The following is a 142,259-nucleotide window of genomic DNA, read 5'->3' on the forward strand; positions in this document are numbered from 1 at the left end:
TCCAGCGGAAGGCGGGCAGTGAGGACGCATTCCGCCGGGCGCCGGCGGCCTTGCTTCTCCGCACCCCGCTAGGGTACGGTGACCATGAGCCTCCCAGACCACGTATCTACCTACACCAGGGCTGGGAATCCTCCTGCACCGGAGAGCGCTGGCCCCGCCCCGAGGCCCCTCCGGGCCCCACGATTGGCTCCACGGGCAGGGGCGGGACCGGACGCAGAGCTGACGTGACGGCGTCAGGCGCCGCGGGAGCCGCTTCCTGTTGTCAGTGGCCGGGAGGCCGCGGCGTCCCATCCGAGGCTTAGGGGCTGCAGCGGCTGGCAGCGCCCCCGCCCCCTCGCTTCTCCCTTCGGTGAGTTGAGGATCCGGGGCGAGGCGGGCAGCAGAGGGGCGGCGAGGCCGGGACGCATTTGGGCAAGGGGACACCAGCCCTCTCCGTGAGCCCAGACCCCTGGTTGCCTTGAGACTGCCCTGCTTCTGAGCCCTCACCCTTCCCAGCCCAAGCTCCGCGCCCCACTCCGACCCTAGCCTTCGGCCGCACTGCCGCTGCTGGCCTTTCCCCTCCATTTGCCACTCGTGACCTGACCCTAGGGCTTACCACCCCACCCCACCACCACCGGTCTCGCGTAAATGCAGCCTTATCCTTGACCTCACTGTAGCCCAGTTCCACCCCCGACCTTGACCACATGCCTCTGCTTCCCCCCAACACATGTCGTCTTTAACTCTCAACCCCTTTGGCGATCCTCATACTGCACACTGGCCTCGATTCTGGTTCGGTTCGCCCTTTTCCTGATCAGCCTTCTTATCCTAATCTTCCACACCCTCTGCTCAGCTCCCCAAGGTATGCCCATCCTGAACACCCCGTCTCTGTCCCACTCTCGTTTAAGGCCCACCACCAAAGTAGACGCCCTGTTGAGCACACGCTTTTCTTTTTGATAACTCTGATCTCAGCCCTTTCTCAAGTTTTATATGCCTCTTGTCTTCACAGACTCAACCCCTCACTTCTTAGCCCACCATAGACTTCCTATCCATCTCCAACCATCAGAGGACACTCCTGTCCCTAAGTCTTTGCTAAACTGCCCCAGACTCTTGGTGCTCAGTTCTTAGCATTCTCACCCAATCTTATTAAAAATGAGGTCTCCTGCCCTCTCACCTCTGCTGTCCCCATCTCAGTTCTACACCCGTTTTTCCCTTAACCCAGTCCCCACTCAGTCTGAGAATTAGTGAAGAGTCCCCCCCCCCCCACCACCACCACCAACCTCACTAGCTGCCCCTCAACAGCCAAATGTCACTGCTTGCTGGGAGCCCAGCAGTTAGACACTGAGGGGCTTGATGGGTGCAGGCAGGGCCTCAGGTGGTAGCTAAGTGTGGAGAAGTAGAGCTCCCTGCCTTGGGTCAGGGTCAGGGATTTTTTCCCAGGTGTCTGGTCCCCTGGACTTGCCCCCTGAAATTGTATGTCTAACATTCATAGTAAATGACTTGTGCTGCTGCTGGAATGGTAGGTGTCACCAGATACCTAGAAGGTGAAGAATGGCCACCCACCTGGCTCCCACATAGCCTGGGGCAGTGGAAGCCTTCACTTCCTGTTGGTTGGTTTCCTGGCCGGGAATAAGCTCAGGGAGTACCACTGTGTGGCAGTGTTCACAGAGCCGTGTCCATGTGTGTGGTCACTTGTTATGGACCCTCGCCTGGTGCTCCTGCCAGCTAGAGCTGAGAGCAGGCCTGTCCTGACACTGAACGCAGGGCATGCAGTGGATGCCAGAGATGATGTTACACGTTGTGAAGAGCGTAGGTGAGAGGGCTCCCAGGAGGCTAAGGCTCAGGCGGATATAGCGGCTGTTGAATCACTTCCTCTTTCTGCAGGTGCTGGATCTTTGAGTTTGGGCTGTTTGGTTACCCATGAACATGAGGAGCCCAGATATCTGAGTAGCTGAGGCAGAGGGACATTCCTGAGGCCCCACTTTCAGCATTTATCATTGCCTGGGCTTTGGGGGTACACATTCTCTTCCAATTCTGATGACCTGGCTTTAGAGGCCATTTGGTAGCAATTTTAAAGGGTCCCCAGTAGGACCTGTTGTCTTTGTTTGCCATTCATGGTCTCTTTTTTTCATATTTATTTACTTATTGGGTGCACTGAGTTCTAGTTGTAGCACGCAGAATCTTTTTAATTGTGGTATGCAGGATCTAGTGCCCTGACCAGGGATCAAACCTAGGTCCCCTGCATTGGGAGCATGGAATGTTAGCCACTGGACCACCAGGGAAGCCCTCTTGCCATTTATAGTCTTGTTCCTTTGAAAAGTTGAATGCTCTTCTCCCTTCAGTGTCCACCCCCCACCCTATTAAGGTGGGATACATTGAAATAGTTTTAGCCAGCTGGCAGGGTGGTTTAATGGAAGGTGTTCCATCCTGGCTGAGAACTGTATACCTCAGCTTCCCTTAGCCTGTGAAATGGAGATTCTTGCCCTGAGCCTTATTTTTGTTTTATTCTTCGGTTCATCCAGTAGATATTTTTTGAGCACGACTGTGTGCTCCTGTGTTGCTCTAGGCACCAGAAATGCAATAGTGAATGAGTCAGACAAAGTTCCTGTTATCATTCGTTCAGAGTTGGTCCTTGCTGGAATCCTAAGGATGGGACAAGAATATGGGGGAGATGGGTGTTATTGAGAAAGGAAGGAAGGAGGAAAGAACACTGCTTTGTCTTCACTGACTTCACATTTCTGGCCTTACTCACTAGCCTTTGGTTTGGGAATCACAGGGCTAGAAATTTCTCTCCCTCTAGCTGGCATCTGATGACTTCAAAGCCTGTTCCACACTCTCCCCACTCCCTTCTCCTGCCTCAAGACACTTGTCCAGAAATGCAGCTGTCTTCAGGTGGAAAGAGGTATACTTTACTCACCCAGCACTCACATGTCTGAAAGATCAGCTGCCCTTCTGAATCAGAAGATAACTTTGTCCTTCTTTTCCAACTGTAAACCATGACTCATCAGTTCATACAGCAGCTGGATGGCTTAAATGCCAGACTGTTCTCAATAGCCCGGTACAGGGTTGGATTCAGGCCGTAGAGAGCAGGCTGTTGGGAATAGCTGAGAAATCTCTAAGGAGAGGGGGCTGCTGTTTACTGATGGATGGAATGTTTCAGAACTGAAGAAGCCCAGCAGTTCTTTTCTTCCTTTAGAGTAAGTCTCATCTAAGTCATTCTTTTCTTTTCTTTCTTCCTTGGTCTCTGGAGGAAGTGATATTGGACATACATAGAAGGCCAGGCAGCATAAGAAGGAAAAGCAACCAGAACAATTCCTTCCTGTGTGTTGGAACATTTAAGAAAAGACAACTGTGAAACCTGGGTACCATGGAAAGGACTTGGCCTCAGCTGGTTGGGAATACAGACTTGATGGGTAAGATTGTTTGAGTTTCTGAGTGCAAAGTTAATTATTACTTCATTCGAAAGTAATAAGTTTTGCCTGAAGCTCTTGAAATCAAAGACCTGAAACACTTTGATCTGGCAAAAGATACAAGACTTAGAATGAGGAAACCAAAGAGTTCTATCCCTACTGAGCCTCTGTTTTCTCCTCTGTAAAATGGGGATAATCACCCTTCTCTCACAGGATTGATTTAAGAATTATATGAGATTAGAGAAGCTTGAAGCGTTGAGCCTGGGTGAATTGATACTTAGGGGGAGACGTAGACTTTTCAAGGTTAGGATTTGCCTAAGGGGCAGACAGAAGTCATCTGTTCTGCCAAACTCCACCAGTGGTGTTTGAAGAACCTTTTAGCAGTGTTCCCCACATTATCCCCTTACTCTTTTTAGCCTAGGTCTCTTTGCAGCCCCGCCCCCGCCCTTTGGTTTGGTTTTTGGTGTCAGTGAAGAGTGTTCTGAGGACAGGAAGTGAAACCCGTCCCATGGGAAGGTAGACTGGGGGGGCCTGGAGAATGATGGAGTGCTGACCCAGCAGTCAGGAGACCGAGCCCCATTCTGGTTCCATCAGCAAGTTCTTATGTCATCAACCATCACATTCCTGCCTCTGTGCTGATTCCTGCCTCCCTGAGGCATGCCGGGGCAGACCCACATAGGCGGGGTGCTGTGGCTTCTTGTAAAGAAAGGTGTGCCCTAAAGTGTGGCATGAACCCCATAGCCTCAGTCCTGTTTTGTGAATTGTCAAGTAGCCATTGCCTTCTAAACTCCTCTGCGCGGTCATTCTGTAGCTTTTCTGACACTTGGTTTTAAAAGCGACAGGTACTTGTCTGGCCCTGCTCTGACCTCTCAGCGTCAGTCCACTTGTGAAGAGACCCTTTCTGGCCTGGAGCACCTGCTTATTAACAAGGCTACCAGCCCCCCTCCCCGCCCATGAATATTACTTTCAGTTAATTCATTATGAGGCCTTAATGAACCCAGGCTATTGTTCGGGTTGCTGAGGCCTAATCCTTTCCTGTCCTGACCTGTGGCTGGTTGAGGGAAGGGCAGCTGTGGGGCTTGAGGCTCCTTCCAGAAGAGGCAGGCCCGAGGGGAGGCCTGTGGCCTGAGGGGAGGCCTGTGGCCGCTGGAATTACTGAAGGGGATTGGTGCCCAGGGTCTTGGAGCCAGAACACCTGGATTTGGCCTCCTGAGCCACACAAGGTGGCCTGGAAGGAACGTTGTCCAGAGGGACTGTCTGTAACACCGGTCCTTCCGCCTGGGGTGCTGGTGGCCGGAGACTGGACGAGGGCCCGAGAATCCCTGTAGGTGGGAGGGGGAATGAAGTGAGGGTGAGGTAGTAAGACAGGGCCTGAGGTCAAGGGTTGCATCCTGTGGTCCGTCACGCCCTGACCAGGGCTGGCTCTGCAGGGGCCACCTTCCAAACACCCCCCTCACCCCGTGTGTCTTTACTGGGGGAGGTCAGCTCTGGGTCCTGTTTACCCTCTGCCAGCTCCAGGGACCAGGGACTGACTGAATCAGACCATCTCCCACTGTTAAGGCCACACTGCCTCTGTCACTTCCAAGTGTCGCGCTCCTGTCCTCCTGTAAACCTTTCCCACCAGGCTGACCTCAGTGTCCCACTGCAGCCCCTCACCTGGACCCCCAGGCCTCCCTGCCCCCTTGTCCCTCCCTGCCTCAGCCCTTGCCCACACCCACCTCTTCCAGAAGGGAGGTGATCACACTCCATCAGTCTGAGGGTTTCCCTTGAGCAGGGGTGACCCTTGTGCTGGCAGTGGGTGGTAGAGTTGGCCACTTACCCGCCTTGGAATCTTGGGAATTTCCTTGACCCACATCAGCTTCTGTTTCTTATCTGTCAGACTAAGATAATAAAACACTCCCAGGGTGGTTATGAGAAGTGAATGAGGTGATAAATGTAAAAGGTACAAAACCCCATTGAGCGTGCCTTGGTTTTAGCAATGTCTTTGGACCGTGAGTTTCGGTTGATTGTTTTTTTTGGCTGCGCCACATGGCATGTGGGATCTCGGTTTCCCAACCAGGGATTGAACTCACAGCCCCTGCAATGGAAACATGGAGTCTTAACCACTGGACTGCCATGGGACTCCCATGGGCCATGAGTTTTTGAGAGCAGAGACAGCAATAACCCTTTTTTCTTTTCTTTTTTTGGTGTCCCCTCATGCTCAGCTGTGTGGCCACTCGAGATTTGTTTAGATGTGAGTGTGCCTGTCCGGGCCTGGTCTGTACAAGTTGCTGCGGTGGGACCAGGCAGCAGCCCCCTCAGGTTCAGGCCAAAGTCCCCACCATCCCCCACCATGCCACCCTGGGCCTAGTTGCCTCAGGAGAAAGCCAGCTACCCCAAGAGATGTCTCTGCGTACTGACTTGAGCTGCCGCACACGCTTACTTAGGCAGTGGCATTCTTTGCCTGTAAATTTGGACGGCCACATCCACTAGGGTTAGAGATACCACTTATCCTTGGTAAATATCAAGCCCTGTGCTTGGCGCTGTCCACACTCATAGTCTCCATCCGAGAGGTCTGATACATGCCCCAGTGTGCCAAGTTGGTTAGTGGCAAATTAGGATTAGAACCCATGTTGTTACCCTTTAGACATGTGCTTGTGCTGTTCAGGCTGGACCCTCGTGGCCCAAAGGAGAAGCAGCAGCGTGGCAGGAGTGCCATTCCGTCTGAAGCCATGTCAGTTGTACTTTTCCCCGCTGAGCTGGCCGAGCCTGGGCTAGGAGAGGAGTCAGGGGACAGTTGTAAGGCCCAGGCCCTGAATGTGAATTGTGAGCTCCTGTTTCTCAGCCCCTGTGGGTTCTTGGCGCCTTCAGCTGCAGCAGTCCCCTTGCACCCTCAGCTCTGTATCAGATCTGCCTTTCGTCCCCTGCCTTTTTGTGCCAATGTTTGGTGTGGCATGAAGGGCCCTTTCTGGGCTTCCCTGGTAGCTCAGCTGGTAAAGAATCCACGAGCAGTACAGGAGACCCCGGTTCGATTCCCGGGTCGGGAACATCCCCCAGAGAAGGAATAGGCTACCCACTCCAGTATTCTTGGGCTTCACTGGTGCTCAGACAGTAAAGAATCCACCTGCAGTGTGGGAGACCTGGGTTCAGTCCCTGGGTTGGGAAGATCCCCTGGAGGAGTGCAGGGCAACCCACTCCAGTATTCTTGCCTGGAGAATCCCCATGGACAGAGTAGCTTGGCGGGCTACAGTCCATGGGGTCACAAAGAGTCAGACATGACTGAGCAACTAAGCACAAAGGGCCCTCTCTACCCACCTTTTGGGACAGACCCACCCTTGGCACCCAGGGCTCCTCTCCTCATGAGGTCCAATCCATCAGCCTTTTTTTCCTTCCTTATTTCCTTCCTTAAAATCCATGCTCAGTTTTCACGTTTGTATTCAAAGTCCTTTCAGTTGCAGTTTGCATAAGATGGGGGTGCGGTGTGGTGAAGAGGCGGGCTGGCGCAGCGATTATTCCTATGGCCATGTCTTCTCTGCAGGTGTCATGTGATTCTCCTGGGGAGCTGCTGCTGGAGTGGAAATGCTCTCAGGGGTGGAGAATGGACTGGACCCCCGGGCTGCCATCCCGGTAGGCAACAAAGGAAGATCAGGGTGGGGGAAGGGGTGCCTGGGACAGCCATGTCTTTGTTTTTTCTCACTTTGAAATGAATTAGCACTGTTTAGAAAGAGAAGCCTTGGGTTGAGAAAAAGTTGCGCCCAAAAGATCCTGCCCAGAATCATCTTATTGATGATAAAATGGGGATTTACATAAAACAATGGGGATTGAATATAGGTTACCTGAAGACCAAGGATTTCTCCGAAGAAGATATACAGATGACCAATAAATACATAAGAAGATGCTCAATATCATTAGATGTTAGACAAAGACAAATCAAAACCATAATGAGGAAAAGAGAAGTAAAGTCACTAGTGTAGGAAACAAACTTATGGTTATCGGGGGATAAGGGTCGGGGAGGGATAAATTGGGAGATTGGGACTGATATACACACGGCTGCTGCTGCTGCTAAGACGCTTCAGTCGTGTCCGACTCTGTGCGACCCCATAGACGGCAGCCCACCAGGCTCCCCCATCCCTGGGATTCTCCAGGCAAGAACACTGGAGTGGGTTGCCATGTCCTCTTCCAATGCATGAAAGTGAAAAGTGAAAGTGAAGTCGCTCAGTCGTTCCCGACTCTTAGCGACGCCATGGACTGCAGCCACCAGGCTCCTCCGTCCATGGGATTTTCCAGGCAAAAGTACTGGAGTGGGGTGCCATTGCCTTATATAAAATAGATAACTAATAAGGACCAATGCTTTGGCCACCTGATGCAAAGAACTGACTCATTGGAAAAGACCCTGATGCTGAGAAAGATTACAGGCTGGAGGAGAAGCAGGCAACAGAGGACGAGGTGGTTGGATGGCATCACGGAATCAATGGACATGCACTGGGGACATGTCTCCCTCTCCTTCACAAACTCCAGGAGATAGTGAAGGACAGGGAAGCCTGGCGTGCTACAGTCCATGGGGTTGCAAAGAGTTGGACATGACTTAGCAACGGAACGACAACAACAACAATAAGCACCTGCTGTGTAGCACAGGTCAACTCAATACTCTGTAATACCCTATATGGGAAAATAATCTTCATATATACATATATATATATATATATACCCTTTTTTTTTTTTTTTTTTCTTGCTAAGTCACTTCAGTCATGTCCGACTCTGTGTGACCCCATAGACGGCAGCCCACCAGGCTCTCCCGTCCCTGGGATTCTCCAGGCAAGAACACTGGAGTGGGTTGCCATGTCCTTCTCCAATGCATGAAAGTGAAAAGTGTAAGTGAAGTCGCTCAGTTGTGTCCGACTCTCAGCGACCCCATGGACTGCAGCCTACCAGGCTCCTCCATCCATGGGATTTTCCAGGCAAGAGGAGCACTGGAGTGGGGAGCCATTGCCTTCTCCGAGATATATATATATATATATATATATATATATATATAGTTATTTATATATATATAACTGATGCACTTTGCTGTGCTCCTGAAACTAACACAACATTATAAATCAACTATATTCCAACAAAAATTTTAAAAATAAAATGGAAAAAAAAGCCATAATGAAGGACTTGCCAGGTGGTCCAGTGGTTAAGACTCTGAGTTTCCATTGCAGGGGGTGTGGGTTAACTCTCTGGTAAGGGAACTAAAATCCCACATGCTGAGCAGTGTGGGGGGAAAAAAAACCATATTGAGATACTTCTTCATACCTACTAGGATGGCTGTAATGAAAATGGCAGACAATAGTAAGTGTTGGTGAAGTTGTAGAGAAGTTGGAATCCGCATCCCTTGCTGGTGGGAATGTAAAATGGTATAGCCATTGTGGAAAACACTTTGATAGTTCCTCAAAAAGTGAAACAGTGTTAAATACAACCCAGCAATTCCATTCCTAGGTGTGTACCCAAGAGAACTGAAAACATGTCTACACAAAAACTTGTACGTGAATGTTCATAGGAACATTGCAGCCAAAAAAGTGGAAACAACCCAAATATCTATTAATTGACAAATGCATAAATAAAATGGATATATCCATGCGATGGAATATTATTTAGCAATAAAAAGGAATGAACTACTGATCCATGCTGCAACACTGACAAACTTGAAAACATACTAAAGTGAAAGAAGTCAGACACAAAAGGCTGCATGTTGTATGATTCCGTTTATATGAATGTCCAGAAAATAGGCAAATTCATAGAGACAGAAAGTAGATCCGTGGTTGCCAGAGGTTGGGGGAAGAAGAGAATAGTGAGTGATTGCTAATGGGTACAGGGTTTCTTTTGAGGGCAATGAAATGTTCTAAAATTAGATAGTAGAAATGGTTGCACAGTTCTGTGAATGTACTAAAAACCACCGAGCTGTGTGTTTTAGTGAGTGGATTTTATGATATGTAAATTATGTCTCATTAAAGCTGTTCTAACAAAAGAACATTTAACTTTTCAAAGACCATTAACATGGATTGTGTTCTCTAAAATAAAAACCAGTGAGATATTTGTCCATAATCCTGTCACCTAATAATTCAAACCAGTTTTTCTGTAATCCCTTCCAGTCCTTTTCCAAACCCTTAGGTAATTTTGACATATGTACTTCTCTTATGCTAGAACACTCTTAACTCTGTATTTCCAAAGGACTTTATGTATTTTAAAATACAGGCTTTCTCTAGTTGCAGCGTGCGTGGGCGTCTCTAGTTGTGGCTCACAGGCTCTTTAGTTACAGCGTTTGGGCTTAGTTGCCCCAAGGCATATGGGATCTTAATTCCCTGACCAGGGATCAAACCCTGGCTTCTTCCCCTGAATCCAAAGGTGGTTTCTTAATCACTGGACCACCAGCGAAGGCTCCTATGTATGTTTTATGATTTATTCATTTAGCAAACATTTACTAGTACACATGCCGAGAACCAGGACCATTGTTGAGGGCACGGGATGAATAAAAAGCTAGTCCTGCCCTCAAAGAGTACCCCCGCTCCAGTGCTGTAAATCACAAGGTATTATTTCTGTATAACAGATAGGAAATTGAGGCTCAGAGAGGTTAAGTGGAATATCTGAGGTGACCCAGCTGGTGACTACCAGAACTGAGACTAAACCCAGGCTCTGACTGTCAGGTCTAGGATCTGTCTTCCTATAAACCACGCTTTCTGGGTGTTTTTATTGTTCTAACACAGCACTTTTTGCCTCTTAACTTATTGACTCTCTGTGGAATGTTGGTCATATGATTAAGATGGAAAAATCTCAGTCCTGCCCTAGATGAATTACTTCAGCTCCCATATCTGTAACTATGGTGGAGTCAGAACTTAAACACAAGTTTTATACGGCTCACTGAAGTTTGGTTTAAAAAACAAGCAAACAGGCAGTTTCCTGGCCGTCCAGTGGTTAGGACCTGGTGCTTTCCCTGCTGTGGCCCAGGTTCAATCCCTGGTTGGGGAACTAAGATCCTGTAAGCCTCGCAGCATGGCCAATAAATAAGTAAATAAATTAAAAAACTGAAAACCAAGCAAAAAAACCCCACAAATATCTTTGCAATAATAACAACACTTCTCAGTGTGATTTTTTTCTTTTTCTTCTTTCTCTTTATTTTCTACCATTAGCCTGTACTAAATTTTTTCTTTTTTTTTTTAATTAAAAATTTTTGATTTTCTTTTTAAAAAATTTTTTAAAAGAAAAATTTTTAATTTATTTATTTGGCTGCACTGGGTCTTTGTTGCTGCATGCAGTATATTTAGTTGGGGCATGTGGGCTCTAGCTCCCTGACCAGGGACCCCTGCATTGAGAGTGCACAGTCTTAGCCATTGGACCATCAGGGACGTCCCGGCCTGTCCTAGTCTTGTTACATAGATACACGGATTTGTGCTTGCATGGGGACCCACGTGTTTGGCGACAAGCAGAGTGAGATTGCAGGGGTCGCCGCAGGAGCCTCTAAAGACCTGTGTTGTGTCTGGCACTGCCCAGGTCATCAAGAAGAAGCTAGTGGGCTCCGTGAAGGCGCTGCAGAAGCAATACGTGTCCTCAGACGCGGTGGTCACGAGCGAAGACGGAGATGCCAACAGCATGTGCAGCGCCCTGGAGGCCGTCTTCATCCACGGCCTGCACGCCAAGCACATCCGCGCCGAGGCCGGAGGGAAGAGGAAGAAAGGCGCCCACCAGAAGCCTCTGCCTCAGCCCGTCTTCTGGCCTCTCCTGAAAGCTGTCACCCACAAGTGAGAGCTGCTGGGTGGGGGGGTTCACGTCAGGGTGGAGCTTCAGAATGTGGGGCTCCGGGCTCTTCCTTCCAGGGCTTTTCTGTGGAAAGCCACAGGGAGCCCCGTGTCGTGGAGAGGAAGGAGATGGCCCAGAGGAGGGTGGTGATCGACCAGGACTCAGTGGGCCCCTCAGGCAGTGGCCCGGCGCAGTGTCGAGCCCCTGGGCTGGGCACCCTGAGTGGAAGCAGGAGCCGGCTTTTTTCCATCCTCTGGCAAATTCTGTAGTTGCAACAGAAGCTGTGTGGGCTGCAAAGCCTAAAATCTTTACTGTCTGTCCCTTTCCAGAAATTTGCTGACCCTGCCTGAGGATGTTTGCGTATTTGTGTGCTAAGTATCATACTTGTAAGGAGGTAGGGCTTTTTTTTTTTAATTTAAGAAGAGCAGCCTCTGGCCAGAGCATCTGAATGTGTGCCCTGAGACATTTGTCTTGTCTGCCCTGCCCTGAACCGCCTGGGCTTTGGAGCAGGCAGCTGGATGGAGCCTCTCTGGTCTATTAAATGCCCCTGGTGTCTTGTCAGTCCTGCCCCAAGGTGGCATGTCAGTCTCGAATCTTCCTTTTTGTGCCTACTGCTGCTGCCCTGTCTCAGGCTCTGACCTTAATTCTGGGTGGAAGTGCCTTTCTAAGTGTCCCCCTTATCTCCTTCTGTCTTTTCTTGGGTCAGTCAGCCAGCCTTTAGTGAGCTTAAGCTGACCAGAGCTCCATCCCTGGGTTCTGCAGAGTATGGTCAGTGCTACCGTGGAGGAGCCATGCACCGGAGATGGTGCAGTCAGAGGAGGGGCATTTACAGCAGACGGAAACATTTTAGGAGCTGAGTTTGGTACACATGGGGCCCGGATGGAACACCCTACCCTGAAGTCTGCATAGCTGTGGGTGTGTAGCTTTCCTGAGCAAAACCCTGTAGCCATAGGCTACCATTTGTCAGGCTTGGGCTGCCATTTGTCAGGCTTGGGTCTGATTCACTTGCCTGGGGCCCCAGAACCTGTATCCTGGTCTCATTCTCTACAGAGTTCTAATGCACAGCCAGGTGTGGGTACCATTGCCCCACTCTGCTTCCCCCATTTGATACTCAAGACTCTGTGTTACTACCTCGCCTTGCAACCTGATCTTCCACTCCTCCTCCCCAAGCTGTAACCAGAGCACTCCCCACTCCTGTTATAGTCTGTTGCTTTTCTCCCCTTTATGCCTTTTTCTCTATCAGTCTCTTACGCCTTGAAAGTTCTCCTTCCATCTTTGCCTCTTGAAATCCCTCAAGGCCCAGCGCAGAGACCCCCTTTCTATGGCATTTTTCTTACTCCAACCCAGAAATGATTGCCTGGCCCCCACCACAGTGCTGCTAACAATAGGGCTCACCTCAGTATGCCCTTGAAAAGTCATTACCTGGACTGAGGGTAGGGACCATGTCTTGACCCCGTGCCTTCACAGCTCCAAAGACCTTGCCCTGGGGGCTCAACAGACGTGTCCCAGATGAGCAGATGTTGTCGGGCCAGACAGATAGTTGTCATGAAAATGGCAATGATCCTTCATGATACCAACCTAAGAACATTGGGGTTGATAGCTGAGTCTTTCTGAATTCCCCTTCAAATGCTGTTATCCAAGAATTTTTCATGCCTGTGTATACTTGCAGTCCTTGTTCTCGGCTCTTGCTAGCCAGTGGATAAAATGACATCTCTGTGACTGGCAGTCGTTTCTTGAAACGCGTCTGTTCTCCATCTTCCCAGACACATCATCTCGGAGTTGGAGCACCTGATCTTTGTGAGCACGGACGTGGGCCGCTGCCGGGCCTGGCTGCGGCTGGCCCTCAACGACGGCCTGATGGAGTGCTACCTGAAGCTGCTGCTACAGGAGCAGGCCCGCCTGTGCGAGTACTACCAGCCCACGGCCCTGCTCCGCGACGCCGAGGAGGGCGAGTTCCTCCTGAGCTTCCTTCAGGGCCTGACGTCCCTGTCCTTTGAGCTCTCCTACAAGTCTGCCATCCTCAACGAGTGGACGCTCACCCCGCTGGCCCTCTCGGGGCTCTGCCCGCTCTCAGAGCTCGACCCCCTCACTAGCCCTGGAGCTGAACTGCAGCGGAAGGAGTCTCTAGACTCCATCTCCCATTCCTCGGGCTCAGAGGACATCGAGGTCCAGCATTCAGGCCACAAGATCCGACGGAACCGGCAGCTCACCGCCTCCTCCCTCAGCCTGGACACGGCCAGTTCATCCCAGCTCTCCTGCAGCCTCAACTCTGACAGCTGCCTCCTCCAAGAGAATGGCTCCAAGAGTCCAGACCATTCCGAGGAGCCCATGTCCTATGACTCAGACCTGGGGATGGCCAATGCCGATGACTCGGACATGTCTCTGCAAGAGTGAGTTCTCCTCCCCCACCCCTTCCCCTTCCTTCCTGCTTCTCTTCCTCTTGTCCTCCCACCCTTCGTGGAGCACGTGATTGCCTGTCACTGAGCTCAGGACTCTGTTAGGGCAGAAAGACAGACAGAGGTCATAAACTCTCCCTCAGGGACCAGAGTTACTGGGAGCTGTACCTGGAGGCAAACTGGGGCTAGTGGGGAGAATGCATAGAATGCATTTTTTAAAAATATTTATTTATTTATTGGCTGTGCCAAGTTAGTTGCAACACTTGAGTTCTTCCATCTTCGTTGTGGTACGCAGGATCTTTAGTTGTGGCATGTCAGATCTAGTTCCCTGATCAGGGATCAAACCCCGGCCCCCTGCATTGGGAGCATGGAGTCTTAGCATGGTCCAGCAGGGAAATCCCTGGAATGCCTTTAGATGGGGCTTAGAGCTGGTTCCAGCCCCAGCTCTGTCCTAGGTGACCTGTGACAAGTTAGTTAGTCTGAGTTTCAGTGTCAAATATCATTGTCATCTTCATCTAGAGAGAAGGAAACCAATAGTTCAGAGCTCTGTGTACAACTTCCAAAAAATACAGTGAAGCACAGTGCACAGAGTGATCTTCTGGGACATCATGGAAGGTCTTCTGGAGGACATAAAACCTGGGTGATGCCTGCACGGGAGCGGCAGGCAAATGGGGATGAGCGAGTATGTGGAGGAGGAGGACATGGAGGGACAAACTTGACTGGAGACAGGAGCCTGGGCAGAGCCTTCCTTCATTCAGGCTTTTTAACATTGATTTTTGATCATCTATTTTTATAGTTAAAAAAAATCTAAAATGTGTACAGTGAAAAATCTCTCCCACCCCTGTAACCATAAATATTAATTTCTTACATATTTTTCCAGTGTCTCTAAATCCAGCTATACCATGTGTGAATATATAGATTTGAACTTTTTCTTCCTTATTTCTTTTTTTAATCGAAGTATAGATGATTTACAGTGTTGTGTTAGCTTCAGATATATATATATATATATATACACACACACACACACACACATATATGTATCGTTTTATAGATTCTTATTAACTTATTTCTTATTTTGGCTATGCTAGTCTTCGTTGCTGCACATGGGCTTTCTCTAGCTGTGACACACAGCTTATCTGGTTGTGGCACATGTGGCTCATGGGCTCTAGAGCACAGGCTTAGCAGTTGGGGTACATGGGCTTGGTTACCTCGTGGCATGTGGGATCCTAGTTCCCCAACTAGGGATTAAACCCACGTCCCCTACATTGAAGTCAGATTCTTTACCACTGGACCACAGGAGAAGTCCTTTATCTCTTGTTTCTTATTTTCCCACTTCTTTCCACAAAAGCTAGTATAAATTATAAATATACCACTCTATACCTTACCAGGGCTTCCCTGTGGCTCAGTGGTAAAGAATCTGCCTGCAATGTAGGAGACCCAGGTTCGATCCCTGGGTTGGGAAGATCCCCTGGAGAAGGAAATGGCAACCCACTCCAGTATTCTGGCCTGGAGAATTCCATGGACAGAGGAACCTGGTAGGCTACAGCTCATGGGATCACAAAGAGTCAGACACGACTGAGTGATTAACACACACACACATACCTTATTTGGAAGATCTTGTCATATCGGAGCTTCTTTTTCTATTACATATTTGTCCACTATATGAATGTACCTTAGTTTATTGAACCATCCCTGGGTTTAATGGACATTGGAGTTCAGGGTTTCTACAAATAACCTGTGAATGTGGTCCTTTAGCTCTATGCAAGTTCTCTCTGTTCAGTAAATTCCCAGAAGAAAATTACTGAACCAAGGGGTAGATTAATAATTTTTATAGATGTTGCCTATCTACACTTCATCAGGGGTATGCCTGTGTCCTCTCAGCCTTGACAACAGAAGGTATTAGCAAACTTTTGGATGTTGGCTCATCTGATAGGTAAAAACGGTAGCTGTTTATGAAGCATTCCCTCCAGGTAGGACTCATTTTTCCATCAACTGTGTTAGGACCTTCTTTCCACAACTGCTGTCCCCACCCTCACCCCCACCTTGGTTCAGGTCTTTACAGGGCTTGTGGGAATCACACCAGGACTGGGTGTCTTGGACTGGCCCGGAAGCAGATCCAGTTTCAAGCCAGTTCCACCACTTACAAGCTCAGTGGTGTCCTGCATATTACTAACTCTTTTGGAGGTTCTGTTTATCTTTTTCTTTTTTTTCCAGAGTATAGCTGATTTACAATGTTGTGTTAGTTTCCTCCGTACAGCAAAGGGATTCAGTTGTACATATACATCCACCCACTCATTTTTATATTCTTTTCCCATATAGGTCATTAGAGTATTGAGTAGATTTTCCTGTGCTATATAGTAGGTCCTTATTGTTACTGGAGTTACTGTTTCATTGTTTCTTTATCTTTAAAATGGAAATTCCCTCACAGGGCCATTTAAAAGTCAAATGAGATGCCCATCAATCAGTTGCACATGTAAGAATGTGTGGTAGTTCCCAGAAATGGCTTCTGAACTTTGAGCACATCAGGTGGAATTTTCATGTGTCCAAATGGAAGGATTAGATATAATGTTCTGAGAAGGAGCAACCCCTGCCCCAGAGATGGCAGGGCCTGAGGCGTGCATGTCAGCCACCTGTCCTGGCCTTTGGTGCTTCTCCCCCCGCAGACCAGCCAGGCTTCTCTCTGTCATGTGTCTTGCCTTTATCTTTCATGTGTCTTGTGATTGGAAAATTCCAGCTTAAGGTTGTTGAATCAGTGACCGTCCACCCTCCTTCAGGGGAAGTATTGTCCTGGGTATTCTGGGGGAACGAAAGGGAAGATGAGGTCAGGAAGTATAGACCCAGGCTGGACAGTGATGTGGGGACCAGATATCACACACAGCACACCACACGCAGCCAGCACCACCGTTCTCAGAGCATCCACAGAGACCAGCGTTTCTTGGAGTGTACATTTTAAGGGAGATTCTCACCAACACTTAAAGAGTTTACTTAAGTTAATGTGTTACTTAAATGTATGTAACTTAAAATTGGGCATAAGCACATTGTGCTTAAACTCTTACAACTATAAAATCAGAACATCTGCAAATTGGGAATTCCCTGGTGGTCCAGTGATTAGACTTCCATGCTTTCACTGCTCTGGGCCCAAAGTTCAAGCCCTGGTAGGGGAACTAAGATCCAGCAAGCTGGGCTGTATAGGAAAAAAAAAAACAAAACTACAAATCAGACATGAAATGCAAAGCCCATTTCAAATGAAATTTATTCATGTTTGGCAGAAACCAGTTTGCAGTTTACCTTGTGCAGAGAGGATTAACTGGCTCTCACAGCTTCTTTTGCATTCGTTAGGTCTGAGTTATAATTATCGCTGAGAAGCACAGGTAGTCTAGTGGTAAAGAGTGTGGACTCAGGAGCCAGACTGCCTGAGTCCTGCATCAGCCAGCTTTGCCAACTCAGGCAAGTTAGTAAACCTTTCTGACCTTGATGTCCTCATCTGTAAAATGGGGGTGAGAATGCTTCAAAGGAATGCTGGGGCGGTGCAGCGAATAGAGATCTTCAAGTGCTTGGAACAGTGTCTGACTCAGCATGCATCCCGGCCACGTGGTGGTGTCATCTTACTTTGGGTACCTGTGACATCAGCTCTGCTTGTCCCCATATCCACTGCTGAAAAACCTTGCTTGGTAATATTTGTCAGAGGTCACCGTCACGAGGCCTTCCCTTGGGGGAGAAATGATTCTTAGCATATGCAGCCCACCTCTGTGCTTTTATTAGTGGCTCTTGACGCCAAATAGTGCCGTGTATCACCACCACAGGTGGCACGTTCAAGAGAACCACAGGCTCAGAACTGCTTATCAGGGGTCCTTTATAAGGTGACCATTCAGATTCGTGAATCTTTTTTTCAGGCCATGCTTTTTATTTACTTTACACATATAAGTACTCATAATACATATCTTTTCCCACCAGACTGCTCTCTAAGTGAAAGCACAAAGTTAGAAACTTTTCAAATAGAAAGTTTTGGGTAAACAGGGCCTTGCACCAGACCCCAGTGGAAGGACTGTAGCAGTTTCACAGTTTCATTTCTTGGTTTTTCTTTTTTTCACTGTTTCATTTCTATGTTGTATTTTATAAATACAAATATAAAACTGTCAAAACGTTTGACAGTTTTCTTTCTTTGCCTTTGCTTCACAATCTCCTCTCTATCCCTTTATCCCACTTGATGTACATGTCTCTTATTCTCACTGGGTCCTGAAGATTGGTACCAGTTCTGGTGAAGCTCTGTGAACTTCATTTCACCTTGCCTTTAGTTTTGATTTGACAGAACCTCTAATTGATCACACAGGCTTCTTGCCATTTGGTGGCATTTCTCTAGGCATTAAATCACTAACTTATTCTAACACCCCATCCATTCTTGTCATTAAAAATCTTTCTTCTAGATCAGGATTCATGTCTATTTGATAACCATTTTGGCAATGCTAGTGAGTGTTTCAGTAAATCTTCTCCTTTGCTTACATTTTTATGTTTGTGTACAGGGAGGCTAAGCAGCCTTATCAGTGATAATGAGGTTAGTATTTATCGAGTACTTACTTTGTGCCAAACCCTGTACTAAGCACTTTACCTGTATTATCTCATTTAATCTTTGTCAGAGTCATAAAAGATGGATGCTGTTACCACATCTGTTTTTCAGATAAGGGAATTGTGTCCATGAACTTCATGTTCATATTGTGGGGCCCACAGCCACATGCTACCCAAGACCAGGTGAACTCAGGGGCCCTGCTCTTCATCACTCACCACACCACCTCCTGGGAGCCCACAAGGAGTCGAGACCTCACAGAGGACCTTGTCAAAAATCTGCCTCGCTAGTTCATTTCAGATGAGGTCCCATTCTGTCCCAGCGGTTTGGACACATACAATTGGTTAGCAAATGTTCCTTCTTCCCTTGCTGGTGGAAACTCCCCTTTTCTCTCCAGAACTCGTCGTTGCCTTCTCCCTACAAGCTGCACTCTTGGATTTCTCATGGGCCTGTTTTTAGAGTGCAGCTTTAGAGCAGGAATGAGCCCCCACCTGCCTTCCCCCATAACTCTCCCACAAATACAACTGTACCTTTCTCTGACAGGTCATCCATTTATTTGCTGTGCTGTGCTTAGTTGCTTAGTCATGTCTGACTCTTTGCGACCCCATGGATTTCTTTGTCCATCAGGATTCTCCTGGCACGAATACTGGAGTGGGTTGCCATGCCCTCCTCCAGAGGATCTTCCCAACCCAGGGATTGAATCCAGGTCTTCCGCGTTACTTATTGAGACAGAATTCACATACCATAAAATTCACCATTTTAAAGTGTAGTTTTCAGTGGTTTTCACTAGAGTCTCAAGGTTGTGAATTCAACATCTATACTATCTTTTTTAAAAAAATATTTATTTGGCTGCATTAGGTATTAGTTGAGCCACACAGGATCTTGTATCTTTGTTGCAGCCTGCGTGATCTTTAGTTGCAGCATATAGGATCTAGTTCCCTGACCAAGGACCGAACCCAATCCCCCCACATTGAGAGTGCAGAGTCTTAGCCACTGGACCACCAGGAGAGTCCCCAGCATCTGCTGCTATCTAATTCAAGAATATTTTCATCCCTTACCCATTGGTTATAAATTTCCCTATTCTGGACATTTAATATCAATCAAGTCATGCAATATGTGGCTTTTTGCGACTGTCTCCTTTCACTCAGTACCATGTTTTCAAGGTTCCACGTTATAGCACCTGTCATGGCCAAATAATCGTCCATTGTCCATTGTGTGGATACACTACAGTTTGTTTATTTATCCATCAGTTAATGGGCATTTGTTTTCTTTCTGCTTTTTAGCTATCATGTTGCTACATGTATTCATGTACAAGTGTTCTGTGTGGACATGTTTTTAATTCTCTTGGGTATGTACCTAAGCAGAGAACAGCTGAGTCCAGTAGTAACTCTATGTTTAATATCCTGAGGAACTATCAAATCATTTTCCACAGAAGCTAGACCATTTTACATTTCCACCAACAATGTGTAAGAGTTCCAACTTCTCTACATCTTTGCTGATGCTTGTTATTCTCTACCTTTTTTATTATAGCCATCCTACTGGGCATAGAGTAGTATCTCATTGTGGTTTTGATTTGTATTTCACTATTATCTAATGATTTTGAACACTTTTTCTTGTCTTTGTTGGCCATCTGTATGCTTTCTTTGGAGTTATATCTATTCAAACCCTTTGCCTATTTTTTAAGTGGCTTTAAATTGCGTTATTTATTATTAAGTTGTAAGAGCTCCATATTCTGGGTACTAGACCCTTAGATACTCATTGGAAAAGACTCTGATGCTGGGAGGGATTGGGGGCAGGAGGAGAAGGGGATGACAGAGAATGAGACGGCTGGATGGCATCACTGACTCAATGGACGTGAGTCTGAATGAACTCCAGGAGTTGGTGATGGACAGGGAGGCCTGGTGTGCTGCGATTCATGGGGTCGCAAAGAGTCGGACACGACTAAGCGATTGAACTGAACTGAGACCCTTAGATATATGGTAATATTTGCACATTTTGTATGCAAATATTTCTATTAGATATATTTTTTATTAGTTGCTTATGCATTAGATGTCATATCTAAGAAACCATTGCCTGATCCAAAGATATGAAGCTTTATGCTTGTTTCCTTCTAAGAGTTTTATAGTTTTAGTTCTTACCTTTAGGTCTTTGATCCATTTGGGGTTAAATTTTTCTTTTTTGGCTGTGCCACACAGCTTGTGGGATCTTAGTTTCCAGACCAGACATTGAACCCGGGCCAAGGCAATGAAAGGGCCAAATTCTAACCCCTGGATCGCCAGGGAATTACCTAGGTTAATTTTTTTTTTTTTTTTTTTTTTACTATTCATTCATTTATTTAGCTTCATCAGGTCTTAGTTGTGGCATGTGGGATCTTCATTGCAACACACAGATTCTCTAGTTGTGGCCCATGGGCTCAGTAGTTGCGGTACACGGACTCTCAAGTTATGGTTTGTGGGCTTAGTTGCTCTGTGACATATGGGATCTTAGTTCCCCAGCCAAGGGTTGAACCCATGTTCCCTGCATTGCAAGGTGCATTCCTTACCACTGGACCAACAGGGAAATTCCCTGGGGTTAATTTTTTTTTATGTGGTGTGAGATAGGGGTCCAACTTCATTCTTTTGCATGGAACTATTCACTTATCCCAGCACCATTTGTTGAAAAGACTGTTTTTGCCCCACTGAAATGTCTCAGCACCTATGCTGAAAATCAGTTGCCCAGAAATGCATGGGTTGGTCACCTCTTCTTGACTAGAATGCTTTAAAATGTTGTTTGGGGTCATGATGGTATAAATAAAAGCAGAGCTCACCTAGAAGGCAGTCAGATGAAAACTTGAAATCTGAAATCCTTGTTTCCATGAGCCCACACGCAGGGGAGCTTGATGTGTCTTCTGCACCCACTCTAAGCCTTTAAGGCAGATGTATGCAATGTCTTGGGCTCCAGACAGCTCTTTTGACACCAGACCCTGCATTTGTCTATGGCATCCTCACTGGATTCATAAGCAGAGGTGGAGACAGCAAATAGGTTTACTTCAGAAACAGAACTCGGATTCTCTGAAGCCTCATGAGAGGGAGGGAGGGAGGAGCAGCCACTAGCCAGTGCACATTCCAGAAGGTATAGCAGTGTGTGTGTGTGTGTGCACGCGCACGCGCACACAAAGGCAGTGACATTGGCCCCCTTGGCCCCAGACGTTGCCACTGAGAGGCAGGAAGCGCCAGCCCCATCAGGCACACCCCCTATGGATGTGGGCACGCATACCACATCGCTTGTGTGCACTGTTCTCCAGCAGCAGCTTCTGGAACTGTGAGGCTTCTCTGGCTCCACGCCCAGCCCGTCACCCCAACCCTGCTGCCCAGTTACTGTTCCAGGGACAAAAAGGATCCTCACTTCACCCCAGCCCACATCCCAGGGAGTAGCGTGCTGGAGCCCAGCCCGGAGGCACCATTCACCGAGGCTCTGCCAAGGTCGGTGAGGGGCGGGACAGGCCACACGGCCATTTGGCTGAGCAGACTCGCCAGACCCACAGTTAGCCTGCTCAGAGGGTAAAAGACAGGCAGTTCCCATTTGCCTCGAGTCCTTTTCTCTGCTTTATGAGCTCTGTCACCTGAAACCCTGGGCCACACAACTCACCTGGCCACCGAACCTGCCCAAGTCCCAGCTGGAGAAAAACTTTGGTGGGAGGGTCTGTGTGTGGGAGCTGGGAGCACCGCCATGACTAAGGGGGTTATTTTGTTCAATCACAAAACGGCAGTTTTCCACTTAGCCTTGGGCATTCCAGCTGACAGCCCCATCACACGGGTTTCTTTGTTTAAAAACTTCTAGGGTGTTGTCGGAATTCAGCAAAGCCCAGGTAAACTCTGTGCCAGCCAATGGACTGAGCCGAGAAACGGAGGTTCCCAGGCTGCAGGCCCCGCTGCCCTTCCCTGGCCTCGACACCAGCACGTCCCTGCACTCGGAGGAAACAGCAGAGCCCTGCCATGCCCAGGCCTCCCCTGGGACTGGAGATGGGGCCCACAAGCAGAAGCCGCTTGCCCAGGCGCCCGGCCCCCTGGGCTGGCCGCAGCCAGGCCCTGCCCAAGCTGTCCTTTCGGGGAGTGCTTCAGGCCAGCAGCCCCCTCGTCCCGTGAGAGACGCCACCAGAGCAGCCAGCCAGGAAAGCTGCCAGCAGAAGCCCCCGGAGGATGGCGGACCTCGGCTCAGCCTTGCGGTTCCGTCCCCCACCAGTCCGGTGAGTGGTATAAGCTGAGTTTGGGGGGAAGGGACGGGAGGAGAGGGGGTGTTGGTGCATGTCTCAGAGCCAGTGTAGGGTTTCCCCAGCTAGTGACCCAAGTGGCCTCTGCCTTCTCCCTCTGAGCCCCCTTGCCTTGCATGGTTCGGTATTAACACAACATCGTGGTGATGGAGCTAATGTTCTGTGGGGTGTGAGTAGTGGATGGGAGCCGGGCTCTTTGCCCATCACCTCCCACGGGTGTCTCCTATCACCAGCACACCCACGCCATGGAGAAGGTAGTTCTCTCCCGACCACAGGCTCTGCTCTTCACCACGGACACTCACCAGCTTATGCCTCGCTGAGCTTTGGTTTCCTCCTTGGTGCTCGTTATTATTTATTTACTTAGCTGCGTCAGGGCTCAGTTGCGGCACGCGGGATCTTTTGTTGTGGTGCAGGGATTCTCTAGTTTTGGCTTATGGGCTTGCTTGCTCCACAGCATGTGGGATCTTAGTTCCCCAACCAGGAATCAAACCCGAGTTCCCTACATTGCAAGGCAGATTTTTTTTTTTTTTTTGCCACTGTGTGTTTTTTTTTTAATTTTTGAACTTTTTTTTGGTGTTGGGGTATAGCTGATTAACAATGTTGTGATAGTTTCAGGTGAACAGCAAAGGGGTTCAGCCATACATATACATGTATTTATTCTCACCATAACTCCCCTCCCATATAGGCTGCCACATAAAATTGAGTAGAGTTCCATGTGCTATATGTAGGTCCTTGTTGGTTATCCATTTTAAATATAGCATCCCAAACTCCCTATCTCTTCCCTTCCTCTTGGCAACCATAAGTGTGTTTATTGATCACATTAAAATGAAAGCATTTTAAATACGTATTTTAAATAAAATATAAAATTAAAGTTTTAATTAACTTTAATTAAAATTAAAGTTATTAAAATTAACTTCACCTTTTTTTTTTTAACTTTCTTTAATGTGGGTCCTAGAGCATCTAAGATGACCTATGTGACTTGCATTGTGTTTCTGTGGGACGACACTGTTCTAGAATAAGCTATTCCAGTGTGTTGATGACCCGAAGAAGCCAGCCCTGGGACTGTCCTGGAAACAGCCCTGAGGGTAGAGGCTGGAACTGGGGGGCCCAGCGAAGCAGTAGTCAAACTGTGAACTCGAGTTTTTATGCCATTTCACATTTGTTCTTGGGTCATGAAAAGCAGAAGTAGGAACTGGAGTGCACAAAACCCAGAGCTCATCCCAGCTGTGTCTGGGGCTCATGTTGGGCATACAGTCTTACTCTTTCAGCTCCATCCACAAACATCCCTCCTTTGGCCTGTAGCTTCCAGATTCTATAACTCAGGATGGGCCAGGGCCATGAAATAGACTACAGGAGGCACCCCCACCCCCTCTTTTAACAGCTTTATTGTGATATAATTCACATACCATACTATTCACCTAATTAAGTGTATAATTCAAGTTTTTTTTATTCACAGTTGTACAACCATCACCACAGTCTAAGTTTAAATATTTCTATCTTCCATGAAAGAATCCCCCTACCCATTAGCAATGACTCCTGTCCTTTCCTCCCGCTCTCCTGCCTCTCCTCACCTTGCTCAACCCCAAGCAACCACTAATCTACTCTGTCTATAGATTTGCCTGTTCTGGACATGTTACATATATAGAATCATATAATCACATTTGTGATTGGCTTAGTTTCAATTAGCAAAATGTTTTTAAAGTTCATCCATGTTGTCGCATGTATTAGCACTTTGTCTTTTTTTTTTAATATCCCATTGTAAATTCCGTCATATGGATGTATCACATTTTATTTATCCATTCATGAGTTAATAAACATTGGCATTTTTCCTACTTTTTAACTGTTGTGAGTAATGCTACTATGAACATTCATGTATAATTTTTTGCTCGGACATATATTTTTAACTTTTTTGGGTGCATAGCTTAAAGTACAATTTTGGGATCATATTGCATCTCTATATTTAATCTTTTGAGAAACTGCCAAACTGTTTTCCAAAAGCAGTTGTCTTGTTTTATATTTCAGCCAGCAGTGTATTTCTCTACATCATCACCAACAGTTCTTACTGTTTTGTTATTATACAAGTGGTATCTCATTATGGTTTTGATTTACATTTCCCTGATGACTAATGATGTTGAGCATCTTTTCATGTGCTCATTATCATTTGTGTTTTTCTTTGAAGAAATGTCTATTCAAAACATTTGCTTATTCTTGGGGAATTCCCTAGTGGTCCAGTGGTTAAGACTCTGCTTCCAATGCTGGGGGCACAGGTTCAGTCCCTGGTCAGGGAACTAAGATTTCCACATGCCACATGCCATGGCCAAAAAAGATTGCCCAGACTTAAATAGGGTTATGTAATAAATTACAGTTTTTTTCTGTATTCTAGATGCTAGACCTTTCCTAGATAAATGATTTGCAGATTTTTCTCCCATTCTGTGCATTATCTTTTCACTTTCTTGATGGTATCATATAAAGCATAAACGTTTTGAATTTTGATATAGTCTCTTTTTTGTTGCTTGTACTTTCGGTTTCATCTCTAAGTACTCCTTTTCTAATCCAAGGTCATGGAAAGTTACTCCCATGTGTTCTAAATGTTATAGTTTCATCTCTTACTTTTAAATCTATGATCCACTTAAGAGTTAATTTTTGTATTTGGTAAAAGAATGGTGCCTGACTTCATTTTTTAACGTGTGCTTATACAGTTATACGAGCACCATTTGTTGGAAAGACTTTTCCCACATTTGTATTTATTTATTGGCTGTGCTGGGTCTTCACTGTGGCTCAAGAGCTTCTCTAGTTGTAGCACACAAGCATGGTTGCCCAGCGGCATATGGGATCTTGGTGCCCCAACTAGGGCTCAAACGCACATCCCTTGCATTAGGAGGCAGATTCTTTACCACTGGACCACGAGGGAAGTCCCTGGTAAGACTGCTATTTACCTGTTGAATTGTCCCACTTTCCCCTTTAAACATTTTTTTGAGGAATGATGTATTTAAAGCACCCAGATCCTCAATGTACACCTCAGTGGATACTTATATATCACATACACTCTGTAACCACCATCCAGATTGAGATATAGAACATTTCCAGCCACCAGAAGTTTCGCTTCTGCCCTCTTCCACTCACTGTCACCCCCACTCCAAAGGAAACCACAGTTCTGACTTGTATCCCATAAAGTCTTTCCTGTTGTTGAACTTTATATAGATAGAATCATATAGTATATGTTCTTTTAGTTCTTTCACTGAACGTTATATATGTGAGCCTCATCTATAGCCTGAGATTCTTTTCCATTGTTCTGTAGTATGCCACCATAAGAATACAGATTCTTTACCACTGGCGCCACCTGGGACGCCCATAGAATATATCACAATGTCCCGTAGAGTCAATTCCTGTAATGTATTCACTGTCCCGTAATAGACGCTTGAGTTATTTTCAGGCTTGGGCTATTTTGAAGAAAGAAGATATGAGCATTCCTATACTTGCCTTTCAGTGAACCCATGTATTTCTTTCTGCTGCTGCTGCTGCTGCTAAGTAGCTTCAGTCGTGTCCGACTCTGTGCGACCCCATAGACGGCAGCCCACCAGGCTCCTCTGTCCCTGGGATCCTCCAGGCAAGAATACTGGAGTGGGTTGCCATTTCCTTCTCCAGTGCATGAAAGTGAAAAGTGACAGTGAAGTCGCTCAGTCATGCCTGACTCTTGGCGACTCCATGGACTGCATGCAGCCTACCAGGCTCCTCCATCCATGGGATTTTCCAGGCAAGAGTACTGGAGTGGGGTGCCATTGCCTTCTCCATTCGTTTCTGGGTGTGCATCTAAGAATGGAATTGCTAGGTCACTAGGTAGCCATGTGGTAAGCTCTAGACAGGGAATCCTGGCGTGCTGCAGTCCTTGGGGTCGCAAAGAGTCGGACGTGACTGAGAGATTGAACTGAACTGGACTGAACTGAGATACTGCCAAATAGTTTTCAAAGGGCTTGTACTAACTTATACTCACATTAGCAATGTGAGCATTTTCATTGTCCTTCGTCATAGTCAGTGGTATTGGCAATCTTTTACATTCTGGCTACTCTGGTAGGTGTATAGTGGGGTCTCGTGTGGTTTTAATTTGCATTTCCCTGATGACTAATGATACTGATGCCTTTTCATCTGCTTTTTGGAAGCATTCTTTAAAGTCATTGTCCCATTATTGAATTGAGTTGTGTTTTCCTTATTGATTTGTAGCAGCTCTTTATATACTATGGATGTGTCTTTTATTGGAGAAAAAAATACATATATATATAATAGCAAATATGTTCATATAATCTATGGCTGGCCTTCCAGTTCAGTTCAGTTCAGTTGCTTAGTCATATCCGACTCTTTGCAACCTCTCAATGGTATCTTTTTAGTATTAATTATTTAGCTATGCTGGGCTTTGATTGTGGCATGTGGAGTCTTTTTTTTTTTTTTTTTTAAATAGTTTCAGCATGTGGGGTCTGGTTCCCTGGCCAGGATCAGACCTGGGACCCCCTGCATTGGGAGTGTGGAATCTCAGCCACTGGGCCACCAGGGAAGTCCTATCAGTCTTTCTGTTTTTCAACCAATGTGTTTTGTGTCTATTTTTAAAATCTCTTTCTATCCCAAGGCTATGAAGGCTGTGGAAATCCCTGTATTTTCTTCTACAAGCTTTTTTATTTTACCTTTTACAATTAGGTATATGATCCACCTGAGCTTATTTAGATCTGGTATGAGGTCGGTGTTTTCCACATGGATGTCAGGTTGACCTCGCGCTGTTTATTGAATACAACTATAAATCATGGAGCCGTGTACATGTGGATCAGACTGTCCTCTTTTGCTATCCCAAAGGTGACTGCAAGCCCAGAAGTCACAAGGCCCTGAAGGCTGTGACTATGGAAACAGCAGCACACGCTGAGGTTGAAGAGAAAGGCTCTGTGGCCCCCACTAAAGGCGAGGGATGTCCCCTGGGGTCAGCGGCTGTGGGCCCCAAACAGGGTTGCCCCGAGTGACCTTGATTGGGGTGCCTTCACTCCTGTCCAGGGCTGGCTTCTGCTTTGCAGGCTCAGACATCCTATCTTGCCGGGGTCCCAAAGCTGGTGGATGGGACAGCTTGTTTTGTCAACAAAAATCTTCCTCTGCTAACCAAGTTTTGACACCTCCCCCGACCCCACCCCAGCCTCCATGCAGCTGCTCACAAACCCAGCACCTTCCAGCCCTGGCTTTTACATTTTTTAAAATAAGGTTACTTATTTGTTTATTTTTGACTGTATTAGGTCTTCGTTGCTGTACACAGACTTTCTCTAGTTGCGGTGAGCGGGGGCTACTCTGTTGCGGTGCACGGGCCTCTCATTGCGGTGGCTTCTCTTGTGGAACATGGGCCCTAGGCTGTCAGGCTTCAGTAGTTGTGGTTTGCAGGCTTAGTTGCCCTGTGACATGTGGGATCTTGGTTCCTGGACCAGAGACCGAACCTGTGTCCCATGCATTGGCAGGTGGATTCTTAACCAGTGGCCCACCAGGGAAGTCCCCCCAGCTTTTACACTTGCTGTTCCCTCTGCTTGAACTGTTTCCCATCTCGCTGCTTTTCCTCAGTGTCCGTTCAACCTTCCCTGACCACCCTGTTTCAAAAACACCCTCCCCAGTGACTCTCTTTCCCTCTCACCTGCTTCACTTTATGACACTCCTCACTTGGTTAGATTCTGTTATATCTTTGTCTACTTGTTTATTGCCTTATTTCTGTCTAGAATATTATCTGCATTATACAAAAGACCATGCCTGGTCCCTTAGCTCTGAGCACTGTACCTGAGGGACAGTAGGTATCAGTGAAGTCCTTAAGTTCTCCAAAGACTCTCAAGATGCCAGCTTGTAAGTTTACATGGAGGAATGCTCCACTGGGTGCATGGGGCAGGCAGGTCAGTCCAACCAGGTCACCCACTGCCTCCTGGCCAGCCTCAGGGGAGTCTGGTTGCTGGAGGGTTGTTTGGGGAACATGGCATCAGGGCACCAGATGCCGAGCCCAGTGTAAGATGCTGGTCCCTCCCGGGGCCTGTCCCCAGGGGGCAGCTGTGTGCCCATCCATCCCCCTTGCCCAGGAGACAGTCCCTATGCTGCCCCTGGGATTCAACTCTTTCTATGCTGCTGTCACTTAGTCATTGCTGTTTATCTGAGAGCCATTCAGCCTTGCTTTAAAACTTTGTTTTTAATTAATTTTATTCAGAACCCCAGCTATGGGCCCAGCACTACGCTTGGTAGAGTGATGGAGCAGGACAGAGGCCCTGCTCTCTGGAGACAGACACTGGGTTAGACAAAGGCCATCTGCATCACAATTACACTTGTGTTAAGTGCTGGGAAGGACTGGAGTGACTCTGCGTATGTGGCATCTGGAAAGTCGTGAGCTGGTTTCTCAGATTGACTCCCAGAGGACAGTCTGACTTCTGAGACTTGGCTCTAATCACTCCCTTCAGGGACCACTGACCTCTGGAATGTGGTCGCTCCGCCAAGTCAGGCCACAGGCAGTCCTTTCACCTGAAGTGATGAGGACAGACTGAACAAAAGGGATGTTTCGAAAGTGGTCTAGAGACCTGACATCTCACCCCTCTGCCAGACCCCTCTCAGGGATTCAGCTGTTGTGCATAGCATCCCGGTACCTGTAGTAACTCCATGTGGCATTCTTCCGTCTTGGGTGCTAGTGGCAGGTGCTGCTCTGGCTTAGATCCTGGGTCAATGGTGATCTCCCCCCACAGGGAACAGGCCAGATGGGGGCCCCTGAGTGGGCAGGAGGCAGGAAGGTGGGGAGGGGGCACAGTGGTGTGCTTCCCCCTCCCTGTAATAACTCGGGATCCTGGAGTGGGGCACAGCTATAGAGCTCAGTCCAGGCTCATGTGCAGAAGCTCCAAGGACCCAGCGTTCCCACTGTTTTTCTCTATTGCTTAAGAGAACAAAAGGTTTTCCCCAGAGTCTTATTTCCTGGTGGGTGGCCTGTGGTCACTGGGCCACATGTGGACACTTCCCAGCAGTCTCCCTCTCCTCCTTGGAGAGAGAGGCCCTCACCAGTGAGCATGTTGTTGTTCAGTCGCTAAGTCATGGACTGCAGCATGCCAGGCTCCTCTGTCCTCCACCGTCTCTGGGAATTTGCTCAGATTCAAGTCCATTGTGTCGTGATGCTCTCCAACCACTTCATCCTCTGCTGCCCCCTTCTCCTTTTGCCTTTACTCTTGCCCAGCATCAGGATCTTTTCCAATGAGTTGGCTTTTCACATCAGGTGGTCAAAGTACTGGAGCTTCAGTTTCAGCAGCAGTCCTTCCAATGAATGTTCAGGGCTGGATTCCTTTAGGATTGACTGGTTTGATTTCCATATAGTCCAAGGAAGTCTCAAGAATTTTCTCCAGCACCACTATTTGAAAGCATCAGTTCTTTGGCACTCAGCCTTCTTTATGGTCCAGCTCTCACATCCATACATAACTACTGGAAAAACAGTAGCTTTGACTATACAGACCTTTGTTGGCAAAGTGCTGTCTGTGTTTTTTAATATGCTGTCTAGGTTTGTCATAGCTTTCCTGCCAAGGAGCAAACGTCTTTTAATTTCATGGCTGCAATCGCTGTCCAAAGTGATTTTGGAGCCCAAGAAAATAAAATCTGTCACTGCTTCCACTTTTTCCCCTTCTATTTGCCATGAAGTGATGAGACCCGGTGCCACGATCTTAGTTTTTTGAATGTTGAATTTCAAGCCAGCTTTTTTACTCTCCTCTTTCATCCTCTTCAAGAGGCTCTTTAGTTCCTCTTCATGTTCTTCCACTAGAGTGGTATTGACTGCATATGTAAGGTTGATGATATTTCTCCTAGCAGTCTTGATTCCAATTTGTGATTCATCCAGTCCAGCATTTTGCATGATGTACTCTAAGTTAAATAAGCAGGGTGACAATATACAGCCTTGACTCACTCCTTTCCCAATTTTGAACCAATCAGTTGTATATCCAGTTCTAACTGCTGCTTCCTGACCTGCATACAAGTTTCTTGGGAGGCAGGTCTCGTACTCCAGTCTCTTTAAGAATTTTCCACAGTTTGCTGTGATCCACACATTCAAAAGCTTTAGCATAGTCAGTAAAGCAGAAGTAGATGTTTTTCGATCCAGTAAGTGTTGGCAATTTGCTCTCTGGTTCCTCTGCCTCTTTGAAACCCAGCTTGTACATCTGGAAGTTCTCGGTCCATGCAGCTACGTTGAAAGATTTTGAACATAACCTTGCTAGCATGTGAAATAAGCACAGTTATGGTACAGCAGCGTACAGCATCACAGAATCCACATCTGTCTCCTTCCTTGTTTCCTCACCCCACCTTTGTTATCTTACATTGAAAACATTTGGATAGTCAAGATTTATTCCCTCATCTTTTTGAGTTTTGGGGGGACCATGCTATGCCTGTGACTTGTGGGATCTTAATTCCTCAACTAGGGACTGAACCCTGGGCCCTCAGCAGTGAAAAGCACCAGGTCCCAACCACTGGACCACCAGGGAATTCCCACCTTATCTTTTTTAAAAATATATATTTATTTATTTTTGTACTGTGTTGGGTCTTAGTACTGCATCAGGTCTTAGTCTCAGCACGTGGGATCTTTAGTTGTGGCATGTGGAATCTAGTTCCCTGACCGAGGATCGAACCCAGGTCCCCTGCTTAGCGAGTGCAGAGTCTTAGCCACTGGACCACTAGGGAAGTACCCCCCCTCATCTTTTATAACTCTGTGCCAGGCACAAAGAATGACCATTCCAAACAGCTTTGTAGGTGCTAGGATGGAGGTAAGCGTAAAATGCCATAGGAGCCCAGAAGGGATCTCAAACCTACCTGGGGGTGGGTTGGAGGGGGTGTAGGCTGAGGATGAGTAAGGACAGCTTCCAGGAGGAGGTGATGAATGACCTCTGAGCTGAGTTAAGGAAGAGTGGTCTCTCCCATAAGGGTTTCCCTGGTTGTATGCGCCAGGCTCCAGGAATTTCCCTGGATGGCCATGGGATTGCTCCTGCAGCCCATTTTCCTTAGGGAGTTCCCCTGCGTCTTGATGACTTAGACAGGCTTTGTTCAGGATCCTGAGTTGTGAGTGGTCCCTGGCAGTCACCCTGATTGACACATTGTCCTGTCACTGGCAGAAGGAAGCACCTGCTGGTTCTGAGGGTTTTGGAAGAAGCTTTGGAAGCCAAGCTCTGTGAGCCTCCCTGCCACCAAGCTCCTGACTCAGAACTCACCACTCTTGGCTTAAGGAACTCAACAGCATCTGAATGGATTAAGCTGTTCAAACCAATGCTTCTGACGTTCTGGGCAGCTCCAGCCCTGCTCCCCTTCCCTGTCTGTGGGAGTGGGGAGGGCAGTCTTAATTTAGGGGTTGGAAATAGCAACATCAGGGTGAGGTTTTTGGCACTTAACACAACAGCTGGGCTGGTTGCAGCCCTTGGGTGACTCACTTCCTCTGTGTAGACAGCCACTGAGGGCATCCAGCCAGCTTCCCTGCCTCTGCTCTCCCATGACGCTTAGGCACAAAAAGACAGGGAACACTTGAAATAGTGAAGAAAAAGAGCCAGAATTCATTCCCACGAGCCTCCTGACCCCCATCGCACTTCTGTCAGCCCAGTGAGCAACATCAGATTCGGGGAGATAGCAGCAGAAGGGAAGGGGCATGGCCTGGCTGCCTGGAGCCTTGGGGACCTGCTCAGAAATGGGAAGTAGATGCAGAGGAGCTAGTGATATCTCTGGGTCTTGCCTGCCCATGCCTCCTCCATCTCAAACCCTACAAGCAGCACTGAAAAATTCAACATCCTTTAACAAATGGTGCTGGGACAACTGGATATCCACGTGCTAAAGGTGGATCCTTTCTTCACACCATATACAAAAATTTACTCAAAACTGATCACAGATCTAGGCATAAAAGCTAAAACTGTAAACCTCTTTGCAGAAAACATAGGAGTCAATCTTTGTAACCTCGGCTTAGGCAATCATTTTTTTTTTTTAATGTTTATGTATTTATGTATTTGGCTGCATCAAGTCCTAGCCACAGCACGTGGAACCCTTTCATTGCCACATGCAGGCTGTTCATTGCAGCATGGGGGATCTCTAGTTGTGGCATGCTGCCTTAGTTGCCCTGTGGCACATGAGAGCTTAGTTCCCTGACCAAGGGTTGAACCTGCGTCACCTGCATTGGAAGGTGGATTCTTAACCACTGGTCCACCAGGGAAGGCCCAGGCAGTGGGTTCTTAAGTGTGATACCAAAAGCATAGAGACAAAAGAAAAAACAGATAAACTGGACTTCATCAAAATTTAAAAATTTTCTGCCTTAAACAAAGTGAAAAGTGAAAGTGAAGTCACTCAGTCGTGTCTCTTTTCGACCCCGTGGACTGTAGCCTACCGGCTCCTCTGTCCATGGGATTCTCCAGGGAAGAATACTGGAGTGGGTTGCCATTCTCTTCTCCAGGGGATCTTCCTGACCCAGGGATTGAACCCGGGTCTCCCACATTGCAGGCAGACGCTTTAACCTCTGAGTTGCCAGGGAAGCCTTAAAGGGCACTATCAAAAAAGTTAAAAGGTAACTCACAGAACTGGAGAAATTATTTGCAGATCATGTATCTTATATGGGCCTAGTACCCTGAACTTAGAAAGAAAACTTGCAACTTGTATTTGCTTCCTAGGGCTTCTTGTGAGAATTAAATGAATTAATACATATCAAGCTTTTAGTCCAGTTCCTGGCTCCAAGCATTAGCTTTCATCCTCCTCCTCATCATTATTTTTTAAATAGACTTTTTAAAATATCTTAAAAATTTTTTTTCAACTTTATTGAGTATAATTTACAAAGTTGTAAGATATTTATAGTATTTTTGTGATGATTTGATATATGATTGATTATTCTGTGAACGGAGAAGGCAATGGCACCCCACTCCAGTACTCTTGCCTGGATAATCCATGGACAGAGGAGCCTGGTAGGCTGCAGTCCGTGGGGTCGCTAAGAGTCAGGCACGACTGAGCGACTTCACTTTCACTCTTCACTTTCATGCACTGGAGAAGGAAATGGCAACCCACTCCAGTGTTCTTGCCTGGAGAATCCCAGGGACGGGGGAGCCTGGTGGGCTGCCATCTATGGGGTCGCACAGAGTCGGACACAACTGAAGCAACTTAGCAGCAGCAGCAGCTTCTGTAACAAAGGACTATACACTGGATGGCTTGCAAACACAGAAATGTATTAGAGTGGTTACCCCTTATCCACAGGGACATGTTCTAAGATCCACAGTGGATGCCTGAAACTGGATAGTACCAAACCCTATATATACTATATTTTTTCCCATACACACATACCAGTGAAAAAGTTTAATTTATAAATTAGGCACAGTGAGGGCCATCCCTAGTGGTCCAGCGCTTAGGATTTCACCTTCCAACACAGCGGGTGCAGGTTCAATCCCTGGTTGGGCGGCTAAGGTCCCACATGCCTGGTGACCAAAAAATCAAAACAGAAAACAGAAGCAATATTGTAACAAACTCAATAAAAACTCTGAAAATGGTCCACATCAAAAAAATCTATTAAAAAAATTAGGCACAGTAAAAGATTAACAATAATAAAATAGAGCAAGTATAACAGTGTTCTGTAACAAAAGTTACGTGAATGTGACCTCTCAGCCCCCCGAATATCTTACTGTACCAATGTAATGCCTTTTCCATCTTAACTTTAGGCACTTATTCACGTGCTATGGGTATAGCTTCTGTAGTTTGAGGTGCAGCAACAAAGCTGGCACAAATTTATTTTTCTTTCTTCATAATCTCACAGATAGAAGACCCTTTCTTACTGTAGATCTTAACAACTTTTGAATATCCTTTCTTTCTTTCCTTATTTAGTCGAGAACTTTTACTGTGTTACTTAAAGAAAGCACTTTACGGCTTCTCTGGCAGATCCGAATTGCCAGCATCACTCGTCTTGTGCTTGGGGCCCTTATTAAGTAAATCAGGGTTCCATGAACACAAGCACTGCGATACCACGGTGGACGATCTGATAACCAAGAGGGCTACTCACAAAGTGACTAATGGCGGGACAAAGGGGTGATTCATGACCCAGGCAGGATGGAGAAGGACGATGAGAGGTTTCATCACACTACTCAGAAGGGTCACAGTGCAAAACTTGTGAATGATGTATTTCTGGAATTTGCCACTTAATGTTTTTGTGGAAAATATAGTTGGCTGTGGGTAACTGAAACCATAGATAAGGGGCAACTGGTGTATCTGATGGTTCTGGAGGCCAGAAGTGCACAGTCCAGATGCTGGCAGGGTTGGTTCCTTCGGGAGGTTCTGAGGAAGAATCTGCTCCACGCCTTTCTCTCAGCCTGTAGTGTCGCCAGGAGCCCTGGGCACTCCCCGGCTTGTAGACACATCACTGCAGCCCCCGCCTCTGTCACCACGTGGGGCTCTCCCTCTGGATCTCTGGCTTCGCTCGGTGTTCTCTGTGTGTTCTCTTTTCTCCTCTTATAAGTAGATCGGTCACACTGGGTGAAGGGCCCACCGTACCCCAGTTTGACCTCATCTTAACACATTTGCAACAACTCTACTTTCCAGATAAGGTCACATTCTAAGGTACTGGGGGGGGGAGGATTCCAGCGTATCTTTTGCAGGGTTGTGGGGGGGACACACACAATTCAACCCATAACACGACAAAAGAACAAATAAACCAATTTGAAAATCAGCAAAGGATTTGAATAGACCTTTCTCCAGAGAAAATATACAAATGACCAAAAAGCATATGAAAACATGCCCAGTGTTTTTAGACATCAGAGAAATGCAAACCAAAAGCATAAGTGTGCACTGCATATTGTAGCCATACATTCATCTGACTATAATCAAAAGTACAAATAATAATGATGGAGAGGATGTGGAAAAACTGGAACCCTCATACATTGCTGGTGGGAAGGTAAAATGGTACAGCCACTTAGGAAAAGAGTTTGGAAATTCCTCAAATGTTAGACGTAGGTATCAGTTGAGTTCAATTGCTTAGTTGTGTCCAACTCTTTGTGACCTCATGGACTGCAGCATGCCAGGCTTCCCTGTCCATCACCAACTCCCAGAGCTTGCTCAAACTCATGTCCATTGAGTTTGAATGGCATCTGTGATGCCATCCAACATCCCATCTTCTGTCGTCCCCTTCTCCTCCCACCTTCAATCTTTCCTAGCATCAGGGTCTTTTCTAATGAGTTAGTTCTTTGCATCAGATGGCCAAAGTATTGGAGCTTCAGCTTCAGCATCAATCCTTCCAATGAATATTCAGGATTGATTTCCTTTAGGATTGACTGGCTGTATCTCCTTGCAGTCCAAAGGACTCTCAAGAGTCTCCTCCAACACCACAGTTCAGAAGCATTAATTCTTCGGCACTCAGCTTTCTTTATGGTCCAACTCTCACATCCATACATGGCTACTGGAAAAACCATAGCTTTGACTAGACGGACCTTTGTTGGCAAAGTAATGTCTCTGCTTTTTAATATGCTGTCTAGGTTGGTCATAGCTTTTCTTTCAAGGACCAAGCGTCTTTTTATTTCATGGCTGCAGTCATCATCTGCAGTGATTTTGCAGCCCAAGAAAATAAAGTCTGTCACTGTTTCCACTGTTTCCACATCTATTTGCTAGGAAATGATGGGACCAGATGCCATGATCTTCATTTTTTGAATGTTGAGTTTTAAGTCAGCTTTTTCACTCTCTTTCACTATCAAAAAGAGGTTCTTTAGTTCCTCTTAGCTTTCTGCCATAAGGGTGGTATCATCTGCATATCTGAGGCTATTGATATTTCTCCCGGCAATCTTGATTCCAGTTTGTGCTTCATTCAGCCCAGCGTTTCTCATGATGTACTCTGCATATAAGTTAAATAAGCAGAATGACAATATGTAGTCTTGATGTACTCCTTTCCCGATTTGGAACCAGTCTGTTGTTCTATATCTGGTTCTAACTGTTGCTTCTTGACCTGTATACAGGTTTCTCAGGAGGCAGGTAAGATGGTCTGGTATTCCCGTGTCTTGAAGAATTTTTCACAATTTGTTGTAATGCACACAGTCAAAGGCTTTAGCATAGTCAATGAAGCAGATTTTTTCTGGAATTCTTTTGCTTTTTCTATGATCCAACAGATGTTGGCAATTTGATCTCTGGTTCCTCTGCCTTTTCTAAATCCAGCTCGAACACCTGGAAGTTCTCAGTTCACGTACTGTTGGAGCCTGGCTTGGAGAATTTTGAGCATCACTTTGCTAGTGTGTGAGATGAGTACAATCGTGTAGTACTTTGAGCATTCTTTGACATTGCCTTTCTTTGAGATTGGAATGAAAACTGACCTTTTCCAATCCTGGGCCACTGCTGAGTTTTCCAAATTTGCTGGCATATTGAGTGCAGCACTTTCACAGCATCATCTTTTAGGATTTAAAATAACTCAGCTGGAGTTCCATCACCTCCACTAGCTTTGTTTGTAGTGATGCTTCCTAAGGCCCAGTTGACTTCGTATTCCAGGATGTCTGGCTCTAGGTGAGTGATCACACCATCGTGGTCATCTGGGTCATTAAGATCTTTTTTGTTATCATATTATCCATCCATTCCACTCCTAGGTGTGTACCAAGAGAATAGAAAACATGCGTCCACAGAAAAACTTTTCCATCAAGGTTCTCTGCAGCATTATTCATAATTGCCAAAAAGTAGAAAACTACTCATATGTCCATCTTCTGAGGAGTGGATATATAAAACATGATAAATCCATAATTGGAATATTACTTGGTAATAAAAAGGAATAAAGTAATGATACATGCCGGGACATGGATAAACCTTGAAAACATCATGCTAAGGGAAAGAAACCAGTTTCAAAAGACCACGTCATAAAATTTCATTTATACATATTCAAAATGGGCGAACCTAAGGAAACAGAGGGGGTTTCCCAAGTGGTGCAGGGGTAAAGAATCTGTCTGCAATGCAGAGACATAAGAAAGGTGAGTTTGATCCCTGGGTTAGGAAGATCCCCTGGAGGAGGAAATGGCAAGCCACTCCAGTGTTCTTGCCTGGAGAATCCCATGGACAGAGGAGCCTGCCAGGCTACAGTCCATAGGGTCACAAAGAGCTGGACCCGACTGAGTCCTCACACATGGAAACAGAAAGTAGATTATTGATTGCCTAGAACTGGAGTGGTTGAGGGGAAACCGGGAGTGGCTGCTGATGGGGCTTCCTTATGGAACAATGAAAATGTTCTAAACATAGATTGTGCTGATGGTTGCACAACTCCATGAATATGCTAAAACTACCGAATTACACACTTTTTTTTGTTGTTGTTCACATCATGCTAGATCTTAGTTCCCCAATCAGGGATGGAACCCACTCCCCCTGGGCAGGAGTCGTAAGCACTGGACTGCCAGGGAAGTCCCTGAATTATACACTTTAAATGGTTTAATTTTATGGTGTGAATAGTGTCTCAATAAAGGTGTTTTTAAAAACAAACAAACCTGCCTTTCCTTCTTTCCCAATAGAAAAGCAAGAGTTGGATCTCAGAAGATGACTTCTACCGGCCTCCCCGGGAACAGCCCAGAGACAGTCCTTCTGATGCCGCCACAGCTTCTCCCAGAGGGATTCCCGAGTCAAGGCCTGGCCTCCTCCTGCAAGAACCACGACGAAGCTGCTCCATGGAGGCCTTAGACAAAGCTTGCGCGCCTTCCCCAGGAAGCGGGAGAAGCAGGGACGCGCCGGCGCCGGAGCACAGGAGCTTCAGGGTGGTGCATCGCCGGCAGATGGGTAGGCGGCTCCGCGGGCTTCCGGTGCCGCGCTGCGCATGAGCAGTGCCTTTCGAAGAGCAGTTCTTTTGCGTTACTGATTGGGTGGTATCTTCTCCCAAGAAAAACCTCATCCCAAAATGTAATAAGGAGCACCTTTGCAGAGTAATTCAGGAAGGCATTTCGGGAAGAGTGCTGTATTTTCTCATAAAATCTTTTTTTTTATTTTTATTGGAATATAGTTGATTTACTATGCCGTGTTAGTTTCAGATGTACCGCAAAGTGAATCAGCCACACAGATACATCCACTCTCAAAATCTTAAGAAAGTAATGCTCAAAACTGCCTGCAGAGTACACGAATACTGTTTCATACACGAGAATGGAAAATAACTTTCCTGAAACTCTCCTATAAATCTTAATGATTATCCATAAGATTATATGTGAGATACATAAGATAATCTTAGGAGTATGACCCCAGAAGGAAAGAAGGCTCAGATGTTTCAGCTGCTCCTCCCTAAGGCCCTTCTCGCAGATGGTTTATTTAGCAGCTCTGGTGGGGTTTTTCAGATCTGTAGTTTGTTCAGTGTCCTCTGTGTGCAGTTCACAAGGAGGCCAGCTCGACCTCCACACCCTATGAAATTCCGTAAAGCATTAAACAACCATAACCTAATTTTTCTGTAACCCTCAGAAACAAACAAATGTGCAAGTGTGTGCTAGGGTCAATCTGTTTGTCGCCTCATTCTCTGTTTGCAGTGACCCAGCAGCAATGGCACCCCACTCCAGTGCTCTTGCCTGGAAAATTCCACGGACGGAGGAGCCCGGTAGGCTGCGGTCCATGGGGCCGCTAGGAGTCGGACACTAAGAGTCGGACTGAGCAACTTCACTTTCACTTTTCACTTTCATGCATTGGAGAAGGAAATGGCAACCCACTCCAGTGTTCTTGCCTGGAGAATCCCAGGGAAGGGGGAGCCTGGTGGGCTGCCGTCTATGGGGTCGCACAGAGTCAGACATGACTGAAGCGACTTAGCAGCAGCAGCAGCAGCGGAGGATGCTGGCTGGGTTTCTGGGGCCCTGGTTCAGGGAGTCTGGGCACAGCCCTGGTTTCCATGCCACCTCCTGTTAGGTTTTTCTTTCAGCACATGTGATGGTTACAACCATACCAGAGAAGGTGTGCTTTATGCCTGCATCATCAGGTACCCGGAAGGATAGGAAGACCCTACACAATGATTTGAAATCTCTAAGGCTAGTTCAAGCTGGGAGAGAGAATTGTGTGTCCTTTGGACCCCCTTGTTCAGGAAGATGGCTAGCCCCCAGGGATCAGGGAGCCTTGGGCTGTGTGTGGTAGACACACTTCCTACTCAACAGATACTTATTGGGCACCTGCGATGTGCCAGGTACTATTCTAGGTGCTGGGGACACAACAGGAAACCAGGCCAGGTCCTTATCTTCATAGGAGTTGTATTCTAGTGTGAGAGACAGGAAATAAGCAGATGAACAAGTAAACATATAGTGGGGCGGGTAATCATTCCTGTGGGGAATAGTAAACTGGGGAGGTGGGCAGGGTACTATGTCATAAAGGATGGCCAGGGCAGGGACTTCCCTCATGGTCCAATGGTTAGGACTCCACACTTTCACTGCTGGGGCCCACATTTAATCCCTGTTCAGGGAATGAAGATCCTGCAAGCTGCACAGCACGGCCAGAAAGTAAATAAATAAATAAAGGCTGGCCAAGGAAGGCCTCACAAATTAGGTGACATTTGAGGAGACTGGAAAGGTGGGGAGAGAGGCACAAGGCGATCGTTGTAGGGAAGGGGGTGGCTAGAGATGAGGTCAGAGTGATGGGGGGCCTCGTGGGCCACAGTAAGGACGTTGGCTTTTGCTCTGAGAGAGACGTGATCTGACTTGGGGGACTCTCCAGGGGAGTCATCCTGGCTCATTTCTTGAGGGGCTTCAGGGGGGCATAGACCAGTCAGGAGGCCACAGCCATAAGCCCGGCCAGAAATGATGGTGGACCAAGCCCCTGTGATAGTGGTGGAGGCGGTGAGAAGTGGAGAAAGGCTCTGGATATACCAAGAGGATTTGCTGATAGATTAGATGTGGGGTGTGAAAGGAAAAAAAAAAAATCAAGGATAGCTCCCAAGTTTTTAGCCCAAGCATCTGGGAGGATGAAGTTTGCCATTTTACTAGACGAAGAACATCAGGAGAGAAGTGGGTTTGGAGTGGGAGAATCAGGAACACATTTTTGGACGTGTCAACTTTGAGAAGCCTATTAGACATACACGGAGCAGATGGAGATCAGAATCTAAAGCTCAAGGGCGAGGTCCAGGCTGGAGATGAAAACTGAGGAGTTGTTGGCATAAAGCCCCAAGACCAGGGAAGATCAGCTAGGAAAAGTGGGTATTAGTAGAGAAGAGAACCAGGGCCAAGCCCAGGGCCTCCATGAAGAGGCCAGTGAGAGGAGGGAGCATCCAGGAGACAGGAGAGGGGGGCCAGTGATGGCAGAGAAGACCCCAGGAAAGGGGGGCTCTGCTGTGTGCAGTGATGCTGATGGGCCAGGCCAGATGGGGACCAACGACTAGCCTTAGGACTTGGCAACAAGGAGGGCCTGGTAGCCTTGCCAAGGGCAGATTCTGTGGACTCGGGACAGAAGGCTGCTCGGAGGACGTTCAAGAAAGAATAGAAGGAGGGGGTCCCAGAGACATTCCCACACCTCCTCAGAGGGATTTCTGTAAAGGGGACAGAGACCCAGGGTGGTAATTAGAGATGCAAGTAGAGTCGAGAGATATTTTTAATGCTGGGAGAAATAACAGCGAGTTTGTGAGCTGATGGGAATGATCCAGGAGAGAGGGAGAAGACAGTGACGCAGAAGGGGCAGAAAAGATTGCTGGAGAGACGTCCTTGTCCTTGAGTAGGCGGGGTGGTGCTGGGGGGACCCCTGCACAATTGCACAGATGGGAGGCTGGCCTCAGACAGAAGCACAGTCAGTTCATCCCCAGCGACGGGACTCAGAGTGTGGGTGCAGATGCTGGAAGGGGAGGGTGTAGTGACACGCACACGGAGGTGATTGTTGAAGTGCTTTTCTTTTCTCAGTGAAATTCAAGAACACAGTCATCAGCTGGGGTGAGGGTAGGAGGGAGGCTCTCAAAATACGTTCCCATCCAGCCGGCGGTGGCCATGTTCTCCGGGTGGTCACGGAGTCCACACCCACGACAGGACTCGGGCCCCAGAGATTATCCAGGGTGGCGAAGGGGCAGGCCTATCATCTAAAATGCCTCTTTCTGCCTGCAGGGCTGTCCAACCCATTCCGGGGACTCCTGAAGCTGGGCACAGTGGAGCGGCGGGGGGCCATGGGAATCTGGAAGGAATACTTCTGCGAGCTCTCCCCGCTGGAGTTGCGCCTCTTCCTGAGCGGCAAGGAGCGCACCTGCGTGGAGACCTGCTCACTGCTGCGCTGTGAGTCCGTGGGGCCGGCCCACAGCGACGGCCGCTTCGAGCTGCTCTTCTCCGGCAAGAAGCTGACCCTGCGCGCCTCGTCCCGGGATGAAGCCGAGGACTGGCTGGACCGGGTGCGCGAGGTGCTGCAGAAGTGCCGGCCGCTACAGGAGGACGACTGGGTGACCATCCAGTACCCGGAGGAGCCCGAGGACCCCCCAGAGGTCCCCCAGGGTGGCCACCCAGCCCCCTCGGACCTGCACATAGAGGCTGAAACCCCCCAGGGCCCGCAGTTCAACTGGTCCTTCTCCCAGGTGCCTGAGCCCGACGCTATCAAAGAGTCCCTTCTCTACCTGTACACGGACCGCACGTGGATGCCCTACATCTTCTCCCTGTCCTTGGAGTCCCTCAAGTGCTTCCGCGTGAGAAACAACGAGAAGATGTTAAGTGACAGCCACGGGGTCGAGACCATCCGCGATATCCTGCCTGACACGAGCCTCGGGGGCCCAGCCTTCTTCAAAATCATTACGGCCAAGGCCATCCTGAAGCTGCAGGCCGGGAATGCTGAGGAGGCCGCCCTGTGGAGGGAGGTGCTACGCAAGGTCCTGGCGTCCTACCTGGAGACGGCTGAGGAGGCGGTGACCCTCGGCGGCAGTCTGGATGAAAGCTGTCAGGAGGTGCTGAAGTTTGCCACGCGGGAGAACGGCTTCCTGCTGCAGTACCTGGTGGCCATCCCCACAGAGAAAGGCCTCGACTCCCAGGGCTGCTTCTGTGCAGGTGCTGACTCCCTGTCCCCCCACCTCCAGCCTGCCCGCACTGGGGTTCCTCCTGCTCTAGGCTCTGCACTCCTTCCTGCTCCCCACAGGCACCCCCATACTGCCTTGGGGATGTTGCAGCAAATTAGGCTGTTCCATGATCATATTATATTCTTCTGGAGCCAGGGCTTCAAATATTTTTGCAAGCTTTTACAAGTGTGCACAGGTATTTAATTACAAAAATAGGCTCATACTACTTGCTGGCCAACAGAACTTTCTGTGACGATGACAATGTTCTAGACTCTGTGCCATCCAGTAGCGTAGCTACAAGCCACGTGTGGCTACTGCATATTTCGTGTGGCTTCCTGGTGTGGAAGGAACTGAATTTTCATTTGGCTTTAATAATGTGTGTGTGTGCATGCTCAGTCGTGTCTGACTCTTTGCAGTCCCGTGGACTGCAACCCGCCAGGCTCCTCTGTCCATGGAATTTTCCAGGCAAGAATACTGGAGTGGGGTGCCATTTCCTCCTCCAGGGCATCTTCTCGACCCAGGGGCTTCTTCGACCCCATGGCTCCTGGGTCTCCCGCATTGGCAGGCAGATTCTTTACCACTGAGCCACCTGGGAAATCCTTTTTAATAATATATTTAAATGGGCACCTGTGGCTTGCGGCCACGATTTTAGACAGCTCAGCTATATCTGTTGTTCTGCAGCTTGGCTTTAATCCAGTTAGGAATATGTTATGCACACTCTTCTACGTCAGTACATCTGCTCTGTCATTAGCATGATCAGATCCAGTCCTCCCATGCCAGGCACTGGGCCAGATGCTTTCTTTGGATTGTCTCATTTAATCCTGACAACAACCCCGTTGGGATTTGTCTCTATTTATAGCTGAGGAAACTGAGTCACAGGACTGGTGAGTACCTGTCCCAGGTTCACACAGCGAGCGATGGTGGAGCCGGAAGAGGACTCAGTGGCCCCAGAACCTGTGCTCTTAGCCAGGCACACACACGGCCTCTCCAGTCCCGTGCTTTCAAGGCTGCATGATACTCCCTTGCTCACATCCCATTTCTAGGTCTTCTCCTCAGTCCAGACACCCATTTCCTTCAGCCTGGGCCCTTCAGCTGGCCTGTGAGGAGGTGGCCCTGCTGCACGGGGAGACGCAGCTGTGCGCCATCTAGGAGCCGTCCCGTCGGGGTGGAGCATGTGGGACTGGAGGGGAAAGCCTGCTTCAAGCATCTGAAGGAAGTGGTCTGTGGTTGGTCCCCCTCCTCCTTCCACCCCCGGAGGATGGAGAAGCTATGCAGAGCAGAGCTTCTTGCAGAAAAAAGTCTTCAAGCCCCTGTTCACCCCTTGCCCTCCTCCCCCACCTGCCAGCTCCTAACACGCACACTTTGCCCTTTAACCCACAGGCTCCAGGTTCAGAGAGGAGGCCAGGCCCCCAGGGCTAGGAGGAGGGCTTCCGCACTGGGGCTGTGGATGCTAGCAGGCAGCTTTCCGCACACCTGCCACCATTATCCCTCCTACCCCCGCCAGCCCCGAGCCAGCCAGACTGAAACTGGGGAGCTTGGGCCTTCTTTCTGCCCACAGAACTCTGTGGCCAGGCCACCAGCCTCTGACATCTGGCTTGTATCTCATAGTTTCCTTTCAAAACCTCACTTAAACTTTGTAATAACCCCACAAAGTAGCAAATAGTAGCTGAATTGGAGCCTTGCAAAAATTCAGTGAGGGTCAGAATGAGACAGCGCATACACCAAAGAATCAGCCCTTCTAGTCTCCAAGAGGCTGAAGGGATACCCCCTAGCCCTGTAGGAGGCAGGGCCTGTGCTCAGGATTTGAGCCCTGCCTCTGGTGCCCTGGGCACACCCTACTTTGATCCCCTCTGCACCCTGCTTTGGGGGGCTCCAGCAGAGGGACTGAAGCTGGGCCCTGTGCCCCATCCCAAGGTAACAGGCCCTGGCTTCAGGCCATGTCCACCACCTCTATGTCCAGCCCCATGTCCCCAGCTCCTTGCCAAGACTTTGACTCCCTGCTTCCATTTCTGGGCCCCGGTGGAGGGGTGAGCTTAGCGGAGGCTGTGATTGGTGGACAAGCCATGGAAACATTGAACAGAGGCAGTTAGGAATAAGAGAACTCAGGCTCTGCTCCAACCTGACCCAAACTTGACTCCAGCTGTGCACCCATTCGTGGTGTGAGTGGGCAGGTTTCCTAACCTCTCTGTGCATCAGTTTCTTCAGCTGGGAAACAGTGACAATAATTCTTACAGTGTTTTGTCGTATAGATTAATTACCAGAGTTGATTCTGATTGGTGGGAATATGAATGGCGGTTGTTTTTATCTTCATGCTCTCCTTTCTAATCTGGCTGCATTCCCTAGCTAGCAGGCCCTTTGCCTCGGCGGCTCCTGTGTTGCTCAGGAGCTGACTCTGGCCCCACTGCTGCTCACCCTCCCCCTGTTCCTCTCCGCAGGCTGCTCGCGGCAGATCGGCTTCTCATTTGTGCGACCCAAGCTCTGTGCCTTCTCTGGCCTCTATTACTGTGACATCTGCCATCAAGACGATGTCTCAGTGATCCCGGCCAGGATCATCCACAACTGGGACCTCACCAAGCGCCTGGTAAGTCTTGAGCCCAGCCTGTCATAGCCATACAGCGCTGCTGAGTGACAGAGAAGGGGTCGCTCCTCTTTGCTGCTGCCATTCATATGTTTGGGGGAGTTTGGCTCTAGAGAAGCCAGGGTCACTAGTTTAGGCTCCATGATGTGGGGGAGCTGACCAAGAAAGTAATTTGGTGCTGGTCTACAGCCCCTGGGCAGAGCTCTGTCCATGCCTGCCTTGGTCCTCAGGTGGGAATCAGGATGGTTCACTGCAGCTCCCCATGGGCACAGATAAAACTGCTTAGAGCGCCAGCATAGATAGATAGGCAGAAATGATAGAATAGGTTAGATATAGAGGATGGATGGATGGGTTAGGTGGGTAGTTGCATGCATGGGTTGAGGGGTGGCTTGGTGGATGGATATGAATGGATGGATGGTAGATATGTGGATGGATGTATAGATGGGTGGATGGATGAATGTAGATGGGTAGATAATGGATGGATGGATGGATGATGGATGGATGGATAATGGATGGATGAATGGGCCAGCCAGCTGGTACACTTCCCCCTGGGAGCAGTCAACCTTTTCCAGGCATACAAGCGTCTACTTTTTGTTACTTTTGGAATCATTCTGGGCTTATATGCTTTATAACATGTTTGTTCAGTTAGTATTACATCTTAGATACTTTTTGATGTTCACCAAATGCTTTTAAATATGATGTATTCTGCAGTCTTTCAGATTTTCCTCTTCTTCAGCTGAGCTTATCTACTTACATAGCTGTGTTACCCTGAGCAAACTCTTCTGCTTCCCGTTTCCTTGTCCATGCTGCTGCTGCTAAGTCGCTTCAGTCGTGTCTGACTCTGTGCGACCCCATAGACAGCAGCCCACCAGGCTCCGTGTCCGTGAAGGGGGGTTAATTACAGTGTCTGTCTCCGGGCAGTGAGGACTAAAGGAAACAGAACCCACCAGTCGCTTAGATGGTGCCCCTTCCCTTTCCTAAGGCCTCACCTTCTGCCCCTAATTCATTCGGTCAGGGTCTGCCTCAAGAGGTGTGGACTCGGCTTTCTCCCAAAGGCACAGATTTCTGTTAAGACAAGACACAGACACAGAGGAAGTAGCTGTTTACTTCTCTCAAGACCCAGGCCTGGCAGCCATGCTGTCTCCTCATATGTCCCCATCAGAGCCGAGAGAACGTAATTCTCGGAACCTGTACCACCCTGGCCTCCACCCCCTGGGGATGAAAAACATCTGTTACCTTCACTTTGGTTCTCTTTCTCTTTTTTTGGCCATGTTGCATATGGGATCTTAGTTTCCCCACCAGGGATCAAACCGGCACCCCCTGCATTGGAAGCACAGAATCTTCACCACTGGACCACATTAGCTTAGAGAAGTCCCAATATTAGCTTCACTTTTGCTTTTTTACTGGTTACCTCATTCTCACCCCTGCCCTCGGTGTTATGTATTTAATTAACTACATGGAGAAAATTAAACCTCAAGATGACCACAAATACAAAGAACCCTCTGGTCATAAAACACCCTCACCATTTACAACATCCGGATGCCCCTGTTGAGCCATCTCCCTATTCACTGCTGTAATTTTGGTGCCACTTCCTTTTTCCAACTAGAAAATTCTAACAATTCCCTCAGCATACCTAAGGTCAGGAAGCATCCAGCTCTCTCAAAGATGCCAGACCTGGGAAAGAGAGGAAGGTTCAGAATAGGAAGTGGCAGGCTGGCAGGTTAGGGGCCCCTTGTCCACTGTCTGGCTGACCCACTTGTGCAAGGCCTGTCTGGCACTTGGCAGGATGTCAGCCCGAGCCTGGGGCTTCTCCCTTTGTCTGTCTCCTCCACACCCGTGGGGGAGAAACAGTCCCAGGAGAGCTCAAAGCTCATGCCTGTCTGTGTACTTGGCAGTTTTCAGCACGCATTCCTGCGTGTTATTTCATCTGGGCCTCACCCTAAGCCTGGGGCTGAGTTGTGGGATGGGCTGGGCAACAGCAGTCTGACCTGAGTCACTGACTCACCAGGCCTTTGCCAGTGGGATGCCTGTCGGCTGGGGGCTGGTTCCTCGGGGCTCTGGGAAATGGGGAAAGGTGGAGATACCAGTGAGGTGAGAAATGCTGGTTGAAGCCGGAAGAGCAGCCCTGGCCTAACAGTCTCCTCTGGCCCTGGCCCATCCCCTGGGGCCAGCGGACAGACGCCTGGACCACACAGGCACCCACAGAATCTGATGGCAACTCCCATTCACTGAGAAGCTGCTTACCTGGATTTTCTTTTAATCTAAACTCAATCCCATGCAGTAGGTGCTTGTATTTCCCCCATTTTACAGATGAGGAAACTGAATCACAGAGAGGTTAAGTAAGTTTCTTGAGGTCATACAGTTGAGAAGGGGTGGAGCCAGGATCCAAAGTCGGACTAAGCACTGCAGGGTGGTTGATGGTGGAGAACACCTCAGCTCCTCCATCCTTATCCTCCCCAAAGAGACTGCAGGGGAAGGGGCTTCTCTTTGTAAGTGAGGCGGCCAAGGGTGCAGAGACAGCACTCAGTTCACACCTGGGCTCTGCTTTCTTTCTGTTGGCTTGGATCAGTCACTTTAGCTCCTCTGAGTCTCAGTTTCCATATCTGTAAAATGGGGATGATGACACCTTCCCCTCTGGGTTGTTGTGAGGATGAAGAAAGGATGCGGTCAAGGTCCTTAGCCCAGTGTCTGGCAAATAATAGGCGCTCAGTAGTTGGTGTTAGGGTCAGGGCTGAGTAGAACCTTCCACGTCTATCAAGTGGGAGAAACCCAGATCGAGCACTCAGCTCCACGTGGAGACTTGGAGGGAGGCCCTGCCCTGGTTGGTGCTGTTAGTGAGGACGGAAGAAGCTCGGGAAACCCCTGGTTAAGCTGTATCTGATCCATGGTTTCCTGTGGTTGGAGCCTGACTCAGATCGGTCACCTGGTTCCTGAGTCGGCCCAGGGTAGTGTCTGTTTCCTTTCGGCAGAAAAGTGGGGGCAGGGGCAGGGAGGCCAGGAAATAGTGGGAAGGATCTGTGAGGCCCAGGGGGAGAGGCGTGTGGACCCTCCTTCCTGTCCCCGCGTGGTCAGGGAGGGGCAGCCACTGGTGCCAAAGGGGAAAGAGCAGGTTTGGAAGCCAGATCAACTGGGTTCAAATCCTGACTTATCTGAGCCGTGGGCCTTGGCCAAGTCACTTCCTCTCTCTGAACCTCAGTTTCCTCATCTGTAAAATGAAGATGGTGCCGCTTCCCTTGGCAGCTGGCTGGAGGGGTGAGTGAGGGAGTAGGTGGCCCAGCGCCTGGCGACCTCAGGCGCTCACAAAATGGCCCTCCTGTCTCACCCTCACCGCCCGGTGGTGTCCTCAGGTCTGCAGGCAGGCCCTGAAGTTCCTGACACAGATCCGGGCCCAGCCCCTCATCAACCTGCAGCTGGTGAATGCGTCGCTGTACGAGCACGTGGAGCAGATGCGCCTCATCGGGAGGAGCCGGGAGCAGCTGAAGCTGCTGGGGGACTATCTGGGCCTGTGCCGGAGCGGAGCCCTGAAGGAGCTGAGCAAGAGGTGAGCGCCCAGACCCGGGGACAGACACACAGACACACAGAGACACACACATACACAGACAGAGAGACAGAGAGAGACACACACACAGACAGACAGACACAGACACACACACACAGAGACACACAGACACAAAGAGACACACAGAGACACACACATACACAGACAGACAGAGAGAGAGACACACACACACACACAGACACAGAGACACACACACAGACAGAGACACACAGACACACAGACAGAGAGAGAGACACACACACACACACACACACAGAGACACACACACACACAGAGATAGACAGACACAAAGAGACACACAGAGACACACACACACAGAGACACACACATACACAGACAGAGAGAGAGACACACACACAGAGACACAGACACAAAGAGACACACAGAGACACACACATACACAGACAGAGACAGAAACACACACACAGAGACACACACACACACAGACACAAAGACACACACAGACACACACATACACAGAGAGAGACACACACAGACACTGAGAGAGACACACACACAGAGACACACACACACAGAGACACAGAGATACACATATACACAGACAGAGAGAGACACACACACATACACAGAGACACACAGACCCACACACAGACACACACAGAGACACACACACACACAGATAGACATACACAGAGATAGAGACACACACACAAAGAGAGACACACACACAGACACAGAGACAGAGAGAGATACACAGACAGACAGAGAGACACACACACACCACAGACAGACAGACACACACACATACAAAGAGACACAGAGAGAAACACACACACACACAGAGACACACAGACACACATACAGATACAGATACACACATGAACACAGGGACACACACACAGAGACAGAGAGAGAAACACACACACACAGATACACAGAGACACACACACACAGAGACACACATACACATACACAGATACACACACAGAGATACAGATACACACATACACACACACACAGGGACCCAGACACATACACACATCTAAGAGTGGCTTGTTCAGTGCCTGGACACAGGGACACACACACGCACACACATATACTACACACAGGGTCAGTGCACAAGCAACTTCTTGGGAGAAATGCCAGGGCTGGGTGGAGGACTCCCTCTCTGCATTTAGGAGTGGCTTTTATTTGTGCGTGTAATGCCTTCATTCATTTGACAAGTGCTTATTGAAAATGCGCTCAGTGCCCGGCGAGGGGTGTGGGGCCCAGGACTGAGCACAGTGGACTTGGATCCTGCCCTCTGGAGGGCACGGCAGGGAGCAGGGCAGCGGCTACCCCCAGGAGTGAGGGCGGAGGAGAGAGCAGGACGCCCTGGAAGTACAGCGGAATCGGGGGTCTGACCCATATTGGAGGGCATTGATGGGGGAGGGGGCTTCCTAGAGGAACTGGCCTCCAGTGTGAGACCTTCGAAATGAGTGGGAAAGAGGGGATTTGCAGGAAAGAGTGTTCCAGACAGAAGTAGTGATGTGCATGGGCTGTGGATGAAGGCCCCGTGTGCGGACAGAACAGGGAGAAATTTCTGGGCAGTGAGAAGGAAAGTGGGGATGTGTGAGAGGAGGCCCAAGACGCGAGAGGGGCTGGTCTCCTGGCTCCCCAGGGCCCCACCAGCCCTCCGCCCCACAGCGGCTTGGCTCTGCCACCCTGGCAGCAGCTCTTCCCAAATCCTTGCAAGAGGACAAGGTTGGGCCAGGACTCTCAGGATGCCCTGCACAGAGCTTCTTGGTGCCCAGTGCCTGGGGGACTTTCAGTGCTCAGCTGGGGGTAGGGGGTGACACCTTCTGTCCTATGCTGTCCTGGGGCCCTGGGAGGACAGACCTCGGATGGACGAGCCTGTGCCTGCTGCCCAGCTAGGCTTCCTTGCTGGTTTCTGGGGACTTGGAGCAGCTCACAAGCCCCTCCATGTTCCCCGTGCAGCCACTCCTCCCGACAGGGCTGGCGCAGACACCCTGTCTGCTGGGCTCCCCTGCTCAGCCCTGGTCCCTGCCCTCCCAGGGCTGCTCTGCACTGGGGAGATGCTGTGGGGAGCCCTCTCTTAGGCAAAGCACAGAGGCTGGCCCCTCACAGGCTCTCAGAGCAGCTGGCTGATCCCTGGTCTCTGCAGGGCCTGGAAGAGCAGAAAGCCTTCTGGGGGCCACCATGAGGGACCCAGATGGCTGCTTCTGGGGAGGCTATTGCTGTCTCCATCATCAGTGGGTCCTCACTCCCATCCTTTCTGAGATTCCAGGACCCAGGGCCCCAGAGTCTGCCCTCCTGCCCCCGTCCAGGGTGGTGAAATCTCAGGTCAGGTGGGAACTTGTGACCCTCTCCGGTTCAGGGATGTCTGCAGACCTGAGTAGACCAGCTGCCTGTAGGGCAGGTCCTGAGTGCCAGCCTCACTTGCCCATCCCTACCCTGCTGAGATTGGTCAGCAGCCTTACTGGCCTGTCCAGGTTGCCCTGTCTGGAAACTGGGAGCAGTCTTGCCTCTTTCTCTCTGGTTGCTGTTTCCAGCCTTCATGAAAGCAGGGCCAGGCCTGCAGAAGTCCCATTTTCAGAAGCAGCATAGGGTGAAGAAAGAGCTCAGGAGCAGCCTTCACCTGCCCCCAGACTTGCTGTGTGACTCAAGGAAGTGGCTTCACTTCTCCGAGCCTCGGTTTTCTTGTCTGTAAAATGGGCCAGTGATCCCCATGTTCATGTGGCCTGCCAGAGTTGTGGTGAGGGCCACATGAGGGGCCCAGTGTCTAGGGAGGGACAGAGACAGGGGAACAGATGGCCCTGGGTCAGGGAGGCGTGTGCTGTGAGGGAAGGAGGCAGGGTGCAGAGAGCCAGGGAGCTTCTTGGAGGAGGTGGCATCAGCTGAAGATTGGTGGAGTTTTCTTTCTCCTTTTAAAAAGAAAAAAAATGCTTTTCTTCTTTACAAAGGTAGTATTCAAATAGTATTAAAGGGAGCCAAGCAGAAACCTGGGGTCGCCCTTCTCCAGTCTGGCTGTCATCAGTACACTGTAAGAGCTTCCAGATCCCACTCTGTCCTCACTCACTGGAGAGCGGAGTTGCCCCAACACAAACGGCATCGCCCATGTGGTGAACCAGGGTTTAGTGAAAAAACCAGAGGAAGCCTGGACTGGATTTTCCGGAGGGAACCCATGGCTGTGGGGGGTTGGGGAGTAGAGGGGGAGTAGAGGGGGAGCGTGGCTTGCCAGGACCTTTGCAGGGCTCAGCGCAGCCAGACTGGGTACAGGGGCTAGACCTCGAAGACCCTCTGTGCCACCACAAAGGCCTAGGATTTTATTCTGCTGGCAGCCGAAGCTGTTGAGGAGTTTTGAGCATGGGATGGTCACACTCCCATGAAGACCAGTTTGGCAGCAGTGGGGCGTGGGGGCTGGTGTGGTAACTGGCACAGGAGATGAGGAGGCCTGGACTCAGGTGGTTGGGGTGGAGGCTGAGAGGACAGGAAGGGTTGAGGAGAAACCGGCAGATCTTGGGATCTTTCTCTCAGGGGGCTGCGCTGACCTCCCCTCCACAGCAACTGGAGGGCCTCACTGAGGGCCTCACAAGCCCAGGGTAGGTGGCCTGGCTGGCTCCTTGAGCTTCCACGACTCTGAGCAGAGAGTAGATGACAGAGAAGACTCTCCATCCAAACAGGCCCCACCCTTCCTGCCGGCTCAGGAACAGCCTGTGCGCCCCCTCTGCCCCTCCCCCTGCATTTTCCTGGTGATAAACGGCAGCTTCCTGTTCCCAGAAAGCTGGAAGTTTACCAGGGAGACCGGCATGTTGCACTGAGTGGCCACTTGGCAGCACAGCGTGGGCTGCCTGGTGGAGCTCGCCATCTCGGCCCTGGGTGGGGTTCCTCCTAGAACCGGGGCCGTGCCCTGGGGTGGGCACAGTCAAGCACCCGCTCCAGATGCTGTGGGGCTGGGCACCTTCCTGCCTCCAGATGTCCGGAGCACCCTGGGGCAGGCTCCCGCGCATCCTCAGACCAGGGAATTCTCACCCCAGCCCCACTACCACACAGACACACAGCAAGGCCAGGCGGGAATTTTTTGCAGGTGTTTCCTGTCCATCTCTCAGGATGTAACCCTTGGGATCTCTGCCATTGGTGAGGTGGACACTAGAGCCAGGCTGGTGGCAGCTGAGCCCTGGTCCTCTGCCCCCCACCCCCACCTCTGAAATGGGATCTGTGCACTCAGGAGCCTCACCTCCTCTCCCAGAGCGCCAAAACCAGATGCTTAAATGTCTGTCCTAAGCTAGACCAGGGGCTACAATAGGAAGGCAGAAGCCACGCCTGGTGCACTTCTGTCCCCAGCACCGCCCCTGGTGCGCGATGGCGGCAGTAATGACAATAGCTATTAGCAGCCTGTAGGCACTCGCCTGGGAGAGAAGGACGCAGGCTCTGGAGCCAGACTGCTGCTTTCAGACTCCAGCTGTGCCTCTTTCTAACTGTGTGACCACAGGCAAGTTCTTTAACTTCTCTGTGCCTCCATTTCCTCTTCTCAAAATGAGGGTTATAATAGCGTCAACCTCACAGGATTCTTGTGAGAATTAAATGAATTAATATATATCAAGCTTTTAGTCCAGTTCCTGGCTCCAAGCATTAGCTTTCATCATCCTCCTCATCATTATTTTTTAAATAGACTTTTTAAAATATCTTAAAAATTTTTTTCAACTTTATTGAGTATAATTTACAAAGTTGTAAGATATTTATAGTATTTTTGTAATGATTTGATATATGATTGATTATTCTGTGAATAGAGAAGGCAATGGCACCCCACTCCAGTACTCTTGCCTGGAAAATCCCATGGATGGAGGAGCCTGGAAGGCTGCAGTCCATGGGGTTGCTGAGGGTCAGACACGACTGAGCGACTTCACTTTCACTTTTCACTTTCATGCACTGGATAAGGAAATGGCAACCCACTCCAGTGTTCTTGCCTGGAGAATCCCAGGGACGGGGAAGACTGGTGGGCTGCCGTCTATGGGGTCACACAGAGTCGGACACGACTGAAGTGACTTAGCAATAGCAATTCTGTGAAAGACTTCCTCCCATCTTATTAATTCACACATCCATCATCCTCACATATTTTATATATATTATATATATATATATGTATATATGAACAGTGAAAGTGTTAGTCACTCAGTCGTGCCCAACTCTTTGTGTCCTTAAGGACTGTAACCCACCAGACTCCTCTGTCCATGGAATTCTCCAGGCAGGAATACTGGAGTGGGTTGCCATTTCCTCCTCCCGGGGTTCTTCCCGACCCAGGGATTGAACTTGCATCTCCTGCATTGCAGGCAGATTCTGTACCATCTGAGCAACCTGTATAGTGTGTGTGTGTGAGAGAGAGAAAACATTTGAGTTCTGCTCTTAAATTTCAATTATACAATACAATGCTATCAACTATGGTTAATAATTATTCATTTACTATGTACAAGGCACTGTGCCAAATGCTTTAAATAAATTATTTAATCCCGAAAAGAGTTCTCTTGCTCAGGTGAGGAAACCTGAGGTTCAGAGGTTAAGGAACTTGCCCAAGGTCCTGGCAGCTGGGCACCTGGAGTCCGGGTCCCGAGCCCAGGCTGGAGCTGTTTCTCCCTGCTTAGCGGTGCTGAGGGAATGAACGCAAACACAGGTGGGCCCAGATTCCTTCTGAGGAGCCTCTTGTCTTGTCTTTGAAGGCTCAACCACAGGAATTATCTCTTGGAGTCGCCTCACAAGTACAGTGTCGCCGACCTCCAGCAGGTGAGAATGCCACCCCTGAGGTGTGTGTTAGTCACTCAGTCAGGTCCGACTCTTTGCGACCCTGTGGACTGTAGCCTGCCAGGCTCTCTGTCCATAGGGTCGCAAAGAGTCCAGGCAAGAATACGAGAGTGGGTTGCCATTCCCTTCTCCAGGGGATCTTCCCGACACAGGGATGGGACCCGTGTCTCCTACATTGCAAGCAGATTCTTTACTGTCTGAGTCACCAGGGAAGCCCAGAGGAACCTAATTCCTAGAAACTTATTCCTGGAGAAATCAGAAAGGGAGATGTTGGGGCAGGGGCTGCTGGCTGCAGTTTACTGAGGCAAGACGTCCCATCTTCAGCCTTTCAGCAGCTCAGAATGGATGTCCGGCCATCCACGCTTCCTGGGGCAGTAACTGAGCCCTCCGTCCCGCTGGGACAGGCAGGCACCACAGCCAAGCCCAGGATCACAGGGCTCAGCTGCCTTCCAGGCTGCGAGGGCGTAGGGAGGGTGAGGGTTTGGGACATTCCCTTCCTCGAGGGAGGGGACAGTGGATTCCTCTGTGCGCAGGGACTGCACGCCTGCATGGCTCGGCCTCACTCGGGGAGGTTTGCTTGCCCAAGTGGAAGGAAACTCCTCTTGGGGTAGGAATGCTCCAGGCAGGGTGCCAGGAGGAGCAGCAGGCCACGTTCTGCAGACGGCCTCGGGCATGGCACGGCCTCTCAGAAGGCCTGGCGGCCGGCACTTGCCCTCCACAGATCGCGGATGGGGTGTACGAAGGCTTCCTCAAGGCCCTGATCGAGTTTGCCTCCCAGCACGTCTACCACTGTGACCTGTGCACCCAACGCGGCTTCATTTGCCAGATCTGCCACCACCATGACATCATCTTTCCCTTTGAGTTTGACACCACAGTCAGGTATGCAGACGCCATGCCGGCCACCCTGCCCCACCACCCCCACCCCTGGGTGGGGGCAAGTCCCAGGTGCCACTGCGAGGGGGACAGGCCAAGCCCGCACAGGACTCCCTGCCTCCCCCGAGCCACCCGTCTTCCTAGGGAAGAGGTAGCTGCTGCCCTTTGAGTTGCGTGGGGAGGACCTCACTTTTGTCCTCTGCAAACAGGTGGAGGAGGGGCTGGGTGAGTTACTGGCCTGGAGTGCTGGCACAAGGCCGGGCACAAAGTGGGCACCTGGTGGGCAGTACCTGCCACTGCCTCTGCCCCGTAACGATTGTCCCCAGTCATCACTCATTATCAGAAGCCTCTAAATGGAAAGAGGCCTCCATCAAACTTCCATTCCAACCCATGTGGGAGTGGAAAACTGAGCCAGTGGGAGCATCCGTTCATTTTCAGCAGGTGTCCCCAGACCCAAACTCGACCCCCCCCGAACAGACCTGGGGCTGAGTTTTTTAAACCGTAGAGTGTTTGGAACACAGGCAAGGAATCAGTGAGTCTCAGTAGTATTTATAAGAAGGGAAATACAATAGAGGGCATCAGTGTGCATCGTGGGGCTTAGAGATCAGCACTGCGGCAAGAACCTTTTGTCCCAGGATGGAGAGGCAGTGCCTTGGGTGGCCGGCTCTGGTCAGGAGCACCGACCAGCCTCGAGCCCCGGAGGCTCGAGGTCCCAGCAGCACTTGCGGCTTTCTCCCAGGTGCGGCGAATGCAAGACCGTCTTCCACCAGACCTGCCAGGCCGTGGTCAAGAAGGGCTGCCCCCGCTGTGCCCGCCGGCGCAAATACCAGGAGCAGAGCAATCTCACCTAATCCCACCTCTTGTCCCAACCCGGGACCCTGGGGTCAGCCATCCCAGCCGGGTTGGCCACCAGCCTGGCCACACTCTCAAGGTGTCACAGAGCCAGGAAGACTCTCAGATGAGACCAGAGGACTGGCCTACTAGAGGGAGCCCCAGGAGCCCCTGATGACACCTCTTATCCCCCACCTATCTGCTCCAGGAGGCACGGACACCAGCAGGTGCCCCCTGTCTGTTGGTGTGGGAGGAGGGGGCCTTTGCACTAATCAGCCCAGCACCCCTCACTGACACCCCATCCCCATGAGGGCTGCTCAACACTGTGGAAACAAGACTTGGGGAACATTTTCAATTCCACATTCCTGATTAAAAGGTCTAGTTTTTTTAAGGTGGGTTTTTTCCCCTTCATATTTTGACAGAAAATATTTTTTTATTCTTGACCCTCCACAAGTCACCCAAGAAATCCAGGCATTCTCACCCTGAGCAAATGTGTAGAAACCGCTCAGGCCCAGCCTGGAGGTGGGTGGTGGCTGGGTGGACAGGCCCCCGGGACAGAGCCCAGCAGCTGGCAGGCGCCTTTCCTTCGCCCTCACCGGGCGCTTGCTGCTTACAGCTCCTGTACAACGTGCCAAACCGCGTGGGCCAGGCGGGCTCAGTCCTGAGGGCCACGCTCTCTCCCCTCCTCGGCCCCATCTGCTCCCTGGTCCCCCTCCACCTGAAAAGCCCTTCAATTTCTCTGTGTCAAAACCCACCCCCCACCCCTGCTGCGGCTCTCCTATAGCCCGGGATCTTGGTCCTGGAGGAGGAGGCCATGACTCGGAACCAGCACTGTCTGCACTTTGAGCCTTCCTTGGTCCAGGGAAGGGTCGTCATCTGGCCCACCCCTCAGCCCTCTGCCCTCCTCACCCCTACCCCCGACTGGCAGCCAGATGGGCAGGGGGCTGCTGCAGACGCATTTCAGGAACACACCCCCGCCTGCCGGACCTGCCGGGACCGAGGTAGGCTGGATCCACACTGCCCCCCACCATCCTTCCACGAAGAGTGCCAGCCCTGCTGCAGAGATGCGCAAGGACACGCAGGAGAAGCCACCTGTGGAAGGATGCTCAGCCAGTTTATGAAGCCATGAGTTCACAAAGTTTTGTTGGACTAGCCCAGGAGGGCCGCTGCCAAGAGATTGGAACATTTCATTGGAGCACGACTGCCTTTGGAGGGGATCTTCAGGTGGAGCCTGAAATTGTTTTCAAAGCGATATTTAGACCCTGGGGCTTTGGGGGGCATGATTTCTCTGTTGCCTCCCCCCCACTTCTCCTAGACCCAGCAGGCCGCTCTCAGCCCTGGGACCCCCCTGACCATCTTATCTGTGCTCAGCTGAGATAGGAGGCCTCAGGTAGATACCCACCTTCACTGTCAAGAGACGAACCCACTTCCACCTTTCCCTTGGGGTGATTCGGCTGCTGAGTCACCTGCCCAGCCCTGTGGAGCTGGATAAATTGTGCAATAGAGTGGAGGAGGTGGTGGGCGGGTCAGGGAAGGGGCTGTCACACAACTTCTTTGTCCCCATCACAGAAGATAGTGCACACCTGTGCTCAGCGTACCAACGCCTCCTAAACCAGAAAGTGGATCCTTAGCCCCACCCCACCCCCAGCCAGCATTAATGCTCCACCAGAAACACAGCCTGATCAGAGCCAGAATTGGTGGTCCTGGGGTGGGCAGCACTGCCTGAGCCCAGCCCAGTGAGTGTATTCTGTATCCCAGAAGATCCCTAGGTGGCAGCGGGAGTGAGGCCCTGGAGAAGCCCACTTTGGTTCAGCGGGGCCTGGCATACCACACTCCACACCTTCTCCGAGACCAGTAGCATTAAAGCTGACCGCCTCCCTCCCCACCACCAAAAAGCTGCTGATGCTTTCAGATGAGTTGATTCACCCTCCTCACCTCCAGTGGAAAGCTGGTATGAACCTCAGTAGTGCCCACACTATTTTTAAAATTTTGTTTTATGCAATAAACTGTTTCTAGTGCAGGGCCCTGGCCCTGAGAAGTGCTTTGCCATGTACAGAAGGAACTGCGGCCATGTGACTTTTGAGTGATTTTGCAGTAAAGACCTGCTGTTTCTAATCTGTGGTCTGGTTTCTGAATCTGAAAGCTTCCACTGGCTGGGGGAGACCACAGGCCCTCAGATACTGTCTGATAGCCTCCACTGTTCTCAGTCAGTCCCTGGGCACAGGGGAGGGCTGGAGTGGGGTGGTTATAGGTAAACATTGCAAGCAGGGGGTTTGTGTGCCAGGAGTGAGCATGGAGAATAGTAGAAGTAATTCTTCAGTCTGTCCCCCACCCTTGCCTCTCCTCCGAGTCAGCCCTTCCCCACCACCCCCCCTACCCCCCCGCCATGGGGTAGGATTTCAGGGCCTTTGGGAAGGTTTATTCACATACACTCATGTAACTGAAGCTAATGCCTGGAATCCCACTGTGATGCTTCTTTCCTGTTCCTTAAATGTCAAAGCACAGACCCCTGACACTGGAACATGTGAAACCATTTCCCACTGGTCATCCAAGGTGAGAAAGAGGCTCAGGAAGGAAAGGCTTGTGAGCAGGGCCAGATTCAGGGCTCATGGTTTTAGGGCTCCAGCTGGTCTTGGCTGCCAGCTTTCCTCTGAAGTTCCAGCAGAAGTCTGGGGGGCGGGGAGGGCCTGCAGGAGGAAGCCCACTACTGCTCTTGTAAAGACAGAAGAAGGAAACAGGCTAATTCCCAGGGAAATCAGGGTGCAGGAACTTGGGACTGAAAGGTTCATGTCTGCAGTTTCCTGTCCTGGAAGCAGCCTTTCGGCCTTTGAGGGAGCACCCTCTGCCCATCGCATGAGCCCCACTTCCCTTGAGGGCAGGAGGTGGTGGGCTTGGAGGAGCCTTGAGGGACCTGGTGTGAAGAGGCGGGACCCAGAAGAGTACACAGCCAATGTGCTGCCTTTGGACTCAGTCGTCCATCCTTAGCAAGGTGTTTCTGAGAATACTTGTTTCTCCCTTCCCCCTCCTGCCTAAAGGAGGATAGCAGATGGGAGGTTTGGAGACCCCAATTCAACCCCAAAGAGGAGGGCTCATCTCATAATAAAATTAGTGATAATAATAATTCATCAGATGTGTGTTCTTACAATGTGATGATAACAATACATTAGCCTGACCTGCTGCAGTCCATGAGGTCACAGAGAGTCACAACTTAGTGACTGAACAACAACAACAATCCTATGAAGTAGGTGTTACTGTCCCCAGTTTACAGGAAAGCAAACTGAGATGCAGAGATAAGGTGAGCATCTTGAGTTCAACCCCAGGAGGTTGCTCTGAGCTTTGACGGATTGGCTGGGGGTCGGGGAGGGGGGGGGCTCCTCCCCGACAAGGATCCAGGCCAGGAGGTAGGGGAAAGGGGATGGAGTAGAGCAGCGGTGGAGGGAAATCTGGCCCGCCTTCCTCCCCGCTCAACCCACCGTCCTGGCTCTGCTGCCTTCCTCCAGGAGACAGCCAGGTGTGGCCCAGGATCCCCGGGAGGTGCAGGGGAAGGGGGTGGCGTCTGCCCTCCTCGGGCGCTGGCCCGTCCCAGAGAGGACAGGAAGCCAGGACACCGGGGATTGTCTCTCGCAGCCGCAGCCCCAGCCCCGGGAGGAAGTTCTGCCGGGTGCTCTCCGCCGGTGCCTCCCTCGCTATATTGTTGAACAGGAAACAGGGCAGCGCGGGAGCTGGGCGGTGGAGGAGGGAGCACCGGACGCCGAGCCCCCCGCGCGCCTGCCAGGACAAGTGGAGGCGAGGCCAGCGAGCGGACACCGAGGTGCCAGGGCCGGGCCTGATGGGCGGGAGTGTTGATCTGGGGTGGGGAGGGGGACTGCAGGTGGCGGGGTCCTCACCCGGCAGCACCAAGCACCCTTCGCGCAAGGCGCAGGAGCCGGAGCTGAGCGGTCTTGGGAGGAGCGCGGCTCGGGACGGATCTTGCCGTTGCTCAGAAGGAGGTGGGAGGCGAAGGGCTGCTCGCCGTCCTGGGGCAGGAGGGGCCCAGGTCCAGGTCCCCTGCGCCGACCCAGGCGTGGGCGCCGCTGTGACTCTTGTCTGTCTCCCAAGCCGTGGACGCAGGGCACCTCCTGGTGAAGGGTCGGTCTTCGCGCTCCAGGGACCCTCCCCGCTCCCCTGATCCCTCTCTTCGCTCCCCCCAGGATCGGGGAAGGAGACGAGAACCGGGTCCCCTCCCCACCCAACCAGTGACCCCGCGCTCCGGGGAGCGTCTCTGCAGTGGGAACCCCACTCCAAGTTTTTCCAGGCCTGGCCGAGCTGAGTTCGAAAAGGGCCTGGGGAGGACGAGGATGGGACCGGAGCGGCAGTGCCTGCAATCCGGATGGTTCAGGATGCAAATAGCCTTGCTAGGACTGGGGACGCTCGGGCTAGATGGCAAGCCGGGTGGAGCAGTCCCGAAGCATCGCGTCCGCGGGACGCAGAGCCTCTTGGAAGCCGTATCCCGCGTGTGGGGGTGGGGCGCGGCAGGGGCCGGACCCTACCCTCCCTTGGCTCCACTCGTGAACCTTCCGTGCCCCTTCGGCCGCAGCCCTCCCTGCCCTTGCCCCTCCCTCAGGCCTTTTTCTGCTCGGGTCCCGCCTCCAAGGCCCCACCGGCCTAGGCGGATTTCTTCAGGCTCCGCCCCGCCCCTCCCAGACACCGCCGCTTCGGGAATTGAAGGCGGTGCTTCCAAGCGTCACTCACCTTCTTTGCTCTCCTTACCAGCTCCAGCTCCCTGAAGTCTCTCCTGCCAAGCCGTCTGAAGCCCCGCCCAAGGAGATGGCAGGGCCCTAACCTGCATCCATCCTCCGGCTCCACCCAGCCCGCCCATGGGCTCCGCGAGGCCCGCCCTGCCGACGTAAGTGAGAGGCAGGGGGTCCGGGGGAAGGTGGAGAGAAGGGTGTCCTTAAGCTTGGTTGGCTTAGCTGCAGTCAGCTCAAGGACCCCGCGTCCAGGGCCCAGTGTGCTCAGTGGCTCAGTTTACACTCCTTCCCCGTCGAGGAAAGTTTGAGAAAGTAGAGAAGGAGCGCTAGGCGCCCCGCGGCCAGACCCTGTGCCTTGGGTCGCTCAGACTCAACTAGAGGCCGAGCTTCCACCTGCACCTGCTTGGTCCCAGGTCACCATCGTGGGGCAGTCGATGTGGCCAATGTAAAGGTTTGGAGGGACCAGCCTCACAGACGGACTTCCAGTTGAGCTGTGACGCCGCTCCCCCGACACACCAGGGTCCAGGCTGAGCCTGCGAGAGGGAGAGTGGGTTGTGATGTTCACTCCGGGATAACTTTGGGGGTCCCTTGGGTACACCGCACGGATAGTCACTATCAAAGAGTGGATTCTCTAGGGACCACTCTCGTGGGGCAATATAGAGACCGCAGGGCAGAGGGCAGGCCGCAAGGGCCAAGCCTCTCTCTGGACGTGGAGGTGGGAGCCGCAGCGCAGGGGGAGGTGCTGGTCGGTCTGGGCGGGCGGGGCTCCGGGGTCACGTCTGTGGCTAAGCCGCTGGGGAAGGAAAGAGAAACCAAGAGAACCGGTTTCCCCGGCCTTGGCAGTCGCGGCCCCTTATGCCAAGGCCCTTGGACTAAGCAGGGCAGGGACACTCCCAGAGTACAGAGAAGCGGGGGCCGCTCCCAGAACCTGCGCCCCAACTCTGTCCCCCTCGGGCCTGGGGCTCACGCGCCTTGGTGGGTGGCTGGGGCGATAGGAGCTGCCAAGGACGCGATTCCCTGAGGGCTCCTGGAAGTATCCGGACAGGGCGGAATGGAGGTATGGGCTATTTACAAATGCGGAAACTGAGGCCCAATTTTTATACACACGTGATGTCCCCCCCAACCAGCCTTAAAGCTTCCTTGGCTTTAAAGCCGGACCGGTGTTAACCACCATCTCCCCACCGAGGGATAGAATTTTATACTCCAGGCCGCAGAATGAAATGGCTGTCTTAATTCCATCGCTGCGTGTAAGAATTAAAACCGTAGAGATTATTTCGTCCAAGCCCCGCGTTTTCGAGATAGGTAAACCGAGGCCCGAACGTACACGATTGAAGCTTCTGGACTCGAAGTCTTCGGGCTCCCCTGTGCAGAGCGCGGCCCTCTCGGCGGTCCTGACCTCCGCGCCCCTCCTCCTCGTCGCCCACAGGGACACGCGGCGGCCGCGATGTCGGCGGACGTCGAGGGGGACGTCTACGTGCTGGTGGAGCATCCCTTTGAGTACACGGGCAAGGACGGGCGCCGCGTCGCCATCCAGCCCAACGAGCGCTACCGACTGCTGCGCCGCAGCACGGAGCACTGGTGGCACGTGCGGAGCGAGCCGGGCGGCCGCCCCTTCTACCTGCCGGCGCAGTACGTGCGCGAGCTGCCGGCCCTCGGCCACCCCGCGCCCGCCCCGCCGCCGCCCGCGCCCCTCCAGGGCCCCGCAGCTCCCGAACCGCTCGCCTATGACTACCGCTTCGTGAGCGCGTCGGCGCCCTCCGGACCCGACGGCGCCCCCGCCGAGCCCCGGGGCCGCGCGGGCTCCCTGTGCGGCCGAGCTCGACCGGGCGCGGCCACCCAGCGTCGAAGCCTGGCGCCTGGCTCGCCCGCCTGCCTGTACACGCGGCCCGCGGCGCCCGTGCGGCCCGCGCAGTCCTTGGACGACCTGGCCCGCACCGCCGCGCTCCCTGCCGGCCTCCTCGGGAGCGGAGGAGGCTTCAAGGCCTGCAGCGTGGCCGGCTCATGGGTGTGCCCGCGGCCCCTGGCGCGCAGCAACTCCGAGAACGTCTACGAGGCCATCCAGGACGTGCGCGACCCGCCGACGGAGCAGCGGCCGGAGCAGGTACGCTACCGGGAGCCGGGAGCAGGGAGACCGGGGCGGGGGTTACTCCCACCCTCCAAGAGCCCGGACGCTGGGAGACCCCCTGAGCCTTAAGTCCCGGCTCGACGGAGCAGCTGTGTCTGCCGGCTTTGGACCAACTCGCTCACGCCGAGCCTAACTTGCTCAACCACAAAACCAGAGGGGAACAGGCTCACTCAAGATTTCTTATCTGCAGTTCCCAAATGCCAAAGCTCCCTGGAGCTCAAAGGGCTTCTGTAACTCAGTTAATGGTAGAATTTAACTTGAGCCCATGTGCTGCCGTGGGCAGCCTTAATAGTGTGAATATTCAAGTTTTGCTATAGAAGAGCAAGTAAACCCGATCATACGGTGCCGCCCAAGCCTTGCTGGGAGCGTTATGTCCCCTGTAGCAGGTGCGGGCCCGTTACCTTTCTAAAATCCAAACCATTCCAAAACACATCTGGAATGAAATAAGGGATGGTGGCGGAGTGCCGCCGCCGGCTCTACCTGCCTCGCGTTTCTCACATGAGCTTGGGCTTCGGAGGAGATAATGGATGTGAAAGTCAGGGGTCTGCTTCCTTTTTTGGCTGGTTCCAACATTTTAGTTCCTCTTTTTTTTTTTTTTTTTTTTAATTTCGATGGGTTTGTTTCAGAAATAAGTCCAGTTATAGTGAGGATGTTCTTTTTGCCTCAGAATCTGGTTATGTAAATTTGGGGATTTCTGAAATAATATTTAAATATTATTTTTAAAATAGGGGCACGTTTTTAAAACTCTTACAACCTCAAAATCCTTTGCTGGCCCGGACTTCTTCAAGTTTAGGGACTTTTCCGGGCAAGAGGGGGGGGGGTGCGGTGCACAGGCCCCCTTCTGACATCTGCCGCAGCTGTGTAATTATGGGCAATCCACTTCCTCACTCAGAGTCTCAGTTTGCGTTTAGACCAAGAGGCTAGGGGACGGTGGAGAGATGACTCCTGAGACTTGTGAGTCTCTGATTTCCTTTTTTGGACCCAATATGATTATAATAAATATTGATGCCTGCCACGTGCGGAGACTGAGTCTGGGATGCCCAGAGGAAGGACGCACCGTCCCCATCTGCAAGGCCCCGGGTCTTCCCTCCTCCTGGTCTTATGGTGCAGTGTTCAGGATTTGAGGCTACACAGACTCGAATTTGACTCTGCTGGATCACCTGCCAGCTGCTAAACGAGTCACTTCACTCCCCCCGCCACGATGCCCTCTTGTGTACACGCAGAACAATATCAAAGGATTCGAGTTGTTGAGAGTCTTAAAAGAGGTGAAGCGTGGAAGTGCTTGACACGTAGTAGGCGGTCTGCGAAGACTGGCTGAGGTCCCACTGGGTATCTTTTCCTCCGGGCCGGCTCCACCTTTGCTACAGTTTTTGCAAGGGGCAGCCCGCCCTCTGGTGGCCAGAATGGGGAACAACGTGCGGCTGCAAGGAAAGAGATCAAGGACCCTGAGGGGAGGAGCTGAGGAGGTGGAGGGTGATGGAGCCAAACCCTTGCGCCAAACGCCTCTGCCAGCCCACCATCTATCTATTCTATCTTCTCTGGAATATATGGCTGCACGCCTGCTCTCCTTGCCCCACCGGCGCCGCTCCGTTTCTTCGGCAGGCTCTCGCGCCTCTCCACACTCTCTGTCCTTGTGATGGTGAGAATATCTATTTGGCTCTTGGAGGTGCACTCCTCCCTTCTGGAGGTGGGGCACTGGCCTTGCTCTCTGAATCCCAGCTCCTGGCATCGAGCCTGGGCCAGAGCCTTACGGAATGTGCTGAGGAGGGACAAGGAGAGGCAGCTCCCTTAACCATAAACCCGGGACCTGTAAGGTCCCAAAGGTGCCACATCTTCTCGCACCTCACCTCTGCCCACGCACCTCAGCACCTCGAGTGTAGCTCTATCACAGACGGCCTGTGCCCCACACTGAAGATCTGTCCCCTCCTGCCAGTCTCCCAACCCAGACAGTGAGCCCCCCAGAGCTGGAGCTGTGCCTCGGCCCCCTTTAGAGCCAAAGGCTCACCTGGTGCTTGGCAGGTGTTCCATCAGTTCACTTAGTGAATGGAGGGGAAAGCTGGGAACTTTCTCCAAGGAGATTACAGGCAGGCTCACGTTTCAGGAAACTCCTTCTCTAAGTGCTGCTGTGAACACACAGCAGGGTGGGACTTCCTTCCCAGGAAGGAACCAACTCCCCTCCTCTGGAGTTTGTCCTGGATGGAGTGTCAAGGGAGGCCGGCAGCTGACACTCAAATAAAACATGGCCACGGGGAGCGTGGTCTTATTCCCATTACATCGGGGAGGAAACAGGACCAGAGATGCTAAGTGATTTGTTCAGGTCACACAGTGAATTAGGGCCAGAGCTGAGACTGAGCAGAGCATCTCGGTGGAAGCCCAGGTCTCCAGCAGACACCTCAGTGCCTCCCTGTACAAGCCCTACCCGCTACCCTGATCATCTATATGTCCACCTACTCCTAACACACCACTGCAGCTGGAGGTGCCGGAGGCTCGAGGCAGAGACGCTGGCTGCTGGGATGATTTTTCTTTGAGCTCAGGAGGTACTGGGATCTGAGCGGGAGGTCTTCTCCCACTGTGGTCCTGGGCTCTGCTGTGATGCCCCTTGGGCAGACTTGTCCAAGACCTTACAGGTGGGGCTCAGGGATGAGAGTGTGGGGTCGGGAGTGGATGGTGTCTTGCTGAGCAGGGACTCATGGGCTCTAGGCAGGAATTTGGACTTTATTCTGCAGCCATTGGAAGGCTCTCAGCAGAGAGGAGAAGGGGATTGAGGGAAGACCCCTGCGGCTGGGCCTGGAGGAATGACGAGGACCTTTGCGGTCTCCCAGGCATGCAGTGGTGGCGGGAGATTTGGGAGGTAGGCTGGGTGGGACCTGGTGGCCAATGGGCTGCGAGGGTGAGTGCTATCAGGAGGAGCTCCCGTCTCCCAGTGTGCACTCTGGCACTGGCAATGGTGCTGTTTGCGGCCTGGAGAACCGGGGAGGAGGTGGTGGAGGAAGGAGGCGATGCTCACTCTGTCCTTGCCTGGCTCCAGTCCAGGACAGCTAGGACTGCTGCCCAGGAGGAGGCCCTCGGCGTGTGATAGTGGAGCGATAGGGGTGGACAAGAGCGCCTGAGACAGTCCTGGGGCCACCGCATTCGAGACAGCCCCGGGGCCACAGCGTTTGGGCAATAGAGGGAGGAGAGAAGAGCGAAAGAGGAAAGAACAGTCAGGGAACAAGAAGGGAAAGCAGCAGAGCACTGGCCCAAAAGCCAAGGAGCGTCCAGAAGAAAAGAGAAAGTGAGATAAAGGTCATTGGGCTTTATTGGAAGTGGCCACCAGAAGGTCAGCGGCTAGCTTAACAGGAGCTGGTCCAGGGGTTGCTGAAGGCAGAGAGCAAAGGGTCAGAGGAATGAAGGTTGAGGACACAGGTGCAGAGTATAGACAATTCTCAGAAGCTAGGCAGAGAGGGGAGACGCTATGTGGCCAGGTGTGGGTGTAAATCTTGGGTGGAGGCTCCCCAGAATCTCCTGAGAGGGGCAGGAAAACAGGGAGGCAGAGGATGGCGAGGAGGTAGTTGAAGAGATTCCACCCCAGGAGAAAGGAGTGAGGAGCAGAGGCTGGGAGCAAGGGGACAGGAGAGGGGGAGAAGGAGGAGGGGGAAGGGAGGGGAGGAGAAGGGGGAGGAGAGGGAGGAGGAAGGGGAGGAGAGAGGGAGGAAGCAGAGAAGAGAGAGAGGGAGGGGAGGAGGGGGAGGAGGAGGGGGAGGAGAGGAGGGAGAGGCATGTGTGGCTGGAGGTGACGTGGGGTCATCAGAGCAGGTGGGGACAGTGTCCAGTGAGTGGACCATCGGACAAGGGGAGAGGGTGGTGAGGAGGGCAGGATGATCGGCAGAGGCAGGGACTGGTGCCCCGAGAAGCGAGAAGCCTCTGCCACATGGGGCATTTCACCAGTCACCCAGCTAGGCTAGCATGTAGTAAGCGCGTGCTGTGTGTTGGCCACTGGGAGAAACAGCCTGGGAAGACGCGACAGCCCATCTCAAAGGGGCTAACAGTTCCATGAGCTCTCACTCATCCTGTGAGCGCTCACCCTCCCAGTGCTCACTTTGGCAGCGCATAAATTCAAACTGGAACAATACAGAGGAGATTAGCATGGCCCCTGAGCAAAGATGACACAGAAGTTCGTGAAGTGTTCCATATTTAAAAAAAAAACAACTCATATTCCCAGTGGCTCGGAAGGCAGGCCTGGGCACACCCCACATTTGCCCAGAGAACAGACAGAGGTTCAAAGGGGTTGAGTGACTGACCAAAGGTCACACAGCCAGGAGGAGGCAGCGTTAAGACCAGATGCACTCCTCCAGGCCCCAAACCCCACTCTGACTCCCAGGCTGAGTCTCGGCCAGGCGGCTTTCAAGCTTGGCCGCCCCATTCCCCTCAGCAAGGACAGTACAAGCCCAAGGCAAACAGGTATTCACCTTTCAGAGTGCCCGGTATGTGCCCAGCCGTGTCATGGGCACCGGGGCAGGGAGGAGGCAGGAATTTTCTGTGCCTGATGGTGAGGTGGGAGAATGAGATGTCCCAGGAGAGGGTAGAAGGCCTCAGTGATAAGGGACCCGACTGCCAATGCAGGAGACACTCAATCCCTGGTCCAGGAAGATTCCCTGGAGAAGGCAATGGCAACCTGTTCCAGTGTTCTTGCCTGGGAAATCCCATGGACAGAGGAGCCTGGCGGGCTACAGTCCATGGGGTCGGACACAATCGGTAACTGAACAATAATAACAGGAGAGAGGTAGAAGCACCCCTTCCGAGCAGGGAGAGAGGGAGGAGGGGGAGGAAAGTGGTCCACCGGTCCTCCCGGCCCCCCCCCCCACACACACATGCTGCCAGGAGGCAGTCTGGGAACCCAGGAAGGGGCCTCTGTGACTCCTCCCCAGAGACTGCAAGGCCCACCCCTGGGCCAGGGGCCGTTCTGCCCCGAGGATTTCAGGGCGTGGTCACCACTGCGCCCTAGAACAACTCAGAGGTGGGAAGGGCCAGGCCGGCCACCTGGACTGGAGCCCGCCCCTGCCGCCGGGCATTAGCCACTGGGAGGAAGGGGTCACAGCCCCGGCCTCCGCAGTGTCGTAGGCAAACAGCCCAGGAGGCGCCGCACCTAGGCAGCTTCCAGACAGCTAGGAGCAACTTCCAGACGGCTAGGAGCCCCAGGACTCTCCTTTCTCCTCCTCAGCCAGACCGGTGAGTGACCAGGAAATGTGCCCTGGAGTCAGGACCCTGGGGGAGGAGGGACGCGCCACGGCGGTTTTCCCACACCCTTCTGCGTCCCCTCCCGATCATTCTGTGAGCCCACCCCAGAAGAGAACCCACCTGGTGACCCCTGCTGCCACGTGCCCTGCCCTCCTCTCTGGATCCCGGCCCCGCACTCCGTGGGACAGACTCCAAGGGCAGCCCCAGGAAGCTGTGACCGAGATGAGGGAACTGGCCTTGGGCAGACCCAGCTGGATCCCCCTTTGGGACCAGCTGGAGGGAGGGGGGCTTCTGAAAAGGAAGGGGTGGTCAGAACAGAGGAGCAGAGGCCAAGTGGAGGGACTCATGGGTCCGCTTGTCCACCCTCCCTTCTAACAGCTCTCCCCACTGCCCAGTTAGGATAGCTGTCCTAGAGTGGCCCAGCTGGTTTCTTTACACCTGGCCTGAACTCACCCTCCCCGTGACTCACCTGCAGCCCCAAGCTAACCCGAGAGCCCCACTGCCCAGCCTATGACCTGGTTTGTGAAAGAGTAGGTCCTAGGGACCAGCCCCCCGCCATGCTTACCCACATTGCTGGCCACTGAGACCCCTCCCTGCCCACTGTTCCCAAGGTGGAAAGGCACAGCCTCCAGCCCTGCAGGCTATTGTCACTGGGTGGTCCCCCCACCCCCAGCCCGGGTCTCACCTGGCTCCCTTCAGCCCCCAGGCCTCCTGAGACAATCTCCTGGCAAGCCCACCTGCCTCCCCACTTCCTCCCTGAGCTCTGCAGCTTGCTTCACCCTATTTCTATTTGCTCTGTTCTTCCTGGAGCTGTTGATCCAATAGTGGGAGAGGATGGGCAGTTGGTACCGAATGCCAGCCCTGATGGCTGGTCACTGTCACGTCCTCGGCACAGGAAAGCCCATGATCATGACTGGGAGTACCCGATGATCAGAACACAGTCACTGTTCCACAGCAGAGTGTTGGGGCGATTTGGAGCTGGATCTGGGTGGGGCTTCCCTGATGGCTCAGATGGTAAAGAATCTGCCTGCAATGCGGGATACCTGGGTTCGATCCCTGGGTTGGGAGGATCCCCTGGAGAAGGGAAAGGCTACCCACTCCAGTATTCTGGCCTGGAGAATGCCATAGTCCATGGGGTCACAAAGAGTCGGACACGACTGAGCAACTTTCACTTTCCCTTCACATTCTGCCTGGAGAATCCCATGGACAGAGGACCCTGGAGGGCTACAGTCCATGGGATTGCAGAGTCAGACACGACTGAAGCGAGTGAGCACGCACATTCCCCCTATAAAGATAATTTGTGTGTGTGTGTTTAGTTGCTCAGTCATGTCCAACTCTTTCTGACCCATGGACTATAGCCCACCAGGCTCCTCTGTCAGTGGAGTTTCTCTAGGCAAGAATACTAGGGTGGGTTGCCATACCCCCCTCCAGGGGATCTTCCCCACCCAGGGATAGAACCCAGGACTCCCGCATTGTAGGCGGATTCTTTACCATCTGAGCCACCAGGAAAGCCCATAAAGATAGTTCGCTGCTGCTGCTGCTAAGTCGCTTCAGTCATGTCTGACTCTGTGCGACCCCATAGACGGCAGCCCACCAGGCACCCCCATCCCTGGGATTCTCCAGGCAAGAATACTGGAGTGGGTTGCCATTTCCTTCTCCAATGCATGAAAGTGAAAAGTGAAAGTGAAGTTGCTCAGTCATGTCCGACTCTTAGCGACCCCGTGGACTGCAGCCTACCAGGCTCCTCCATCCATGGGATTTTCCAGGCAAGAGTACTGGAGAGGGATGAAAGATAGTTTAACCCCATTACAAATATTTGGCTAATGGGGGGGATTTCAATCTAATGATTCAGGGTTTTGGTTTCTCTCCATCCATTCTGCTTTCCTAGGCTTACATGTTGGGGAGTTTTACAGACATAGGGTTGTCCCAGCATACGCTGACATTCATGATGCACTTTTTCGCTTCCACATCTCTTGATTCAGTAAAAAGCAGGTAATGCTACCAGGCACTGGAGACGATGAAAAATCAGAGATGGTGCCTGCCTGAAGGTAGCTTCCATTCCAGAAGGAGTGACTGACGAGTAAATGACAGTTACAGTATTCTGTGGTGAATTCCAATGCAGGGTTCTATGGGGGACACGTCCAAGAAGCACCCCCGCCTCCATCCCACATCTCTCAGGCGAGAGGGAAATCTACAATGCTGTCCAAGGAGGTGATCTCAGAGGTGAATTCTAACGGCATCTGCAATTCAGCCTCCTGAGAAACCTTCTGGACCTGGTGCTCTGTCCGTGGCAGATTTTATTTATTAATTTTGCTCATCAATGGTAATTAGTCTTTTTAGGTTTTCCACTGGTTCGCTAGTTGATTTTGGCCATGTCATTTTTTATTTTATTTATTTTTGGCAGTTTTTTATTTTACCGGGGAAGTATTCCTTTTTTCTAGATTTGTAAAAGCTCCAGTTTTGTCATGGATTTCCTTCTGGCCTAGTAAATAATTTTTTTTTTTTTAAGTTTTCAAAGACAGAGAAAACCTGTACATTTTCTTGCTTTCTTTGGTTGCATCAGATCTTCATTGCGTCCTGTAGGATCTTGGCGGTACACAGACTCTCTAGTTGTGCCTTGCGGGCTTAGTTGCTCACTGCCTGTGGGATCTTCCTGGACCAGGGATCAAACCTGTGTCCCCTCCATTGACAGATGGATTCTTAACCATTGGGCCACCAGAGAAGTCCCTGTATGTTTTCTATACAAATGTTTTTGTATACTTAAAGGATGTAAGGTTCCTTATGTACCAAATCAAGTGTATTGATTATTCAAATACATTTTCTTTATATGCTTCTTTTGTTCTGATTCTGATAGAGGTGTATTAAATCTCCATCTCAAATTCTCTCTATAAAGTACTTCATGTACTTTTGAAAAAAAGATTTATTCATTTATTTTTATTTTTGGTTGTACTGGATCTTCATTGCTGTGCACAGGCTTTCTCTAGCAGTGATGAGTGGAGGCTACTCTTCATTGCGGTCCACCAGCTTCTCACAGTGGGGGCTTCTCTTGTTTGGGGCACATGGGCCATAGAGAGTGGGCTCAGTAGTTATGGGGCACATGAGAGTGGGCTCAGTAGTTATGGTGAGTGGGCTTAGTTGCTCCGCGGCATGTGGAATCTTCCCAGACCAGGGATCAAACGCATGTCCCCTGCATTGGGAGATGGATTCTTAACCACTGGACCACCAGGGAAGCCCTTTTCTCGTACTAGTAATAGTTTTTTGCTTTTTCTATTTAACTATAATGCTATTGGGAGCATACAGATTTTGACTGTCCTGTCATCACAGATTGTGCCTTTGTATCAGTATGTCATTCCCTGTTTATCCTGCTTAGTGCCTGTTGCTCAGTAGCTCAGCTGTGTCTGACTCTTTGCGGCCCCATGGACGCAGCACACCAGTCTTGCCAGTCCATCACCATCTCCCAGAGCTTGCTCAAACTCATGCCCACTGAGTCAGTGATGCCATCCAAACATCTCATCCTCTGTCATCCCCTTCTCCTCCTGTCTTCAGTCTTTCCCAGCATCAGGCTCTTTTCTAATGAGTAGGATCTTCGCATCAGCTGGCCAAAGTATTTGAACTTGAGCTTCAGCATCAGTCCTTCCAATGAATATTCAGGATTGATTTCCTTTAGGATTGACTGATTTGATCTTCTTGCAGTCCAAGGGACTCTCAAAAGTCTTCTCTAATACCACAGTTCAAAAGAATCAATTCTTCAACACTCAGCCTTCTTTAAAATAATAATAATAATAATGGTTGAAAATAAAAGGACACAGAGAGATACCAGCAAGTGAAAAGGTTAAAATAAAATGAAATAAAAAGGAAGCATGACCATATTAATAACAGAAAGGTAGAATTTCAGGTTGTATATTTCAGATACTTGCTTGTATCTCTCTGTGTCCTTTTATTTTCAACCATTATCATTTTTTTATTAAAAAAAAGCATATTTCTTGTGTGTATCATATTACTGATTTTTAAACCCAAGCTGTGTCTTAATGGGGTAATTCAGTCTGTTCACATTTCATTTAACAATTGATACACTGTCCTTGATTTTATTACCAGTGGTTTGTGTTACATTTATTGGTTTACCTTGTTACCTTATTCTTTTCCCCTTCAATGAGGTTGCTATTGATTCCCTTTTTTTCTCCTTCTGTTACTCTCTTGTCCTTCTGTACTTTCCTCATCTTTAGTGGCTTCTGCTTTTCCCTCCAGTTCCTAATCCAATGTGTTCTAGAGCATGTGTGTGATGACGATTCTTTTTCTCAGCGACCCATCTGGAACTCACAGAGCCCTGCCAGTCTGTAGACTTGGGTCTGCTTTCCAGCTTAGGGAAATCTGCTTGTTAACATGACTATTGTTTCTTTTCCTTTTTCTGTTGCATGTTGGCTCTCCTGGCTGGATCTCCCAGTTTCTTATCTTTTCCCTCTTTACTTCCATCTCTGTGTGCTTTTGCTCTGAGGTTTGAGATTTTTTTTCTGCTTGATCTCCCAGGCCACACATTTGAATATCAAGAGTAACTATCTTCTCCTCCAATTAATAGTAAAACAATATATTTTAAAGTTCTAAAGCAGTCCCTTTCTTCTTCTTTTGTGCCTTACTTGAATCTCAGAGAGTTTTTTCTTCTTGTTGTTTACATTATAATTATATTTTCCGGCCCTCTATCTTGTGAATAGCCTCAAGGTATGCGTTTTTTCTTTTAAACTAGGTTATATACTTATGTGTTTTTTTTTAATCAAAGCATTAAAAAGTATATAACAATAATTCTCATACATATAATTTTCCTTGCCCTGTTCTTTATCAGCTTAAAAGTTACCATTTGAATCAATTCTTTCTCTATTCTCCCAGAGTTGCTTTCTGCAAACACGGACTAGTATGAATATATTGATTATTTTCTGTCTGTCTTACACAAAGATAGCATGCAGGACATCTTGTTTTTTATTTATTTATTTTTTTGCCTTTTTGATTTAACCATGTGCCTTGGAGCTTGTACATAGAAAGTATCCTTCCTTATAGCTACATGCTTTCCCGTTGTAGGGATGTAGCATAAATCATTTAACCAGTCCACTGTTGATGGATACTTGGATTGTGTCCTATATTTTGCTATTACAAACAACATTATAATAAATAATCTTGTAAACCTGTACAGATAAATCACAGTGAAATCCCAAAAGTCCAATTGCTGGGGCAAGGGGTAAACAGTAGGTATTTTTTAGATGTTGACAAATTGCTGCATTCAGGGCTTATATCAATTTGCTCTCCCACCAACACAAATGAACACACCTTTCTCCCCTCAGCCTTGCCAACTGAGTGTCATCAAAATTTTGTTTTCTGCCAATCTGATCCTAAAATACATTATCTTAAGGTAGCTTCAGTTTGCATTTCTCTTTCCAGTGAGAATGAGCATCTTTTTATGTATCTGAGGACTATTTGTTTCTATTTTTCCGTGAATGGTCTGTTCCTGTCCTTGGCCCATTTATATATTAAGTTATTGGTCTTTTTTTAAAATTGATGTCTAGGTGGTCCTTCTATAAGGAAAATAGCCCTTTGTCTATTACATGAGTTGTAATCTTGTCAAAGTTCATCTTTTGGCTTTGCTAATGAAACTTTTTCACCACTCAAGTTTTCTTGAAATGCGTTTGTGTAACCAAGTGTATAAACCACTTATCTTATGGCGTTTAGATTTAGAGCCTTTGTTACAAAGCCTTTTTTTTTTTAAGTAGAAAATTTTGCTCATATTTTCCTCCCTGAGTATTGTTATGTCTTCACTTTTAACATCTGAATCTTTGATACTTTGGGGGTATGTCTGAGTGGACGAGTAAGTCCACTTTAACTCATCTTTAATTATCTTTTTTTTTTCTGGATGGTCACCCAGTTGTCCCATCCCCCTTTACTACTGACAAGTTCTTCCCGCCATGATTTGTGGTGGTATCTTTAGTGTGTCCTGAGTCCTAGTCATGCTGGCATCTGATAGCAGTGGCCTGTTTGGTAGCTCTGTTTTCTCCACCTCTCTCCAGCCCCATCAGAGGAGTGATGTTGATTATATATCTTTGCTCATCAGGACTGGAGGTGAGATACTAGAACGCCCCACTTTGTGGGGGTCCCTAGAGCAGTAGTGGTCTCTTGCCTCCTTAGCAAGACCAGCCTTAACCACAGAGGCTACTTGGCCCACCTACTTGGCTCCCCATCAGCTCCTGGGGGCAAGGGGTCTGGACAAGGCTCACCCTGACTTCACTCCAGGGTCCCATGGCAGGCACAGTTTGCCCCAGGATTTCCCAGGTCCCAGCCTGTCTCAGGGCCTCTCGCCTGTGCCAGCCAGGTCCCGCCCATTCATCTTCCTCAGCCCCCACTTGGTTTGGGCAGTAGAGGGTAGCAGTTAGGAGGGGAAGAGAAGCAGGGCATGTTTAAGCTGCCTTATTTCCAGAATCCTTGGCCCCAGAACTGTATCTTAAAGGGAGAGAATTTCCTTTGTCTGTGATAGATTGGGAGTAGGGGGGAGCTGGAAGGGCTGGTCTGTTTTCAGATAAGAAATAATGAATACCTTGCGGAGTAGTAACACTGAGGATGCAGAAGAGTTAAAAAAGAAATTTGAAGGTTTTTTCCTTGCCTTTTATTATGAAATTTTTCAATCATGAAAAAGTAAAAAAGAATACTGACATGAATATAATTATACCTATTACCTAGATTCAACAATGACTATTTTGTCATTGTTGTTCTGTCTTTTTGTTCTATCTTTTTTGCCAAGAATAAAATTATAAAAGTTGTAAATTCCAGGCTTCATTATATTTCACCCTTGAAAACTTCCCTGATATCAGGGCTTCCCTGATAGCTCAGTTGGGTAAAGAATCTGCCTGCAATGCAGGAGCCCATGGTTTGATTCCTGGGTCGGGAAGATCCCCTGGAGAGGGGATAGGCTACCCACTCCAGTATTCTTGGGCTTCTCTTGTGGCTCAGCTGGTAAAGAATCCACCTGCAATGAGCAAGACCTGGGTTCGATCCCTGGGTTGGGAAGATCCCCTGGAAAAGGGAATGGCTCCCCAACTCCAGTATTCTGGCCTGGAGAATTCCATGGACTCACAAAGAGTCGGACACGACTGAGTGACTTTCACTTCACTTCACTTGAAAACTTCAGCATGCATCTCCTAAAAATGATCTTTTTCTCTGTAACCATGATACCATTACATTAATGCCTTAATGTAGTCTAAGATTCAGGCCATAGTCAAATTTTCCCCATTATCCTAAACAAGTCTCTCATAGCCCGTTCAAACCAGGATCCAATCCTATGCATTCATTGCATTTGGTTGAACTCTCCCTAGACAACCCCTTCCTTTTCCTTCTGCCCTGACATGGACAAAGAGACAGACCAGTTGTTGTGTCGAATGTCTGTTTTATTTATTCTTAAAATATTTATTTATTTGGCTGCTCCAGTAGTAGTGGGTGCATGGCATCTTCAATCTGCCTTGCCGCATTCGAGATCTTTTTTAGTTGTGACATGTGGAATATTTAGCTGAAGCCCATGAAATCTTTAGTTGCAGCACGTGAACTCTTAGTTGTGGCATGTGGAATCTAGTTTCCTGACCAGGGATCGAACTCAGGCCCCCTGCATCGGGAATTCGAAGTTTCAGCCACTGGACCACCAGAGACATCCCAGAATGTCTGTTTTAGATTTGAATGTTGACTTCTTGTGGTGATGTTCCCATGTTCCTCTAACCCTGGTGTTACCTGGGGACTGGTGAGTCTGAGAGGTTTCCCTAAGTAGGGTCGCCAAGACTCTGAGACAGATGAGACAAGAGAAGCAGGTGATTCCTCCTCAGCACCAGAGGTGATGCTGAGATGGGGAGAAGGAGGAAGATGAACTCAGTTTGTGTATCTTTTCAGTGTATCAAGGACATCCCCGGGCAGTTGGATTGCTCAACCTTGAGATACAGTTGAAAGTTGTTAACCCAATAAAGGGGGTTGAGTTTTCCCAGGACAGTCGGGTGAGAAGCAGAGATGAGATAGCAAGCACCCAGGAGACGGGCAGAGGAAGGAAGCAGACCAAGAGGCCATAGCCTGAGGCATCCAGGAGTGGGAGGATGATAAAGACTACATAGGAGAGGAGCCAGGCCAGACCAGGACCAAACTTGCCCTTGAGGAGGTTGTAGGAGACCTGAGCGAGGGGCTGGAGATCTGAGAGAGCAGATGGCGAGATGCTAGGTGAACAGACTCCTTTGAGAAGTTGGCTCTGAACAGGAGGGGAGGGCTGGTTCCAGTGTTGTAGCCACGCATTCCGGGAAACAAACTCACTCAGAAGGACAATGCAGATAGTGGCGTGCAGTTTATTACACCGGCGGGCCCAAGGCAGAGTCTTCTCTTAGCCAAGGATCCCGACCAGTTTTTGTGAAAACCTTATATACCCTAAGCGTACGTGCCCAAACCCACTTCCCCTAATTCCCTGAACCTAGTCTGAACAAAGGAAAAAGAAAGATACAATCAGAGTTAACCTGTGATTCATATGCCTTAAGCCTAGATAGTTAACAGTGGACAATTATCAATAGGTTTGTGGTCATACCCCAATAAGCTTAATAGAATGTATGATTCCTTCCGGGGGGCCTGGTTTTCCAGTTGGTATGTTGTTTCCATAGATACTGGGCATACCACAGAGACTGTGGCTCAAAGTCCACAGTCTGGCCCAAGATGGAGTCCTGCTTTCAAGATAGAGCCTGTTCTGTTTCCTCCTTCACCAGGGGCACACTTTTTTTTTTTCCCAAGGTGGAGAGACCTTGAGTTTGTTGAAATGCCAAAGGGACAAAGGCAGTCAGGTGGATGGGGCTGGAGATTTGAGATGAGGCAACTCCTGAGCAGATGAGAGTCACTTGGATTCCCAGGGCTCAGGTTGGGGAGGTCGGCTTGGACAGGCGGACCCTGAGCCCCCATCAGGGGAGGGAGAAGGAAAGGCAAGCACAGGGGCAGATTGGCTGGAGGGGGCGGCAGAAGATGACCACCCTGTCACATTGTCCCGCCTCCTGAGGTTGGCTCAGGAGGGTCCTTGACAGACCGTTTCTTCTTAACTCATCAGTTGTTTGGGCTGCGCTGGGTCTTCACTGCTGAGCGCAGGCTTGTGCCAGTTGCGGTGGCTGGGTCCGCTCTCTAATCCCCGGCTCGGGCTTCTCTTTGCGGTGGCTTCTCTCGCAGGCTACAGTAGTTGGGGCACGTGGGCTTGGTTGCCCCGTGGCACGTGGAATCTTCCCAGACCAGAGATCGAGCCCATGTCCTCTGCACTGGCAGGTGGATTCTTAACCGCTGGACCACCAGGGAAGTCCGACAGACCCCTTCTGATTCCTCCCGGCCCAGCGGCAGGAGACCTCCTGGGTGTCTGCCAGCCTTACTCAGAGCCCAGAGGGTGGTGAGTGGTGAAGGGGCTCCACCCCAGGCCTCACCCGGGAGGAGCAGGCCAACCAGACAGCTTCTCGCGGTCACCAAGAGGCTAGGGGCAGAGTCCAAAACCAAGGGCACTCAATCAAAACCCGAAGTCAAGAAAAGCAGAAATGTAACCCAGCTCTCTTCCCCAAGACTGCAAGTGGGTGTGGGAACTAGGGCATCAGCTTGGCTCCTTCACACCAACCAACCCTATGAGAGAGAAGAGAATGACAACCTAGTGAATAAAGAGACTGAGGCCCAGAGATCCCAGGGGTCTCCCAGAGAGAAACTGAGGCAGAGTCTACACAAGACTGGAGTCTGGACTCCAGCTCTATTCTTTTTTCCCTTTAACTGAATGGAGCTTCTGCCCCAATTCCAGGAGAAGAACCTCACCCCAGGTCATTTACGATTGGAATCTCATCACACTAGATGCCTCTGGGGGGGCGGGGCCAGGCATGGCTACGGTTTGAGAACCCCTTTTGGCTGAGCCCCAGCCTCCCCACAGCACGTTGGTGACAGCGTGGCTCTGGGTTAGGGGTGGGTATGGAGTGAGACCTGGACTCTGTCCTGGAGAAGGCGTGCTCAGAGGAGGGGCAGACGCCAGACCTGGGGCGGTTCTGTACACGGCTAAGTCCCTGGGGGCAAAGATCACCATTCATTTCCGCCCCACCCCACCCCCACCCCAGCTGGCTGGCAGAAAGCAGGCTCTCAGGCCCAGAGTCAGCCAAGGAGGACCTGTCCCCCCCTCTTCCATCCAGCCCCTCTGGCCAGTCCCTGGGCTAAATCACTGGTCTGCAGGCATTTCCCTTGCCTCTGGCTCCAGAGAGCGGAAGGGATTTTCTGGTGGCACCTGCTCCTGACACTTCAGTGAGGGTTTTGGGAAGATGGGTGAGGTGCTGCTGGCTTCTTCTGTTCCTCCCCCAGCGTGTGCCTCTGGAGGCATGAGGGTGTGGTGAGCGAGGAGGACCCCAAGGGGAGCCGCCATGGTTACCACCTCCTCTCACTGGGGGAGGGGCAGCCTCCTCGGTAACCCAGACTGGCCGGATCTGTGTGGGGGTGGCTCCATCCCTGAAGGGTGGGGCCAGAGCCCGGGGGGGAGCTCAGGTGTGAGAGCCAGGCCTCTTACAGAGGAGGGGCAGCGGGCAGGGTGCTGGCTGCCTCTCCTGTGGTCCCAGTCCCCTCCCGCCACTGTCACTCATGGCCTTTGCCTCGGGGAGACCCTGTCACTCCTGGTTCCTGCTGCAAGCAGACGCTGCTCCCCAGTTGCACCTGCAGGGCAGTGCCGAGGGCCTGGGTTCCCACCCCAGTCCTCCTCTTTCCCTTCCCCACCCCAGCTCCTCCCTAGTGGCTCAGCTGCCTTGGAATTTACAGTGGCTCTTCCCATCTGTCTTCCGGCTTGACTGCACCTCTCTAGGTGGCTGTGTGTGTGTGTGTGTGTGTCCCCTAGCCCTCCAGGTGGAGACAAAGTGACGTGTCATATGTGTTACAAGTGTGAGGACTCCAGGTCTCTCGGGGGGGATTAGTGTGTCTCTGGGCCACTGGCTTCTAGGTTGGGGCACAGGGGATGGTAGAGAGGCGGTACTGGAACTCTGAGGGCAGAGTAGGGCACAGGCCCCAGACTTGCTCCGGATGGGGTCTCCCCAAGTGTCCCACACCCCGAATCCATGCCAGGCCTGGCTCTACTTGGGTGTCCCCATGCTGAGCCCACAGTGGGTGCAGGGCAGGACAGCCCGGGGGATGTGGGCCGGGGAGGAAGGAATCAGGGCTCTGGGCTAGAGGATGATTGGTACATGAGATGAGGGCCCTGGGATCCTGGTGGAAGGGTAAAGGTCAGAGCTTCCTATTTAGCCACTGCCGGAGTGCCTTCGGGCTGGCGGGTGGTGGGCACTTGGGGCTGAGGAGGGAGCACCTCTGAGGGGGTTAATGAAGAAAGGTGGACCCAAGGGCTTGGAGGACAGACCACAGTTTCTCACCCAGGACAGGCTGTGTCCTCTGTGAGCACCCACCTGCTGAGGGGTGAAGAGACAAGAGGCTAGAAGGAAGCTCTCAGGGTAGGATGGGAGAGCTAGTCCATGCCCCCTTTCTCTGGTCCATGGAGAGTGGGGAAGGGGTCTGGGAATACTTGTGCATGTGTGTGGGCACGCTGGCGGGGGTGGACACATGCATCTGGTGACCAAGGTTGCAGGAGGCAGACCCAGGCGGTCAGGCGGGTAGATGGCGATGTGGTCAGAACCCCTCCGGTCTTCCACGTGGCTGGAGGGATCCAGACCCAGCTCCCTCTGAGACCATATCTGCCCAAACGCCTTCCTCTTTGAGATATCCCACCCCCCACCCCCCCGCCCCTCCACATGCAAGCTTCCTCTTTTCCATCACATTCTCCCTGGGCCTTAGGGGAGTCGATGGCCATTCATTGTCCAGTCTCCTGCAGCTCAGGCTCCAGCTGCCCCCTCTGGCAGCCCCCATCTGTGCAGCCCACCCTTCCCTCACCAGCGGGCTTAATGCCATCCTCCGTGAAGCCTGCCCCATGCCTGTGTCTGGGCCTGGGATTCAGAACTCACTGGTAATCAGAGCGCTGAGTGGGGTGGTCTGTGGTTTCCCTGGACATAAAAATACCCCCGACCGGAGGCACCCCCACCCTGTCTCAGGCAGCCTCTGTCTCAGGCAGCACTTCCGCAGCCCTGACAGGAAATGGGCTGGAGGCTCAGCCTCCCGCCATCTCAAGGCAACTTCTTGTTTCCCTGTTGCCCTGTGCCAGTCCTGGGGTTGTGCCCCTTAACTCCACCCACAAAGCCTTCCCAGGGCTGCATCCCAGCAGCTCAGAGGGGACAGGATGGTGGACATCACCGCCAAACTGACCAAGAGGCAGAGTCGGGACCTGCGGGGACAGGTAGGGGACCCTGGCACTGGGGGTGAGCTCAGCCTCTGATGGGGATGGCAGAGGGGCCTATGCGGTCCAGGGGCTGCCAGTCGAGCTCAGGGAGCAGAGTCAGGAGCTGGGAGCCTCACGGAGGTTGGGACTCCTCCCTTCTCTCCTCTTTCCTTCTCCGAGGCCCCACCTGTCTCCCTAGGGGTGGCATAGGGATGCTGAGAGGCAGTGATCCGCTTGGGGATGGTGAACGGGGTGGGGGGTATGGAGAAAGGGGCAAGCCTGTCACCTGCTTGTGGGCAAAGGGAGGAGACTGGTGATGAGAGCAGCTGGAGGGCTAGGGGAACTGGATAGCTGGATGTGGTGACAGCCGGGCCCCTCTTGGCTCTGTTCTTGGTTCTGAGGTGGGAGACCACTTCTTCTTTTCCATTCAGTGTCCCCTGTGTCTCTCACCTGTCTGGGGTGTGGACCCCCAGAGCCCCTGGTGCCCCAGGCAGGCCCTGTGGATGGGCTGTGTCTGTATCTGGCCTGGGCCTCCAGGAGTTGAGGGCGGGGAGGCAGCCCCGCTCCAATCTGGCCAAGCTCCCCCCGGAAGGCCTGAGGGCCTGGAGAGCTTGGTTCTGCCTGGCTTCCAAGAGCCAGTCTGCACCTGGCTGAGACTGTGCCAGGAGAGGAAGCCACCTCTGTTTTATTAGTAGCACTGTGGGGGCTGTACAGAGAGTTCTAGAGTTTGAAGGGGCCTCAGGGCTACTTCAGTCCAGCTCTTTCTGCAGGGCTGCGGCAACCCTAGCAGGGGTTGAACTCCACTCACCTACCTCACAAGAAGGCCCCTCACAACCTGCCCAGGCAGCCTGTGTCTCTGGGGCAGTGCCAATCCTTAGACTGCACTTACCTCTAAGGGGCATTGCCTGGCCCCCGTTTGGCCTCTGATTGCAGTCTGGAGCCCCACCGTGTAATTCTGTGTCTTCTCTTCCTGCTGACAGCCCTGTAACATGGGTGGTGGGGGGGGGAGGCGGGGGCTAAGTGTCTACCTCCCAAATCTCCTCTATACTAGCTGGGGATGTTCCTTGTACAAGATTCCCATCAGCCCAACCAGCCTGGGACTCCCCGTGGACTCAGCCAAGGCCAGCAGCCTGGTCATGTGGAAATCCCCATGTCCAGAAGCCTGTCTCCTTCATTGGTTCCCTTCCAGCTCCTGTCCCAGGGACAAGCAAGGTCACTGCCTCAGTGGGTCCAGCTGGGGTGGGTAGGAGGTATGTCTGATTATCCACCTGCCTCCACCTACTGCCTCCATCCTGTCCTCCCAAGGATTTTCCTGGTTTCTGTGCCTGAATGCTCATTTTCAGGAAGTTCTTGCTCAGAGCTAAACCTAGTCTCTCCTGTAGTGTCAGGTGTGTTTGGGTTTCTTTTTTTTTTTTTTTTTTTAATATTTATTTAGCTGTGTCAGGTCTTAGTTGCAGCATGCAGAATCTTTCTTTGCAGCTCACAGACTCTCTAGCTTTGGCACGTAAGTTCTAGGTATGCTTGGTTTTTGTTTGTTGCTAAGTTTGGCATGGAATTGACTTGCATTCCCTGGTGACTTAGACTGTAAAGAATCTGCCTGTAATGCAGGAAACCTAGGTTCAATCTTTGGGTCGGGAAGATCCCCTGGAGAAGGGAATGGCAACCCACTCCAGTATGCTTGCCTGAGGAATCACATAGTCAGAGGGGCCTGGTGGGCTACAGTCCATGGAATCACAAAGAGCGACTATCACTTTCACTCAAGCAGTGAGTGTTTCTGGTGGATTGGCTGTGTGCCTCGGGGCATTGGACTGTCTGCTGGGTGGTCAGCTGTGGTCAGTTACATCATCCTGGGTCTAGATCTCAAGAATCTCCTGCCTTTGAGGGGACAGAGAAGGTAGGCAGATGGGTGGACAATGAACGGACCACCAAAATGGCATTCTGCGCCATTGGGCCCAACAGAATGACTAACCAGAGTGCCAGCTGGTTAGACTTCTCACTGGAGGGAACACACTTCCCCCAGGTGAGATTTGTGAGCTGAGCACCAGCAGAGCATCAGGACTTGGACAGACAGGGAATTGAGATGGAGGGCGGGGTGGGGGGGCAGGTTCCAGAGTGTGGGAACATCTGGAGCAAAGGCACAGGTCAGGGGTGGCGGGGGGAACACTGGTTAAGAAGATGCCTTTTGTGTCTGGGGGAGGGTCAGCAGGCTGGTGTGGTTGGAATACAGGATGCCACAGGAGAGCTGTTGTGGACAGAGAAAAAAGAAGTGGTGTGGAAGGTCCCATTTCAGCCAGACAGGAGTTCGTGGGGCAAGGGAGCAGAGTGGACTGGGAGGAATGCTCAAGTCTTCTTGCCACCTCCAGGCCTGGGACCCATCACACTATGTAAACTGGTAACACCCCCTTCTATTTTTGCTTTCTTGTCAGCAGCAGTCATCACCGAGGTGCAGTGCATTTCCTTACCACTCTGCTGGGTTCCCTCCCCACCCCACACACCATTCACATGCGTGTGCCCTAGTGTAGCAGCCCCACCAGGGCAGATTTGTGTCTGATTGTCCACAGCTGCATTCCCAGTGCCCAGACCTGTGCCTGGCACAGAGCAGGCAGATCTTTGCTGGCCAAATGGATACTTTTGCAGGCCCAGTGAGGTTGCATTGAGCAGGACGCATTTCCCCTCTTGAGTAGTTTATAGCTGAATGAAGGTGTTACAGAAATGGAGGAACTTCTACGATTTGTTGTTTTAAAGAGATTTATTGTCCAAAAAAAAAAAAAATTGTTGTTGCAAAAAAGAGAAAATGAAACAAAACCAAACCCAATTCCTATAATTACGCAACCCAGAGATAACCTCTGTTAACATTTTGGAGAGTTACTTTAAAAATGCAAAATGGAAATTGTGCTAAGTTTACTATTAAAAAAAAATTTTTTTTTTAATTTGCTTGCATCAGGTCTTAGTTGCAGCAAGGACACAGAATCTCCATTATGGCATGTGGGTGCACAGGCTTCTCTCTAGTTGGGGCTCATGGGCTTTAAAGCTCCTGAGCACAGTAGTTGTGGCACATGGGCTTAGTTGCCCCTTGGCATGCGGGATCTTAGTTCCCTGAACAGGGTTCAAATCTTTGTTCCCTGCGTGAGAAGGTAGATTCTTAATCACTAGACCACCAGGGAAGTCCCCGAGTTTACCATTTTGAAATATGCTTTTCCCTTGTAACATTATGCATTCTTAGAACACAGTATTAATCTCATGCTATTCTGCTGTCTGGAGTTTGATAGTGTCATTATTTTTCTTTCTAATGGGTACTAGGCTGGGTGTGGTGGTCACACAGGAGAAATCTCAGGAAAGATCTTAAACCTGACACCTGAGCTGAGTCCTAAAGGAGGAATAGGAGTTAGCCAGGTGAGAAAGGGGGTAGGGAGAGGTTCAGGGTGTGAATGAGCTGAGGTCTGTAGCAGACACAGCAGAGAGGGTGGGGGCCTCTAGCAACTGGGTGCTGCTGGAGCTTAAAGTTCAAGGTAAGGGCCAGGAGTGGCAGGAAATACAGAGGGGAAGACAGTCCGGTGATGGACAGCCTCTGGTGCCCTGGTAAGGGCCTAGACTTTGCCCAGCAGGCAGCAGGGCGCCCTGAGGCCGTCAAGCATGACCAGGTTTATACTCTGTGTAACTGGACCCTGCAGAGGGTAAGGGTTGCGGGGCGAGGTGGGGGCGGGGGGGGGGGGCGGGGGGGGAGCGTGCCTAGCCAGAGTGGGCGGATCTGGCTCTTGACCCCGCCTCTCTCTCCCACTTCACTTTGCTTTGGTGGGGTGGGGAGAGAGACGCATACCCTTTTTTTTGGCCCTTCCTTCTCTTTCTCTTGTCTGGAATAGATTCTGAGGTCTGCAATTCCTGTACTGGGGAAGTGTCAGCTCCAAATCCAAAACCAGAGGCAGTGTGGGTTCCAGTTCCGGAGCTTTTTTGGAGAAGGAGGAGGGAGGACTGGGTGTTCTTGGTGGGGGTTGTAGAAGGCAGCAGGGCCCCGCCCTCAAGTATCCTGAGGCCATTTCTCTGTTCCTGCGCAGTCTTTGACTCACACCTGTGAGTGTGCAGCTGGGAGAATTTAGCTGTTAGTATTTTACTATTGTTAATAATTAATGTAGCTGCCCCACGCTTCTGGGGCACTTCATATTTTACAAAGCACTTTCCAGAACAAGTCCTCTTTCTCTCTTCACTACGATTTCCGGAGCGAGGGCAAGGCACACATTTTGCATTTGGGGGAACTGAGGCCGAGAGGTGCTGAGACTTGCTGAAAGTCGCCCGAGTGGCGAGTGTGCGAGTGGGGACAATGTGACCGCTGAGCAGCCCCGAAGGTCACGTCTCCTTCCTCCTCGAGCAGGTGGACGAGCCCCCGGAGCCCGTGTACGCGAACGTAGAGAGGCAGCCTACGGCCACATCGCCCCGCGCTTCCGCGGCCCCTCGCAGTGTGGGAGACTCGGTGTGGGAGACACACACGGACGCGGGCACGGGACGCCCTTACTACTACAACCCGGACACGGGCGTGACCACCTGGGAGTCGCCCTTCGAGGCTGCTGAGGGCCCCGCCAGCCCGGCCACGTCCCCGGCCTCGGTGGGCAGCCACGAGAGCCTCGAGACCGAGTGGGGCCAGTACTGGGATGAGGAGAGCCGCAGGGTGTTCTTCTACAACCCGCTGACGGGAGAGACGGCTTGGGAGGACGAGTTCGAGGACCAGCTGGAGGACGAGCAGGAGATGCAGCCGGGCCTGGGCCCCAGCAACCAGAGGGTGAGGGGCGGGGCCTCGTTCGAAGTGGGCGGGACCTTGTCAGGATGGGCGGGGCTGATTTTCAGGGCCTCTGACCCCGCCTCCTGCCCCGCACAGCCCTGGGGACTGAGAGGGAGGGGTCTTGGTCGTGGGTGGGTGGGGCTATCACTGAGGGCCTTTGACCCCGCCCCTCCCAGCTCGGGGGAACTAGGGTGGGGGCGTGGCCTGGGCCGAAAGGGCGGGGCGCCAGAAATTCTGGCTCTGAGAATTTCTGGCTCTTCTGCTCCCTGCAGCCCCCTACCCCTGAGACGGACTACCCTGATTTGCTGACCAGTTACCCAGAGGAAGACTATTCCCCCGTGGGCTCCTTCAGTGAGCCTGGCCCCTCCTCTCCCTTTGTCACACCCCCAGGCTGGTCTTGCCATGTGAGCCCAGATGGGCAGACGGTATACACCAACAACATCACGGAAGAACAGGTAGGGGCAGCGGGCAGATGGGCGCAGACTGTCGTGGGGTCGCTTCCCTTACCACTCTATACTGAAGTTCCCGCACGGGCTCCATGCCAGCCCAAGACTGTATCTCCCACGCCCGCCCCTAAACTCCTTGGGGCGGTGTTGGGCTCTGGAGGGAAACTTTTGTTCCCCTATCCTGTGAACTAAGCGGCCTGACCATCCCTTTCCCCACAGTGGGTGAGGCTGGAGAACCAACATGGGAAGACGTACTTCTACAATCCAGATGACGCCTCTGTTCAGTGGGCCCTGCCCCAGGTAACCAACTGGGGAAAGGAGAGTGCCTGGGAGAGAGGAGGGGGCTCAATATGACAGTGTCTTTCTTTCCAGGTCCCAGTCCCTGTCCCTGCCCCTCGAAACAGCCACAAATCCAACCAGAACAGTGAGACCCCAGCCCAGGCCACCCCCCCAGAGGAGAAGGTAAGGGAGGGGGCATGTAGGACCTGGCAGGACCCCACAGAAAAATTGGGGTGTTTCTGGAGGTTCTGCGATTAGGTCTGGAGGCACATCTCCACCATAGGCCCAAGCACCAGCCTGGGCTAAAGGAACTTGGGTGCTGGGTTATCCCAGACTCAGAGCTGGACAGGCTGGGGGCTGGTAGGATGTCTCTCCTGCTGCTGCGGCTGCTGTGGGAGCAGGCACCCCCCACCACTGGCCAGGTGCCAGCAAAGAGGGTTCAGTGGAGACTCAGGCCCAACCTGTGGGGAGCTGCTGGCTGAGAGGGAGAGTGGCTCCTCCCCTTAACTACCTCCTCCTTCGCCCTCTTTCTCTAAGATCAAGACCCTGGACAAGGCAGGCGTGCTCCATCGCACCAAGATAGTGGACAAAGGAAAGCGGCTCCGGTGAGAGCTCAGCTGCCTCCAGACCCCGCGGTGGGCCTTAATGATGATGTTCACTGAGCACCTCCTATCTGTCAAACTCTTATTAACCCTTTATGAGGTCCTGTGAGGACCCTGAGGCACAGAGAGATGATTGCCCAAGGCCCCTTGACTGCCAGGTGTTAGCCCTGGGAGTCCACCTCTCATGATTGGGTGCCCCAAGCTGTGTTCTTAAACTCTGTGTCCTGATCCTGGGGGTGGAAGGGGGGCACCTCAACCCAGGACCAACCCAAGCCTTGCCACCACTGCCCCTACCCAGGAAGAAGCATTGGAGTGCCTCCTGGACAGTGCTGGAGGGTGGAATCCTGACTTTCTTCAAAGACTCGAAAAACTCAGCTGCCGGTGGCTTGGTAAGGCCCGGACCTCCAGGGCAGGGGCCACCCCATCTGTTCTGACTCCCGAGGGGCTTTGCTTAATCAAGTTTGCCGAAGGCTAGGTCTGAGACCATGGAATGTGAGGATCCAGGAAGCTGGGCCTTGGCAGGGGCAATGAGAGCAGATCACCCCAGGACAAGCACGTCCAGTCACGTCGGGTGTGGGAACCAGTCCTTGAGGATGGACAGCTCCAGCCTGGTGGGCAGGGAGACTGGAAACCAGACACACCTGCTCACAGAGATGGGACTGCACTCCTTTTTTCTTTCTTCTCCTAGGTGGCAGATAGCAAACAACCAGCCAGCCCTCAGGCTCCATGGTTCTAGGAACTCTTGGGTCTCTTGCCTCCAGAGCCATGACCCTCACTGTGCCTAGAGCCAAGGGAGCCTGGTGGATTGGAGCCAGGATGCTGTGACAGGCCAGAGCTGAGCTGCAGGCATCCTGAAACCCAACCCTTTTTCCCTTCGCAGAGGCAGCCTTCCAAGCTCTCCACCCCTGAGTTCACTGTGGACCTGAAGGGGGCCTCTCTCACCTGGGCCCCCAAAGACAAATCCAGCAAGAAGAATGTGCTGGAGGTGAGTGGTGGGAGTGAGGAGAAGGAGAGGGAGCCTACTGATGGCTTAGGACCCTCACTAAGCAGGTCCCCCCTGAGCAGGGGGACCCTGGCAGAGCTAAGGCTGGAATTCTCAGGGCTCAAAACCAAAGCTGTCCCTACCTTGGGGATCTGTCCACAGTGTTTTCTGGCATCAGGATTCTGCAGCTCCTTCTCCAGGAGCAGAGCTCCCTGGAGCCCTTTGTCCCCGAGTAGAGGTCCCTGGGGAATAACACTGTCACATCTGGAAGGGCAGTCCTCATCCCACTGCTTTGGCCTGAGACAGGAGATGCTGGGTCCCCCCTACTCAGACTGATAGGCTGGGACACCTCCTCTGGCTTGTTAGAGCCCAGCTTCCAATCGGAAGTGAATAAACCAGGTCAGGGCAGTGGACACATTTCTCAGGCTCCCCCTCAGGAAGAGAGGCCAGATGGGGCCCAGGCAATTCCCTCTCAGGCCACACCTGTCACTGTCCATGTGTTGTCTTGTTTTTAAACTACTCTTATCCTCACCTGGGCTTCTCCAGGTGGCACAGTGGTAAAGAATCTGCCTGCCAATGCAGGAGACGTAAGAAATGTGGTTTCGATCCCTGGATTGGGACGATCCCCTAGAACAGGAAGTGTCAACCCACTCCAGTATTCTTGCCTGGAAAATTCCAGGGACAGAGGAGCCTGGTGGGCTACACAGTCCATGGGGTCGCAAAGAGTCAGACGTGACTGAGAAATTAAACAGGCAAGCACCCTCACCTCACTCTCCAAGTGTTTTGAGGCAGCTCACAATGAAAATGCATATAGGTGAGGTGGTAAAAGCTACTGAAAAGCCAGGAGCAGGAAAGACAAGTTAGAGGAAGAGGGCAGTGTGGAGTGGGATTAGGAAACAGGGGATGTACAGATACTAAGGTTATTGTTGCGGGGGAAAAAGTCAGCTCCTGGTTTCCTGGCAGCCAAAGTGAAACATGGCTCTCATTATTGAGTCAGGGGAGTGAGGGGAAAACCATTCTAGATTTTGAGGGAAATCAAAGCTTTTGCCTAACCCTTGGCTCTAGAAGAAATTTTTAGTGTGCAGCTCTTCTAGTTTAGTAAGGGACTCTTGGGGTTGCTTCAGGTAACATTTGCTGAAAGCCAAAAAATGCATGACCTTCCATTTCAGCTCAGAAAAAGCAATTCTGCAAGGAGCTTGAGTGTGTTGTTTAATGATGGTTCACCCACCTTCACTCAGTTTTAGAACCAGAGTATCCACAGAGCAGGGGCTTCCCTGATGGCTCAGTGGCAAAGAATCTGCCTGCCAATGCGGGAGGCGCGGGTTCGATCCCTGAGTCAGGAAGATCCCCTGGAGGAGGGCATGGCTACCCGCTCCAGTATTCTTGCCTGGAGAATTCCATGGACAGAGGATCCTGGCAGACCTGGCAGACACAGTCCATGGGGTGTGACATGACTTAGGAAGTAAACAACAACAATCCACAGAGCAGAGCTGGAAACCAGTTGTATCTCCTGAGCTCTGATCAGTAGGTCTGAAGCCTTCCCCAGACTCCACCGAGTAGAGCTCTATGATCGACTAGCTATGTCTGTTGTGAACATCAGATTGAGGAGGGACATCATATTTGAACTGGAGGGAAAGTCTTCAAACAGTGCTCTCTGAATGTCACCTCTCTGACTGGGTTTTTGATGAAAGTTTCAGAGTAGAACACTTCTGAGTTGTCTTTTCTGGCAAAGACCAGAAGGCAGATGGTGCTCTTGGAAGCGCCTCAAGCTGACAGGAAGGCTGACAGTCTGGAATGGAAATCCTGGAGTCCCCCGCTTCCCACTGGCTGGCAGTCATCTTCCCTCCACTGGGGTGGAAAAAAAGTGAAAGTGAAAGTCATTCAGTCATGTCTAACTCTTTGTGACCCCATGGGTATACAGTCCATGGAATTCTCTAGGCCAGAATACTGGAGTGGGTAGCCTTTCCCTTCCCCACGGGATCTTCCCAACCCAGGGATCGAACCCAGGTCTCCCTCATTGCAGGTGGATTCTTTACCAGCTGAGCCACAAGAGAAGCCCAAGAATACTGGAGTGGGTAGCCTAACCCTTCTCCTGGGGAATCTTCCCAATCCAGGAATTGAACCGGTGTCTCCTGCATTGCAGGCAGATTCTTTACCAACTGAGCTATCAGGGAAGCCTGCCACCTGTAGGCAACTTCAGATTTTTCTCAAGCATGCACGCGTGCTAAGTCACTTCAGTCATGTCCAACTCTTTTCGATCCTATGGACTGTAGCCTATCAGGCTTCTCTGTCCATGGGATTCTTCAGGCAAGAATACTGGGCTGGGTTCCCGTGCCTTCTTCCACGGGATCTTCCCGACCCAGATATAGAACTCTTTCATCTCACTTGCATTAACAGGCAGGTTCTTTACCACTAGTGGCTCCTGGGAAGCCCTTTTATAGGAGACTGCCCTAAATACTGTATCATCAAGGATGGCCAGTCTTCCTAGTTGTCCTGGTGGCCCCTGACAATAGCTGGCTTGAGTTCTGCCTGCCTGTGCATTCAGCAGAATGGATGTCTTGTACAATATATTGATACGTAACTAGACAGATTTGCCTTCCATATGAAACTCGAATGTGAACTGGTTACCACTTTTGAGACAGCTGCCGAAAAGAATGGCAATTGTTTTAGAAGCATTGTTAGGCCATTTGTTCTTTGGAATAACAGATAGGGCCCCTCTCAGTTTAGATTAGAATGAGGTTGTGCTGTCTGCCCACTGAAGGTTCTCTGGTCTTTGCAGGGAGGAGGATGGAGTAGAACATGCAGGTTTGTTTTGTTTTGCCTTTGAAAGCATTTTAAATTCCATTCAAGTCTGCTGCTGCTGCTGCTAAGTCACTTCAGTCGTATCCGACTCTGTGCAAGACCCCATAGACGGCAGCCCACTAGGCTCCCCTGTCCCTGGGATTCTCCAGGCAAGAACACTGGAGTGGGTTGCCATTGAATTCTCCCCATTCAAGTCTAAGTTAAATAATTAGACAGCCAAAGCACTGCACTGAGTCCGGAAGCTATAACCTGTCTGAGACAGTTTTATCTACTTATTTATTTATTCAGCTGTGTCGACTCTTAGTTACAGCACACAGGTTCTTCGTTGTGTCATATCAGATCTTTCATTGAGGAGCATGGACTCTCTACTTGGGGTGCATGGGCTTAGTTGCTCTGCTGCATGGGGGATCTTAGTACCCAGACCAGGGATCCAACTAGTGTCTGCTGCATTGCAAGGCAGATTCTTAACTGGACCACCAGGGAAGACCCTCAGACAGTTTTTGCTGACTCTGACTCTCTCACAGGACCCAAAGGCAGAGCTGGTATGAGCTGCAGCCACCAACCATTCCCATCCACCTTGAAGGCTTGGTTCTCAGAGCCAGAGGCCGAGGAGAGATCCATCCAAGTTAGCCTTGTTTTTTGTAGATCTCGTTACAGAAACAGCAGTCAACTGATAAAGAACCCAGGCTGTTAATATCTGCTTGCAACTCAATAGTATAGAGTAGTGGCTTTGGGGCCTCCCACATGGAGTTCCTTTCATTGATTTTTTGCTGGCTGGTGCTCTGGGTAGGCCTCCCATGGGGAGGCAGGATGGGGTAAGGGAAGGCACACCAGATGGCTAAGCCATGCAGTTCTGCTGCACGCAGATCCTCGCTCCATCAGTCACTAGCTGTGTGTCCTCAAGGAAGTTGCTTAAACTCACTGAGCCTCAGTTTGCCCATCTGTAACACAGAGATGCTGCTACCTACTTCTTTAAAGAGGTGGAATACCTTGGCTTGGGGAGAGGCCCTGGCTCTATTAGTCTTTGAGTTCCTGGAGACAGCAATAGATCACCTCTACCCCTGTATCCCCCTTGGGGCTTAGCCCTGGGGCAGACCCAGGGAACCAGAGATGACTGAGTGACTTGTGTCCCACCAGCTTCGGAGCCGAGATGGCTCAGAATACCTGATCCAGCATGACTCGGAGGCCATCATCAGCACCTGGCACAGTGCCATCACCCAGGGCATCCAGGAGATGGTAGGCAGAGCTAGGGGCTGCCAGGGCTGGTGGGGAGGGGTTGGCCAGCCATTATGCAAGGCAGCTGTGCCCACTGTGAGTGGGACCCTCCACTTGGGTACTGGGAGCTCCAAGACACTGGTAGGTAAGTAGTCCTCTCTGCAGATGCAGATGGGCTGCTGAAGAAACAGCTTTTCTTAAGTAAGTGAAGTAAAAAAAAGAAGTGAAGCTTTTCTTAAGTAAGTAAGGGCCCCTAGGGTTGGCCCTACGGGACGCCTGTCCAGGTGAACATATCCTAGAGTAGTGACCCATTCCACACTGAGACAGGAGAAAAGTAAATACTCTGGTAAACAACCTCAGGCTGGAGAGAAAGGCTGAAACCAGAAGACATCATTTAAAAGAACTGAATTGATGGGTCTACCATTTTTTTAAGTTCAATATATCAATTTTATAAGTAGAGATGGGGCAGGCCCCCTCTGACAGTTCTTCACCTGGAAACAGCTTGGGGCTTTTTGATCCTTAATTCCCTATTAAGGAAATAGGCAACACTGGATGCCCTGCTTGGCTGTATTAATAATGGTAGGAATCCAGATCCAGAAAGGTGATACTGGTGAGGTGGTTGGCAGTGCTCTGGTCCCAGCTCACACTGCAAAATTGAACTGGGAGCCACGTATTGCGAAATGCTGACCTAGTGGAGCGTGTACAGAAGAGCTAAGGAAAATGGTGGTGAAAGGGGACCAGGAACCAGGAGGTGGGTAGGGTAGTCAGGATGAGAAAAGGTCGGGGAGAACAGGATGCCTGTCCAACACCTGGAGGGCTCCATGTAGCTAAGAGGGGGCGTGAATGGGGTTCCCTGATGGAAGTAAAGCTGAGTTGACCTGGGTAAGGGAACAGAGAATTCTCTGCCAAGGGGTCTTCAGTCCAGGCCTGCTGGGAGGGCATTTCAGTCCCTCACCCCATCCCAGAAGATCCCCCACGCCCCGCCCCCGCCAGTTGGCCCCAAGCTCTTCCTCTCTGAGATGGTGTGATTCTAGTCCGCAGACCTGCCTCCCGAGGAGGAAAGTGAGAACAGCGGCGTGGACTTTAGGTCCAGTGAGCGCCTAGGAAGCTGGCAGGAGGATGAGCCACGGCCTGGTGCAGGTGTGCTTGGGTCGGGGTGAGGCGGGTGGAGGTGGATGGCAGACATCCTTAAGGGGAGTGGTGACCACCGGGCTAGGGCCGCCGGGCCGCCCAACCATGGTGGCAACGACTGACCCAGCCCTCGTGTTCCCATTGGCATTGGGCAGCACCGCCCACCCCGGGGCCCGGAGGCCTGGAGGGTGACGTCAGCAAGGTCCGGCAGAAGCTCCTCAGGTTCCTGCTGAGGCGGCCCACGCTGCAGTCGCTGCGGGAGAAGGGCTACATCAAAGGTACCCGAGGGGCCCGAAGAGCGGGGCGCCAGTGGCCCAGGGCCGAGGCGGCGCTGACGAGCCTCTCCCCCAGACCAGGTGTTCGGCTGTCCGCTGGCCGAGCTGTGTGAGCGCGAGAAGAGCTCAGTGCCGCGCTTCGTGCAGCAGAGTATCCGCGCCGTCGAGGCCCGGGGTATGTAACCGCGCCGGGCCGGCATTCCCGGAGCCTGAAGGCCTCCTTCCAGAACCCCAGACGGAGACCTCCAGGGAGGGGGTGGGGCGCAGGGTCGAGGGGGAAAGAAGGAGAGCTTCCGAGCAGGAATCAGAGCAAGGGCTTTAGCGCCAGCCCACTGAACCCGGGGTCAGCGCCTCCCTCCGCTCCAGGGCTGGACATCGACGGTCTGTACCGCATCAGTGGAAACCTGGCCACCATTCAGAAGCTGCGCTATAAGGTGGACCACGGTGAGGCCCGCCCCCTGGCCCTGCCCCAGGCCTGAAGGCGCTTGAAGGAACGAGCTGACCTCTTCTTCCTCCCCCCCTACTCCCTCCCTCGACCTCCCGCCGCAGATGAACGTCTGGACCTGGAAGACGGGCACTGGGAGGACGTTCATGTGATCACCGGCGCCCTGAAGCTCTTCTTTCGAGAGCTGCCCGAGCCCCTCTTCCCCTTCTCACACTTCCGCCAGTTCCTCGCGGCCATCAGTGAGCTCCTGGGGGAGGTGGTGCGGATAGGGTACGGGTGGGGCTGGGCTGCCTCACGCACGCTCCTGCGATGACCAGGCCCCCCAGATACCGAAGTCAGCCCCCTCTGTTTCCCCTCTCTCCTCGCTCTGACCCGACCCTTACCCAGAGCTACAGGATCCGGCCACGCGTTTCCGCTGTGTGCGGGACCTGGTGCGCTCGCTGCCCGCCCCTAACCACGACACGCTGCGGGTGCTCTTCCAGCATCTGTGCCGGTGAGCACGGGGAGCTGCGCGGGAATGGGGAGGCGGGCCTGAGGGGACCCCACCCCTTTCCCCCCAGCTCTGGGCATTGATTCCAACCCCCCACCCTCGCTGCAGGGTGATTGAGCACGGAGAACGGAACCGCATGTCAGTGCAGAACGTGGCCATAGTCTTCGGGCCCACGCTGCTGCGGCCCGAGACGGAGGAAGCCAGCATGCCCATGACCATGGTGTTCCAGAATCAGGTGGTGGAGCTCATCCTACAGCAGTGCTCGGACATCTTCCCGCCGCACTGACCGCGGGCCCCCAGCCCCACCCCAGCTGCTGGACCTGGGAGTGGGGGCGGCGACAGTGGTCCTGCATAGGCAGCTGGAGGCCACGCGGCTAGACTGTTTATCTCTGGCTAGACTGTCTATCTCTGAGACCTCCCCTCCCTTCAGACCGTAGGCGGCTGCGAGTTCTGCACCCCCTCGGTTCTGAGGGTATGGTGACCCCTTGTGGGCAGTTCTCAAACTGTGGGGGTTCCCCTCCCCCCCAACCCCTCACCCCGCGCGCGAGTTGGCCTGCTCGGAGGTTAATTGGGGTCTGTTCTTTACCACAGCGCCACCTACTGGGCACGTGCGAGGATGCAGGGTGGGGGCGAGTTTTCTGGGACAGCCGCTGATGTCCCGGGGACGGGGACGTGGCCGAGGGCATTCCTGGTTTCGTCAGGCCAGCACCTGGTGGAGGCCTTCTCGGAGACCCTGCGGGTCCCCGGCCCTGTGCGTGGCACTGTGCCATCATGAAGCAGCAAGTGACAGCTTCCCTGCTGCGGAAATAGGACTGATCCAGTGGGCGGCTGAACTTGCTTTTCCCCAGGCCTCTGGGCTGAAGCTCCTGCCAGGCTCAGCCACTGGCTGGCTGTACACCATTTTCATCCACTTTCCCAGTTGGAGTTCTGGGTCTCTGCCCTCCCTTGATCCATTTTGTGCTCTGTGCGAGGGTTCTTCCTGGTCACTAAATGTGTACCCTGCACCTGCCACTTGACACACACCATTTCTACTCACAATCCCATTTGACAGATGAGGAAACTGAGGCTTACAGAGGCAAAGTGACTTCAGGGTCTGGTGGGTGATTGGACTCCCCAGCTCAGCCTTCTGTCACACCAGAGCACAGCTTCCTGTGAAGGTGCCATCAGTCCTTTCAGCTACCCCGCTCAACAGCACGGCCTTATGGGTAAAGCAGTGAAGCTAAGCTGGTGGGTTCTGTCTGAGGACGTCCCTGAGGGCAAAGAGGGAGTCTGCCGCAGCTGTTCTTCTCTGGGGGGGCACTAATAGCACTGGCAGGAGTTATCCTGGCCCCTCTCAGTGCCCTTGCTGTCACGTGTACCTCCCTAGTGCCCACCTTGCTGTGAAGAACTGGAAAAGAGACTGCAGGGTAGGGGGAAGGCAGGCTTGACCTCAGGAAAGGAAGTGCGAGCCCGACCCCGGCATCATCGGCCCCCCTTCCCTTCTCAGACACAAACCACCTCAGTTTATGGGCCTCAGCCTCCTTCCCCCACCCACCCGTTCATGCGTTCAAACAACAGAAGCTAATATTTATTGACATTTGCACCACGCCAAGCATCTTACTTGGATTATCTCACTCATTTCTCGCAGCCAATATTTATTATCTGCTTTTCTGTGCCCGGCACTGTGCTCTGGGGCAGGGGTACCGCACACTGCCTCCCTGGTGGAGCTTCTGGCCTGGTGGGTGGGACTGACCCAAGTCCACCCCTGATGCCAGCAGGCCTGGGGCAAGAGTACAAATGAAGGCTTCATACCATACATACGTCAACATGTTGTAAAGTTATCAATCAAGCTGAATCGATAAAATGTGTTCTATTCTCCTACTTTGTTGTCTGACTTTTTAAAAAAATATTCTCCTGTTTGTTACTGTTATTATTTAATTATTTATTTTGGCCATTCTGGATCTTCATTGCTGTGCTCGGGCTTTCTCTGGTTGCGGAGAGCGGGGCCTACTCTCTAGTTGCGGTGCACAGGCTTCTCATTGCAGTGTCTGCTCTTGCGGCCGAGCACAGGTTCTACAGCACGCAGACTCAGTAGTTGTGGCCCCCAGGCTTAGTTGCCCCATGGCATCTTCCCAGACCTGGGATCGAACCCATGTCCCTGCATTGGCAGGCGGTCTCTTAACCACTGGACCACCAGGGATGTTGTAATTCTCCTACTCTGACAAATATGCTTTTACAATGACCTGGAAAGCCAGGTTCTAACATTAACTTCTTTGTCTCTGCTCTCAACCCAGCCCCACCCCTAATCTTCCCACCTTCAGGGCATCCTGGCCCAAGGAGAGGGACACATGTGAACATTCCAACCATTAGTGCCAACTGCTGTCCCTGGTTGCCCTGCACAGTCCACCCTCTGAGGGAAGGGACATGGGGTCCCACATGTCAGGAGCATGGTCTAAAGGGATGGGCCTGGGCTCTAAGGGGACCCCACAGAGTCCTCATTCTGGGGGGAGAGGCGCAGAGAATGTCCAGAGTTGTTCATTCGCCAAGTCGTGTCCAACTCTGCAACCCCATGGACTACAGCATGCCAGTCTTCCCTGTCCCTCACCATCTCCCAGAGTTTGCCCAAGTTCATGTCCATTGAATCTGCAATGCCATCCCACCATCTCATCTTTTCTTACCCCTTCTCCTCCTACCCTTTGTCCTTCCCAGCATCCGTATCTTTTCCAGCGAGTTGCCTGTTTGCATCAGGTAACCAAAGTATTGGAACGTCAGCTTCAGCATTAGTCCTTCCAATGAGTATTCAGGGTTGATTTCCTTTAAGATTGACTGGTTGATCTTGCTGTCCAAGGGACTCTCAGGAGTCTTTTCCAATACCACAGTAGAACCTTCTAAAGTGAGACCCATGACAGGTCAGGGACCCCTCTCACAGGTCTAAGGGCAGAACTAGATGGATATTAAACAGCCAACTACTTGACTAACCATGTTTGTATGGAAGCTGGGAAAAGTGCAGGGTGCTCTGAAGGTGTGTCACTGGGGTGTAACTGTCCCCCAGGGGCCTGAGATGCCTCTGCGGAAGTCACATTTGAGCCAAGCACTAGAGAACGAAGAGGAATCAACAGGATGAAGAAGTAAGGGAAGGGGTGTCTAATCAGAGGGAACAGCATGAGCAAAGGCTCTGAAGCAGGGAGGCTTGTGGGGAGAACAAATCTGAGCAAAGACCGTGGTGACCGAAGCCCACAAAGCCAGTGGGCATGGGTGGGAGGTGAGGCTGGAGAGGCCGGCAGAGGGCAGAGTGCTCAGGGCCTTGAGACCACAATGAAGGGGGGCCTGTGGCAGGACAGTGGCAGGAGGATCCTGGGGCAGGAAGGTCTTGGGAAGTGTCAGCTCCCCACCCCAGTGCACCCCAGGTTTTTGACCTGCCAAGAGTTTGGCAGATGTTCAGTAATGTAGTCACAGACACGGAAGTCCCGAAATCATCACATTCTATCACCAGGCGGGGCTTCAGAAAGCACCTACTGTGGGACTTCCCTGGTGGTCCAGTGGTTAAGACTTCAAGCTCCCAATGCAGGAGGCCCGGGTTCCATCTTTAGTCAGGGAACTAGATCCTGCGTACTTCAACTAAAAGATCCTGCATGCTGCAACTAAGACTCGGTGCCAAATAAATTAGTATTTTTTAAAAGAGAAACCAGGAAAGAAATGACCTACTACCAATGAGCAAGCTCCTGGAGAGATGTCATAACTCACCTGAAGTCACAGGGCAGGTTGGTGGCAGAGCTTATTCTATGCGGTCTGAGCATCTACTGCGAGCCCACCAGAAATCTGAAGAAGTGAAGTTGCTCAGTCGTGTCCGACTCTTTGCGACCCCATGGACTGTAGCCTACCAGGCTCCTCCGCCTATGGGATTTTCCAGGCAAAAATACTGGAGTGGTTTGCCATTTCCTTCTCCAGGGGAACTTCCCGACCCAGGGATTGAACCCGGGTCTCTCACATTGTAGGCAGCCGCTTTACTGTCTGAGCCACAAGGGAAGCCCTTGCTCAGTCATAAACCCTCCACTGCAAGCCAGAAGGTGTACAGTGAATACATTTGAGATGAGTTGGATTTTGTCTGAAGACACAAAGATACATAGAAATAGTATCTGCTGTCTTGAAGTGCCATCTGGTTGGGGGGCAGACAAAAATAAGTGGGGGTAGCACAGCTGATAAGGGCTGTCACAGGGGGCCCTCTCCCCATCTCTCTCCCTCTCAGCAGAAGCCCCAGGTCCTCTGACATCTGGGCGTCTGTCCTGATACTGCCCTAGAAACAAGCCTCTGGTGCCTGTCTGGATGCTAAGTCCGGTGGTCACGCCCAGCCCTCATGTGAGTGGACTTCTGAACTGCCTGTCATCCTAGAGACACACCATCCTTCGCTCACAGCAACAGGAGTCTTTGCCCAGCCTGTAAATGTCCCCGGCCCACTGTTCTCTCCCTCCACCCTCCCTGACAATCCTAATCCAATCCATTCTGGGGACTCAGTCACCAAGCCAGCATGTGCGTCACCCAGATCTCTGTCAGCAGGCCAAACGGCTCTTTTTGGAGTTCCAAGTGCAAATGTCCACCCACACGGGGGGCCGCCAAGCACCCCAAGTGCAGCCTGCCTGCAACAAAACTGAAACCAGCCCCTCCCCTTTTCAGGGCACAGCACCTCCAAGCACCCAAGGCGCCTCTCCCTCCGCAACCAGTCAGCCACCAAGTCCCTATCTTCTTCCTCCTAAATACTTCCCAGCTCGGCCTCTCCCACCTCCACTCAGCCTGTCATCTGGACGGGCTCCTTCCCTCCCTGTTCCATCCTCCCCTTAGCAGCCATTTGACCAAGACCCCTGAGGCCCTTCCCAGCCACACCTCCCATCTCTGCACACCTCTGTGCCCATGGGTGTGGCTCCCAGCCCACTCCACAATGTTCCTTGCCTCCCTGCCTTTGGGCCCACAGTCTCCCGTCTTCCTCCCCTTCCCCTGGCCTCCTCTTCTTCTCAGCCTCAGCTCACACCTGCCCCCAGACCTCAGGTCTCCTCTCATAGCAGACAGGCCTTTCTCTGCCGTCACACTTGCCTCCCTGTGATGTAACTGTGCCTCCACATCCATGTTGTCACCACCAGGCTATGGGCTACATGTCTTCAAGTTTCATCCATGTACCTCATTCACTCTTATGGCCAAATAACATTCCACTGTACAGATTTTGTTGTTGTTCAGTTGCTAGGTCACGTCCAACTCTTTGGGACCCTATGGACTGCAGCACTCCAGGCTTCCCTGTCCTTCACCATCTCCTGGAGTTTGCTCAAACTCACATCCATTGAATTGATGATGCTATCCAACCATCTCATCCTCTGTTGTCCTTCCCACCGTCAGGGTCTTTTCCAATGAATTGGCTTTTCACATCAGGTGGCCAAAGTGTTGGAGTTTCAGCAACAGTCCTTCCAATGAATATTCAGGGTTTATTTCCTTTAGGATTGACTGGTTTGATCTCTTTGCAGTCCAAGGGACTCTCAAGAGTCCTCCAATATCACAGTTCGAAAGCATCAATTCTTTGGTGCTCAGCCTTCTTTATGGTCCAACTCTCACATTCGTACATGACTACTGAAAAAAACATATATGTAACATTTTTTTTCATCCATTCACTAATTGATGGACATTTGGATTGTTTCCATTTGGGGGCTGTTATGAATAATACTGCTGGGAACATTCAGGCATGAGTTTCTAATGTGGAAATACTGTCTTAGTCAGCTTGGGCTTCTATAACAAAATAACATAGACTGGGTAGCTTCGAAAACAGAAATCATTTCTCTCAGTTTTGGAGACCGGGATTCTGAGATCAGGGTGCCAGCACAGTGGGGTTGTGGTGAGGGCTCTCTTTCTGGCTTGCAGATGGCTGCCTTCTTGCTGTGTTCTTATACAGCAGAGAGAGGGAGAGGGAGGCAGGGAGAGAGAAAGTCCATCTCTTCCTCTTTGCTTTTTCTTGAGTCAAAACATTTAAAAATCAAAAGTAAAAAATATTCATTCATTTATCAAATATTTTGAGGGGTAAACTTAACAATAGCCAAGCACTGACTACCATTGGCCAGTTTCATTTTCAAGGGAAAGTAAATACGAAGTCTTGAGAATTCATTCTGGTTATCTTCTGCTGCACTGTAAAATGGGAACCAGCCAACTCACTATAATGCCTCACTCAATATCCTTAAAAACTTACATTGCATTGTCTGAAAACATAATTTATTCAGCTTCAGTTTTATGAATCTATCTATAATAGGAATCAACCGATTAATTGTAGTACATGTGATTCAATCTAAAAGTTATAATCAAGCTTTTTGTGGCATAGTTCATAGTAAAGAAAATTAATGCATTTTAGGGCCAAATTTGGCTTCCCAGGTAGCTCAGTTGGTAAAGAATCTGCCTGCAATGCAGGAGACCCTGGTTCTATTCCTAAGTTAGGAAGTTCCACTGGAGAAGGGATAGGCTACCCACTCCAGTATTCTTGGGCTTCCCTGGTGACTCAGATGGTAAAAAATCCACCTGCAATGTGGGAGACCTGGATTCAATCCATAGGTTAGGAAGATCCCCTGGAGGAGGGCATGGCAACCCACTCCACTGTTCTTGCCTGGAGACTCCCCATGGACAGAGGAGCCCAGTGGGCTACAGTCCATAGGGTCACAGAGAGTGGGACACAGCTGAGCACAGCACAGGGCCAAATTTACCAGTTTGTTTATTTTAAAAATGATTCTCTAATGGCTTTCTTTTTTTAATTATTTTATATTGGATTCTAGTTGATTTATGCTCTTGGGTTAGTTTCAAGTGTGCTCATCTCTTCCTCTTCTTATAAAGACACTAATCCCACCCTGAGGCCCCACCCTCATGATCCATCTAACCTAATTACCTCTCAAAGGCCCCGCCTCCAAACACCATCACATTAGGAGTTTGAACTTCAACACATGACTTAGGGAGGGACACAGTCAGTTCATAGGAATATGTCTCACTCTCTTCCATATATACTTAGGAGTGGAATTGCTAGTTCATACAGTAACTATGTTTAGCTTTTTGAGGAACTGTCAAACTACAGTTTTGGTCAAACTCTGGTTTTCTCCACTGATTGCATCATTGTACATTCCCAGCCTGCAACGTGTGAGGTTTCTGTTCTCTATTGCCTGCTCTGACATCTGTTTGAGGCCTTCGTTCTCCCCAGGCCCCTCCCCCACTCTCTCTCTCTCTCTCAACAGGTGACCTCACTACGTCACAGAAAATATGGGAACCCTTGTACATCCCACCATCAAGCTCGGAGCTCCCTCACCACAGCCCCCCTCACCTCCTTGTCCCTGATACCTCAGAGCAGACCTTTCTCCAGGGCACAGCTCATCTCTTGCCTTTGTTTCAGAAAGTATCCCCGATCACAGGCCATTTCCTGTCTTCTGCTTTTAATTGCTGTCTTGGGTTGAGTTCTGCAGGATATGGAGAGAAGCCTGTAGGCAGTTAACTGGGGGGTGTTCAAGGATTGTGTGGCATAAAGGCAGTGGCAGGGCTGGACCAAGGGAAAAGCTGACCTGTGATGCAGGCCCATCTCAGGCCTCAGCCAGCCCCGCAGGAAACTCTGAGGCTGGGACACGCTCAGTATGGCCCCACATTGCGGCAATGAGGCCAGGACTGTAAAAGGCCTTATCTACCAGTCATTGAATCAAGGCTGCTTTGGACAATTGGGGGAGGTGGGGCTGGTGGTGGGGTGCATGAATTTGAGCAAAGAGACTCTCTATAGCCCAGGGCTCATCCAGGAGAGAGGCTCAGATGAGAGCTCTCAGCTGCCAACCTTCCCGAAGCTGGGGCAATTAGTGCTTCAGTCCTGGATGGGTAACTGGGTGGTACCCAGTGTGACCACCACAACATCCAGGTGGCTCCTTCCTCTCACCATTTGCAGCCCTTGCTCACTCTTCCAGGCTTCCCTGGCAGCTCAGAAGGTAAAGAATCTGCCTGCAAGGCCAGAGACCCGGGTTCGATCCCTGGGTCAAGGAAGATCCCCTGGAGAAGGGAATGGTAATCCACGCCAGTATTCTTGCCTGGAGAATCCCATGGACAGAGGAGCCTGGAGGGCTAGAGTCCATGGGGTCACGAGGAGTCGGAGTCGTCTGAGTGCAGTTCTGTTCTCCCCTTCCTCAGTCATCTTTTCGTATTCCGCTTAGGCAACCCTTCCTCAGGCAGCCCCTCTCCATGCCCAGCTCAGTCAGTTTTCTTGGTTATATACCACTGGAGACCCATGTGCCTCTCTTATCTCAGCTCGGCATTTTACAATCACATATCATGATTATTTATTGTTATCTACGCCCGGTAGCACTAGTGGTAAAGAACCTGCCTGCCAGTACAGGAGATAAAAAGAGAGGCAGCTCCGATCCCTGGGTTGGGATGATCCCCTGGACGGGGGCATGGCAACCCACTCCAGTACTCTTGCCTGGAGAATCCCTTGGACAGAGGAGCCTTGCAGGGCTACAGTCCATAGGGTCACAAAAGAGTTGGACATGACTTAGTGACTTTACACGCACCCCCCGCCATGATACTGTAAGCCCCAGGAGGGTGAGAACTCTGTTATTGCTCACCCTGGTATGCCTGGCACCTAGCACAGTGCCTGGCACGTGATAGGTATTCAGTAGATACTCATTAATGAACCAACACATGAAAAGGTAGAGAGTCAGAGTTCAAGACCCAGGTCTGCCTTTTCCCATCAAGGGATCTTGGCCAGGTTGTACAGCTCCATGTGCTCATATGGATGGTCAGGACATTCACACTGACCTTGGAGAGTTCTTATGATTATAAAATGAGACACGTGCAACATGCATGGCCCAGAAACTGATGCAGAAACATTGTGAAGTCCTGCTAATCTTCCTTCCTCGGACCCAAAGAGAGTCCTGGGTCCTGGGGCAAGACAGTCTCTATGATGGGACCCGTAGAAGCATCCTGGAGGAGCTCCCAGGGTGCAGCCACGGGGCAGGACAGCACACTGGGCTATGGCTTTTTTGTTTCCCAGCAGTCCAGAGCAGCCTTTTCTCTAAGACTGAGCCCCAGGAATGTATTCATGATACCCAGGAGGACACCAGCATTCTGCAGAAACATTTTCATCAGTTCAGTTCAGTCACTCAGTAGTGTCTGACTCTTTGCAACCCCATGAATTGCAGCACGCCAGGCCTCTGTGTCCATCACCAACTCCTGGAGTTCACCCAAACTCATGTCCATCGAGTTGGTAATGCCATCCAGCCATCTCATCCTCTGTCGTCCCCTTCTCCTGCCCACAATTCCTCCCAGCATCAGAGTCTTTTCCAATAAGTCAACTCTTTGCATGAGGTGGCCAAAGTATTGGAGTTTCAGCATCAGCATCAGTCCTTCCAAAGAACACCCAGGACTGATCTCCTTTAGAATGGACTGGTTGGATCTCCTTGCAGTCCAAGGAACTCTCAGGAGTCTTCTCCAACACCACAGTTCAAAAGCATTAATTCTTCGGCACTCAGCTTTCTTCATGGTCCAACTCTCACATCCATACATGACCACTGGAAAAACCATAGCCTTGACTAGACGGACCTTTGTTGGCAAAGTAATGTCTCTGCTTCTTAATATGCTGTCTAGGTTGGTCTTGACTTTCCTTCCAAGTAGTAAGCGTCTTTTAATTTCATGGCTGCAACATTTTCATAGAGGCTTATTATTGGGTTACACATGTAAGCAGCTTCTGTCAGTGGATAGTTCTACCACTCCCAGGCTGTATTCTTGTGAAATTTTATTGACATGTTTAAATAAAATGTCTTACTGAAATAGGACTAAATATTTAGCTGGTGAAATGTTTGCCTTTCGATGCTTAATTAGCCTTCTAACATCATATAGAGGAACACAGCCATTGAAATGATTTAGCGTGATATAGAAAAGTGCTCGGAGAAGGCAATGGCAACCCACTCCAGTACTCTTGCCTGGAAAATCCCATGGGCAGAGGAGCCTGGTAGGCTGCAGTCCATGGGGTCGCTAAGAGTCAGACACGACTGAGCGACTTCACTTTCACTTTTCGCTTTCATGCATTGGAGAAGGAAATGGCAACCCACTCCAGTGTTCGTGCCTGGAGAATCCCAGGGACGGGGGAGCCTGGTGGGCTGCCGTTTATGGGGTCGCACAGAGTTGGACACGACTGAAGTGATTTAGCAGAAAAGTGCTAAGGACTTCCCCGGTGGTCCAGCAGTTAAGAATCTACCTGTGAATGCAGGGCACATGGTTTCAGTCCCTGGTACTGGAAGATTCCACATGCCGAGGAGCAACCAAGCCCATGAGCCCCACCTACTAGCCTGCACTCGAGTCCATGTGCCGCAACTCCTGAGCCTGTGCACTTACAGGCTGTGCTCTGCAGCAAGAGAAACCCGCACACTCCAACTGGAGAGTGGCTCCCGCTCGCTGCAACTAGAGAAAGCCCAAGCACAGCAACAAAGGCCCAGCACAGCCAAAAATAAATAAAAGCAAATCAATTAACTTTTTAAAAAGTGCTCAGATATGATTTTCATGCATGACTGTATCTAGATATGAAGCTTGAGGTGTCTCCAAATTTTTTAACTTAAAAAAAATTTGTTTCCCGACTACAAAATTTATGTCATCGTTTAAAAATTTTGAAAGAAAAACTTTTTTTAAAAAAAGACTGAGCCCCCAGTGTTAAGAGAAGGGCATTTTGTCCACTTGAGGACCAGAGCATCAGAGATGAGAGAGTGCTCCCTCAGGCCAGTACAGGACAGGACCCACTGGAATTAACAAGCAACTCTCCCCAGGCAGAAAGCAAAAAGGAACTAAAGAGCCTCTTGATGAAGACAAAAGAGGAGAGTGAAAAAGCTAGCTTAAAACTCAACATTCAAAAAACGAAGATCATGGCATCCGGCATCTTTAGGATTTAAAGGAAATCAACACTGAATATTCATTGGAAGGACTGATGCTAAAGCTGAAGCTCCAATACTTTGGCCGTCTGATTCAAAGAGCTGACTCACTGAAATAGACCCTGATGCTGGGAAACACTGAGGGCAGGAGGAGAAGGAGGCAACAGAGGATGGGATGATCGGACGGATATGAGTTTGAGCAAACACCAGGAGATAGTGAAGGACAGGGAAGACTGGTGTGCTGGCGTCCATGGGGTCACAAAGAGTTGAACATGACTAAGCAACTGAACAACAACAATCCCCCAGGTTGTGGGGCCCAGCCCCCTGTGCCCACCAAGAGGGAGTATTCTTCTATTGCCAGCCTCAGAGGAGAGCTTGGTTTATTGAAGGAGGTAGCACTTTTCATTCAACGGACTTCATCCTCTGTAGCCCACCAGTGACACAAGGTAGAGATAAACAGGTAGCTGATATGGCCAGCTGTGCTTTTTTTTCCCTTTGTATAAGCTATTTATTTTGAAAGAATTATTGACTCAAAAGAAGTCACATGAATAGTACAAAGAAGTCACATGTACACATCACCCAGCTTCCCCCAGCAATGACAATTTACATAATTGTCGCTTGTTACAATGCCACCCTACCCAGTACTCTTGCCTGGAAAATCCCATGGACAGAGAAGCCTGGTAGGCTGCAGTCCATGGGGTCACTAGGAGTCGGACACGACTGAGCGACTTCACTTTCACTTTTCACTTTCACGCATTGGAGAAGGAAATGGCAACCACTCCAGTGTTCTTGCCTGGAGAATCCCAGGGACGGGGAGCCTGGCGGGCTGCTGTCTCTGGGGTCGCACAGAGTCGGACATGACTGAAGCGACTTAGCAGCAGCAGCAGCAGCTTGTTACAAAAGCCAGAGAAGTGATTGACATTAGACACAACTAGACTACAGACCTCTCTCAATTTCACCATTTTGGGCATGCGCTTATTTTTTGTGTTTCTTTCTGTATAATTCCATAGCATTTTGTTACATGTCTAGATTCATCTAACCACTGCCACAAACAAGATACAGAATTGTTCTATCACCTTAAAAGAAATGGCTTCTGATGCCCTTTTACAGGCTTGCCCTCCCTCCCTTTCCTGGATGACTGGCAACCTGGCAACAATTGTGTCATTTTGAGCATGTTATATAATGGAATCATAAAGTATGTAGCCTTTTGAGGTTGGCTTTTTGCTCTCAGCTTAATTGGAGAAGGCAATGGCACCCCACTCCAGTACTCTTGCCTGGAAAATCCCATGGACGGAGGAGCCTGGTAGGCTGCAGTCCATGGGGTTGCTAAGAGTCTGATACGACTGAGCGACTTCACTTTCACTTTTCACTTTCATGCATTGGAGAAGGAAATGGCAACCCACTCCAATGTTCTTGCCTGGAGAATCCCAGGGACAAGGCAGCCTGGTGGGCTGCCATCTATAGGGTCACACAGAGTCGGACACGACTGAAGTGACTTAGCTTAATGTCCTTAAGAGCCATTTAAGTTGTTGCCTTTTGGGTAGTTCACTACTTGTTATCAAGAAGCAACAGTTAGAACTGGACTTGGAACAACAGACTGGTTCAAAATCGGGAAAGGAGTACGTCAAGGCTGTATATTGTCACCCTGCTTATTTAACTTATATGCAGAGTACATCATGAGAAATGCTGGACTAGATGAAGCACAAGCTGGAATCAAGATTGCCAGGAGAAATATCAATAACCTCAGATATGCAGATGACACCACACTTATGGCAGAAAATGAAGAACTCAAGAGCCTCTTCATGAAAGTGAAAGAGGAGAGTGAAAAAGTTGCCTTAAAACTCAGCACACTGAAAACTAAGATCATGGCATCTGGTCCCATCACTTCATGGCAAATAGATGGGGAAACAGTGGAAACAGTGACAGACCTTATTTTGGGGGGCTCCAAAATCACTGCAGATGGTGACTGAAGCCATGAAATTAAAAGACGCTTGTTCCTTGGAAGAAAAGTTATGACCAACCTAGACAACATAATAAAAAGCAGAGATATTACTTTGCCAACAAAGGTCCTTTAGTCAAAGTTATGGTTTTTCCAGTGGTCATGTATGGATGTGAGAGTTGGACTATAAAGAAAGCTGAGCACCGAAGAATTGATGCTTTTGAACTGTGATGTTGGAGAAGACTCTTGAGAGTCCCTTGGACTACAAGGAGATCCAACCATTCCATCCTAAAGGAAATCAGTCCTGAATATTCATTGGAAGGACTGATGCTGAAGCTGAAACTCCAATATTTGGCCACCTGATACGAAGAACTGACTCATTTGAAAAGACTCTGATGCTGGGAAAGATTGAAGGCAGGAGAAGGGGACGACAGAGGATGAGATGGTTGGATGGCATCACCGACTCAATGGACATGAGTTTGAGGAAGCTCTGGGAGTTGGTGATGGACAGGGAGGCCTGGAGTGCTGCAGTCCGTGGTGTTGAAAGGAGTCGAACATGACTGAGCGACTGAACTGAACTGATTCCACAGTTATGCTTTTAAAGAGATTCTCTTTAATCTGTGAGTGGAGGAAGGAGAGAGGGAGATCAATTAGGAAGCTTCCAGAGTCCAGGTAAACATCACAAGCCAGACCTGGGTCCCCGTGAGGTTCCACATTACTTCCTGCCACTGAAACTGGCCCTCAGTGTGTTCTGGCCTCAGGGGTCAGGGCGGGCTGGGAGAGATAGGATTGGGATTGCTGAAGATGAGATGACAGTAGGGGGCGCCAGAGGTCTTTTCCCCAAAGGGTGAGTCCCAACCCTGAATACCCGGGAGGGTTTGCCCAGAGCTTTAGGCCTCTGTGGGCGTTGGCCAAGAGAACCTAGAGTCTTGTCCCCTACAGCCCCCAACCCCCAAGTTTCAGCGCAGCCCCAAATTGCAAGGCTGGGAGATGAGGCTGATGATGCGTAGAAGGGGAGGAGGCATGTGTGTATGTTAGTCGCCCTTCTGTCCATAGAATTCTCTAGCCAAGAATACTGGAGTGGGTAGCCATTCTCTTCTCCAGGGGATCTTCCCAACCCAGGGATCGAACCCGGGTCTCCTGCATTGCAGGCAGATTCTCTACTGTCTGAGCGCCCAGGGAAGCCCTGGGGGAGGATGTAAGGTGAGACGTGGACCGAGAGGAGATGCAGAGGGAGCAGGCTCTGACTCTTCATCAGCCCAGGGCTCCCGCTCAGGGGGTGGCTCAGAGCTCAGGCCACCAGGCTGGACCCTGACACCTTCCGCCCCATCCACTCTTCTCCATCCCTGACAGGTGCCCTCAGTTCTCAGCCCACTCTTCCAAGAATGCTCCCAAGACGCTGGAGTGCCCCATACTCTACCCGGCTCTCACATGCCTCTCTGAAAGATGCCTTTTAGCACGAGCCCACCCCCTCTCCCGGGGCTCATCCAGGGTGCTCTGGGCTCTGTGGGGCTTGCAGAGTGCGCCCTGGCTTCACTCTGTGCGGCGCCTCCTAACTGCTGGGGTGGAGAGGGGTGGGGAGGTGGGAAGAGAAGGGTGTCTCCAGGGGCTCCGGCTCCTGTGGGCTTGGTGGAATGGTGCCGAGTGGCAGGCACTCTCTTCTAAACCTGCAACGGCTCCACCATCTTCTGAATTCAGCCCGCTCTTCTGGCATGATCTTAAGGCTGTCCCAGCCTTATGGTCCTCTGGCTTGCTCCACCCTTCTGGTGCCTGTGGATGCCCGGCTGCCAGAACTCACCAAGCAGCTTTCCACCTCCCGCCCTTGCTCGAGCTGGTCCTTCTCTGTCAATGCCCTTGCCTCCCCTCCCCCCATTCTCTTAACTCCGTGCCCACTCCTCTAGGAAGCCCAGCACTTAGTAGGTTCAAAAAGTGGGAGTTCCCAGCCTCTGCGCTCCCAGGCCGTACATTGTGTGTATTCCATAATAGAAATTTTCTCTTGTAGCCTAATCATTGGTAGTTTACACGACTGCCTCCCCCAGAGACTTCACATCCATCTCTGGTTCCCCAGAGCCTGGTACTCAGAGGCACTAAGTAAAGTCTGATCGAATAAATGAATGAATGCATCCGTTGAAAGATCTTTGAGACCCTCTTCCTATGATCCACTTCTGCCCTCCTCCCCTTCCGATTATTCCTCTGTGGTTTACTTAAAGGGTGTTCCTTCCCCTGCTGCCCCTGAACACTGGCATTCCACCCTCCCCTCTGGTTTGCTCTACCCCTCTCCCTAGGCAAGCTCACTCACACCAACAGCTTTAACTGCTGCGCTTACTCCATCAGGGCCCCAATTCACCCCATGGTCCTGATCCCTGTGCATCCTTTGCTTGTTCTTATCTATCTTTCCCACCACCCATCTTTCTCATGAATGTTAAGGTCCATCAGAGCAGAAATCTTATTCATTGGATTCACTGCTGCACCTCTGGCACCCATATGTGCTCAGTGAATATTTGTGAAATGAATGAATGAATAAAGAAATGGGAGACTCTCCCTGTGAGGTCCTGCAAACAGTTCAGATTCCACACATCACAGATTGATTCCACCATCTCCTCCCTCACATTATTTGCTTCTCCAGTCTCTGCTACCTCCCTCCTCCCAGTCCTCCAACTTAAAAACCCCACAGTCACCCTAGACATCTCCTTTTACTCTCTCAACACATCAACAGCCACTGCATTGTCCCGATTCTACCTCTTTCCAGTCCCCACATTCACCCCAGCCCCTGGCTCACCCCTGCTTTAGACCCTTGACACTTACCACCTGGACTTCTTCACCTCCTCCTAACTGGGGTCCCTCACTTCTATTTCTGCTTTTTATTCACATTTTCATCTAAACAATTTTTCTAAAACATCAACTTCAATATGTCAACCCCTTAGTTTAAAAAAAAAAAAACACCTCATTGGGGCTTTCCGGGCAGTTCAGTGGTAAAGAACCCACCTGCCAATGCAGGTGATATGGGTTCGGTCCCTGATCTGGGAAGCTCCCACATGCTGCGGAGCAACTAAGCCCATGCACCACCATTACTGAGCCTGTGTCTTGAGTCAGCAAGCCACAACCAAAGCCCAAGTGCCCTAGAGCTGGTGCTCTGCAACAAGAGAAGCCACATCAATGAGAAGCCTGCACACCGCAACTAGAGAGTACCCCTGTTCACTGCAACTAGACAAAAGCCTGCACAACAATAAAGACCCAGCACAGCCAAAAAAAGTATTAATTTAATTACAATTTTTTAAAATCCTCATTGCATCCACCTCTCCTAACAGTTGTGCCCACCTCACACAGTGGGTGGTATAACTATAGGAGACTCAGGACAAAGGGTAGACTGAAGTGATAATTAACATGGAGCTGCCAAATGAGAAAGTTATTTCTTTTCTAATTCTTTCCAACCTTCTCTTTTTTGGGGTAGTGTGCACCATGCAACGTGTAGGATCGTCCCTAAATGGGGAACCAAACAAGAATACTGGAATGGGTTGCCATTTCCTACCCCAAGGATCTTCCTGACTCAGTGATTAAACCCCCTGGAGGGATGGAACCCGAGTCTCTTGCATCTCCTGCATTGGCAGGTGGATTCTTTACTGCTGCGCCACCTAGGAAGCCACCAGGGAAGACCTCTAATTCTTTCCAGCCTTCTGAAGATATCAAGGGGAAAGTCTCCACGTGCTGCTAGAATGTCATTAACACCTCTTTTTCACTTGCTAATCTCTTAACAGGATTCTAGCCATGCTGCCAGCTGTGTGATATTTAGCTAGAATATAGTAACATTGTCTTCTTTTTATTTTCTGTATTTTGCAATTACCTACTACCCATGAGATCTGATATTGATTTTTTATTCATAGTAATCATGGTCGATAAAATTAATTTATTTGGGAAAAGATACATAAATCATATATCCATCAAAGGAATAACATCCAGAATTAAATAAAGAACTCTTGTCAATAAGGAAAATGAATAGAGGTGAAAAATCAAATAGAAAAATGAGCAAAAGGCTTAAACATTTCAAAGAAAGATGATATATAAGGGACCAATGAACAGATGAAAAATGCTCAACCACATTAGTCATCAGAGAAATGTGAATTAAAACTACAATTTGATATCCCTGTACACCCACCAGGACTAAAAAGAAAAAAAGACTTTCAATATCAATGTTGATAGGACTGTGGAGTAATTGGAGCTCTGACTCATTGGTAGTGAGGATGTAATTTATAAAAACTACTTTGGGAAACTGGCCATATCCACTGAACCTGGGCATTTCCATACTGCTCTCTGACCTAGGAATTCAACTCCTGGTATAAACCCAGCAGAAATGAGTATGTGTGTTCACCAAGAATCATGCATAAGAATGCTCATGGTAGCTCTACTCATAATAGCCAAAAACTGAAAACAAGTTACATGTCAGCAGTAGAATGGAGAAATACATCCTGTTATATTCGCATAATGGAATACTGTATAAAAGTGAGAATGAATAAATTAAACTACACAAATGTTGAGCCAGACATATTAAAAAGAACAGTCTTTACAGTTCCATTTATGAGAAGTTCAAATGCAAACAAAACTAATCTGGGCTGTTACAACTCAGAGAGTGGTAACCTGAGAGTCTGTGTCTAGCAGGCGGTACCAGGCCAGCGGCTGAGGGCTCATAATGTTATTGACCTGGGCAAAAAATTGCTTTTTCTTACTTGAGTGAAAGTTAGTTGATTTGTGTACTTCTTCATATGTGTTGTATGTCAAGAAGAAATGACTTAAATTTGAGTTTTTAAAAGTGAAACATATAAAGACAAGCATTTCAGGAGGGATAAATGAGGAGTTTGGGATTAACATACACACACTACTATATATAAACTAGATAACCAACAAGAACCTACTGAACAGGTTTGTGAATCACTTTGTGAATCACTTTGCTGTATACCTGAAACTCACACAACATCATAAGTCACCTTTACTCCAATTTAAAAACGTAAAGAAAAAAATTTTTTTCTTTTTAATTTATTTTTTATTGAAAGATAATAGCTTTACAGAATTTTGTTGTTTTCTGTCAAACCTCAACATGAATCCGCCATAGGTATACATTTATCCCCTCCCTTTTGAACCTCCCTCCCACCTGCCTCCCCATCCCACTCCTTTAGGTTGATACAGGGCCCCTGTTTGAGTTTTCTGAGCCATACAGCAAATTCTCATTGGCTATCTATTTTACATATGGTAATGTAAGTTTCCACGTTACTCTTTTCATACATCTCACCCTCTCCTCCCCTCTCCCCATGTCCATAAGTCTAAAGAAAAAAATTTTTAAATAAAGACAAGCATTTAGACGATGAAAATGTGAAGATATGACAGGTCTCCTGAAGATGGAGCTCAAATGGCCGGTGTTCAGGGAATTCTGCCCTTGGTCCTCAAGTCTGAATGGTTCTCCCTGGCTTCTCAGGTCCTGTATCAAGTCATGGGGCAGTTCAGTGTGGTGGTTAGGAGCACAGATTTGGGAACCTGACGAGCCTGAATTTGAACCTGAGCTTTGCCACTGGCTATATAGGACTTCAGACAAATTACCAAGCCTCTCTGGGCACCAGCTTATTCATCTATAAACCACCTTTGAGTTGGGCTTGATTAGTGAGACAGTGTGGTCCAGCACTGGGCACACAGGATGGCCATGATAAATGGAACCACACCCAGAGCTGCCTGATGCTCACTGCATAAGACCTGTTGTTTCACACCCTCTTTGCATCCCTAAGTGTCTGTTCTTCTGGAACACCCTTCTACCTGGTGGTCATACAGCCCATCCTTCAATGCCCATCTCAAGCACCTCCTCCTGTGTGATGCCACACTCTCCAGGAGGCTTACAAAAAGATTAGGACTCTGAAGGCTCAGATGAGTTAGCGTTTTTAACAATAAGGTATTTTTAAATTAAGGTAAATTTAAATTGGGGCTTCCCAGGTGACTCAGTGGGTGTGAAATCCACTTGCAAGGCAGGAGACTCCAGGGTCGGGAAGATCCCCTGGAGGAGGGCATAGCAACCCATTCCAGTATTCTTTCCTGGAGAATCCCATGGACAGTGAAGCCTGGTGGGCTGCATTCCATGGGGTCACAGAGAGCTGGATATGATTGAGCACAAATTGATGTACATTGTTTTTTTAGACATAATGCTACTGCACACTTAATAGACTACAGTATAGTGTAAACATAATTTTTACAGGCACTGGGAAACCAAAAATTTTGTGTGACCCCTTCTATTGAGATATTTGCCTTATTGTGCGGGTCTGGAGCTGAATCTGTAATATCTCCAAGGTACCTATGTATGGTTTATTACTCCTTTAGTGGTGGTCACCTTATAGGAGAAGACTCTGGAAAATACTTGCCGAATTAAAGAATGAAGAGCTTTTCAAATGATTCTAGCATCTCTGCCATTTCCTGGTGGGGTGGGGCGGAGGCTGGTTCCCTTTGCGTGTCCGTAAGAGCAACGGACACACAGCCCCGTGTGAGGGACCTCATTCACCTCGGTGGAGCATGGGCACCACGAGATGTGTTGTGGGTGAGTGGTTATCACCATGACGTCAGCCTCAAAGGTTAGGGATGTCCCCAAGTCATCCCAGTTCCCTTTACCACCCTATATGGATAGGTCACTCATGAGAGTGACTCCAACTTCTACTTAACCTCTTGGTCACCTAACAGGTTCCCTAAGCCAGGCACTCGCTGACTGAGACTGTGATGCTGAGTTTTCCACTTCTACAAGTCAGGGAAGAGACAGGGAAGAGAGTAGGGCAACTTATTCAGATGTGACCTCACATAAAGCCCATCTCAGCGCTTTAGCAAAACATAGTTTACTAAAACATGTTTTAGTAAAATATGTAAAAAAATATTCCCTTTGCAAAGCAAGGGCTAGAGAACCCCATCTGAAACCTGAGCAGCCCTCCATGACAATAGTCATGCGGCCTTCACCCCGCCCCTCACCTGCACCCCATCCTTGCCCCAAACACTCAGGCACTGGCACAGTGCCCTGGCCCTGCCCCTCCGCCCAGAACATCACGCCTCAACTTTTCAGCCTCTGAAATTCAACTCAAAGCTACAGTTATCACCAGTGCCAGGTCTGTCGGGATAAGAGATGGAAAAGGCGGGAATTTCAGCCGTCCTATCTCCTAAGTGGAAACAGAGACAGACAGAAATCAAGTGCAGGTGGGGGAGGGGCACCAGGGTCAGAGAAGAAGCCCCAGGTGTGAGGAGGGGAGGCTGAGGAGAGGGAAGGCTTCCTGGACGAGGCTGATGTTTTGGTTGCTGATCAGTTTGCTCTCTGTCTCACCCTCTAGAATGTAAGCTCCGTGAGGGCAAGAGACCTCACGCCTTGTCCTCAGCTGTCTTTGCAATGCCTGAAAGTCAGGTACAGTGGCAGGCATAGTGCAGGGTTTAAGGAGCATCAGTGAAGGAATCAGGGAAGGGCTGAGCTAAGATGTGGCGGATGAGTGGAAGTCAGCCTCTCTGCAGGCTTTTTAGGAGGGAGGTACATTGTGAACAAAGGGCTGGAGGTGGGAAAAGGCAAGAGTGGAAGGAGATGCCATCGTGGCGGTGGGGCGGGGCAGAGATTGGCGAGGGACGAGGCTGGAGAGACAGGCAGGGCAAGAGGGCCAGCCAGAGCCCCCCACCTCCCCCACCTTCTTCCTCTGATGAGGTGCCTCTGCCCCCTGGCACTTTATCTGCACTTTCTTTACACCCTAAATCCTGCCTTGTGTTGCATGAGTTCATTCATCAGCACTTACTAAGCACCCACTATGTGCCAGGTGTGGGGCTGGAGCAAAACACCCACCACGTGTGGCATAAGCCAGTCTCCAGAGTGATTGCCCACCCAGTATCACAGCTCATCCTCACAGCAATGCCGGAGAAAGAGACCCCTCCCTCCCTCCTCCCTTCCATCCATTCATATATTTAACAAACATATATTGACAGCTTAGTATGTGTCACAGACCAGGAACGTATCACAGGCAAGACCCCTCATTGCAGTGTGGGGGAGAGTAAACTCAAACAAACCAGCAAGGTAATCTTAGGTGATGATAAGTTCTGTGAAAGACATGGCAAACAGGGTGATGTGACCAGGAGTGACTGGTGGGATGCGCTGGACGCATGGTACAGAATGCTCCCTGAGAAGATGACGTCTAAGTCACCAGCCATGGGAGGAGCGCAGCAGACTCAGTGCACAGCACATGCAAAGGTATTGGGGTGGGACAGTCCCCAGGGCATTGGAGGAGCAAAAGGAAGGAGTTCTGCCTAGCTGGAGAACTGGAATATTTGATGTGGGTGAAGTGGAGAGTGGAAGGGATGAGACAGAAGAGGAAGCCAGCAGCCAGATTAAGAAAAGTTTGTAGGGGCTTCCCTGGTGGCACAGTGGATGAGAATCTGCTTTGCAATGCAGGGGACATTGGTTTGATCCCCGCTTCAGGAAGATTCCACATGCTGCGGAGCAACTAAACCCATGCGCCACAACCACATTGAATCCATGCTCTAGAGCTTGCGACCCACAGCTACTAAAGTCCACACGCCTAGAGCCCGTGCTCCACAAGAGAAGCCACTGCAATGAGATGAGAAGCCTAAGCACTGTAATGAACAGTAGCCCCTGGCTGCTGCAACCAGAGAAAGCCCACACAAAGCAATGAAAGCCCAGCATAGCCATAAATAAATAAAACCTCCTGCTGATACGGATGTTGGAGATTTCTTTAAAAAAAAGGAGGGGGGGGAGGTTTGCAGACACTGGGTTAATTCTGCAGTGAGATATGAGTCCATTGAAAGGTTTTAAGGGAGCTAGCTGATGTATTCTGCGTGATGCTTTAATAAGACCATGGGGCTAAGCTGGAATGAAGCAGGAGACCAGCAGTGGCAGACGGTGGGTGTGGGAGGTAAACCGGGCAGAATCCACTGCAGGAAGCCTGGGTTTCTCTTCCAAACCTGCTTCTCCCCATCTGTCCCATCTCAGAAAATGGCCCCACAACACACCTGACTGCTCCCTTCAGCCAAAAACTCCCAAGTCCTTCTGGCACATCCTTCCTCCCTTTCACCCTCCACACCCCTTCAGTTCTGTCCATGTTCACATCTGGAAAAGGGGACCATCTCCAGGCCAGGCCAGCGCCCAGCTCAGGGGGTGCACCCTGGCAGCCGGGCTGTGGGACTGTCTCAGCAACTTCCTGCTTCTCTGGGGAGAAAGTGGAGAGTAGGTTTCAGCCACAGGGAGGCTCCGCCAACAGGCGAGGACGATGAAGGGAGCAGGGAGCAAGAGGTGGGGGTGTTGCAAGACAGTGGTGGTGGTGGTGGTGGTTTAGTCGCTAAGTCGTGTCCGATTCTTGCAGCCCCATGGACTGTAGCCTGCCAGGCTCCTCTGTCCATGGGATTCTCCAGGCAAGAATACTGGAATGGGTTGCCATTTCCTTCTCCAGCAGATCTTCCTGATCTAGGAATCGAATCCGGGTCTCCTATATTGCAGGCATATTCTTTACCAACTGAGCTACAAGGGAAAGACAATAATCAGATCCAAATGGTAGACCATGGACTCCAAGGTGGGAGAGGCAGAAGGGAAAATGGGAGGGGTGATGGCCAATGGGGGAGTCCCTGAGTGGGGGTTTTAGACAAAGCACTCATGGAAGAAAATGTGAGCTGGGAGGATGAGAACAGTGATCAGGGTGGAGACACAGGGAGTGACCCTGGGAGTGGGCGGCTGGCGGAGTGGAGAAAGCAATGTCAGGAGGTCTGGGTGCTGCGGAGCATCTGTGTGGATGTGGGAGTCATGGAGAGCCAGGCCAGGGTGGATGATAGGCAGCAGGCCCCCAGAGTGTTGGGGGTGGCAGAGAGGTGATGGACACCAGCACTAACAGAGGCTTGGCTGCTACAGCTGGTTGACATGTGTTCAGAAGGGTCAGGGGGTTGAAGGAGGAATGATCTGGAAACTGTACAGGGAATGAGAAGGTCACCCCCGCCACCACCGCCCCCCACCATCCCCCTCCCCCCTGCCCTGAGATTCCTCCTTTTGAAAGGGCTGCTGTGGGTCCCCATCCCCTTCAGAAGGTTGGGGGACACACTGAGAAGCCCAAGGCCCCCAGGAAGGGCTGCAAAAGAGTTGAGAGAGGGGCCTGGACAGGGAGGTGGGCCAAGCTGAGGCCACACTTGGCCAATTTCCCAAGTAGCTGAAGTGGAAGAACAAATGGGCCAACCCAGCAGGCCTCGTGGGGCAAGAGAAGGTGGTGGCCATGGGTGAAGGCAGAAGAGGGAGCTGTGGAGGAAGAAGGTCCCCAAGACGGTGAGAAGTTAATTAGCTCGTAACTCAGGTGCTCAGTGGTAAAGAACCCACCTGCCAATGCAGGAGACAAAGGAAACATGGGTTCAATCCCTGGGTCAGGAAGATCCTCTACAGAAAGAAATGACAACCCACTCCAGTATCCTTGCCTGGAAAATCCCATGGACAGAGGAGACTAGCGGGCTACAGTCCATGGGGTCAAAAAGAGTCAGACACGACCGAGCTACTGAGCATATACACACAACGTAGGTTAACAATGCAGTCTTGATTTTTACTTGTCTGTTTTTGGCTGTGCTGGATCTTCATTGCCTTGCTTGGGCTTTCTCCAGATGCCATGTACAGGGTCCTCATTGCAGTGGCTTCTCTTGTTGCAGAGCACAGGCCCTAGGGCACAAGGGCTCAGCTTACATGCCATGCGGCACATGGATTTTTCCCGCAGCAGGGATCGAACCTCTGTCCCCTGCCTTGGCAAGTGGATTCTTAGCACTGGATCACCAAGGAAGTCCATGATCCATTCTTTTCTAGAATTGCCTTGAACCCCGCCCCCCAAACTGCCAGTACTGTGGCTTCTACCCCTGGTCTTCCAGGCCGGCAGCACTGGTCTTCCCCAGCCCCCTTCCTCCTGCCCTCATTCTGGGGGAGGGACCCTACCACCTGGGGCCCTGAGGTAGCCGAGGGACGTAGGGAGGGCAGGCCCCTTCCCTCACCCCTGCTCCTTGGCAGATCGTCTCCCTGAGAAGCACTGCCTCACAGCACAGACACTCTCTTCAACCACCAGGTCTCCCTGCTGTGTTTGCTGTAAAGAAAGCAGGTGGCTCTCAGAGGTCACGGCCTCCTCATCCATGTAGGTGCGACTTCTCTGACACTACCACTGCCTTTGTCTTATCTGGTGGCTCAGATGGTAAAGAACCTGTCTGCAATGCAGGAGCCCTGGATTCAGTCCCTGGGTCGGGAAGATCCCCTGGAGAAGGGAATGGCTATGCACTCCAGTATTCTTACCTGGAGAGCCCATGGACAGAGGGGCCTGGTGGGCTATGGTCCATGGAGCCAGAAAGAGTCGGATATGACTGAGCGACTCTTTCACACTTTATCTTGACAAGCCCACATGGAACTCATGCTCTAGGACGGAAATGAGAAAAAACTAGACCTGTGGGCCACCATCTTGGCTGCTACAAGACAGTAATCCTTACTGTGTTGATGGAGTGAGGCTAAAGTGTTTCAGGTCAAATTTGAGGAATGGGAGGGTATCAAGCAATCTCAGAAAAAAAACTCTGACCAACTCAGTTCAGTTCAGTTCAGTTCGGTCGCTCAGTCATGTCTGACTCTTTGCAACCCCATGGACTGCAGCACACCAGGCCTCCCTGTCCATCACCAACTCCCGGAGTTTACTCAAACTCATGTCCATTGAGTTGGTGATACCATCCAGCCATCTCATCCTCTGTCGTCCCCTTCTCCTCCTGCCTTCAGTCTTTCCCAGCATCAGGGTCTTTTCCAATGAGTCAGTTCTTCGCATCAGGTGGCCAAAGTATTGGAGTTTCAGCTTCCACATCAGTCCTTCCAGTGAATATTCAGGACTGTTTTCCTTTAGGATGGAATGGTTGGATCTCCTTGTAGTCCAAGGGACTCTCAAGAGTCTTCTCCAACACCAGAGTTCAAAAGCATCAATTCTTCGGTGCTCAGCTTTCTTTATAGTTCAACTCTCACATCCATACATGACCACTGGAAAAACCATAGCCTTGACTAGGCGGACCTTTGTTGACAAAGTAATGTCTCTGCTTTTTAATATGCTGTCTAGGTTTGTCATAACTTTCCTTCCAAGGAACAAGTGTCTTTTAATTTCATGGCTGCAGTCACCTTCTGCAGTGATTTTGGAGCCCCTCAAAATAAAGTCTGTCACTGTTTCCACTGTTTCCCCATCTATTTGCCATGAAGTGTTGGGACCAGATGCCATGATCTTAGTTTCTGAATGTTGAGTTTTAAGCCAACTTTTTCACTCTTCTCTTTCACTCTCATCAAGAGGCTCTTTAGTTCTTCACTTTCTGCCATAAGGGTGGTGTCATCTGCATATCTGAGGTTATTGATATTTCTCCTGGCAATCTTGATTCCAGCTTGTGCTTCATCCAAGGCTAATAGGATTTTGCCAAGAGAAATCACTGATCATAGCAAATACCCTCTTCCAACAACACAAGAGACGATTCTACACATGGACATCACCAGATGGTCAATACTGAAATCAGATTGATTATATTCTTTGAAGCTAAAGATGGAGAAGCTCTATACAGTCAGCAAAAACAAGACTGGGAGCTGCCTGTGACTCAGATCATGAACTCCTTATTGCCAAATTCAGACTTAAATTGAAGAAAGTAGGGAAAACCACTAGACCATTCAGGTATGACCTAAATCAAATCCCTTATGATTATACAGTGGAAGTGACAAATAGATTCAAGGGATTAGATCTGACAGAGTGCCTGAAGAACTATGGATGGAGGTTCATGACATTGTACAGGAAGCAGTGATCAAGACCATCCCCAAGAAAAAGAAATGCAAAAAGGCAAAATGGTTGTCTGAGGAAGCCTTACAAATAGCTGAGAAAAGAAGAGAAGCGAAAGGCAAAGGAGAAAAGGAAAGATATACCCATTTGAATGCAGAATTCCAAAGAATAGCAAGGAGAGATAAGAAAGCCTTCCTCAGTGATCAATGCAAAGAAATAGAGGAAAACAATAGAATGGGAAAGATTAGTGATCTCTTCAAGAAAATTAGAGATACCAAGGGAATATTTCATACAAAGATGAGCACAATAAAGGACAGAAATGGTGTGGACCTAACAGAAGCAGAAGATAGTAAGAAGAGGTGACCAGCTCAATCCCCTCATTATCCATTCGCCAGCCTTGGGTAGCAGTGCTGCTAGACCTGGGCTTTAGGGGTGGTGCCCGGTCCCCAAACCCTGGGATTTCACAGACCAGCAGATTTCCAGAACCAAGACTGAGATACAAGTGGGGCTCGGGGAGCCCCAAGAAGGTGCCTCATCTGACTGGAGTGTCAGAAGCCCAAGTATGCTCAGAGGTTGGGTGGCTTCATGGAGTCTAGGCCAATGGCATCAGAAAATCTGAATTTGCCTTTTTGGTCAGAGGGAACCCCACCAGTATCCTGGGGACAACTGATAATGGTAACAGACCCAGCAATCATCCCTCGAGCATTAGTGACACACCAGGCAAGCGCACTAGTCCATCCTCTCAAGTCACCCAACACCCCCGGATGGGTAGGTCATGGTGCCCATTTCACAGACAAGCAAGCAGGACCTAGTCTGCCACTGATCTGGCCTCACAGTGACAGGCACACCATCGATCTGTCCACTCATTTACTTACTCAGAGAATGTTGATGGAGCACCTACTATATGCCAGGCATTGTTGTAAGGGATGCAGATTACAATACAGACAAACTCTTGTGAGCTCCTGCCTTCATGGAAAGAGAGCTAAGTAAGAAACAAAGAAACGAAGGAAACATAAGTTAGAGAGCTGATGTGGTTTAGACACCCAGATCACTGATCCCTCCCAACTTGCTCACCAGGAGAGCATTTTGCCTGGGCTGGAGCCTATGGGGAGGAGGGTGCTGGCTTAAGAGCTAGGAGCAGTACCCAGAGACAGTATCTCTCATTGTGAGTCCAACAGAGTGGGACAGAGGTCTGGCCCCTTGAGCCCATCCATCTCTGGAGATCCTGGACATTGAGTCCCTGAGCTTAAGCCAGGTTCGTGGCCAATGTTCTGCCAATTAGTTGGTCCTGATTGAGAAGCTCCCAGCATCCCTGGCAGGCACCTCTGGCTCATCCATTTTTCTCTAAGTGTAGCTCCATTACTGTGTGCAGTTGATGCTGGTCAGCACAGACTTTCCTTGGCTGTGACTGGAGGCCAGACACCTGTACGTGGTCTGGGCTTCCTCACAACACAGTGCCCTTGCACTGTTTATATGGCACCTCTGGGCTCCAAACCTGAGTATCCCTGGAGAACTTGGTGGAAATGGAATTGTCCTTTAGACCCAGCCTTGGCAGTCACATCATATCACTTCTGCCATTCTCTATTGTCACCACGCTCTCTAAGTTTGTCTCAACTCCAAGAGAAGGAGACATAGACTCCACTTCTTGATGGGCCGAGGGTCAAAGAATAGATGGACATGTTTTAGAACTGCCCTGCACAGCTAGCAATGGTAACATCAGAAGGTGAATTTGGGATGCCTGAGAGCAGACTCTACACAAGAGGCCATAGGACCTCACATGACATCAAACTGCCAAGAAAGAAAGAGAAGGATCTTGGGACTTCCCTGGTGGTCCGGTGGTTAAGAATCTGCCTTCCAATACAGGGGACACATGTTCAATCCCTGGTAGGGGAGCTAAGATCCCACATGCCATGGGGAAGCTAAGTCTATAATGCCACAACTAGAGAGAAACCCTTGCACTGCAACTAAGACCCAACACAGTCAAAAACAAATAAATATTAAAAAAAAAAAGAAAGAGAAGGGTCTTCCAGAGGGCAGTAGATGTGGGCTGGGAGAGGAGACGGAGCAGAGAGATGCTAAGAAGGTGAAAGCTCTGTTCTGTTCACCTGTGGACATCTCAGCCCAGAGGACTGAGGACTCCTGTGCTGGCTGGATGGTTCTGGGGGCTTGGAGAGCCCCTTCTCCAGGGCAGGGAGCCTGAATCAGTACCCAGCACTGGGGAGAAAGGAGAGAGGGTTCCTGCATCCAGTGAACCTGGAAGTGTCATGGGCCTAATTCTTCCAGGTTTTTGCAAGGAGCTATTGAGGGAACATTAGGGATATCAGATCCCACTGCCCAGATTATAGCCACCACCATGAAATTTGGGAAGTGAAACTGTTTCAAGGTCAACTTTCTCGTTTGTTGTTTGAGGTTAGCTTTCTGTGGCTCCCCTGCTTGGAGCTGCAGGCCTGAGGCCTGAAACACACCGAAACTTGCCTGGGGGATGTGGGAGAAGGGGAGCCATGGGCACCCAGGTGACCCCTGCGGGGATTCCCAGGGGGAGGCAGGGCAGTAAGCTCACAGGGCCCTTCTCTGACACCACAGCAGAGGGTGGGGGCCGGGAGCCAGGGGGCAGGACATGGGTTCTGGCCTGGCTGAGAATCAGCGTGGGTTTTGGTGGCAGTTCCACCAGGAAGATCTGTGTGACCTTCAGAAGTCACTTCACTCTCAAGCACCCAGTTTCCTCATCCATCAAATGTCAGGTCACTTGATCTTTAAGACACTCTCCTCTGATGAACATCTCAAGATGATGTCCTGCCTGGAGAGACCTCATTCACTCGAAGCCTGTTTTTTTAGCTCCAACCCAGAGCCTGATGACTGAACAAACACACAGGAAGGAGACTTTCCTAAAGATGAGGACCTGGATTTGGCCCAGATCCACCTTGATCTCAGACTGAGTCCTTAGCTAAACCTGCCACCTCCCAACCTGTTCCATTCACAGGGAGGATGGGGAGAATGTGGATGGTTTTGGGTGTGTCCATCCATGGGTCCACTGCAGGGACATGGATGGACACATCAGCCCTCCTTCCCCAGGGATCAGAAGCATCCTCCCCCAGTCCTTCTCCATCAGCACCACTGTCCAGCCGCCCACCAGGCAGGACACTGAAGGAAGAAGTGGATAAGTGCAAGGCTTGGGCACCCATCCCTGACCAGTTCAGGCCCCCAACACAGACTGTCCCTGAGGCCAGGACTTCTAAGGTTGTCACAATGGTTATTAATCATTTTGGATAATTGGTGTTTAATAGTCCTCTTCCTTGCCAGACTAGAAGCTCCGTGAGGGCAAGGATGAGGTCTGGTTCCATGCTTTATCCCCAAAACTTGGAACTGTGATTAGGAAATCAATCCTGAATATTCAATGGAGGGACTGATGCTGAAGGTGAAGCTCCAATACTTTGGCCACCTGATGCGAAGAACTGACTCCTTAGAAAAGACCTTGATGCTAAGAAAGATGGAAGTCAGGAGGAGAAGGGAACCACAGAGGACCAGATGGTTGGATGGCATCATGAACTCAATGGACACAAGTTTGAGCAAGCTCCGGGAGATGGTGATGGACAGGAAAGCCTGGCATACTGCAGTCCATGGGGTTGCAAAGAGTTGGACACAACTGAGCGACTGAACAACAAGGTGCCCTTAATAACTGAGTGATACAGTGATTGAGTACTTTTGAAGAGCTTTTAGTCTAGTAAGGAAGATTAGGGACATACGAATACTATGATGAAAAGGCTTTCATAGTATATATACATGTAACTGAATCACTTTGCTGTAATTAACATTGTAAATCAACTATACTTCAATAAATTTTTTAAAAAGCCTTCCATGTTATCCAACACTTATTATCAATATACCAGCTAACATACAGGCTAAAGTTGCCAGATTTAGCAAAAACAAATATAGGACACCCAGTTACATTTGAATTTCAGGTAAACAGCCAATGATTTTTTTGTTTGTTTGAATTTGAGTACCTTTATTCTCTTAATATGGTTTTTGGTGGTTTTTTTGCCACACCACGCGGCATCTGGCATCTTGGTTCCCTGACCAGGGACAGAACTCACACCCCTTGCACTGGAAGTGGAGAATCTTAACCACTGGACTGCCAGGGAAGTCCCAGTGGATGATTATTTTTTTAAGCATATGTATGTCCCACAAAATACAGGTGTCCTGCCTTTTACCAGGCAGCCCTATGCCAGGCCAGTCTCCTGTCCTCAGACCAAACCTAAGGGATGGATATTGTTATTATGTTCCTTTACCAAGGGAACTGAGGCCCAGAAGGGATGAGTAACCTGCCTGAGGTCACACAGCGGAAAAGTGGCCAAACCAGAGGGAGGTCCTGAGGAGCTGGAGCCCCGGGTCAGCCTGCTTAGTCTCTGTACTCAGCTGATTTTCAACAACTGCTCATAAAGGGTGGGCATTGGGACCCAACGGAGAAAGGTCATTTGCCGAGAAGGACAATAGTTTGGGTCTGGAATTGGGGATAAGAGAGCGTGGATCCGTTCTCTTCTCGGTGGATCGGTGGGTCGCTGCACAGAGAGGGCTCTTGTCCCCAAGCTTCCCTGCCCTCCTTACCCCTTCCGCTGGGGCCCGGGGAGGAGAGCAGGCTGGTGCGAGCGGAGGCGGCTGAGCAGTTTCCAAATAGGAAAACCAGCGGCTGCCGGGCCCCAGGACGAGGCCGGGCGTTCCCGGGCTGCCTGCGCCGTGAGTCACCGGGCCCGCAGCAGGCGGCTCATAGGAATGCGGCCCAGCCAATCGCCTGGCAGCGGGTGGGCGGCGGGCAGGCGAGGGCACGGCGGTCTTGAGAGGCTGCCGGTGACTAAGCAAGACCCTCCCTGCGGGTCCCTGCTGGACCCCCAGCGTCTGGCTGCTCCCCTGCAAGGGAAGGGAGGACACGCCCCCTTGGACACTGCTCGGGCCCCCTCCACCCCTCCCTCCAGGCAAACGTGTCCGCTGAAGTCGAGGGTTGTGCAGGGGCCTCCGAAGGGGATAGAGGGGAAAACAGTCCAACAAAACAGTCCAGAAGATGCAGGAGAGGAAGGTGGGGAAAATACCCTAGAGGAGGGCATGGCAACCCACTCCAGTATTCTTGCCTAGAGAATCCCATGGACAGAGAAGCCTGGCAAGCTACAGTCCGTGGGGTCGCAAAGAGCCCCACACGACTGCATTCACTGAGCACGAACACATGCATGCATCCTTTCTAATTTTAATTTACTTTTTTTCTTCAAATAAGTTGTATGAGTCATATGCTTTGGAAATGTAGAGATACAAGTATCTCCAAGAGAGATTTGTACACCTGTTTTCATAGCAATGGGCTTCCCTGATAGCTCAGTTGGTAAAGAGTCTGTCTGCAATGCAGGAGATCCCAGTTCAATTCCTGGGCCGGGAAGATGGCTGGAGAAGGGATAGGTTACCCACTCCAGTATTCTCGGGCTTTCCTGTGGCTCAGCTGATAAAGAATCTGCCTGCAATGCAGGAGACCTGGGTTCAATCCTGAGTTGGGAAGATCCCCTGGAAAAGGGATTGGCTACCTACTGCAGTATTCTAGCCCAGAGAATTTCATGGACTCTATTAGTCCATGCGGTTGCAAACAGTCTGAGCGACTTTCACTTTGATAGCAACAGCATTCACAAGAGTCAAATGATGGAAGCCAAGGCACCCAAAGAGGAATGAATGGACAAATAAAATGTGGGATACACGGACAATGGAATAGAATTCAGTCTTAAAAAGGATGGAGATTCTGACACATGCTACCACATGGATGAACCTTGAGGGCATTATGGGAATGGATAGAAGCCAAGGACATACAGGCAAAGATGTAAGATTCCACTTATATAAGGGGCCTAGAAAGTGGACTCATAGGAAAAGACCCTGATGCCGGGAAAGATTGAAGCCAGGAGGAGAAGGGGACGACACAGGATGAGATGGTTGGATGGCATCACCGACTCAATGGACATGAGTTTGCACAAGCTCCAAGAGATGGTGGAGGACAGGGAAGCCTGGCGTGCTGCAATCCACGGGGTTACAGAGAGTCAGACACGACTGAGTGACTAAACAACAAACACCAAGAGTGGCCAAATTCACAGAGACAGAAAGAGGAAGACTGGTTGCCAGGGGCTGGACGAGTTACTGATTAGTGGGTACAGAGCTTCAGTATTGCAAGATAAAAAGATTTCTGGAGATGGATGGTGGTGATGGCTTGACAACGATGTGAATATACTTAATGCCATGGAACTGTACACTTAAAAATGGCTAAGATGGGGCTTCCTTGATGGCTCAGTGGAAAGAATCCACCTGCCAGTGCAGGAGACACAGGTTCGATCCTTGATCCGGGAAAGTCCCACATGCCTCGGGGCAACCAAGTCCACAAGCCACAACTACTGGGCCTGAGCTCTGGAGCCCTGGAGCGGCAACTACTGAAGCCCGTGCACCCTACAACCTGTGCATGGCAACAAGAGAAGCCATCACAATGAAAAACTCATGCACAGCAACTGGAGAGTACCCCCCACTTGCTGCAAGCAGAGAAAAGCCTGTGCAGCAATGAAGACCTAGCATAGCCAGAAACAAGCAAATACATATTTTTTAATCTAAAAAAAATTGGTTAAGATGGGTACTTCCTGGCGGTTCAGCAGTTAAGAATCTGCACTTCCATTGCAAGGGGTGAGAGTTTGATTCCTGGTCAGGGAACTAAGATTCCACACACTGTGTGGTGTGGCCAAAAAAAAAAATGGTTGTGATAAATTTTATGTTATGTGTATTTTGCCACAATGAAGAAAAAAAGAAGAAAAATGTAAAGGTACATAAGTCACTCCTGGTCCAGCAGCCCTCCAATTCCTTCACCCAAAACACCTATAGGTCCCCAGTGTTTGGGTGTTCTTCCAGAGAGAGTCTGTGCATATACAAGCTAATCCGTTTATACGTGTCTATGTGTAAATAAAATATGTATCAGTTCAGTTCTGTTCAGTCACTCAGTCATGTCTGACTCTTTGCGACCCCATGAATCGCAGCACGCCAGGCCTCCCTGTCCATCACCAACTCCCGGAGTTCACCCAAACTCATGTCCGTCGAGTTGGCGATGCCATCCAGCCATTTCATCCTCTGTCGTCCCCTTCTCCTCCTGCCCCCAATCCCTCCCAGTGTCAGGGTCTTTTCCATAGAGTCAACTCTTCACATGAGGTGGCTGAAGTATTGGAGTTTCAGCCTCAGCATCAGTCCTTCCAACGAACACCCAGGACTGATCTCCTTTAGGATGGACTGGTAAATAAAAACATGTACAAAAGTATATATCGGTTCAGTTCAGTTGCTCAGTCGTGTCCAACTCTTTGTGACCCCATGGACTGCAGCATGCCAGGCCTCCCTGTTCATCGAGAACTCCTGGAGTTTACTCAAAATCATGTCCATTGAGTCAGTGATACCATCCAACCATCCCATCCTCTGTTGCCCCCTTTTCTTGCCTCCAATCTTTCCCAGCATCAGAGTCTTTTCAAATGAGTCAGTTCTTTGTATCAGGTGGCCAAATACTGGAGTTTCAGCTGCAGCATCAGTCCTTCCAATGAATATTCAGGACTGATTTCCTTTAGGATGGAATGGTTGGATCTCCTTGTAGTCCAAGGGACTCTCAAGAGTCTTCTCCAACACCACAGTTCAAAAGCATCAATTCTTCGGTGCTCAGCTTTCCTTATGGTCCAACTCTCACATCCATACATGACTACTGGAAAAACCATAACTTTGACTACACGGACCTTTGTTGGCAAAGTAATGTCTCTGCTTTTTATTATGCTGTCTAGGTTGGTCATAACTTTTCTTCCAAGGATTAGTGTCTTAATTTCATGGCTGCAGTCACCATCTTCAGTGATTTTGGAGCCCCCCAAAATAAAGTCTGTCACTGTTTCCACTGTTTCCCCATCTATTTGCCATGAAGTGGTGGGACCAGATGCCATGATCTTAGTTTTCTGAATGTTGAGTTTTAAGCTAACTTTTTCACGCTCCTCTTTCACTTTCGTCAAGAGGCTCTTAGTTCTTCGTTTTCTGCCATAAGGGTGGTGTCATCTGCATATCTGAAGTTATTTCTCCCGCAATCTTGGTTCCAGTTTGTGCTTCATCCAGCCCAGCATTTCTCATGATGTACTATATGTATGCACTATATGTATCTATATTCACTCTTTTAAGAACTTTTTTATTGAGATATAGCTGATGTACAACATTATATAGGTTACAGATGTATAACACAGTGTTTCATAATTTGTGAAGGTTATACTACACTTATTGTTATTATAAAATATGGGCTATATTCCATTTGTTGAATGGTAGATTCTTGTAGCTTACTTATTTTATACAAAACAGTTTGCATCTCTAGTCCTCTGCCACTGTCTTGCCCTTCCCCACTTCCATCTCCCCACTGGTAACCACTAGTTTGTTCTCTATATCCGTGAGTCTGTTTCTTTTTTGTTATATTCACTAGTTTCTTTTATTTTTTGGATTCCACATATCAACGGTATCATACAGTGTTTGTCTTTCTCTGTCTGATGTATCACTTAGCATAATACCCTCCCAGTCCACCGATGTTGTTGCAAATGGCAGAATTTCATTCTTTTTTATGGATAATATTCCACTGCGTATATATATATATAGCACATCTTCTTTATCCGTTCATTTGTTGATGACACTTAGTTTGCTTCCATATCTTGGCAACTGTAAATAGTGCTGCTATGAACATTGGGGTGCATGTATCTTTTTGAATTAGTTTTTTGGAATGTGGCTTACCAGGTGACACAGTGGTAAAGAATCTGCCTGCTGAAGCAGGAGATGTGGATTTGATCCCTGGGTTGGGAAGATCCCCTGGAGTAAGAAATGGCAACAGACTCCAGTATTCTTGTCTGAAGAATTCCATGGACAGAGGAGCCTGGTGAGCTACTGTCCACAGGGTTGCAAAGAGTTGGACGTGCCTGAGCATGCACACGTACACCCAGGAGTGAAATTGCTGGGTCATATGGTAGCAAAGAGGATCGTGAAAAAGTGGGCTTAAAGCTCAACATTCAGAAAACGAAGATCATGGCCTCTGGTCCCATCACTTCATGGCAAATAGATGGGGAAACAGTGGAAACAGTGTCAGACTTTATTTTTGGGGGCTCCAAAATCACTGCAGATGGTGACTGCAGCCATGAAATTAAAAGACGCTTACTCCTTGGAAGGAAAGTTATGACCAACCTAGACAGCATATTGAAAAGCAGAGATATTACTTTGCCAACAAAGGTCCGTCTAGTCAAGGCTATGGTTTTTCCAGTGCTCGTGTATGGATGTGAGAGTTGAACGGTGAAGAAAGCTGAGCGGTGAAGAATTGATGCTTCTGAACTGAGGTGTTGGAGAAGACTCTTGAGAGTCCCTTGAACTGCAAGGAGATCTAACCAGTCCATCCTAAAGGAGATCAGTCCTGGGTGTTCATTAGAAGGAATGATGCTGCAGCTGAAACTCCAATACTTGGGCCACCTCATGTGAAGAGTTGACTCCTTGGAAAAGACTCTGATGCTGGGAGGGATTGGGGGCAGGAGGAGAAGGGGACGACAGAAGATGAGATGGCTGGATGGCATCACCAACTCGATAGACATGAGTTTGAGTGAACTCCAGGAGTTGGTGATGGACAGGGAGGCCTGGTGTGCTGCGATTCATGGGGTCGCAAAGAGTAGGACACGACTGAGTGACTGAACTGAATGGTAGCTCTATTTTTAGTTTTTTTGAGAAGATTCCATACTGTTTTACACAGTGGTACACCTTTTCTTTTTTTAAAATAAAAAAAAAAGAAAGAAATGCAAACAGCAGCATACTCTGTACCTTGATTTTTCCATTTAAAATACAGCTTGCTTGCAAACTGTTATATTTAGAATGGATAAAAAACAAGGTCCTACTGTATAGCACAAGGAACTATATTTAGTATTCTGTGATAAACCATAATGGAGAAGATTATTTAAAAAAGAATGTATGTATTTGTATGTATAACTGAATCACTTTGCTGTACAACAGAAATTAACACAACATCATTAACAAATTATATTTCAATTAAAATTTTTCTTTTAATTACATCTTGGAGACCTATATATACCAAAGCCTAAAGAACGTCCTCTCTTTTTTAAGCAGCTATATTGAGACATAATTTATATGAAAATCTATCCATTATACGTATACTGTTCAGTGAGTTTTGTATGCATGAGTGTGTACTCAGTCGCTTAGTCATGTGTTTGACTTTTTGCGGCCCCATGGACTGTAGCCCGCCAGTGTCCTCTGTACATGGGAGTCTCCAGGCAAGAATACTGGAGTGGGTTGCCATTTCCTTCTCCAGGGAATCTTCCCATCCCAGGGACTGAATCCGAGTCTCTTGCATCTCCTGTGTCTCTTGCATTGGCAGGCAGATTCTTTTACCACTGTGCCACCTGGAAAGCCCAATGATTTCCAGTAAGCTTATATGGAGTTGTGCAACTTTGACCACAATCCAGTTTTAGAATATTTCCATCATCCCAGAAGTTCCTTTGGGTCTTTTACAGTTTAACCCTTACTCTCACCCGTAGTTCAGCCAAATGCTGATCTGCTTCCTGTCTTTATGCATTTGTCATCCCTGGACATTTCATATGAAAGGACTCATAGGGTACACAGTCTTTTGGGTCTAGCTTCTTTCACTAAATGTAATGTCCTTGAGGTTCATCCATGTTGAATTATATTTAATTAGTTTGTTCCTGAATAATATCCATTGTATGGATATTTTACATTTCGTTTATCCATTCACCAGCTGATGGATAATAGGATGTTTCCAGGTTTTTCTATTATGAATAATTCTGCTGCAAATACATACAAGTCTTTGTGTGGGCATACATTTTTATTCCTCTTCATTTGATAACCTAGGAGGATTGCTGTGTTGTGTGGTAATTTTATGTTTAACTTTTTAAGAAACTGCTAAGCTGTTTTTACAAAGTGCTGCACCATTTTACACTCCCACCAGTGATGGGTGAAGATTCCAATTTCTCCACATCCTCAACACTTGCTGTCATTGTCTTTTTGAAGAAGACCATGGGGCTTCCCAGGTGGCTCAGCTAGTAAAGAATCCGCCTGCAATGAGGGAGACCTGGATTCAATCCCTGGGTTGGGAAGATCCACTGCAGAAGGGAACAGCTACCCACTCCAGTATTCTGACCTGGAGGATTCCATGGACTGTGTAGTCCATGGGGTTGCTAAGAGTCGGATGTGACTGAGCAACTTTCACTTCACCTCTTCATGGCAGAAGATGTGCAGGTTATCTCATGTGATTTTCAATTGCATTTCACTGGGAATTCCCTGGAGGTCCAGTGGTTAGGACCCCATGCTTTCGCTGCAAGGACTCGGGTTCAATGCCTTGTCAGGGAACTAAGATCCCACAAAATTGCACTTCCCTAATGGTAAATAAAATTGAACATTTTCATATGCTCATTAGCCATTCATATCTCTTTTTTGACAATATGTCCATTCACATCTTGTGTTCATTTTTCAGCTTAGCTATCTTCTTAGTATTGAGTTGTAAGACCTCATTCTTGTAGTAGTCTGTTGTATGAATGGTCATAGTTTGTTTTTTTCCTATTGATATTGCTTTAAGTTCTTCATTTTATGTATATTTTATAGTTGGCAGAATATATTAGTATAGTAATGTATGTCACTGATATAAATAAGTAATCAAATATATTTGGGGGATACATCTTCAAATTATTTTGCTGAGAGGGGAATCAGTAAAGCTTGGTGACTCCTGGCTTGAGCCCTCCTGCCCTTCCTCACTAGCCTGATCTCATCCTTCAGGCCTATTCCAGCCATCCTGAGATTTGTAGAAATCCTGTTGAAAGCGTGCTCCTCTGGCTGCCCTGGGACCCCAAAGAGACTGACCAGTATCCCCTAACCAGTGGGGTAAACTGAGGCCCAGAGGAGGCCCACGTGGGGCAGTATCAGCACAACCTGACTTTCCAGGGCCCTCTGCCATGACCAGAGCCCTTTCCTTAACTTGGGGATACACAAGAAGGATGACCCAATGATGTGTTCTCACTGGGGTTCCCTGACCCCAGCAGGACAAAGAGAGGGCAAAGTTCAAGAGTAAGGGCTGAGGCTGAGGCTGCTTTTCACTCCTGCACGCTGTCCTGGCCACCCTTCATCTGCATCTGCCCAGCCTGATGATGTCGCCTCACTCACACGCCAAGCTAAGAGCTCTCCAAAGGACTGGACTCTGCTGGTCATTTCCTTCCTCCCTGGTTGGTCTTTTCATCTCCTTCATCATCTTCATCATCATCATTGCAGACTCTGTGTACCCCATATGTGACATACAGCATCCCATTTAATCCTCCTACCAATCTTGTGAGATGGAACTTATTTGTTTCATATATTTTTAAAGCTTATTGCCTTTATTTTTTAATTAATTAATAATTAGTTTGTGGCTGCTTTGGGTCTTTGTTGCTGTGCGCAGCTTTCTCTAGTTGCGGTGTGTGGGCTTCTCATTGTGGTGGTGTCTCTTGCTGCAGAGCAAGGGCTCTGAAATACAGGCTCTATAGCTGTGACATGCGGGCTCAGTTACTCCACAGCATGTGGAATATTCTCAGATTAGGGATCGAGCCCATGTCCCCTGCACTGGCAGGTGTATTCTCAACCACTGGACCACCAGGGAAGTCCCTGCTCATTCCATTTTGCAGAAAAAGAAATGGAGGCTCAGGGAGGTTATGTGACTTATCCACAGGGAGAGAGGAGGAATTCAAACACAGGTTTGATGAGAATTACAAACCCCACTTTTGACTGGATGCTGGAGGGCATGAAAATCTGCAGGGTTACTCCGTAATCACACTTCGCACTTTCACTTTCCTCCTGAGGAAGCATTTCTACTGGAAAACTCCAGCCCTGTCTGAGCTGAACTAAAGGAAGAGGGATCTGTGGACACCAAGACAGCCCAGGGGGAAGGGGCAGGAAGTGGAGCAGAGGGTCAGGGCCCCTGGGGCTTCTAGTATCAACTCCCAGCAGCTCAGATCTGATGACCCAGCCTCAGCTCCTGAACATCCATGAGTATCTCCCAAATTCAATCCACACTCCTTTGCTTGGCATTCAAAATGCCTTTCCCTCCTCCAGCTTCACTTCCTGTTCCTCTCTGTGCTTGCCTCCAGGTTTCTGCTCACATTGTTCCCTGTGTTCAGAATGCCCTTTCTTCCTCATTCCCCCAGACCCAACACTCAAACTCTGGTCATCCTTCAAGCCTCAGTCTACATGCATCCTTCCTTGATGTCTTTAACTGCAGATGACATCTCACTCTCTGAATTCTCACAGCCCTTGGTTCATACATCTCTGAGGGCATATTCCATCACCCCATCAGCAGTAAGTATTGTTATCCTGCTCAGCATCTATCTTCCTTCTGATCATAACACCCTAGTCTTCCATGGGAAATCTCATATCCCTGAGCTTCAATCATGTGATTCAGAAGAGGCTAACCACCCCAGGATCCAGAGAGGAGTCAGAGCGTCACATCTTCTCTCAAACCACTCCCATCCCCACTACTGACCAGTACAGACACTGGTTCAGGGATGGGCCTGAGACCCAGTCAGAGTCAGTTAAATAAGGGCTTTTCTGGTGTGGCCAGGAAATGGGCCCATTCTTTCAAGTGGGGCTGACAATCACAGAATATGGTCCTAGGAGTATGAGCATCCCTAAGAATAAAGCCAAAACAGAGGAAGCAAAACCATGCAGAGTTCACATGACATGTGATAAGGACCTGGATCCAACCAAACCTGAAGCTGGAATCTCTTTGGACATGGGGACAAAATATTTCCTTTTTGATACTGATTCAGTTTGGGTAACTTAAAACATGGACTTAAGGCACTAGCTAACTCAGGGGACCAACAGAGAACGAAAGGAAAAGATCTCAGCTTTGATAAACTTTAGAATTTTGCAATCAGAAAATCTACAGTCAGTGTTAATTTTGGCATACACACACACCACACATATATTTCAAAAAGTAACATTTCAGAAAATAACATTTGAAACTGAATTGCTTTCAGAAGTGAGAAGCACGCAACGTTTTCTCTCCAGAGGTCAGGTTACTCGCAACTGAAAACTCCCAGGCTGATTTACTCCCTGATGCTCTGGTTTTCTAGTAGCTAATGTCCTACTTCAGCCTACAGGATGAAAGTTCCTGGAAGCCAGGGGCCAGGACCTCTGGCCTTTGTGTTCCCACAGCATTAAGCACAGGGCCAGACCCACAGAGATGCTCAGAGATGAGTGTTTGAGAACTGGATGAGGAGTAAACGCTCTCTCTCACTGTCCTGGCTGTTCCCACTGCAGCCAGGAGCCAGCCCAGTGCCCTGAAACCCCCACTTCTCCCCCAGGTCTGAACTAAAAGTGGGCAGCCCTGCCCTGAGCTTCCTGCCTGCCACACCCAGCCCATGGTTCCCGGTCAGCAGGGGCCAGAAAGCGGTGATTGCCCTGATTGCGAGAGCTCTGCCTCCCCAGGGATACATCTGAAAGACAATGTGAGGCTCAGAGAAACTTCCAGGCACTTTGGCCAGCATCTGGAGAGGAGCCAGTGGTGTCTGGGCCTTTGCTTCTGGAAGCCGTCTGCTGGGGGTGGAGACCGAGGGGCTGTGCCAAAGGCAGCTTTGGAAACCAGCAACAGGGAGAGAAGCCTGATGCTGGGCAGAGGAGGAAACCAGAGCAAGAGGCCATGCCCGGGGGCCCCTGCTGCTCAGGGGGCTCAGGAAGACCCTTAGATTCTCCCATCTGCTTCCAAGAGCTTGTCTTTGGGCAGTCCTTCTTACTCTGGGCACAATACCATTCACAAAACAAAACATCTGGGACTTCCCTGGTGGTCCACTAGTTGAGAATCTACCTGCCGATGCAGTGGACAACATTCGATCCCTGGTCTGGGAAGATTCCACGTGCTGTGGGGCAACTAAACCCATGAGCCACAACTACTGAGCCCACGTTCTACAGCCCAGGAGCCACAGCTACTGAGCCCACGTGTTGCAACTACTGAGGCCTGCCTGCCTAGAGCCAGTGTTCTGCAACAAGAGAGGCCACCAAAATGAGAAGCCCTAGCACTGCAAGGAGGAGTAGCCCCCACTTGCCACAATTAGCGAAAGCCCATGTACAGCAACAGAGACCCAGCAGCCATCAGTTCAGTTCAGTCGCTCAGTCGTGTCCGACTCTTTGTGACCCCATGAATCACAGCACGCCAGGCCTCCCTGTCCATCACCAACTCCCGGAGTTCACTCAGACTCAAGTCCATCGAGTCAGTGATGCCATGCAGCCAATTCATTCACTGTCGTCCCCTTCTCCTCCTGCCCCCAATCCCTCCCAGCATCAGAGTCTTTTCCAATGAGTCAACTCTTCGCATGAGGTGGACAAAGTACTGGAGTTTCAGCTTTAGCATCATTCCTTCCAAACAACACCCAGGGCTGATGTCCTTTAGAATGGACTGGTTGGATCTCCTTGCAGTCCAAGGGACTCTCGAGAGTCTTCTCCAACACCACAGCTCAAAAGCATCAATTCTTCAACGCTCAGCCTTCTTCACAGTCCAACTCTCACATCCATACATGACCACTGGAAAAACCATAGCCTTGACTAGACAGACCTTTGTTGGCAAAGTAATGTCTCTGCTTTTCTAGATGCTATCTAGGTTGGTCATAACTTTCCTTCCAAGGAGTAAGCGTCTTGTAATTTCATGGCTGCAGTCACCATCTGCAGTGATTTTGGAGCCCCAGAAAATAAAGTCTGACATTGTTCCCACTGTTTCCACATCTATTTGCCATGAAGTGATGGGAGCCAATGCCATGAGCTTCATTTTCTGAATGTTGAGCTTTAAGCCAACATTTTCACTCTCCTCTTTCACTTTCATCAAGAGGCTTTTTAGTTCCTCTTCACTTTCTGCCATAAGGGTAGTGTCATCTGCATATCTGAGGTTATTGATATTTCTCCTGGCAATCTTGATTCCAGCTTGTGCTTCTTCCAGCCCAGCGTTTCTCATGATGTACTCTGCATATAAGTTAAATAAGCAGGGTGACAATATACACCCTTGACGTACTCCTTTTCCTATTTGGAACCAGTCTGTTGTTCCATGTCCAGTTCTAACTGTTGCTTCCTGACCTGCATATAGGTTTCTCAAGAGGCAGGTCAGGTGGTCTGGTATTCCCATCTCTTTCAGAATTTTCCACAGTTTATTGTGATCCACACAGTCAAAGGCTTTGGCATAGTCAATAAAGCAGAAATAGATGTTTTTCTGGAACTCTTTTGCTTTTTCGATGATCCAGCAGATGTTGGCAATTTGATCTCTGGTTCCTCTGCCTTTTCTAAAACCAGCTTGATCATCTGGAAGTTCACAGTTCACGTATTGCTGAAGCCTGGCTTGGAGAATTTTGAACATTACTTTACTAGTGTGTGAAAGTGAAGTCGCTCAGTCGTGTCCAACTCTTTGTGACCCTGTGGACTGTAGCCCGCCAGGCTCCTCAGTCCATGGGATTCTCCAGGCAAGAATATTGGAGTGGGTTGCCATTTCCTTCTCCATACTAGTGTGTGAAATGAGTGCAATTGTGCAGTAGTTTGAGCATTCTTTGGCATTGCGTTTCTTTGGGATTGGAATGAAAACTGACTTTTTCCAGTCCTGCAGCCACTGCTGAGTTTTCCAAATTTGCTGGCATATTGAGTGCAGCACTTTCACAGCATCATCTTTCAGGATTTGAAATAGCTCAACTGGAATTCCATCACCTCCACCAGCTTTGTTCATAGTGAAGCTTTCTAAGGCCCACTTGACTTCACATTCCAGGATGTCTGGCTCTAGGTGAGTGATCACACCATCGTGATTATCTTGGTCTTGAAGATCTTTTTTGTACAGTTCTTCTGTGTATTCTTGCCACCTCTTCTTAACATCTTCTGCTTCTGTTAGGTCCATACCATTTCTGTCCTTTATTGAGTCCATCTTTGCATGAAATGTTCCCTTGGTATCTCTAATTTTCTTGAAGAGATCTCTAGTCTTTCCCATTCTGTTGTTTTCCTCTATTTCTTTGCATTGATCACTGAGGAAGGCTTTCTTATCTCTTCTTGCTATTCTTTGATAAGCATCTGAATGCTTATATCTTTCCTTTTCTCCTTTGCTTTTCACTTCTCTTCTTTTCACAGCTATTTATTTGTAAGGCCTCCTCAGACAGCCATTTTGCTTTTTTGCATTTCTTTTCCATGGGGATGGTCTTGATCCCTGTCTCCTGTACAATGTCATGAACCTCCATCCATAGTTCATCAGGCACTCTATCTATCAGATCTAGTCCCTTAAATCTATTTCTCACTTCCACTGTATAATCATAAGGGATTTGATTTAGGTCATACCTGAATGGTCTAGTGGTTTTCCCTACTTTCTTCAATTTAAGTCTGAATTTGGCAATAAGGAGTTCATGGTCTGAGCCACAGTCAGCTCCTGGTCTTGTTTTTGTGACTGTATAGAGCTTCTCCATCTTTGGCTGCAAAGAATATAATCAATCTGATTTCAGTGTTGACCATCTGGTGATATCCATGTGTAGAGTCTTCTCTTGTGTTGTTGGATGAGGGTGTTTGCTATGACCAGTGCATTCTCTTGGCAAAATTCTATTAGCCTTTGCCCTGCTTCATTCCGTATTCCAAGGCCAAATTTGACCGTTACTCCAGGTGTTTCTTGACTTCCTACTTTTGCATTCCAGTCCCCTATAATGAAAAGGACATCTTTTTTGGGTGTTAGTTCTAAAAGGTCTTGTAGGTCTTCATAGAACCGTTCAACTTCAGCTTCTTCAGCGTTACTGGTTGGGGCATAGACTTGGATTACTGTGATATTAAATGGTTTGCCTTGGAAACAAACAGAGATCATTCTGTCATTTTTGAGATTGCATCCAAGTACTGCATTTCGGACTCTTTTGTTGACCGTGATGGCTACTCTATTTCTTCTAAGGGATTCCTGCCAGCCGTAGTAGATATAATGGTCATCTGAGTGCAGCCATAAATAAATAAATAAAATACTATGTTGTCAATAGCCAATGGGGTGAACAGTGATATATTTGGTGTCCTGTCTTGTGTATTAGAGAGGAAAGGCTATGGCATGCTGTGGTAACAAATTAATCTCCAAATCTCAGTGGCTTAACCCAACGGAGGCGGATTTCCCATTCACACAGAGGTGCTGCAGGTGGGACAGCTCTCCAGGCCAGCTGTCTTTAGTATAATGACCAGAGACCCAGTCTTCTTCCTCCTAGTGGCTCCTCCACTTCAAGGCATGGCTGCTGTAGTCATCACTAAAGGAAAAGAGAGAATAGGAGGGTCAGACACCAACCCTAAATGCCTTGGTCCAGATATGACACACCTCACTTCCAATCATAACCCACTGATCAGATTTAGTCACATGGCCCCAGCCTGCTGCTAGGAAGGCTGGGAAGTAAGGGGGAGCACATGGCTATTTGGTTTGCCTGAAGCACCTCTGCCACACAGGTGTCCCAGGAGACAGAGGCATAAGGGAATTCACAGACTGTGAAGTTGTTTACCTAGGCTTCAGCCCTACTCTTCTATTCACTAGCTATGTGACCTGGCTATGACAAACCTAGACAGAATATTAAAAAGCAAAGATATCACTTTGCTGACAAAGGTCCATATAGTCAAAGTTATGGTTTTTCTAGTAGTCATGTATGGATGTTGAGAGTTGGACCATAAAGAAGGCTGAGCACCAAAAAGTTGATGCTTTCGAACTGTGATGCTGGAGAAGACTCTTGAGAGTCCCTTGGATACAAGGAGATCAAACCACTCAATCCTAAAGGAAATCAACCCTGAATATTCATTGGGAGGACTGATGCTGAAGCTGAAGCTCTAGCACTTTGGCCACTTGATGTGAAAAGCCAACTCATTGGAAAAAGATCCTGACACTGGGAAAGATTGAGGGCAGGAGAAGTGGGTGGCAGAGGATGAGATGGCATCACTGAGATGTCATAAACTAACATGAGTTTAAAGCAAACCCTGGGAGATACAGGTTAGAGAAGCCTGGCGTGCTGCAGTCTATGGGGTCGCAAAGAGTCAGACACAACTCAGTGACTGAACAGCAACATGTGACCTGGGAAAAGTTCATTTCCCTGAATTTTGCTTTCCTTGCCTGCAAAATGGGGACAAAAAAGAGTCCTTAGCTCATTAGATTGTTGGGAAGATCAACTGATGATGCATAGTGCTTTGCTATGCCTGGCACATGGTAAGCACTAATAAATGGCAGTACTTGGGGGAATCCCCTGGTGGTCCAGTGGTTACAACTCAGCGCTTTCAAGGTCATGGGCCCTCATTCCACCACCAGTCAGGGAACTGAGATCCTGCAAGCCACAGAGTGCAGCCTAAATAAATAAATAAATGACTAATTAGTCTCATTTTGTTTATAAATTGGAAGATCCTCAATATATGATGATTGAAAAACATAGCTGAGGAGACTTCCTTGGCAGTCCAGTGGTTACAACTTCGCTTTCCAACACCAGGAGTGCAGGTTCAATCCCTTGTCGAGGAGCTAAAACACTGCATGCCTAGTGGCCAAAAAATTAAAACATAAAACAGAAACAATATGTAACAAATTCAATTAAGACTTATAAAATGGTCCACATCAAAAAAATATATCTTCAAAAAGAAAAATATAGCTGAGACACCATCAAAGCTTGCATCAGGCCTGGTGTCTCCCTTTCTCTAGCTGGTCCCCTTCTCCACTCAGCCTAGGAGGGCTGAGCGGAGCCCCTTGCTCTCTTTCTTACCCTCTTGAAGAACCTATAAGGACCGGAGGGTGTGATACTTCTGCCCCCTCTCCCAAGGGTACACATATCCGAAGCCTCAGTGTTGGTTGTGGGCAGAAAGTCTTGGTCTTTATTTAAAGGAATTCCAAACATTAAGACCAGGTAAGAAAGGGGGAGATGTCCCCCCAATTATTCTTGCTCAAGTTTACAGCAAATGAGATCCTCAGAGATTGGAAGACTTCAGCATGGGTATTAAAGTCCCTAAAAAGCTTCGTGGAGGAGGTCAGATTTAGGCAAGTGTCTTAGAAGGAGAGGAACTTGGGGTAGCTGAGTGAGGTGGAAAGTGACGTTGGAGACAGAGGAAGGCATGAGGATCCTGAGTTGGGGATGGGATGGGAAATAATCCTTCACATACAAACAGCCCTCTACAGTTTAAAAAGAAAGACTGGTGGGACAAGGTAATGGGACTCAGGGGTTTCTCTGATGGTCCAGTGGCTAAGACTCTGCACTCCCAATGCAGGGGGCCCTGATTTGATCCTTGGTCCGAGAACTAGAGCCCACAAGCTGCAAATAAGAATTCACTTGCTGAGACTCAAGATCCCAACTAAAGAACATGAGTGCCCAATTAAGATCAAAGATCCTGCAAGCCGCATCTAAGACCTGGCACAGCCCTGAATAAATAGATTTTCTAAATGTAGTAGGACTCAGTGGCAGGGCCAGCAAAACCCAGGCTCTTCTTTCCAGTGTCATGCTGTCACTGGGAAACAGTTGCAGAGCCAGGGACCACTTTTCCCAGGCTCCCTTGCATCTCAGTGCGGCTCCAGACAGATTTCTGCCAATAGACTGTGAGCAGAAGTATGTGTACCACATGTGCAGAGGCTTTTGAGATATGGTTACGCATTTTGTGGGGTTTCTTCCCCTCCCACCAGAGGGATGCCAAGGATGACAGGCCAGGGGATGGTAGAGCCTCAAAATGCAAAAATCCTGGTCGCTAAACTCCTGTGTGGAAGAACCTACAAACCAAATGCTATAAACTATACACAAGTGAGATGGAAACACGCTGCATTTGTGGGGATGGGGCGGGGGTTACTTGTTACAGCAATTTGCTGTTGTTTAGTCAATAAGTAGTGTCCAGTTGTTTTCAACCCCGTGGACTATAGCCCATCAGGCTCCTCCCTCCGTGGGATTTCCCAGCAAGAACACTGGAATGGTTGTCACTTCTTTCTCCAGGGGATCTTCCTGACCCAGGGATCAAACCTGACTCTCCTACATTGGCAGGCAGATTCTTTACCACTGAGCCACCAGTGAACCCCTAGCACTGTCTTGAAAGTGAAAGTCGCTCAGTTGTGTCCAATTCTTTGGGACCCTATGGACTATAAAGTCCATGGAATTCTCTAGACCAGAATACTGGAGTGGGTAGCCTTTCTCTTCTCCAGGGGATCTTCCCAATCCAGGATCGAAGCCAGGTCTCCACATTGCAGGCAGATTCTGTACCAGCTGAGCCCCAAGGGAAGCCCAAGATTTCTGGAGTGGGTAGCCTAATCCTTCTCCAGCGAATCTTCCTGACCCAGGAATCAAACCGGGGTCTCCTGCATTGCAGGCGGATTCTTTACCAACTGAGCTATCAGGGAAGCCCTTAAAAGAAGTATACCTTCCTTTGAAGGGGAGTTGGGAGCACTGTGGGGAGTACAGAGGGGTGATGACTCCCCTCCTTGGCACTGCCACTGTCCCCCACCCACAGCCATTTTGCCCAGCAACTGGGCAGCTCCCGTGCCTCCTGCCCTTCCCACACCCTTCCCCATGAAACAGGGACAAGACCCAGGATGGGTGGAGCTTGGGCTTGTCCAGTTTTTTCCTTGGGAAAAAAAAAATCTTTGAGATCTTTCCTCAGGGCACAAGTTGGAAGGTTTGGCTCTTGTGAGAAGTGTGGGCAGCTGACTCTATAATTGGGTGGGGCAACATTAAGAAATGGGGCGAGAGAAGCCATTAGGGTGGGGGCTGCCCTGGGAAAGCCAGCCCAGAAGGTTGGCAGTTTTGAGCAGATTAAATCCCAGGTATTTCGGCCTCTCTCTCCTCCCTGCCGGCTGGGCCAGCGAAGGACCCGTTTTCTCATAGAGAGGGCAGAATATGCCACTTGTACCACCATGGCCAGCTTACCTGTCCACACTCAGCCCGGGCCATAGAGGCAGCAGCCCCACTAGAGGGCTAGTTGAATGATGTTGGGGAGGAGAACACAAGAGCAGTTTCCCAAGGATGCTTGGCACTGCCCTGCCTTCCCTTCCCAGGAGGGTAATAAGGAAGGACGTCCCTTCTCAGGAACAGGACCGAGAAAGGAAATCAGTCTTCCAAGCTATGTTGTGCCTCTTTTCCTCCCATTACATGGCCACGGCATTCTTGACCCTCTCAGACCCTCTGCAATTCCCTGTAAATAAAGAGCACCGCCCTACCCCCATTTCCCACACCTAGGATCTCCTGTGGGTTGTCTTTTCTGTCACTGTTCTGGCACTCAGCTCTGCTGCCAACAATGGAAAATGAAATTTGAAAATTTTCCATTTGCAGTAGCTTTTTTTTTTTTTTGGCTGTGATCATAACCTTTTTTTTTTCCCCTAAAATACAGGCAATATATTATCTTACATAAAGACAAATTCAGAGTTAGGACAGTTCTAGGTTAGTAAATTCAGCAGCTTAACAATATTATCTATCAGGAACCTGGTTCTTTCTACTTCTCCACCATGCCTTCTTCAGCAAGCTGCTGTATCTCCTTAGGATGACTAACCTCATACGACCTTAACCTTTTGATCTTAGTTCCCCAACCAGGGATCAAACCCTGGCTCACTACAGTGGAAGCACAGAGTCCCAATCACTGGACAACCAGGGAAATCCTTGCAATAGAATTTTTTAAAACAACATTAACTACTTTGGGAAAAATTTCACAAATTATGTGTAAGACCTCAGCACTGAAGTCTATAAAATATGGCTGAGGAAAAAAAAAACAAAAATATCGCTGAAAGAAATTCTAGAAGTCCTAAAGAAATGGAGTGCTATATTCATGGATTGGAAGACTCGATATTGTTGAGATGTCAATTCCCTCCGAAATGATTATTAGATGCAATTCAATCTCAATCATAATCCCAGCAGATTCTTTCCTAAAAATTGACATGTTGATTCTAAAATTTTTATGG

General features: G+C 50.1%; 2 protein-coding genes and 1 non-coding gene across 6 annotated transcripts; all 3 read left to right on the forward strand.

The window, feature by feature from the left end:
- Positions 1 to 204: 204 nt before the first annotated feature.
- On the forward strand, positions 205 to 58,002 carry PLEKHM1 (pleckstrin homology and RUN domain containing M1). Of its 4 annotated transcripts, none has more exons than XM_055575643.1 (13): positions 205 to 349; positions 3,227 to 3,389; positions 6,904 to 6,992; positions 10,896 to 11,143; positions 12,905 to 13,531; positions 21,918 to 22,323; positions 37,833 to 38,094; positions 41,361 to 42,281; positions 44,725 to 44,870; positions 48,215 to 48,408; positions 54,102 to 54,165; positions 54,905 to 55,062; positions 55,796 to 58,002. In XM_055575643.1, the coding sequence occupies exons 3-13, from the start codon at positions 6,945 to 6,947 to the stop codon at positions 55,905 to 55,907; spliced, it is 3,186 nt and encodes a 1,061-aa protein (XP_055431618.1). In that variant the 5' UTR covers positions 205 to 349; positions 3,227 to 3,389; positions 6,904 to 6,944; the 3' UTR covers positions 55,908 to 58,002. The 4 variants fall into 4 exon arrangements, 3 of the variants coding, with proteins under 3 accessions (XP_055431618.1, XP_055431619.1, XP_055431620.1); XM_055575644.1 differs by having other exon boundaries at positions 3,231 to 3,389; XR_008712905.1 differs by lacking the exon at positions 54,102 to 54,165.
- Positions 58,003 to 58,126: 124 nt separating this feature from the next.
- Positions 58,127 to 95,555, forward strand: ARHGAP27 (Rho GTPase activating protein 27). The gene is made up of 18 exons (XM_055575646.1): positions 58,127 to 59,698; positions 60,640 to 60,772; positions 62,044 to 62,718; positions 84,624 to 85,028; positions 85,301 to 85,483; positions 85,694 to 85,774; positions 85,847 to 85,936; positions 86,291 to 86,358; positions 86,654 to 86,744; positions 87,236 to 87,340; positions 91,277 to 91,375; positions 92,389 to 92,494; positions 92,641 to 92,763; positions 92,837 to 92,935; positions 93,127 to 93,204; positions 93,310 to 93,444; positions 93,593 to 93,698; positions 93,804 to 95,555. Exons 3-18 carry the CDS (start codon positions 62,062 to 62,064, stop codon positions 93,979 to 93,981), a joined length of 2,604 nt encoding a protein of 867 aa, XP_055431621.1. The 5' UTR covers positions 58,127 to 59,698; positions 60,640 to 60,772; positions 62,044 to 62,061; the 3' UTR covers positions 93,982 to 95,555.
- LOC129651866 (U6 spliceosomal RNA) lies at positions 66,813 to 66,919 on the forward strand. The gene has a single exon (XR_008714370.1). It is a non-coding gene; the product is annotated as a U6 spliceosomal RNA (small nuclear RNA).
- Positions 95,556 to 142,259: the final 46,704 nt, after the last annotated feature.

This window comes from Bubalus kerabau, chromosome 4 (assembly GCF_029407905.1).
Source record: "Bubalus kerabau isolate K-KA32 ecotype Philippines breed swamp buffalo chromosome 4, PCC_UOA_SB_1v2, whole genome shotgun sequence".
Lineage (NCBI taxonomy): Eukaryota > Metazoa > Chordata > Mammalia > Artiodactyla > Bovidae > Bubalus > Bubalus kerabau.

Bases quoted from the DNA above. Each gene is read 5' to 3' on its own strand.
- ARHGAP27 (XM_055575646.1), top strand. From the start codon at position 62,062: ATGTCGGCGGACGTCGAGGGGGACGTCTACGTGCTGGTGGAGCATCCC. The intron at 86,745-87,235 runs GTAAGGCCCGGA...TTCCCTTCGCAG, and splicing joins ACTCAGCTGCCGGTGGCTTG to AGGCAGCCTTCCAAGCTCTC. The intron at 91,376-92,388 runs GTAGGCAGAGCT...GTGTGATTCTAG, and splicing joins CCCAGGGCATCCAGGAGATG to TCCGCAGACCTGCCTCCCGA.
- PLEKHM1 (XM_055575643.1), top strand. From the start codon at position 6,945: ATGCTCTCAGGGGTGGAGAATGGACTGGACCCCCGGGCTGCCATCCCG. The intron at 6,993-10,895 runs GTAGGCAACAAA...GGCACTGCCCAG, and splicing joins ACCCCCGGGCTGCCATCCCG to GTCATCAAGAAGAAGCTAGT. The intron at 55,063-55,795 runs GTATGCAGACGC...GCTTTCTCCCAG, and splicing joins GAGTTTGACACCACAGTCAG to GTGCGGCGAATGCAAGACCG.